Source organism: Sminthopsis crassicaudata, chromosome 2 (assembly GCF_048593235.1).
Source record: "Sminthopsis crassicaudata isolate SCR6 chromosome 2, ASM4859323v1, whole genome shotgun sequence".
Classification (NCBI taxonomy): Eukaryota; Metazoa; Chordata; class Mammalia; order Dasyuromorphia; family Dasyuridae; genus Sminthopsis; species Sminthopsis crassicaudata.
In genome coordinates, this window is record NC_133618.1 from 141,406,830 (window position 1) to 141,551,008 (window position 144,179).

The 144,179-nt window shown below is 35.5% G+C and overlaps 2 long non-coding RNA genes across 3 annotated transcripts in view; both read left to right on the forward strand.

The window, feature by feature from the left end:
* The first annotated feature begins 42,379 nt into the window (after positions 1-42,379).
* LOC141553280 (uncharacterized) lies at positions 42,380-110,540 on the forward strand. Of its 2 annotated transcripts, none has more exons than XR_012485366.1 (3): positions 42,380-42,592; positions 98,753-98,813; positions 110,386-110,540. It is a non-coding gene; the product is annotated as an uncharacterized LOC141553280 (long non-coding RNA). The 2 variants fall into 2 exon arrangements; XR_012485367.1 differs by lacking the exon at positions 110,386-110,540 and adding an exon at positions 102,712-102,868.
* Positions 110,541-126,194: 15,654 nt separating this feature from the next.
* The window catches only part of LOC141553281 (uncharacterized), an 18,553-nt gene continuing 568 nt past the window's right edge, over positions 126,195-144,179 (forward strand). Inside the window, exons 1-2 of the long non-coding RNA XR_012485368.1 lie at positions 126,195-126,216; positions 143,006-143,110. This is a non-coding gene — a long non-coding RNA (uncharacterized LOC141553281). The remainder of the gene's footprint in view (positions 126,217-143,005; positions 143,111-144,179) is intronic.

A 144,179-nucleotide genomic window follows, 5' to 3' on the forward strand; every position in this document is an offset into this window, starting at 1 on the left:
CCACAAATCCCTTCCTTCTCCACAGATTTAAGAGATAGTCTATCCTCTGCACAGAACTTCTAAACACAGAAGATGAAATTCTATTAGAAAGTATTCACAGGAAAAACCCAAGACTGCAAATTCCAAGGCCATAATTTTTTAATTTAACAGTTCAATTCAGAAACAACAAATTCTATAAATCGTCAGGAGAAATATCTTCAAACACAAAGTAAAGGACACTCAAATATATTACACAAGATTATTCTGCACCTACTAGAAAAAGAAAGAGGGAATGGAATAATGTTTTCTGAGAGCAATGGAGCTCAGTATGCAGTTCAAGGTGACCTATCCTGCAAAACTAAGCTTAACCATACAGAACAAATGATGGATTCCAATAGTGAAGAAATTTTGAAATATTTTTAGAAATAAAACCAGAACTGAAGAGATAATTTACTTCTCAAACACCCTAAATGGAAATTCAAAAGGAATAAATAAATACAGCAGGCAAGGACAGTAACAGCAACAGAGTGACAATAGAGAAAGCACTAAAAAAAAATCTTTTTTCCTAAATGTACACAAAGAAACAGGGAATCTGGGAGAAATAATAGTGAAGAGATGGAAAGGGACAATTATGGACAGAACTTGGCAACAGCTTGTCTACAGGTAAATTCTTTTGTGGGACTAAATTATAACATAGAAAGATAAAGGAGGGGAGGGAAGGAATTAAAGAGAAAGAGAAAAGTGAGTGATATACTGGGTTCATATCAAGTACTAGCAATGAAAAGAAGTTGACCTTTGTGGTCTCAGAAAGAAAAGACTCTACAGGGGAGTGAGATGAGCAGGAGAATGGAAATATTGAAAAGGAGGAGGACACAGAAGAGGCTTTAATTTGGAAGTAGGAAAGGGTTTTACTAGCAAACATTCCTATAAATGAAGAGATGGGCAGTAAAAAAGAAATAGTGACTTGATACTTGAAAACTCTACTTGTACTGAGAGGCACTGGGGGAGAAGGAAACCTCAAGGAGCAACTGGTATATGGAGAAATAAAGTAGCATAGACAAAGGGAAAATATTTCCAGACAAGTGTATACACATACATACACATAAACACATAGCTATACATACACACACACACACACACATATATATATATATATATGTATGTTTGTCATCATAAGAGGGTATAGATCAGTGGTAGGCTAAACAATCAGGGATTTGGTAGTAGTAGTGCCCCTTATGGGGAAATGCTACATGGTTCAGTGAAATGAGTGATCATTTTGGAATCAAGAAGATGAGTTTAAATCTGACCTAAGATTAGCTGTGTGACTCTGGGAAAGTTACTTAGCCTCTGTTTACCTCAGTTTCTTCATCTGTAAAATGGGCATAATTCCACCAACTTCCCTTCCCACCACAGTGGTTGTAAGGATCAAATGATATAATAACAGGAAAATATTTAGTAGGTGTCAGGCATATAGTAAATACTATATATGTATATTGCCATTGTTTTATAATTATTATTATAATATTAATAATAATTGTTATTATATTGGCATTTTTCTGGAAATGACTTACAATAGAAAAGGGGAAACCATAGAGCATATCCTATAAGACAATGGTAGAAATGCCTATAGAGGAGACCCTAAAAAAGATACCTTGAAAACTTTAATAGCATGAAGCATGGAGAGAAAAAAGAGAGATCAAAGAATTATAAGAGTCATGAATCATAATGAGGGTCTAGAATAAAAAGAAAGAGAAGAAAGATGATAAGAGAGTTAAAAACCATTTTTGAAAGGGGCACAAAATATGAAATTCAAAAACTAAGGAACAGAGCTAGCCAAAGGAGAGAAGAGAAAATGGAAAAGGAGCAGAAGGAATCAGGGATGAGAAGAATGTCATTAGAAATACAGCCACCTTTAAAAAAAATAAAGTAAAGTAACTAGAAAACATAATACTATTTCTAGAGCAGAAGAGGAAACTTGAAATTGAAAAGCTTCTGTAGGACAACATTAATGCATTTGAATATGAAAAAAGGTGGTCAAATGCAGGCAGGAGGGAACCTTTGTATCAAATTTCTCTAATAAGGGATTGGACTAATAATGGCTTAAATATATAAGATATGTCAACAATAAATAAATACATCTAGGTGGTAGAGCCAAGATTTTCTATTAGAAATAGTAACCAGCTGAAATCTCTAAATATTTCCTTCTAAATAATTTAGAAATACATTTAAAATACACAAATTTTGGAGCAGCACAACCAACAAAAGTCAGGGTAGAATATTTATCTGTTCTCAGAAAACTTAGGAAGTCTGTAGAAAAGGTCTTTAGTACTTGCTCAGAATGCACATATGTGACAGCATCAAGAGCAGCCACAGCAGCAACTTCAAAAAATCTTATCCCAAAGACAGTAAGGAGTTTGGACAACTGATCAGAAAGATATTACAGAAGACTCTTTCCTGACACTGAATGCCACTAGCACTGATTGGCAGCCCTATTTCCCATATGCATGCAGTTCTGGGTGATAGTTCCAGGAAAGAGAGTGTTTCTCTCTCTTGTGGCCAGTCACAAAGGAGGAGGGACTCTGGCCACAGTTCCACGGCTTCCAAAGAAATATCAGCACTTGTGACTGAGAGGGAACAGGAACTTTTCTTGGATAAAGACCAGAGCATAGAACAGAACAACAGTGACATTACTTCTCCCTGAATCACAGAACATTGGAAATACCAAAAACTTAGAGATCCCCAGAACTCTGAAAACAGTAGCATAGAATAACCTAGTGCTTGGCACGGTGCCTTCCCACACCCAGGTAAGAAGAGTCTAACTTTAACAAACAACACTACAACCAAACCATCAATGAAAAAAAAATGCTAAGTGGACACAAACCCAACAAGAATTCCTGAAAGAGTTAAAGAAAAAGATAAAAGTGATAAAGAAAAAAAATAGAAAAAAAATTAAAAAGTGATACCAGAAGTGAAAAGAAAATTAATCAGTTTGGCAGAAGATGTGTAAAATTACTGAAGAAAATAATATCTTAAAAAACAGAATTGGACTAATGGTAAAAAGAGGCACAAAATTCACTCAGTATTGGAAAGGTTGTGAAAAGATATATATATTAATATATTTATGGTGGAGCTATAAAGTGTTATAACCATTTTGGAAAGCAATTTGGAATTATGCAAATTAAATAGCTAAAATGTCCACATCCTTTGAACAAATCTCTGTATTTATACCCCATGGAAGTTATTATTAAGAAAATGTCTCTATTTACTTCAACATATTTGTAGCAGCACTTTTTTTATACAAAGTATAAGATACAAATTGGATACAAAGTAGATGCCAATCATTTGGTGATATGGAAATGCATGTTGTATATATTCAGTGGAATTTTGCTGTGCTGTCAGAAATACAGAGTAAAGTAAGCAGAGCCAAGAAAACAACATACATAATAACTACAACAATTAAGTGGAAAGAATGATACACCAAAAAATAAATAAAAGTAATGTAATTATAAAAATCACATAGGGTTCAAATGAAGAGATATGAGAAAACATTTGCAAACTACCCCTTCTGGGGGTAAGAGGTCCATAAGTGCAGTTTTGGGGCCTTTTCATTGTATTGATTGTTGTCCATACTTTCCCCCATCTCTTTTCCACTCCAATTTGGATATCCAATATGGATGATTCTCTGGGAGAAGCAGGGGGAAGGATACCTGGCATACTGTGATGATGTAAAGAACAAAGAACAAAAAATATCAATAAAAATTATTTTTAAAAAAAGAAACCTCTTTATCCTAGAAGTTCACTCCACCTTTGGACTACTTACATTGAAAATACTCTCCACCCATGTGGCCTTTCCTTCTGCCTGGCTTCTCTCAGAACCTCTGTTAAAAGGAAAAGGTCCAGACTTCCTCATTTCCTCTCCAGTCAGCATTCCTAACTTATTTCCTTAGAACTTTGTCTATCTTTTCCTTGTACAGGATACTTTCTTCCCACCACTCTCTACTTCCTTGAGGGCAGGTTCTATCTTTCTTCTTGTATTTATATTCCCAGTGCTTTGCACAATGCTTGACACTTAGCAAGTGAAAATGTTTGTTGACATGACTAAAACATATCCTATCATAATACATCAAAACTACTATCTATCACCTCTGGATCAGGTTAACTCTAGAGAGGATGTTGAAGGACAGATTTGAAGATTTTTGAGAGACTTTGGATTTTTGTGAAAATTTCATGCTTGCTTTGTGGATGGGGAAGTTACTGATGTGGAAGCCATTCTCGTTTCTGGTCCAATATGGGTACCAGTTCTTAAGATTGACCTGCTATGGAGACTCTGATTACTACAGAAAAATTCATTCACAGAACAGTAAGTATATTTTGCTTCCTGTCTTCTTCCCTTTGTGAAGCACTTACTTATGCAAACAAGATCCCCTCCCCACCAACCCATCTGCCTTTCTCCTCTTAACAATGAAGGGGCCTCTGGGTAGAACATTACTATCACAGAGGAGTCTTGCTCTAGGTGAGAAACAATTAGTAAGAGAAGACGAGTTTTTGAGAGTAGACAGCCGTTTCTATATAAATGTCCTCTTCAGTTGTAATGGGACAGAAAGATGGAAGCATGATAAACACAGGCTCCTAGGGGGTAGGTAAGAAAGAGGTAGCTTCTGATAAGAGAGATTACCACCAATACTCATTTAAAAGTCTCAAATGATTTGTTTTATTTCTTCCACCAGTCCCAAAGAGAATCTTCCCTTTCTTCAAAGCCCAGCTAAACTCTTATTTTCTCCTGCCTGAATTGGTCCTGAACCACCCTACTAAGCACCAATATGTCCTTACTCACTCCCCTGGACTTCTCTAACAACATATATAGTTTATTGCTCATGGAACAATTAATCTCTAATAAGCCTCTAATTTTCCTCTCTATGCTGTCATTCTATTATTCTTTTCTTAATTATATAGTAAAACATTGTTTTTTAACTATGTGATCAAAAAATGAATGCATGTAAAAAACTTTGCAGTTTTGTATAAATGTGAGTTCTTATTACAACTAATGAAAACAATAATAACAAAATAATAATATTGCATCTCCACACATAAATTTAAAATTAATGGCCTCAGAGGGCCATATAATCTTGTTCTATAGAGGGAAAACTAGAATTGGAGAAAGATAATTCAGATTTAGATGCTACACTGAATACTTACTCCCTTTGTGGCCTGAGTAAGTTAATTAACCTTTCTGAGTAAGGCAACTAGGTGCTGAACCTATAATCAGGAAAGAACTGAGTTCAAATGTGACCCTGGATATTTATTATTGTATGATGCTGGGCAGCCTCCTAAAACTTTGATTATTTCAGTTTCTTCAATGGTAAAATGGATATAATGATAACATCTTCTTCAAGAGAATGAAATAAGATAATATTTGTAAAGTGTTTAACAGTGTTTGACATATACTTGGCACTATATAAATATTCCTCCATTCTTTATAAGCTCTGTTTTTCACATCTGTAAGATCAAAGTAGTAATATCTCTATCTCACAAGACTAGTGTAAGGATCAAATGAGATAAGAGCAAAATAACTTTGTAAATTTTGAGTTGATAGATAAAAGAACAGTTATAATTATTTTATTTTTTCTCCTTTTATAGCTTCTAGACCAATCAGTTTTTATTAATTACTTGCTATAGTAGAGGCACTGTGCTAAGCTGCAAGGGCATAATGACAAAAGTTAAGTATTCTCAGCTTTTAAGGAGATAACATTCTAATAGTGAATATGATATATACATATATATATATGTATATATATATATAAAGAGAGAGGTATGTACAAAATACATAAAATTTAGGTTCAAGATAAATTAAAATAGAAAAGAATGCTAATAGTTGTGAGGAACAGAAGAACCTCCTGTTTTAATGCACTTTTTAAGAAGCTAGAGGTTGTAGGATGTGTATGTAGGTGAAAATGGAGAACCCTGCAAGCATGAGGGACAGTTCAATGCAAAGATAGGAAGACAGAAGCAGAGTAACATCTGCCATGGTTAGAAATTGAGCTAGGTTATTGAATGCATTAAGGGGAACAGGTAATATGTATGAAGACTAGAAAGGTAAGAATAGTCAAGGTTTTGAAGAGTTTTTGAGCTACAAACTTGGAGTCAATTCAAATCCCACTTCAGATAATTATTGGCTTTGTGATTTTGGTTAAGTCCTTAATCTAATTGTGGCTTAGTTTCCACATATGTGAAATGAAGGGGTTGGTCTCAATGGTCTGTAAGTTCCCTTCTAGCTAAAAATCTAAGAGACTATAATCTTTTTAAATGCCAAAGAGAGAAGTTTAAATGTGGTCATGGAGATAATATAGAATCACTTGGACTCTTTTTAGGAGAGGGTGCCATTTATTTCGGTAGTTATTGGGAAGATTATAAAGAGAAACTTGGGGCAGGGAGACCATTTAAGCTAATGCAATAAGCCAAGTGATGGACTTAGAAGAGACTTTAAGAATAATCTAGGCTAGCCTCTTTATAGATAAGAATACTGAGACCAGTGAATTAGGAGTAAATGGTAGAGACAGGATTTAAGTCAGGATCTCTGGAATCAAATCTGGTTCTCTTTTTTAATTGTGTAACATTTTCTCATTTAATTCAGAATGGGACATACAGTTAGTTTTGCATAATTCATAGAATCATAGACTATTAGAATTGATTCAAGCACTTGGGTGAAGCTGAAATTAGAAAGAATTTCAAATCAGGCCTCAGAAACTTAATAGCTGTGTGATCCTGGGCAAGTCACTTACTCTCTTTCTGCTTTAGTTTCCTCATCTGTAAAGTATAGATAATAATAGAATCTATCTTCCAAAGTCATTGTAAAAATAAAATGATAAAAGGAAATAATATTTGCTTAGCAGTTTGCAAACTTATTTGAATGTCTACTTAAAAACTAATTGTTGTTGTTGTTATTGATACAACTATTAAGAACCTCAGATGATATAAACCAAATCTGAAGCATGAATGTTCTGTATAATATCTCCAACAAGTAGCAATCTAATTATTTCTTGGAGATGTTCATTGATGAAGAACTCACTCTCATGGAATTTCATCACATTTTTGAAGAATTCCAATTATTAGTAAATATTTCCTTATACTGAAATCTGCTGCTCTACTATACATCCATTAGTCATAATTTTACCCTTTGAAATATAGTAGAATAACTCTAATTATTTTTATATAATAGTCTTTCAAATATTCATGTTATATGTCCCCCTCTCAATAAATTTTAGTGCCTTTAAGGATCAAATACAAAATTTTCTTTTTTTTTTATTATAACTTCTTATTTACCAGATATATGCATGGGTAATTTTTCAGCATTGACAATTGCAAAACCTTTTGTTCCAACTTTTCCCCTCCTTCCCCCCACCCCTTCTCCCAGGTGGCAGGTTGACCAATACATGTTTAATATGTTAAAGTATAAGTTAAATACAATATATGTATACATGTCCATACAGTTATTTTGCTGTACAAAAAGAATCAGACTTTGAAATAGTGTACAATTAGCTTATGAAGGAAATAAAAAATGCAGGCGGACAAAAATAGAGGGATTGGGAACTCATAGTCATCTCCCAGCGTTCTTTCGCTAGGTGAACTGATTTAGTTCATCTTATTATTGAAAATGGCCATGTCCATCAGAATTGATCATCATATAGAATTGTTGTTGAAGTGAATAATGATCTCCTGGTCCTGCTCATTTCACTCAGCATCAGTTCATGTAAGTCTCTCCAGGCCTTTCTGAAATCATTCTGCTGATCATTTCTTACGGAACAATAATATTCCATAATATTCATATACCACAATTTATTCAGCCATTCTCCAATTGATGGGCATCCACTCAGTTTCCAGTTTCCAGCCACTACAAAGAGGGCTGCCACAAATACAAAATTTTCTATTTTGTATTCAAAGCCCTTCACAACTTAACCTCCTTTCCATCTTTAATAGTTTTCTTACGCATACTCCCCACTGTACATTCTACTATCCCATAATATTGCTTTCATTAATGTTCCACAAATAAGACACTTTATAGTTCTAGGTTCTAGGTGATTTTCTTGGTTGTCTTTCATACTTAGAATGCATTTCTCTCAAATTTCACTTCCTAATATTCCTTATTTTTTTAAATTCTTATAAAAATCCCATCTTCTACTGGAAGCTTTTTCTAACTGCTCTTCATTTCAATGTCTTCCTTTTGTTTATTATTTCCTATTTATTATGTATAGTTTGATATGAACATATTTATTTTCATATTGTATTTCCTATTAAATTTAAGCTTCTTGAGTACAGGCCTTGTATTTTGTCATCCCCCCCACTTTTTGTATCCCCAGCACTTAGGACAGTAGCTGGCACAGAATAGGCACTTAATAAACATTGATTGATTGAAATATATAATCTTGTATCCTGGATTATCTTGGCAAATTTTCTTCAACAGTTCTGTTTATAAAGAACACTGGACACAGATACTCTTAAAAGTTTCCCACCCTGGATATATTCCAGCTTTCCAATTGTTTTTTCAAATAAAAGATAATACCTCACTAATTCATACCTCTCAGATTGGTTAAGATAACAGGAAAAGATAAGGATAAATGTTGAAGGGGATGTGGGAAAACTGGGACACTAATACATCATTGGTGGAGTTATGAACTGATCCAAACATTCTGCAGAGTAATATGGAACTAAGCCCAAAGGTCTATCAAACTGTGCATATCCTTTAATCCAGCAGTGTCTCTACTGGGTCTGAATCCCAAAGAGATCATAAAAAGGGGGAAAGGACCCACATGTGCAAAAATGTTTGCAGCAGCCTTTTTTGTAGTGGCAAGAAACTAGAAACTGAGTGGAAACCCATTAGTTGGGGAATGGCTGAATGAGTTATGGTATAAGAATATAATGAAATATTATTGTTCTATAAGAAATAATAAGCAGGATCATTTCAGAAAAGGCTGGCGAGATTTACATGAACTGATGCTAAGTGAAGTGAGTAGAACTAAGAGAATATTCTATGGAACAACAAGATTATGTGATAATCACCTCTAATGGACTTAGCTCTTTTATCAATGAGGTGATTCAGGCCAGTTCCAAAGGACTTGTGATGGACAGGGCCATAGTCATCCAAATAGAGTCCTATGGGCAATGAATGTGGATCACACAACATAGTATTTTCATTTTTTTCCTTTTCCTTTTTTTTCTTTTTGTTTTTATTTTTCTTATGCAGCATGATAAAGGTGGAAATATCCTTAGAAAAACTGCTCATGTTTAATCTATATTACATTACTTGGTGTCTAGTGGAAGGGATGGGAGGAAGAGAGAAAGGAAAATTTGGAACAAAGGTTTTGCAAGGATGAATATTGAAAACTATCTTTGTCTATATTTTGAAAATAAAAAGTTATTACTAAAATTGCTTTTAATTTTTAAAATTGCTCATACTTTCAACTCTCTTTTTATTCACACTGTCTCAATATTACTGATTGTAATCATACATGATCTTATGATGGCTAACTCGGCATTAATACAAACCATTGATGATCTGGGTCAGGTAACTTGAGTTCATGAAGGTTAACTTTTGTTTTCTATTACTATCTCCTAATTGATGTTAGGTATCAACACTTGTAGTGACTTTTATTGGTCTTTTTCCATCCAAAGATTATTCTTATTGCTAAAGAAAAAAGAAACAAAGAATTGACCATCTTTGCCTTCTCTGATGTCAGTTATTATTGTCTCATCTCCCTTAAGCAATGGTCTGATCTTTTCTGGAAACCTTTTCTTTCTAACAATATTGTATGTATAGTATATTTTTAAGTCTGTTATTTTTAGCTTTCATTTTCAGCTTTAGCTCAATCTGAATTTCATCACTCCTAAAAACTACTATTTTTTTTAAATTCTGAACTTAAGCAGCAAAAAAAGATAGTATTTCCATATACACAACCAAATACAAACAAACAAACCAAAAAAAAAAAATTCTATATGAAGCTGTAAATGTCTATTTTGTGATGCTTTTCTTATTGTATCATGCCACGTTTTGGTTATGATTTTCTATTGTCTGCCTTTGTTTCCATCATCAAATACATATGTTTTAAAATATAGGTTAGGAGCAGCTAGGTGGTGCAGTGGATAGTGCACCAGCTCTGAAGTCAGGAGGACCTGGATTCAAATCTGGCCTCAGGCACTTAATACTTAGCTACGTGACCCTAGGCAAGTCACTTAACCCCAATTACTTCAGGAAAAATAAAATAAAATATAGGTTGGTTGATAAATACTTTGTATTTCCACACTGGGTTTCTTCTGACAATTCATTTTTTCACCTTTCATTAGAAATGCAACCTTTTTATTCTGGAAAGATTCTAAAGAACTTATTTCTTGGGATCCCATTAGTCCTCAACCCTTGAAAGTTTGTTTTCCCACAGTTTGAAATACAGATCATGTTATGATTGAGTTTACTTTTCTTATGTAGCACAATCTCCAAAAGGTAGAACTCAAGGATTCTCATCATTACCACTTAATCCCAACAACCAGTTCTTTCCTGTTATTGACGATCAAAAACAGAAGGGAATCCTCCCCTCTCACTCTCACTTGGCTAGGTCATCATTAGAAGATGAAATTTTATTAAGGCAAACCAAGAAGTAATTGGCTCCTCTATTCTTTGCAGAGAGACAAAGAGAAAGAAAAAAAGCTCCTGAAAAAGTCTGGATAAGTGAATTTCTGTATCATTACTATGTCATTTTATTTATTCATTCCTTCTGTCCAGGTGTTCTATAGTATATTATAATGAAATGAATGCTTGGTTTGCTCCTTCCATTGAACTTTGTTCCAATATTCTCCATCATGCTTGTCCCTCAGATACATGAATTTCCTTACATTAATATACTTCTCCACCCCACTCCTGTTCCTTTTACTTATCTTATTTGTTTTTGTTAAAGCTATTTCTGCCTAGACCTACATTTCCAATCCTGGCATGTGGAAGAATTTTATTCCAGGTCTCAGTGCCCCCTATGAAATAAAATTTGCCTACTTTTATTAATAATTCTAATTCCTTTTTCTCATTGCTCAAATGTTAAGTATCTATGCACAAATATTTTAGGCTATGGGTCTTATTGCTGACTCTTTTTGTTGAGGTCATGGTGGTGTGTTTTTTTCATGATTCAAGCTATAGTTTCCTATATTGGGAACAAAGAACACCTAAAACCTATCACCTTTATAAAATTTGTTTTCTGAACTGACAGAATAATAGATGAACAACATAGTAAATGATAAATATGGGCTTTGTTTCAATTTAGCAAAAACATTGTTAAGTGCCTACTATGTGCAAGACATTGTTACAGTAATATACCCACAGTGATAATAAATCAGTATGGGCAGAAATAGCAAAATTAGAGCTTTGGCTTTCTTATTCAGTTTGGTAGAAAGAAAAACAAGTTTTCCTATGTTCCTCTTTGATTGGGCTTTATTAGTTTTGGCTAAATTAAGTAGTTCCTTTTGTTATGCAATAGTTATGCAATAGTGTCTGAAGCAAAGAACTTATTGAAAGTCTGAAATTCTCAAATTTATTTCCAATGGAAAACTTATCCATTGGACCAAGAATATGTCTTCATCCTAACTCCAAACTTCCATTCATAATAAAGACTGACTCTATTTAGAATTTTCCATCATGAAATAATTCTATAAGCATAAATCCACTAATTAGGAATTACACCTAAAAAACACATACACACATACACACACTTTCAAATATATGCATATATACTTCTTAGCTCATTGTTTTTTTTTTCAAAAGCAACCTTGGCACATTGTTACTCTTTAAAAATATCCATCATTCTGGTGTTCTGCAATGCTTTCAACAGCCTCCAACCTCTTACATCCCCAGCCCTGAGCAACTCCCATAATCAATGCCAGAGCCCTGTTTAAGCTAACTCCATCCGTCTTTTCCAATGGGTCATTCGTCACTAGCTGATGTTGTGTTGGGGAAATCATGATTGAATTGCTGTCATCAATTCCTCTGATGTTGGGAGAACAAGCTCAGAAGGGTGGGAGTTCAGAGATTTCCCACTACTTTTGCTAGGGTTCTCATGGATCTGGTGAGTGCCAGCAATGGCATCCTGCCCTGGTGAAATTCATTCAACTGTTCAATTAATGTGTATTTATTGAATGCCCACTCTGGGATTTCAGGGAATTGGCAATTGACTGGCAAAGGATAGCCTTGCTTCTGCCCTGTCTAATCATTCATAGTGGCACAGAATGTTCAAGTTGGAACTCCAACATAGAGTTCATCTAGACCAAGGTATTTTGGTTTGGTTTGGTTTTCACTATAGCCCCTTTTGGCAGGCTGGAGAAGTTCATAGAAAAAATTCTCAATATAAAGTTTTTAAATGCATAAAACAAAATACATTGGATTGCAAAGGAAAAATATCATATTGAAATATAGTTTTAAGAAAAAGTTAAAAATCTCTAATATACTTTAACTCTTTTATCAATACTGAAGTCCAGAGAAGGCATTATGTCCCATAGCAAGCTGGTGACAAGAGCTGGACCTCAGATCCAGACATCCTGACTTTTTCCACTATGACATATGTTTTAATCCTTCTACCCACCTCTTTATGTGCCTTCTCTTTAGCTAAAATTATTTCAATAATCATTTGTAAAATGACATTTGAGAACAGACACAAAAGGGGGAATTCTGGGTTCAAATATTAGAATAATTAATTCCACTGTTGCTGCTTTTATTTCCCAACTGGAATTACCTATAGGGTCTGCCTGAATCTCTTCATCTTCTTATTTAGTGTGACCTTAATAAGTGTTCCACAACTATGATACTTAAAATCCTGAAAGGAGAAAATAGTAATCCCTTTTATCCATCTATAGAAGATCATATTATTAACATGTTGTTCAGTTTTGAATATCATATTTTAGAAAGGATATGGGCAAGCTGGAGTATCAAGAAGAGGAATATTAAGATGATGAGGGATGGAGTAATATATCATGTTCTGGTAAACTGCAGATGTTCAGAATTGTAGGATTCTAGATTTAGAATAAAAAGGAATGAAAAATGACATTTAATCCAATCCATTCATTTCAGATGAGCTTGGAGAAGGAAAGACTTAGAGGGATAATAAGTATCTTAAAGTATTTGAAAGTTTGCCATATTGAAAGATTAGAGTCATTCCACTTGACTCCAGAGAATATTACTAGGAGCAAGGGATAGAAATGGAGAGTTCAGCTCAAAAATTTCTTAATTTGAGAAGCCTCAAGATGGAATGGGTGGTCTAGGCAGGGAGGGAGTTTTCCATCACTGGAGGTCTTTAAGTGGAGATTGGCTGTTTACTTTTCCAGGATTTTGCTAAAGACATTCCATGATTTCTGTTGTCCCTTCCAACTCAAGAGATTTTATGATTCTGTCTCAGTAATTTTAAAATGGACATCAGCAAATTATGATATTAGGGCCAAATCCTGGTGCTGCCTTTTTATGGCAGCTATGAGATAAATTTTAAATATATATGTATGTATGTATGTCTGTATGTATATATATATATATATATATATATATATATATATATATATATACACACACTTAGGCATTATTTAAAATTAAAAGAAAACTATTCTTATCTCTTATGCTATTCAACAACAGGTGGTGGGTAGGATTTGATTTTCTGGATTTGACCCCTGTTCTAAAATATGCATAAATTCTAGCCTAATATGTAAGCTGATTTCTAGATATCCTGTTTAATAATTAGCAACAACTTGGGGATTGATAATGAAAGAGCCTATCTCCTTCTCTACTTTAGAGAAGATGTACATATTCTATTTACTGTTTCCTGTAGGGGATGAGAAGTTTTGAAATTAGATGTTGATCCAGAACAATAACGAGACAACCTCCACCACCTCTGATCTCTTCTTACTGTTTTTAAATATAAGAATGATGTTCTGAGTTCTAGATGGGGGAAGGGGATGCCTTTCTCCAACCAGGCTACCAACCATGAGCTTACAACCTCTTAGACAACCCTGGGTCTAAGATGGGACAACCAAATATTTCTTTCTTCTTTTGGCACAGCACCTTTTAAGATCTCAAATGGCAACTGATGTCTGTAACCCTTCCCATGCACCTAAGTAGGAGAATATCATCTACCTAAGCATTTGTAGCTACAATGACAGTAACAGAGGCAACAAACAAATAGACAAAAAGGGAAAGAGTTATTCATGGAAAGAACACACTTAGTGTTGATCAGACTGTATTCAATAGAGTTACCTCTATTGAATATAAAATAGCTAAAAAGCAGTTCTCAAAAAAAAAATCATTTTTAAATGTTCCAAGGAGGCTTAAAGTCTAGCCACTTAACAAATTGTACTTATTTCACAATTCTTTTTTGCTTAACATTTCTTTTCTCTGTGAAACTAAAACTGTTCCATGAACCTGATTCATAATTGTCTGCTAGGGTTTTTTTTAAAACATTCTCCACCATTGCTGGTGAGATCCCCTTAGATTAAAGTCAGAAATAGAATTGTTCCTTAGGAATCTGAGAGGAAGGTGGAATTGGAGTACTGAGTGCCTAGTTCTTCTGTTGAGGGGACAGGCAATCCCAGGGTAATGAACCCAGGACAAACATCAGTTGTAAATAAAAGACAGTCTTGACAAAGTTTGGTAGTCCCTGTGGCCTCTCTAATGGTATCTGACTAGCCTTTGGACTAGACTAGTAAAGGTGCAAAAATCCAGGTGCAGGAAATTTGCCCCTGACCCTACATACCCCTTTGAAGGATGAGGCCAGAGAGGACTATTCCTCAATGTCATTACTATATTGTTCTAGCTAGTCAGTTGAATTCAATTCAACAAATGCCTACTAAGTGTCTGCTATGTACTGTGTTTCATGCCACATCAAAATCAAAACCCAGCAGTTTTTTTTTTTTAATTCAGAGAACTTACAGTCTAGTGGCTTATATTCTGTTGGTTTAGTCTTTAAAACTGACTCTAGGGAGAAGAACCTGGAGATCATTGTCCATAGTAACAGCAATACTATAATGACAATCAATTCTGAAAGACTTGGCTACTCTGATCAAACAATGATCCAAGGAATTCCAGAGGATTTAGGATGGAAAAAGTGATTTTCACCTCTAGAGAGAGAACTGATGAATTCTGAGTACAAACTGAGTATAAAAAATGGTTAACTTTCTTTTTTTGGGGGGGGGCTTTCTTATTTAATATGGCTAATATGGAAATGTTTTGCATGAACAGAAATAAAATTGACCTCCATCTTCTAGAAGAGTTACAGAATGATTACTAAACTCATATGTCATATCAATTTATTGTTTAATTTTCCCCATTCCAAATGAAATTTGAAAGTTGACTGTCAACTAGAATTGAGTCAATATATTATGTAATTATTAACATCATATACTATAAACTATAATCTATTTTGTAATGGGGCTGATTTGTGAATTTGTCTTCTCTCCTTTGTTATACTGTGATCTTCTTTAGGAATCCTCTGTTCTATTTCCAGATAGTAGCATGTTCCCATCTCTCATAATGTCTATCCCAGTACCTTGGACAGAGCCCATATTTAATAACTGATGAATGAATGAAATTTCCTGGATGCTGCATTTCAAGGGTTTGAGGCATCTCACTGTCATCAAAAACCTTAAAAGCAAAGTAAAACTCCTTCATTTGTTTCCCTGCCACCAAAGAAATGCCAAATATAAAGGCTTATTTTTTAAAGTCCTTTCAAATAACATTAGAACATAGAAAAACTCCATCGCATAGCCATAGTCTGGATTTGTGTCTGTCTTCTAGTGGTTACTCCCTGTGCCACTTTGAACAAGTATTCCTGAGCCTCAATGTGTTCCTTTAAAATGAAGGCGTTGGACTACAAAGCTTCAGAAGTCATTCCAGTTCTAGATCATAAGCCACAAATTCTGAAGCTCCTATTCATCCAGCCCATTATTTTTTCACCCTAGGATTTTTCCCCAGCTCTCCAGGCATCCCTCATATCTAAATCTAATTGTCTTATCATTCTGAATTTACTTTTATGTTATAAACCTTTTCGGCAATCTGGTGTAGCCAACAGACCCCCTAATGGAAAATCTCTACATTGATAGTTGAAGGAAAAGCTAAATTTGTGTTAGACCACAAGTGAAAATAAGAAGATTTTCCCCCTTCTAAATTAATAGAGCTCCTGAAATTTATCCATGGTTCCCTCTCTGTGTATCCCAGGTGAAGAATACCTGAGGTAAAGGGTTAGGATAGACAAAAGGTTACGTTTCTTGTTAATGTTATCTCCTAATTCTTTCAGACTTTCACATTCTTGATCAACATGTTCATGGGCTTATAATACACAAATATAGAACCTCCTTATAGCAGACAGCTGAACCTTATTCCTGGATTCTATAACCACATAAACTAAATTATTCATTGTAATTAAGGCTGTTTTTTAAAGAGAATTCATAATATAAATGGTTTTATTTTTACTGGGTGTCTATTGGAAATTAAGTAACTGATAATCCAGGAGACACCATAAGTCCTCCACCCCAAGCAGTTTTGGCAAAGAGATTCAGCTGACATTCTGAGAAACTTCCTGGCCTATTCCAAAAAAGAAGGACTATCTAACATTTTGTAGTTTTCTGATCAGAAAGAGAAATAAGAGTGGCTTCCTGGCCTTATACATGGAAATGTATATATGCACTCAAATATGTGTATAGATATATACATTGTATGAATACATTGTTATTATACATGTATGTACACAAATATGTATGTAATCATATTATGAGTATAGAGAACCATCTGTAATAGTATATACATGCACATACACATATATGCTTTAATTGTATATGTGCATTTATAAACACATATTCTGATTTTTATATAGAAGATCATGGAATGTAGAGTTGACTAAGACTTGAAGAATACCCAGTTTAATTTCTTCATTTTGCAGATGAGAAAGCTGAAGTAGAAAATTCAAGCCCTCTATCAGTATCTCTTTAACAGCTATGAAGAGCACACTAGACTCATTCTTTAGTCAAATAATACTGCAAAGAAGAAAAAAATATGTACAGGGAAACAAGTCCATATTCCATTCCTAAGAGGGGTTCTGGGGTATTGAATAGGGATCATTTACCAGAGAACTGTTTTTGTAAGGAGAGGAGAAGTTTCCAAGAGCAAAAGACAGTGTTCAAATTGAGTCCCATCAATCTACTCCTTTGTACTGTACACTGGAAAAGGAAAAAGGGAAACTAGAAAATATATGGTGATGACAGCATTTCCACATCCTAAATTGTGCATAAGGAAAGACTTTACCTATTGATTTTAGTATCTATCTGGTCAGTTCTTAAGATGAGTAGACCTATCCTCAGCACTTTCCTAGAACCTTGTCACCTCCAATCTTTCTTTTATTCCATAATCTTCCCATCAACATACTATACTAAAGTTTTCTTTTAATGTCCCAGAACAGGATTTTTGAAAGCTGTGTTGGTGGAATACAAACTCAGACTTGTCCTTCCAAGTCAGAAAGGCTTTTAGTGCACCTCCTTCTATGATAGATGGCATTTCTCTTATTAGAGGGTCAGCATAACTAAACTTGAAAAGACTTATCAGCAGAAGATTGGACATCAAGAGATGAAAATTTTATTTTCTTTTTCTTCTTTTCTGTTCTTCTCTTCCCTTTTTCCCTTTTTTTGCCATCAAAACTCATAAAAACTATTTAGTGAGGCAAAGAAAGGTTGTAATCACTATTGATGAAGGGAGTATTTTTGAATACTTTTGAAGTATTAAAAGCTAAATATTCTCAGGTTTTTCCAAATAAACCATCTTCTAGGCACACTGACCACCCAAACTTAGTATTCTTAGTATTATAAAATTAGTTTTCTTAAAATGCTTTGCAGAATTAGAGCTGGAAGGAAACTTAGAGGCCAAAAATTAAGTCTAACCCTCTCCTGTTTATAGATAAGGAAACTGATAATAGGAAGGTAAAAAGACTTGCCCATAGTAACATTGCTGTGTTACTGTATTACATAGTTATTCTACCTGTGGCAGACTCTGTACTCAAGTCTTCCCGATTCTAAGTCTAATGCTCTTTCCACCATCACTATATCATCAGTTGGCTCAAAAACCTTCTATATTTCTCTAGTATACTCACAATAAAGTTTTGACTTTTTCCACAAACTAATCCTCACCTATCTCTCTTGCCCTTGACTTCAGCCAAGCTGAACAACTCACTATTCAGATTATACTTTCCCATTTTTCCAACTTACATTCTTGCAATATTCCTTTCCTTTTGGAATGCCTTCAAAATGTTTGTCTTTCTTTGATGTTCCAACTCAACTCTCATCCTCTCCATGTAGTAAAAATCATTTCATGGAAAATATGATATATGTATAGACAGAAATAGATAAATCAAGGGACAGATGAGTACTTATTAAATCTGGATGCAGATGGCTCTCTCCATCACAAGTATATTCCCAACTTTAATAAAAAGTTCAAAGTCAAGAAATAGGCTTTAAAAAGAGCAAACACCACTTATTAAATGCTTACTATGTTCCAGGTTCTGTGCTAAACACTGGACAAACTAGAAATATAGTTCCTGCCCTTAAGGAGCTTACATTCTCCAAGCTCTTCTACTTTATAACTTGAGTGATTCTGGGTAAATAACTTAATATCTCTAGATCTCAGTTACCTCATTTGTAAAGGGAGAAAATTACACTAGTTTGCTTTCATGGTTCTTTACAACTTTAAACCAAGATGGAAATAAGGGTTAATTAAGCAGCTACTAAGTGCCAGGCACCATGCTCTAAGTACTTTACAATTATTAATTCTACATTTCTCTAATGTCCACAGGATGAAGTCTTGACTTTCTCTCCTATTTTGCCCTAACCTACCCCTCTTGTCCTTGACTCCAGCCAGGCTGAATCCAGCTCTGCAATCCTATAGCATATATGGTCTCACTCATGTCTTATGCAGGTCTCTATATCTCTGTTTTTCTGGATCCCAGTTTCCTTATCTGTAAAATAAGAAGATTGATTTAGGTGATGTTTTGGCTCTTGGGTTCTATTCTCTACTTTCTTTGGAGTGTTCATTTTTTGACTGTATATCCCTCTTCTTAACTAGATCACAAATTTCCTTCAAATAGTGTTTAACACAGGGACTTGCCTCAAGATTGATCAATTTTGTTTCATTGATTAATTGGGCTTTCCATTCTTTTCCATGCTCCTTTTACCTAAGATATACTGAGGGCCATCAGGAACCTGAGATGTGTCCTAGGCAATGTCTCAAAATGCTAAAGAGCAGTCCTTCAAAAGAGCACTCATTAATTATATGGACAGTGGCAAGGAAGAGTCTGTATTCTAGGGGGTCACTGCCAAGTTCATTTTACCTGAGAATCTGAAAAAAAAATGTAATGAGAAGAGAGAGGTGGGCAGAGAATAGGGCAGGGTCCATGTGTAGGAAGACGTTACTCCTCTATTTCTGCAAGGATGCTTCCCTGCTTTGCCTGCCACAGATTCCCTGAGGCTTGGTCTTGGTTTTGGACAGTTCCTGGTCAGAGAGGCAGACAGAAGAAAAGCAAACTCTCACTCCTAGTTTTCTTTGTCAGCTCTGCAGAGCTGTAACTCCCAGCTGGGAGGCCCAGAGGGGAGGCCAGATGAAAGGATCCATGGCTGGGAGCATAATACAACCTGACAGGTTAGTTTAAAAAATGAAATGTGATTCTTATTGGATCAGAGAATGTGAAAATGTTGAGGTCTGGAGAGCAGGGATCTTTACACAGGGACACCAAGCTCAGGGTGGGCGGTATCTTTTTCTGTATCTCCCCAAACCACATCTCCTCCCCCCTGTAAAAATGTTAACAGAGGCGTAGAAAAAGCAATGCCCAAGTGGAAAACACCAATAAAATTACAATGAGATGAGAGTGGAATTCATGACGGTGAAAGGTTCTTAACTTGCTCACCCACAGTATTACAGCTCTAAAAATGTAAAATGCTGTTTCTCCCTCTATTGTAGTCCCATTTCTTAGTATTATTTCTTGGTAGTGGTTCAGGGGGTAGTGATGGGGGGAGAATTGTTCATTAGGGTGAAGGCATTTTTTTTCACTTGCCCCTCTTTTGATCTCTCTTGGTGCAGTGCAGCTGTTAACAAAAAATACAGCATGTTTGAGACAAAGTGTGTGCAATTCTTCTTCCAGAAAGGAGCCCTTTGAAGAAAAAAGAGAGTGATCAGAATAAAGAGAGGGAGACAGAGTCAGAGAGACCAAACAGGATGGAGAGAGGGAGGGAGTATAGGCAAGGAGGGCAGGCTTTGATCTTGGCGTGTATGATTTTGCCTTTTGTAGTTTCATTATTTCAGGGGAATTATCAGGGAAGCAATGGGAGGTGGTGGTGAGTGGGGGCTACAGGGTTTCTAGATTATGCTACCTAAGCTGCCCCATTACCTTATGTTCAGGGACACTGCCAGACAGAGTGAGTAGCACCTCTCTCCTCCCACCCACTTTATGCCCCCATGCACTCTGGGTCAGACAGTCTTGATGGAAGATCTCATTTTAGGCAGAGAATTTTTTCCTAGGCCCTTCAAATTGCACTGTATAGGCAACTGCATATTCTGTCTAGGCATAGGGCCAGGCTGGCACATACTCCATTTAGTGAAGAAGTGTAACTAGCTCCCTCTAGAGCCTCTGTTCAGGGTTTTCACTATATGGGAAGAATTCTCCCAGGACACAAGGGACATTGAATTTCACTCATGCTAGGGCAATGAAAAATAATACCTGGTAGAAGGAATGAGGGAAGGAGAGAGGATTATGCAAGATGGGTCTGGAGGGAAATGCACCAAGTGGGAGCTGATGCTAGGGAATGGGGGAGGAGAGAAGAGGATGGAGGTCTTCTACCTCTCCAGATGGGTAGGAAAAACCTCCAGGTTTCAGTTACCTACCAATGACTGCCCCTGAATCAACTCTCTTAATAGCAAGATTACATTTTATATTCTTTTTAATCTCCTAGAGTAATAGTCCAATGGAAGAATTTTGGATATGTAGTTTGGCACTCAATAAAGATTTATTCTTGAGTTGAATTAAAATGACCCTTAACACTCATCCACCTATTCCTCTAATCTTTAGTCTTCAGGCTAGTTCAATACTGAAATGGAAGCAGCTAGGTAACATAGTAGATAGATCCCTGGGTCTGGAGTCAGGAAAATTTGAGATCAAATTTAGCCTCAGACACTTACTAGTTGTGGGACCTTGGGCAACCACTTAACCTCTGTTTGCCTTTATTCACTAGAGAAGGAAATGGCAAACTGCTCCAGTAATTTTGCCAAGAAAACTCCCTACACAGTATTGGTTCACAAGGTAAAAGTCTAAATGACTGAACAATAACAAGTACTGAAATGAAAGTATTCAGCATATCGGCTTAGTTCTTGTTTAAAATTTTAAAACAAATTAGCATATTAGTTATTTTTTGTGTTTACAAGGTTACAGAAAATTAGACAAAACTAAATGACTGAATAATAACAAATACCGAAATGACAGTGTTCAGAATATGGGCTTAGCTCTTGTTGAAATTTTTAAAGCAAATTAGCATCTTAGTTAATTTGCTGTATGTGTTTATAGACAGCCATTATCAGGTGTACTCTCACCCTGCTTGCAATCAGTAATTCTGAGTAACCCCTTATCAAAAAGAAAAACAATGAAGCAAACACCATCCATAACAATGACCATATCTGACAACTCATGTACCTTTCTGCACCCATAGCCTTCCACCTTCTCTGAGGATGTCCATTCCCTTTTCTTGAGGCTATTAAATAACATTCATTCTCTTTCATAAACTTTTCATTTATTTGTGATCATTATATGCATTGTGCTTGTTTCATGCAAATTCACAGCCTCATAGATTTAGAGTGAAACGGATAGTGGGGACTAGAGCCCTTTCCCTTTATTTTACAGATTAGAAAAGGGAAAAATATAGGGAGGTTAAGGTATTTGCCCATGGCCATACAATAATTATCAGAGATGGGACTTGGACCTGGATCTTTCTGACTGCAAAACTACTCTGTCTCTCTATGCACTTTTGTGATGTTTCTTTCTAAAGAACGAAGGGAGGTATGGAAAATGAGCCAGAACAATGCAACCTTTTGACCAAAGGGATTGCCTTTATTAAGAGACACAATAGGACAGCTAGGTGGCGCCACAGTGCATAGGGTGCTGGGTGAGTCAGCTTGTTAAGTTCAAATGCAGCCTCAGACACTTAGTAGCTGTGGGATCCTGGGCAGGTCACACTCTTTATATGCCTCAGTTTCCTCATCTGTAAAATGAACTGGAGGAGGAAATAACAAACCACTCCAATCTCTTTGCCAAGAAACCTCAAACGGGGTCCCCAAAAGTCACATAACTAAACAAGAGCAACAACAATAGGATGTGACATGCATTTGGCTGGCACAAATGCATCCCAGTGCATCCCTGGGCATGAATGTAAGGTAGGCTTATTCGGACTTGAACTTCCCAAAGAATCACCCTTCCTATGTGTTGGACATGGGACTCTACAAAGTCACCTAGACACCAAGAATAGGAGTCCTGGAGCATTGTATTTCCTCCTCGTATCTTCCCCCCCACCCTTTCTCCTTTGGTGGGGATTATGGATTGTACTTATTATTTCTTGCCCAAAAGCATCAAAGTGAATCTTTTTTCTTTTTTGGCAATGTGTTTTCTAAGCTGCTTTCTCTCTCTTCTCCAAATCCCCCCTTCCATAGAAACAGGGAATCGTGTGTCCTTTTCAGTTCAAGGTGATGCTGTGACAAAGGTGGCTTGGAATAAACACAGGTGGTCAGCCAGCAGAAGTGTATAGCTCAGAGACGTCCCTAGACCTCTTTTACTAAAAAGTAGAGCACTTGTAGGGACTTAGGCTGGGATATGGAAAGGTGGTAGCATTAGACTTGTGTTTTAGTGAGCAAAATAAAAATTTTAGAGACTCTAGATGCTAGGACTCAGGCCCCAGGAGGGGATTGGCCCAAGATAACATAGGACCCCACCCCTAATTTCCTCCATCCTTAACCAGTGGATTGTATCCTTTTTTTAGTTTGAAAAGTGTTTGCCTGATGAAAATGAAAAAAATTGAAACCCTCAAATGTTTTATTTCATCTTATCTAGAATTTACCTCCACACAAATCCCCACCGCATCTCATCTCCCACCACCCTCAACCTTGGATCCCTCTCTGGGTTTTTTGGCTCTCATAAGTGAGAGTTGTTACCACATCTGGCCCAGAAACAGGCCTCCCTATCATTTCTCAGTACTCTCCCACAACCCACCTTCTCTTTCTAAATATCTTTTTAACTGAGATCTGTCTAGTTTACTCATGTTTGTATTCCCAGCCTGGCATAGTAAAGCACCTAGCACATAGCATAAGCCTTTAAAAGGCTTCTTCTTTATCTAAATAACTTGCCTGGGGTCATACAGACAATAAATACAGAGCTATCATTTAAACCCAGGTCCTCTGAGGCCGAGATCAGTGTGCTTTCTATTGATGCTTAATAAAACTAAAGGTTCAATTAGTCAAGGCCAGCCCTAATAATGTTCATTTTATCCACTAATTACTGCTGTTTAAAAAACACAAACAACTAAGTGTTTATCCTCTTGCTGAGTTATCCTGAGCTGAGAAATAGATCTAAAGAGAGCAGAGCAGGGAATAGGAAGGATTTCCTCTTTTCCCCACTCCAAATGATAGGAATCAGAATGACCAATACAGGTTGGAACACCAATATAAATAAAGAGATAACTAGAGTGGGACCATAGGGATGCCACATTTTTCACAAGAGTATTGTTATCAAAGGTCACATGCTTCCTTCCCAGAGGTGAGAGTTCCATTCCCATGATAGTTCTTTAAACTGTTGCCTTTCCATTCTCCATGAGAAGCCTGTCCTCTTTGTCCCTTCCTCTTTAAACATTCTTCGATACAACTTCAGTCCACTTTCTCAAATGTCCTCCCCAACCCCTAATATTTATATGCACATAGACACAGAGGCTATTTTACATTTCAGAAAGGTCTCAATTCTTTTCTCTATTTCCAGTTCTCTACACATCTATTTATCTTTTTTCTCTTTTCAGTCTTTCTTTTGTTTTCTCAATATGCTTCAATCATGTCTCTCTAGAAGTCTGCTGCTTTCTCTTACTCCTGTCTTTTGGGTCATTTTTCCCTTCCTAGTCAACTAACCTGACTTTTCCCATTTATTTACTTACCCACATAGTTCCTCAATAAATCTTAGCCTTTGGACTTGTCCCATCTTCTCACCTAAGCTCTCCTCAACCATCTTTCAGTTGAGCGGGGGAGCCCTGCTTTCTACTGACCACTCCCCAAGGATTGCCTCTTGTAGTTTTACTTGGCTTCATTGATTTTTTGCACAAAAAAACATTGAAAAGGATGATTGATAAGAGGCAGTGCAATAAGGAGATGAGATAGTAGCAGAGCTAAACTGAGAGATTTCCTGGCCAGAAGAGACTGCAGTAGGCAAGAGTGCAATTACAGTATTGCCTAAGCTGGAAAGGGGATGTAAGTAGGGAAAAGAAGCTCAGGCTCAGATCACAGAGAGGATCTAAGGAGGCTAGAGTGAAAGAAAGAGGGAGTGAAGGATAATGGGACAGGTACAAATGCAGTGGGTGGACAGATAAGAGTGAATGGTCCTATAGACAACGAAGCTGACCTAATTATTAGTTGGAGGTAGCTAACTGCATATGAGATGATGGGAAGTTGGAAAGATTCAGGGGGAAAGAGGAAAACAGACACAAACAAAGAGACAGATAGACAGAAACAGAGACAAAAACACACACAGCAAGATACAGACAGAGAGATAGAGAAAAAGAAAGAGAGAGAGAGAGAGAGATAAAGAGAAAGAAAAAGAGAACGAGAGACAATGACATATAGAAACAGAAACAGGCTCACAGAGATACAGAGAGAGACATAGGAAGATGAAATAATGAGCACACATTATATACAGAAGTTTGGGTCTAAGTTGATTCTGTTCTCCTTTATGAGGTTCAAAAACTTCTCCTACAATCCAGGACAATATTAGTGAGAACCTTTTTTAGAAAAAAAAAAATTTGTGTGTCTTTATAGAATTTATTTTGCATAAGGAATTAATTAATGATTGTAAAACATTCAGAAAGACGGTTTCCAAATGAAATTATGTTGAAAGTTGCCACTAGTTTCATCTAACCATAAAGTCATCCTGCTTCATCTTCAATCAATCAATAAACTGTTTCTAAATTTTTAGTGTATACTGGGTAATTTTCTGGCTACTGAAATGGGGGAAGGAAGAAGCTGGATTTTTTAAGAATAGAGAAGGTATCTTCTTTGTAAAGAAGATGTCATAAATTATTTTATAAAGCAGTGATAATCAAAACCATTTGACACTGGCTAAGAAATAAAATAGTGCATCAATAGTGCATCTAATAAAGCATTGGAATAGGTTTGGTTCACAAGACAAATATAAATAACTATGGTAATCTAGTGTTTGATGAACCTAGACTCCTGTTTCTGGGATAAAAATTCACTTTTCATAAAAATTGCTGAGAAAACTGGAAAAATAGTATGGCAGGAACCAAGCACTGACCAACATCTAACATTCAATAGCAAGATAAGGTTGAAATAGACTCATGATTTAGATATAAAGGGTAATACTATGAGCAAATTAGGAGAACAAGGGATAATTTACCTCTTAGAAGTGTGGGAAAGAGAGAAATTTATCGCCAAAGAAGAATTAGAATACATTATGAAATATAAAATGGATAATTTTGAATATATTAAATTAAAAAGATTTTGAATAAACAAAAGCAATGCAGCCAAGATTAGAAGGAAAGTAGAAAATTGGGGAATTTTTTTACAATATCTCTGATAAAGGCCTCATCTCTCAACTCTATGGAAAATTGACTCAAATTTATAAAAATACAAGCCATTCCTCAATTGATAAATGGTCAAAGAACATGAGCAGATAATTTTCAGATGAAGAAACTAAAGCCAACTATAGTCATATGAAATATTATTGATTAAAGATATGCAAATTAAAACAACTCTGAGGTATCACCTCATATTTAACAGATTGGCTAAGATAACAAGAAAAGATAATGATAAATGTTGGAGGAGATATGGGAAAACTGGGGTTCTAATGCATTATTGGTGGAGTTGTGAAATGATTCAACTGTTCTTGAGAGCAATTTGAACCTATGTCCAAAGGGCTATCAAACTGTGCATACCCTTTGATCCAGCAGTGTCTCTACTAGGTCTATATCTCAAAGAGATCATAAAAGAAGGAAAATGACCCGTATGTGCAAAAATATTTGTAGTAGTCCTTTTGGTAGTAGTAAGGAACTAGAAACTGACTAGATATTTATCAGTTGAGAAATGGCTAAATAAGTTATGGTATATGAATGGAATAGAGTAGTATTATTATATAAGAAATGATGTGCAGGATGATTTCAGAAAGGCCTGGAAAGATCTACATAAACTGATGCTAAGTGAAATGAGCAGAACCAAGAGAACATTGTTCACAGTGACAAGAAGTATGTGAAGATTAATTTTGATGGAATTGGATCTTTTCAACAATGAGGTGATTCAAGATAATTCCAATAGATTTGTTCTGGAGAGTTATCTGCATCTAGTGAGAAACTTATGGAGACTGAATGTGGATCAAATATAGTGTTTTTACCTTTTGTTGTTGTTGTTAGTTGTTTGCTTGTTGTTGTTTTTTTCCCTTTTGATCTTACTTTTTTTTTTTTTGCTCAAAATGATGAATATGGAATTATATTTAGAATAATTGCATATGCTTAACCTATATTGGATTGCTTGCTATCTTGAGGAAAGAAGAGTGAGAAAAATTTGGAATTTAAGGTCTTGCAAGAATGAATGTGGAAAACTATCTTTGCATGTATTTGGAAAAATAAAATACTATTAAAAGAAGGAAGCATCATAGCTGTCCTTAAAAAAAGTTCATCAAATATTTTGGGGTGATACACAGAAATTTAGGCAATAATACAAGGCAATGTATGATTAACAGCATTTCCTTGGGTGCAAATGTATACCATTGGGCTCCTCCTTATTTCATGATGAAACTATCAGTTCAGGGAACTACTAGGAAAGGTCAATTGATGAGTGGCAAAAATACAAAGTCAGGCATTACTTAACATAACTTTCCGGAAGGAGGGCTCTGGTCTTGGAAGAAGTGAGAAATTCTCAGGTTGTGAGATAGGAGTGGTAGAGAGATTAATATCACTTATAGATGTTTATTTAGGCATAAGCTTCAAAGGGAAAAGGAAGCTGTTCAGTTGTACAACGAGATAAAATAACTACTTTTTTGAAATAGAATAAAAATATTGAAATATAAGCTAATATTCTGAAGACCCAATGAAGGTATTTCCAGGATAAGTATAGAATATCTGACCTAATCATATGAAGACAAGAAAAGTGAAAGTTTTGAATTGAGAGTAAAGATCTGAATTATTGGGCTGGCTTTAGCACTTACTGTCTTGTCTTTCCTAAAGCCAATCATTTCCCCTTTCTAGGACTGCTTTCTTTTTCATTCAATGAGTTGATTAGATGATGTCTAGTGTTCTGAAATTCTATGTGTCAAAGTAGAAGACAAATAAACAGACAAAGTTATCCAGGAGGGAAGAAGAAATAGGAAGAGACAGAAAATGAACAGAAACCAAGGAAAAGAAGGAATAAAGAAGACCAATATTCAAGGATTTGAAATGATGCCTTCAATCTGAAGTGGTGCTTTCTCCCTTCATCAAATAACTTCGTTTCTGAGTCTCATGATGGGAAGGAATAGGGGAAAGAAAAAAGATATAGCTAGTATATAGGGGCATCAGAGAAGGACTTGGTAAGGGAAGCTTTAGCCTTCAATATCCCTCAGAGCAAGGCTTGAGTTATCCTGGGCGTCCAGATCCTTGCTAGAAGCCATATACTATCTTACTGAGGAAAAACTAAAGGAGTAGCCTAGGAAGGCACCATGGGGAAGAAAGAAAGAAAGAATAGATAAGGAAATATAGTACCTGCTTTCTAGGGATTCACATCAGGGAAACAGAGAACAATATATATTAAGAAGTATGACATGAAGGCAAGCAATATAAGAGGAGGCAGGTCTTTGGTGGGCCTTCCAGGCAAAATATCCCTTCTAATGAATTCCAGCATAACCTGGACTTCCCACCATGCCAATTCTATTTAGGGATGTCTTCCTTTTTTTAGGTTAATAGCTTTCACCCCCAAATCTGGGAAATAACTGCCCAACATTCCCCAACTCACTGATATCAGTTCTCCTTAGAAGTCTAGGGCATTTGGGTAATGCAGTAAATAAGACATCAGATCAGGAGTGAGATCTGGAGTTCAAATCTGGGGTCAGATACTTCAGACCCTGGGCAAATCACTTAACTTCTGTTTGCCTCATTTTCCTCAACTATAAAATGAGGATAATAATAGCATTTACTTTCTAGGAGTTTTGTGAGGAGTAATGAGGTAATACTTTTAATGTGTTTAGCACATACTAAGTGTTAAATAAAACTTAGCTTTTATTATTATTTTTCATAGAATTAAAGGAATTTTCATGGAAATACTAAAAAAACAAAGCAGAACTCTCAGTAGCCCTGAGCAGAGGGGAGAAAGGAGCACATTTGGGACAAAGTGGACAGCTTGTGCAAAACTAAGAATTGATCAATCAGTCCATTGAACATCAAATAAACCATTTTGATTAGAACATAGAAAGGGCTACAGTGAAAGAGGTAGAACTAAGTACAAAAGCAATCTATTAAAACATTAATTGTTGCAAACTCATAGGCCTGTTGCTTAGACACAAACAAGTTAGGGATTTGCAGAACTCAGACTAAAGTGTGTTTGTGTGCATGTGTGTGTGTGTGTGTGTGTGTGTGTGTGTGTGTGTGTGTGGTGGGGGAGGGGAATGAGGGGGAGAGGACTTACTCCTATGTTAGGCCACTGTTGGAAGCCTTCTAAATCCTAGAAAATCCTGGAGTAATACAATTCTCTATACCTTGGGAAAGAAACAGCAAAACCAGCCCAAATATCCCATCTAGAAGTGCTCAGAATTCAGCCTTAATATAAAACCCGAAGATAGGAAGTAGGCTGAAAAAATGAATAAACATACATAAAAAAGAATACCATTATAAAACATTATGTTAGTGACAGACACTCAAGATAGAAAATCCAAAAGAAGAAAATGACTCAAATCTCTATAAGCAAAGTTTCAAAGAAAAACAGTTTGGGAACAAATTCAACTACAACACTGGAAAATATGAAGCATGAGTTTTTGGCTAACATAAAAGAAAAATAAAATGACAAATGTGTGGGATATGGAAAAATTTAATGCACTGTTAGTGGAGTTGTGAACTGCTCCAATCATTCTAGAGAGCAATTTTAAACTATGCTGAAAGGATTGTAAATTTCTGTATACTCTTTGATCTCACTATACTATTACTAAATCTATTCCTCAAAAAGTCAAAGAAAAGGGAAAAAAATAAGTGTATAAACTTATTTATAGCAGTTCTTTTTGTGGTGCCAAAGAATAGGAAATGGAAGAGATGCTCATTTATTGAGGAATGGTTGAACGAGTTGTGGTATAAGTTGTGACAAAAAACAATTTTACTTTAAGAAATGATGAGAAGGATGGTTTCAGAAAAACCTGGCAAGATTGATATGAATTAATGCAAAGTGAAGTGAATAGAACCAGTAGAACATGGTTTACAATCACAGCAATATTGTAATAATACTCAACTGTGAAAGACAGCTACTCTAATCAATAAAATAGTCTATGACAATTGCAAAGGCTCATGATGAAGAGAATTGAGGAAGTCTAAATGCAGACTGAAGCATATTTTTTTTCACTTTCATTGTGCTTGCTTTTTTGCAACATGACCAATGTGAAATATGTTTTACATAATTTCACATGTATAATTGATATTACATATCTTGCCTTCTCAGTGGGAATGGGTAAGGGAGGGAAGAAAAAATTTAGAATTCAATTTTTTAAACAAATGATAAAAATGAGGCAGCTAGATGGTGCTGTGATCAGAGCACCAGCCCTGGGGTGAGGAGAACCTGAGTTCAAATTTGGCTTCAGACATTTAACAATAGCTGTGTGATCCTGGGCCCAATCCTGGGCACTTAACCTCAATTGCCTTGCCAAATAAAAAAGAATGGAATACATTTTATTTTTAAAAATAAGTAAGAATAATTTGACTACTTCAAGCTCTAACAATGTCAAAAAATACTTCAATAAATTTTAAAAATAAAAGTGTCCAAATTTCTTAGAATCAAAGTAAAGTATAGGGGGTTACAACTAACTGGTCATTTCTTGAAATAAATCCCCAAATAAAAACTTCTGGGGCTGGTATGACCAAAATTCAGAGCTTTTCTGGTCAAAGAGAAAATAATGCAAAAAATAAGAAAGGAACAACAATCAGGAAAATATATGATTTAGAGGATGATTTCAGAGAGGCTTGCAAAGACTTATATGAACTGATGTTGAGTGAAATAAGCGGAATCAGGAGATCAGTATACACTTCAACAACAATATTATACAAGGATCAATTTTTATGGAAGTGGCTATCTTTGGCAATGACACGATCAAAATCAATTCCAGTTGATCAGTGATGAACAGAACCAGGTACACCCAGCAAAAGAACATTGGAAAATGAGTATGGACCACAGAGTAGCATTTGCACTCTTCCTGTTGTTGTTTGCTCGCATTTTTGTTTTTCATTCCAGGTTATTTTTACCTTCTTTCTAAATCTGATTTTTCTTGTGCAATAAGATAACTGTATAAAACTATATACATATATTATATTTCACATATACTTTAACATGTTTATTAACATGTATGGGACTGCTTGCCATCTAGGGGAGGGGGTGGAGAGAAGGAGGGGAAAAGTCAGAACTGAAGTTTTTGTAAGGGTCAATGTTGAAAAATTACCCATGTATATGTTTTGTCAATAAAAAGCTATATAATAATTTAAAAAATAAATAAAGGACTTCTAAACATTCCTGATGAAAAGTCTAAGGAAGAGAAAGGTTGATTTCTGATGATTGAAAATATAATTTAAAAAGACAAGTAAAGATTAAATTCAAAATCAGGAAGAAATGAGAAACATGAATAAGAGAATTATATCTGCTAAGGGCTATGAGAAAGATGAGTAAGATTGTTCAGGATTCAGCAGGGATACTAGCCGGCCATGAAGCACAGATTATTATTAACATTGCTATAAAGTTTCTCTTCTGGGAGAGGAGCTACCCAGTTCCAGGCTACATAGGATATTGGGAAGTAGCTCTAATGATAGATAGATAGATAGATAGATAGATAGATAGATAGATAGATAGATAGATAGATAAACAGATAGACATATATAGATAGATATTACTTTGCCATATATATATATACATATACATATATATATATATATATATGTATGCATGTATGTATGTATTAATGCCTGTGAAAGATTCACAGCCCAGTCCTGAAACCCCTGGTGAGACACCTCTTGGTTCCCTACTTTTTCCCCTGCAGTTCAGTTTCTTTTGCCCCCCCCCCAAAAAAAAAGCAGGTCTATTCATTTTCCAGTCTTGCATCTCTACCTTCACTATCCCTGAATGGACAAAGTTTGGGAACTGGACTCCATTATGAGCTTTCTCAAGGGAAGTTAACAGAAGAGAAAGCCAGTAAGTACTTAATCTCTGACTGGCTTGAATGTGGTGATAACCAGTTTAGGGATAGAAAATATACAGCTTGGAATCTTCAGGAGTGAATTTCTAGTTCATTTACATCCACAAGGGAGGGAGAGGTTCAGAATGCCAGAAGGCAGTAGATATTGTTCTTTAAAAAAAAAAAGAAAGAAAGAAAAAGAAAACATCAAACTCCTTTCCGTTTCTTTAAAAATCTAAGTTTCATATGCGGTAAAATGGAGTATGTAGGGGCAGTAAAGCATTGGTCCCACAACATAAGTAAAAGACAGACAAGAATAGATAGAAAAATCCTTTTCAACTTCCTTACCACTTCTTCCTTGTCTCATTTTGAATATTTATATGGGCAAAACTGGAACCACCCATTTATCATGCAGTGCAATGATGGGGAATGCTGAAATGGTCTCCAGTACAGGATGGTATAGGAGAAATGGAGTCAGCAAGGGTATCAATAAACAGTGATATCCTAGAAAGCATCCACACAATGGAAATTCTGAGACTGATTTTTAAGAAAAGAAACCAGCAAGCTATTGTATTGTCATTATGTTTGCTATCTAATATTCTTTCTAACACCAGAAGAATCATGGTGAGCATCTGTACCTTCAGTCAGAGGGAATTGCTCAGAATTCCTTGTTCCCTTCTATGTTATCTCATTGACTTACCTTCAGCGACCTGGGTACCCAAGTTTCAATCTACAGCCAGAAGTTAACTTTCTAATATGTCCATTTCAGCCTGTGAAATTACTGAAACACCTTCTGTTGTCATATGAATGAAAAAGTGATAGACCCAGATAGCCTGGTTCCTCTCATTTCCTTTATGACCTTTTCTAATACTTCCTGGTTTTGTTGTATTTTTTTTCAAACTGAGAAGGAGGGAGAGTAGAGAGAGGAACTGGACTCTCAGAGAGAGAAAAGCTTCAGTACACCATATAATAACAGTAAAAGCATTATATTACATCATAACAACAATAGCAGTAACAGGTAGAGAAACAGAGAGGAATATTGTGGCATGAAACAATGTGTTGGATGTAAAGTTAGAATGACATGAGTTCAGATCCTACATTGGGTATTTATTAGCCTCAGTTTCTTCATAAAACAGTTTGGATTTGACTTCTGAGGATTCAAGGGAGTTTGTGGATCTGCAGGTCAGATTTGGGGGGGTGGTTCTTCAGAGAATGAAGCATAGTGGCAAGCAAGGGAAAAATAATTTAAAGGAGAATCTGTCTAGTCTTAAGAAGAATGTGAAAAAGTATCTTGGGTAAAACTTTTAAAGAGTGTTATGGTCTTGAACCTTAAAGATCATCAATTTGGTAAAAAATTCAGTCCAATACTATTTATTTGACCCTTGCTAGGTGCAATAAGCTAGCTACAAACTGGGATTGAGCTAGTTTTGAATTGATTGTCAATCCATTTTTTGCCCAGAATAAGGTAGGGGAAGGCAACATTGGCTGGTTTCTCCTAGAATTTTTATTTTAAGGAAAAACCCCAGTCAAGCTATGTTGTCATTCCCCTCTGGGCCCCACTCGTGACTCTCTGGATTTTCTCAAGTAAGCTCCTTGAGGACAGAAACTATCTTTCTTTCTGTCTGTATTAGTATTTTCAGCACTTAACAGAATGCCTGGACTATAGTAAGTGGTTAACAAATGCTTGTTGACATTGATTTGACAACAGAGTAATTGGATTTCACTATTTTTGAAGTCCTGTACAACTCTAGGACTGTATGGTACTATAAAACTCTATCAGGCAGTCAGTCAATGCTTCTTAATGATGCTAACAGTAACAGGAGTAAGTTCCCAGCTACAACATTTATTGACATGTCACATATGCAATTTGGCACCTGCCACCTACTAGACTGAAGATGTAGGTCCTAGAACTTATCAGCTTTACTTTACATGACATGTGTGTGTGTGTGTGTGTGTGTGTGTGTGTGTGTGTGTGTGTATTCTGATGGGGTCTCAGTTTTCCCTCTATGAAATGGAGAAGAAAACCCCATCCCACTGTCAACTTTGAGGCATCAAAGGTAAGCTTCAGTGATTTCCACTGAAAGATGATCACTGGTAGAAATATCCAACATTGGCAAAATCCAGGAGACCTTGATTCTTAGTAAAATCTAGAAAAAACAAGATTCAATTTAACAAATTTTTATTAAGCACCTATGTGCAGACTGTAGAGCACTATGCATGAGGGACATTAAAAGTTCAAATAAGATTCTGTCAATGCCGTCATAGAGCCCAGTATTAAAGATATATGATATATCCATAGTACTTAATGATCTATTTAATGAGAATTTCAAGGTCATTTCTAGTTTTAAATCCTAATATCCTAGAATTCTATCTTCCTACTCTTTCCTAAGCTCATATGATTGCCCTCTGTCACTAGAATATACCATATTATCTCTGTCTCTTAGAATCTAGTTTTCCCCAAAGTTCAGCACAAGCAACACCTTCTCCATGAATATTTTCTTGAGTTCTCTAATTGCTAGTTTCTCTCCCTCCCCCTGCAAAATCATTTACTTTGTATATTGTTTATCTGTATTCAATTAATTAGCAAACTCTTAGGCAATGTCTACTACATGCCGGGTACTATGCAATCCTTAGGAGCACAAGAGAAAAAATGAAATAATTCCTGCTCTCAAGAAGCTTATATGCTATCAAAGCTACAATGTGTAATTATTTGATAGTTTTACTTATATGTAACATCAATATTTATAAAGATCTAAGCACCTCGATATTGATATCTATACATATGCCTAGATTGATATTAAATGTAATTTTCTGTGTATAATATTTTCTATGTATTTATTATTCTAGTATTTCTATGTATGTTATATATAACATCATCATTGATAAGTGAATGTCAATGTTGATATTTATAATAAAAATATCAACTAGTTAAGTAAAAGGAAGTTAGTGAGAGAGCTCTTTAGCAGTTGAAGAAATCAGGAAATAGTAGAGCGCTTTGAATGTTAGGATGAGAATTTTTTTTTTTCCTTTACAGTTAATGAGGAGTCACACTGAGATTTTTGGTGTGGGGGCAAAGGAGTAGCATGGATCAGTTGAACTATGGACTATCAAGGTAACTTCAGGAACTATGTGATGAATGAATGGCAGAGGAAAGAAGCCGGGATGCAGGAAGACCAGTTAGGAATCCATTACAGTACTCCAGAGAAGAATTGATGAGTAACTGAAGTAAGGTAGCAAGGAATGGATGGGACAACTATTTTAGAAATACAACTTATATACCTTGGCAGTTGGCTAGTGCATTGTAGGAAGTAGAAAAAAGAACAGAATTTCCAAAGTTTAGAGAATGGATGATTGAAAGGTTACTGATGCCATTATCAGCAATCTGGAATGAGGGATCTTAGAAGGAAAGGAAGGTTTATGGGGAAACATTCAAGCTTTGTGGAGTCTTGAAAGCCTTACGTTCACTTTCTGATCTCGACACTCTTTATCTCCTACTGGTCCAGAGTACTGTGTCAGTATGCCCCTTTGCATAAGCACCTGTAATATTAAAAAAAAAAAGTCTTACCACTTACTATATTATAACCTCACTATGACTTAGTTTCTTCCTCAGAAAAATGGGGGTGATAATAGCACTTGCTTCACAGGATTGTTGTGAGAATTAAATGAGATCATTTATGTAAAAATGTTTGGGAACCTTAAAATACTATATAAATGATGTGATGTATGTATTCATTAGCATTTTCTCCTTATTCTACTAGGATTTAAATTCCTTAAAGCAAGAGATTGTTCCATTGCTATAGTTATTGTATCCTTCCTGGTGACACTAAAGTATAAGCTCCTTATAGGCAGGAAGAATGCCATTTTTCATTTTCCAATTGCCCATCATTTAACAAGATGACATAGTAGGTGACTAACACATTTTTGTTGAATTGTAATAGATCTGAATTCTTTCTTTACTTGAGCATATATCCCTGTTTAATAGTACTGCTGGCCTTGACACTTAACCTTGACACACAAGCCCTTAAAAGAAAAGTCTCCAAAGTCCTTCAGGGCCAGGGAAATTTATTACTACTGAAACTACTCTGTGTAAAACCTAATCTTAGAAGCACACTAAAGCCTTCATAATATAGTAACTCAAGGAACTCAAAGGAACAAAGCACCTTATCATAGCTCCTGCCTTGCCCCTTGGGCTGAACTCAGCTCATCTCCCTTCTCTGTGGCACCTGCTCATTAGGGCAGCTATGTCCAGCTTTTTGGAGAATCACTTGAGTTTCCTCCTGTTTTGTGTTTTTTGCCTCTCAACTTACCAAAGCCTCTATAAGATAAAACCTCTGAGACCTTTGTAAAATGATTTCAGATTAACCAGGACAAGTGAGTAGATGAACAACACTACCAAGATTTTCATATTTTTATTATAAATAGCCCAAATATTTGGTCCCATTTCCAGTTTAAATGGGTAAACCATAATATTGATGGTTTTCAACAGATATAAGATGAATTGAACTTCTCTCTCAGCTAGCAGAACCTCTTTTAATGGGGAATATATCGAAGCAATAAATTCCTGCAGACAGGATTGCTATGCAATAGCATAATATATCTTCTATTCAATCTTTTATACATTATGTTTTGTCCTGCATTCCAGTGGACGTATTTATGGATTGAGAGCTTTTCTGGGAAGACATACTGAGCACTTCTACCTTATTCTCTTCTTTTTCTTAACATTTTCATAGCCTCAGGGGTGACAGTGGTTGTGGTGGTCATTTAATTTTAATTTCCAAAGAGATAATCAGTACATGCATGGGGGTCCTTTAGCCTCATAAGCTATTTACCCTGCATTTACAAAACATATACAGGGAAGCTCCATTTTATTTAAATGTATATGAGTCCTTTCTTCATTTTAATACCCTGCCCTCAGTATTCATTCCCACTCCAAATATATCCACATAAACATATGTGTGTGTATTAAAATAAAATTTTGGCTATATACTATAACAAAAATAAAATGCTTTGCAAACTTAAAAGTTCTATGGAAGTACTAGCTTCTATTATTTTGGTTTCTTGGATTTGTTATAGATTTTGTTTTTTCCCAATAAAATGTTAGCTCCTTGAGGGTAGAGATTTTTTTTTATTTCTGTCTGTATCACGCCCAGGATGAACACATGCTTAAGGAAAAGTAGATATTTAATTAAAACTTATTGAGGTGAATTGACCGACACAATTTCAAGATGCCAGTGTTTTCAGGAGTTTATATTCTAAGAAAAGGGAAAGGTGAATGAAACATAGAAAAATAAACTAGGAACATGAGTCACAATGGCTGCCATCCATCTGAGATCAGACAAGGGAGAAATTTTAGTTTTAGAGCTTTTGACAATATCAAAAAAAATTTGTCCTTTGTCCCTATTTTCTTCATCTTTAATATAATGAGGATGTACTTGATGTTATGAAATGTTTCTTTCAATTATAAATACTATGAGCCAGTCCCTCATTTGGTCAGCAAAAATAAGGGAATTTTGTCAACAATGCTTTTTAAAATGAAAAACTTCCTATGCTTTGGGTTTTATATTTGTTATTACTGAGAATGGTGAGAAGGGAGGGCAACAGCACTGGAATTAGAACCAGGAGACCTGGGTGCAAATATTAACTCTGATATTTAATATCAGGGTGACATTAGATACATCACTTAGTTTGATGCTTCATTTGCTTCAACTATAAAATGAAGATAAAGATGATTGCATTACCTACCTCACAGTGTTTATGGGAGGGAAGGTGCTCTGTAAATGTTCAAACACTATAGCTATATTACTTACTATTTATTATGGTTTCCTGTTAGGTGAGCATTGTGGCATAATGGACAGAGAATGGATCTCGTTGTCAAAAGACTTAGATTCAAGTCCTATTTCTGATACATACCATATGTGTGATCCTGCACAAGTCATTTAATCATTTAGAGTCCTATTACAGAGCAAGTGACAACTTCCATTGGCAGAGTCTCTTTACTAGGAGTTCCCCATAGGGCATTTGTCCAAACTAGAAATTAGCAATAAGATTCATTAAATCTTCCTGATATTTGCACCTACCATGTAGATTGGAAACTTTTTGTATTTTTTATCTAGCAAATGAAGGGGTTGGATTAAATTAGTTCTAAGGTTCCTTCCAATTATCGACTTGTGATCCTGTGAGCCTGTGTATTATTCAATTATGTACATATGCATGGATACTTATATGAACATACATGTATAGTAGTAAATACATACATTTGTATATTTGTATATATGTATGTGTACATGTGTGAACATTACATATTTATATGGTTGGATGTATTTATGTAATGTATATATGTGTACTCAGGCACATATGTATTTGTACACTCACACATATTCTATATGCATATGTATGTATATATAAGTATATGTAGGATGTGTTTGTTTATTTATATATGTATGAAGTTAACTGTACATATTGATATAATATGTATCTATATTCCTTCCTTTGTAAAATTAGAAAGTTGAATTAGAAGGTTTCTAAGTTCCTTTTCAAATGTATATGTCCACAAATATATGATTGTAAATAACTTTTCTTGGATAAATATATACTTAATGCTGAAAAATTAAAAACATGTCAAGGATTAATGTTTACATGAAAACATGGGGTTTTTATCTCTCTGCTAAGGAGGTTCAGAGAGGAAGAAGTTCAAAAATGGTTTGGAGATGGAGTAGCTAAGAGCTCTAGATTTGAAGTCAAAAGGCCTAGGTATTTATTATTCCATCTTTGCTCCTTTCTACTTACATAACCATGGGGAAGTGAACTCCCTCTCAGGGTTTCAGTTTCATCATTGAAAAAAGAGAACTATCTGACTTCTAAGATATTTCTTATTTCAAATCTTATGGTATTATTCTCTGCTCTGGACTTCAGTTTCCTTAACTATAAAATGAAACAGTTGAGTCAGATTGCTAAAGATTGATGGATAGATAGACAAGCAGATGAAAGATAAATAAAAATTGACAGAGAGATCATGATGATGGATAGATAGATAGATAGATAGATAGATGATAGTGTGAGCATTACATGCATTAAGCACTCATTATGGATTCATTACTAGTGCCAAGTTCTGGGGATATAAATAAAAGCAAGAAAGACAGTCCTTGCCCTCAAGGAACTTTCATTCTAATGAGAGAAGATGACTCATGAAGAGGAGCTCCAAAAATAAAGTTATACTTTCACAGTAAGATGTGATGGCACTACTAAGGAATTGTAGTGAAAGTCTAAAAAAAAAAAAAAAAAGATAAAGTTAATTTTTGTATATCAGAGCTGTGTGATTCAGAGGCAAAATCCAAGATTGAAGGAAGGAAGAGGAGGAGAAAGATGGTCAGAGTGTAGGCTGTGTCATGAGAAAATGGTCAGGAAGAGATTAATCAAAATGGTCAATTTTAAAGGGGCCTTGGGAAGACAGACATACTATTGAATTGTTACTAACACTGTTAATTGGTCTGGTTATTCTAGAAATCAATTGGAAGTTAAGAGAAAAAAGTTGCCAAACTTTTTAAATCCTGACCCAGAAATCTTATTCTTGTGTTATTCTGACCCAAGAAGATCATAGACAGAAAGGAAAAGTCCCATATATGCCAAAATATTATTAATAATTTTCATACCAAAAATTAAAGGGATAAAGTATATGTCCCGTAATTGTGGAATAACTGACTGTGAAAATAATGGAATATTTTTCCAAATTATTACAAGACTGCTCCATTCTACCCTGGAATACTGACTCAGAACTGGTCAAATTTATCCCTGAAATAGAATTTCTACTACAATAGCAATAAGAAATGAAGAATATGAAGCAATTATAGAATTATGGAAAGATTTATGTGAACAATACAGAACAAAGAAAACAGAACCAGGAAAACAATATATGCAAGAATAACAATAAAATAGTCTTTTGAGTTGATTAGAGCACTCAGAGGTTAAAGAATTTCTCCATGATCACAGAATAGCATATAATATCAGAGATAGGAGTTAAACCTTGTTTTTTTGTTTTTGTTTTGCTTTGAAGAACATGCTACTCTTCTGACCACTATCTCATATTGCTTCTCTATATCTAAAAAAAGAAAAGATATCAAAGTCAAAACTACCAGAGATTCACAATTAAAAGCTCATAAAAAGGACCAGAAAGCTCAGAAAGGAAGTCTTCTAGGATATCAAAGGGAGGAGAAATCATTTGGAGTTATTTTGAGCATTATAATAAGGCTTTCTTAAAGAAAGTGAAGTTTTAAAGATCAACTGGGTCCTTCTTGGTCTAGAAGGATAGGAGTGAATGGGTTAAGGAGTATGTAGACATATTTATAGGTGGACTTACTTTTTTTTTCTGGATATATGTAGAATCTGTAGACATTTTCCCACATTGATCATTCAGTGAAAATATTGTGGATAGAATTAATAAGAAGAGCAGATAGTAGTTTGGGCTGTTCACTGTATATTAACAAAGAAGGACATAAAAAGAACAGAAAAGGGAATGAGAAAAGAAAGGTATCAACCAATGAAAAACAAGATGGGTCTATACAGTGAGATAAATAGTTCATGCGACAAAAAGACTTGAGGCTATAATGGACAGCAAGGTCAATATAAATCAACAACCACACAAGAGTCAAAAAAACTGATAACATCTTTGGCTGCATCAATGGATAAATAGTAAATATAACAATGAAGATAAGAATCCTACTGTAATCTGTCCTGATGCAAATATGGTCTAATAACATCTAGAATTTTGTGTTCAGTTTTGGACACCACAGTTGTGAACCAGAGACATTTAATCTGAAGAAGAAAAAGCTTGGGCGGTGAAATGGAATGATCACATGCTTTAAGTTTTCACTTAGAATTATCACATGGAAAGAGAGGATATGATTTTTGCTTAAATACAGAGGGAAGAAATAGGATCAACAAGCAGAACATACATAATGGTAGATTTCTACCTCATTTAAGGAAACACTTCCTAATAATCAAAGTTGACTAAACGTTGAATTTGTCGTATAACTTATTTACTTCCCTATTGTTGTAAATTTTTGGAATTGGATTATCAATTGGCTAGGTTGTTGTAGTAGAAATTCTATATTAGGGACAAATTTGATCAGTTCTAGGTCATGATTCCAGGATAGAATGGAACAGTCCTGAGATAATAGCTCTATCACCTATTATATAGTTGCGGGTTATAATTTCATAGTGGAAAGAAGATATCATGGTCTTGAAGAAACAGAAGACTTCATTGCATAAGGACCAGAGCTTCAATGAGAAAATCAGGGAACAGATCTCTCCCTGGATCCCATCACATTGAAAACATCAAAAATTTATAGATCCCTGGACAGAATTATGAAAGCAGAAGAAAGACATAAAATATAGACCATTCAGCTTCCCCAATGGTGAACAGAGAATAACTTTAATATAGAGTCCAAAGTCAAGAAAAAGTAGGTTGGGAAAATGAGCAAACAATATATATCATAAAAAGCTAACATGATAATAGGGAACATCACAGACACAAATTCAAAAAAAGATAATGACTGAGAAAAAAATCTACAAGCAAAGTCTCAAAGAAAAATGCATAGTGAACCCACGCCTACAAAGAATTCCTAGAAAGGCATTGAAAGAGATTTTTACAAGTCTGTAAAATTATTTTAGAAATAAATGATAGAATAAAAGTGAGGAAAATAGTTATGCAAAAACACTATGAAAAGAGAATTAGCAGCTTGGTAACTGGCAAAAAAATTATCATAGAATTCAAAAGCCACAGAGCTTCACTGTCTTCATCCATAAAAAAGACAATGTTAGTTTAGCTGCCTATTTCACAGGATTCTGGTGGGAAAATGTCATGGGAATGTAAGTTTTTAGTTTTTCTTTTCCACTTTATCCAAGCAGTACAATAGGGCCATCTACACTTCACAAGTCCAGGGTAAATCTAAACTCAGGTTTGGTCTCTGACCAGTCCTTTCTTTAAATTTCAATACTTCTTGCCTCTCCATTAGACTCTCAAGTTAAGCAAAGACACATTTTTGAAGCAGCTTTGTCTTGAATGCCTCTTGGTAGATTATAGGCTTCTCTCTTCCACTCTACTACTCATCACTTTCTTATAGTTTTCCTATATCTCTTCTTATCCACTGAATAATTCATCAGGAGCCAGTTAGAATAAAACAGCTTCCTGTCCTCTCCTCATCTTCTTCCATCCCAACTCAATCCTACTTATCATCTCAACTTTCATCCCTCTCAACCCAACCACTCTCATGTCTCACTCTGCCCATCCCTTTCTTTGTGTTCCCATTCCATATCTAAAAGTGCCATTCAACCTGGATCTACTTCTCTCTCATTCTTTCCACCTATTCATTTCTGTAATGACATTACTACCTCCTTATCCTCCAAAAGAAAGATGGAATAGCATGTCTTTTGTAATAAGCTTCCTCAAAGGTTTTCCCTTGAATTTGGGGTCACTACTATTCAGGGTAGTTTCTGATTAGGTATACATTACCTAATCATAATGATACATACATTAGGTATATATTCCAAGATGTTTCTGATTAGGTATGCATTAAACTAGATGATCTCTGGGGTACCTGAGATCCTATTAAATAACTAAGTGAGCATTAGGAGTTATCAATTTTTAACAAAGGAAGTGACATAATGAAAGTAAGAATTTTCAGCTTTTAGAAATTCTAGAAGCAGGAAGAGGAAAGAAATGGATGAAACAGAAACCAAGTAGGGGACTATAATAGAAATTCAAGTATTAGGTAATGACAACCTGTGCTATAGAGGTTAAGGGAGAGAAGAAGAATCAGTGGGCAGGAATTAAGGAAGAAGGAAAACTCAACAAGAAAATTGGAAAAGAACACCATCTCCCCTTTTATACCCTGTCTGATCTCAAGGCTACATGGACTATTTGGATAAATATCATAGCTAAGGTACAGAGTCTAAAGTCAGAAGAGAATATGAAGGTGCTATTTCTTAAATGGTTATCAAAATATAATGAATAGATTAAATAGAAGGAAGGAGATATAAAATATATGTTCTTGATATTTTAAGTTGTCCTGTGAAGAGGAAAGAAGTTGTCAAAGATCTCTGGATTGGTGAAAAATTAAAAAAAAATAGCAAATACATAATGACTATTGAAAGAGAAAACTATCTGCCCTTTAACTATAATTCTTACAATTCTCTTAATTAGTAGGCCTGATATCTTCTTCAAGTAATAAATCAATAGAATGATAGAACTAAAAGGGTTCTTAGGGATACAGGTCAATTTGATTTTTTTTGTAATTAAGGAACTGAGACCCAAAGATGTGAATTGATTTTCCTAGGATTAGAGAGCATAGTAAGTGTCAGAGCCTGGTCAGATGCAAAATGTGAAGGTGATGTTTCCCCCTGCCTTTGATTGGGGCCAGAAGAGCAATCTTAGAGTAAACATCCCTGCATACAGTAGTGGTGGTGCAAAATGACCAGGAAACTTTCACTTTAATTGATCTGGGTTGGTTTTATTAAAGACAGTAAATGTTCAGGGGATCCCAAGCATCAAAATAGCTAAATAAATGCTTATGATATTTGGTTATTTAAAAATATTATTATTGAAAGAAACATAGGTGCAACAGTAGAGAGAATTCTGGGTCTGGAGTTAGGAGAATCTGAGTTCAAATCCAGCTTCAGACAAATGTCTGAATATAACCCATTATAAATTTGGGCAAAATCACTTAATCTTGTTTACTTCAATTTTTCATGAGCTGGAAAAGGAAATGAAATGGCAAATCACTTCACAAAAAAGCACTTTTTGCCAAGAAAATCCCAAATGAGGTCATGAAGAGTTAAATTTGACTAATCGACTAAACAACATTAAAATAGAGCCACTAGCGAGAAGCTTTCCTATCCCTTCTCAGGCGCCTGTGAGAATTTTCATGGGAATTATAGCAGGAAATGTTCTGCATAGACATATAATTGGGATGGAGAAATACCTAGACTAGAAAAAAATGATTGTGAGCAAAGAAGATATTCTCTCCATTGGCCTTTGAACTTATAGAACTGAATATTTTGGAATAGGAACAGAGCAGAGTCAAATTTTATAGCTCTACAGAAACAACTTTGAATATTTTTTTCATCTAAACATGGTGGGTGAAAAAATGCTTATATCATCATAAAGCAGAACATGAGGCTAGTGTCCTAGAAATTGGAGTAATTCATATTCACGTGTGTTTCCTTTTTTTTTTTTTTTCCTATATAGCTCAAACTGGAAATATTCATGTCCTTTCAGGACAGGGCAGTGTTAACATAATAGCTTTGATCTGACCCATTTCTAACTTGGTCTAGTTTGCCCATAGGCATCCTGATGACCATATAAATGCTGAATTTAGTATGAATAGCTTAGTGCTCAACCCACTGCATCATAGAAATACCTGAGTTCCACCCTCCACCTACCCAATAACAGGTATGTTCCACCGCACCATGTTCATGTTTCTTCAATATAAAATCTCAGAGGGATTTTATACATTTCCTGTGGCTGAGTACAACTTCTTATTATAATGATTTGAGCCTGCCTAATTAAGAGTGATAGGGAAAGGGGGAAAGGAGGTAGAATGATATGTTATCATTTCTCATTTTGGGCACAAAGTATCTACATGTTTCAAATATTCTGGATTTTTGTTTGTGGTTCTTTTTTTTTTTTTTTTCAAGTATTGTAAAACTCGGTTGGCATTTAAAGCTGTTTATAAGAAATAATTTAAACTTGGTCAAAAAGACATCCAGTGGAGTGTGGTCCTAGGGTATCTAACAATCTAGCTCATGAAATGAAAGGAATGGTTTGAATGAACCAGAATAGTGTACATTATCAATGAAAAGAAATTATTTTGGGAGGAAATGAATGCTGGAAGAAGGGAATGGACTTGCTTAAGGAGAAAAATGATAGGAGCCAAGTTTCATTCAAGTTCTAGTATTAGCTCAGAAAAAAAGAACTCCAGATCCATAGCTAGTAGGTTTAGAATGATGAACCCTAGAATGGGAGACCCAATTGGTATGAGCTCAAGAATGAGTGACTGAGTCCAAGGTACCATACCCAGAGCCAAACCTTTCTGAAGCCTGATGAATTAGCCATCTTGTTTGTCAAATCTATCAGCCAGATAATTACAATAGAGCTCTTGTCAAGGTTGGGCTAAAAGAGGTCATTTGGGAAGATAAAAAAGCTAAGAAAAAGGAAAGATTATTTTCCCTAAATTTGGTACATATAGCCAGAATTAATGATAGCTATCATTTATATGCCTCTTTAAGATATGCAAAACACTTTACATATGCTGCCTCATTTGATCCTTACAAGTCTGAAAGGTAGAGTAAAATTTTCTTTTTACAAATGGAAACTCAGAATGAGAGAGGTTACATGACTTGACTGGGGTCTTACATCTAGTGTCTAATACAAGTTTTGAACTTAGTCCTCCTGATTTCAAGTCAAATACTATATCCATTATACAACATTGCTGCCTCATTATATAATAATGTACAAACTCTTTCCCTCTTATCTGTTATATTACCCTTCCTTTATTTGTTTGCCCTGTCAAATGATGAAGTAAATTATTTTTAGTCATTGAGAAAAATAGTGAGTTAGTTTGAAAAGGAAAAGGGAGAAGAAAACAATTGTTCTCTTTCTTCCCAGAAGAGGTGGGTGTGAGAAAATCTCATTCAGAACAGTAGGGCAATTGTATTCTGGAGTAGCCACTGCAAAGAGAAAGAAAGCAAAAATGATACTAAAAGAAAGACAAACTCTGACAAATTTTGATGGCCAACCAATCTTGGTCTAGGGATCAAATACTTCTCTTTGTATTAAAGGATCTGGGAATTACACAGATGTTTACATATACTGTTAAATATCATCATGTCATTTGTTTTTGCTAAACCAACTAACCAAAAGAAAGCGTGATCATCACAAAATGAAGGACACTTGGTGGATAAGGGCAAGTCCCCTCTCCATAGTCCATAGCTCATACTCTAATAATGTTCTCACCTTCCATAGAATCCCTCCTCACACTAATTTGCACCTGGCTACTGACAACATGCCTATGGGCATTTCGTATTTCCTCTTTTGGCCTCAGTTTCCTATAAAATAGAATCATTCTATAATATGATCTTTGAGGTCCCTTCCGTTCTAACATTTTCTTAAACCATTTTAAGGTTGATGATTTAGTTCATGACAGATGACATACTAGAACTTCAACTCCAAACTGCTTCCAAAGGGTCTTATTAAAGCACTCACACAGACTTCCAGAATTACAAAATTTTAGTTTTGGAAAGGATCCCCTTGATGATTTATTCCCTCTGACTTTAGCCCCTAATTTTCTCTTAAAGTGAATTCCTATTGTAACAAGTAATCATCATTATCTCTGGATGAAAATCCCTAATAGATCAGGCATGGTGATGTCTCCTTACAATCCTTGCTACTGAAGAAGCTGATGAGAGTGGATATCCTGAGTTCAAGAATGTGTGTTAAACTGATCAAGTGTCCCTCTGAATTTTGGTATTAATATAATGAACTCCCAGGAGCAGAGGGACTTCAGTTTGTCTAATGAAGGACCAATCAACACAGATTAGAAATGCCAATCAGAGTGGTATTAGGCCCCTGCACTCCTAGCTTGGATGACATTGGAAGACCCAGTTTTTTAAATAAAAAAAGTCCTGATGAAGGAGCTCTTTCTACTGCCTGAAGCAACCCATTCTACTTTTAAATAGCTCTAATTGTATGGAAGTTTTCTCCCTGACATCAAGCCTAAATTTGCCTTTTTTCAACTTCCAACTATTGCTCCTGGTTCTGCCATCTGGGAACAAACAAACAAACAAAAAAGTTTAATGACATGACTACTTTCAAATACTTGAATGTTCACTTAAGAACAGAAGTCTGACCCACAGGCAATGGAAATATACCAAGTGTAACCACAGCAAACAAACTGCTCTTGGGAAGAGTAACATACTGCTCCCATGGCCACTTTTCCAAGAACTGAAGGCACACCAAGAAGCACAGAGATGCAAAAATGCCATAAATGCTCCAAGAAATCCCACCAATACAGACATTCCCTTTTTCAATAGAAGAGTGTTACCAGAGTATGAGTTACTCTATGAAGGCAGCTAAACTGTTACAAGACTCTCTAGTTTTAAATAGCTTGCTATTATCAGCAATGAGATCTGCATTTTGTTTTTCTTAATTGCCCTTCTCTCCCACCTGTTTCATACCATACAGTCATTCTGAAAGGGAGGTGCATCTTCACTATGAGCAGTTCAGCATTGTTCTTTGCCAGAGTACAGATACAGTTGACTGGTTTCAGCAGCTTTGAAGCTGCCCCTGGCCAGGGTGCTGATTCACTTTATGGTTCTACAAACTCTTAAAGAATCAATGTGAAGTGTGGTGGATAAGTGAAAGGATAATAGGTTCACAGATGAGGAAATTGTTATTGTAAGGAAAGTGTTATATAAACCATAATGCGCAATATAAACGTGAGTTATTGTTATTAGTTCTGCTTTTTTTGTCCAAGTTGAAAACTAGGGAAGTCGATTTGGTTCTGACACCTTTCCAACATGTAATCTTAGAAGAAATATCATTTTTACTCCTTGTATTGATCACAAAAGATCAGCCAAACAACAAATCCATAAACTTGTATCTATTAAGCACCTAACACATGCCAGATAGTGAATTTTGCACTAAAAAATTCAAAATAAAAAAAAATGAAACAGTCCTTGCCCTCTTGGAGCTCATATTCTTTAGGGAACAATCACATAAACATAATGCGTATGTTTGATATAAATAAATTTTAGGTGATTCATTGAGGAGGAAAGCTATCAGATATATCAGGGTAGAGCTATCAGATTCATGGAGAAGGTTGAACTATAAATAGTTAACTCTTGAAGAAGATATGAAACTCTAAGAAGATAAGATAAGAAGGCAACACATTTTAGACATGTAAGAATAGACAATGCAAAGACAGGTATGAAAATGGAATGTCATTTTTGAATAATAGTAAGAAAGACAGTTTGCATGAACTATAAAGTGTTGGAAGAAAAGGCGTATAAAATGCTGGAATAGAGTGTAATAATGGTGGAAAAGATATGTTGGAGAAACATGAAAGAGTTTAAGTGACAATGAGAGAAGTTTATATTGGATCCTAGAGGTAATAGGTAGTAACTTGAGTTTACTGAAAAGGGGAGTGATATGATCAGAATAGCACTTTAGGCAACTCACTTTGGCACGAGTGTACAGGTTGAATCATAGTAGGGAGAAATTTCAGAAAAGATCAATGAAGTTATTATAAAAGTCCAGGTAAGAGGTAATGGGGTTATTGAATAGGATAGATATTGTGTTGTTGAAGCAAAAAAATGGGGAAGAGTATGGGATGAGTGAACACAAAGAGTCATGGATGACACCAAGCTTGTGAACCCAAATGAGTAAAATTATAGTGATTACCATCATTATCTCCCAATAGAAACAGGGAAGAGTTATGAATTTTGGCAGAAAATTAATAGATCTGTTTTGGACAAGTAAAATTTAACATGCTTGTTGATGTCCAATTTAAAATATCTGGTAAACTGATAGTGATGCAGAAATAGATAAGCTCTGGACACAGAATAATACTAAATATGGCTGTATGGGGTCATCTGCCTAGAAATCATAAATAAATTCATAGAAGAAGATGGGTGGGAGAAGAGAGAAGGAGAAGAGAGACAGGGGAGAGAGAAGAAAGAAATGAAGGGTGAGATAAGCAGAGAAGGAGGGAGAGAAAGATAGAGGGAAGAAGAAAAGGGAGGGGAAAGAGGGAAGAAGGAAGAGAGAAAGGGACAGGGAGAGGGAGAGAAGAGCACCTAGAATATGGTTTAGAGATATACCTACAATTGGGGAGCTTTATATATTTGGTTATGTCAGAAAAGGTCAGATGGGTAAATGAGCCAAGAAAGAAAATTGTTCCAAAATTCCATATAAGAGAACATAACCACAAGGAGGGGGAAGCATCAAATGTTGCAGAAAGATAAAAATGATCAAACTGGTGAAAGGCCATAAATTTGCTCATTAAGAAATCATTGATAATTTCAGAAAACATAGTTTCAATTGAATGATAATATTGAAATCAATTAAAAAGAAAACATTAAAGATTCAAAGGAAAGATAGGATGATTGTCTAAGGACAAGATCACAGATCTAAAAATATTCTGAGATGCTACTCAACTGTTATTTAGTGTAATAATTAAAATCATCCACATTAACAATACATGCTGAATCTCCATTCTTTTCATTAGATGGATATAGTAATATCACAAATTAATGAAGAAAGGAAAATCCTGACCCTCAAGGAATTTTATATCTAAACTTTCTAAACTCTTAATACTCCTTGTATCAAAATGAAGCAAACTTTTCCATTCTAAATCTACCAAGAAGTGATCTATCATTACAACAAATATTTCCAGAGCTAGAAGAATGTGTGTGTCTTCATTTTATACATTCCTCAAAACACTTCTGGGAGGTGGATAGTCTAAATATGGTTATCCCCACTTAGATATGAGAAAACTATGAACTAGAAAGTTTATTTTACATTTAGAGTCATTCAGCTAGCAAGTAGCAAAGCTGGACTTTAATCTCAGGACATCTGAATGTAATGTTTGGGTTTTTTCTTACCATATAACAAAAGATAAGTGATTAAAAAGAACCTTGTCTGGAAGATCAAAAGAATTGGGTAACTTAATACACAAATTTTTGATTTCGTCCATCCAAAGCCTCCCTACTTTTCCCTTCTCTAAACTATTAGATTCCACATGCCAAAGTGATTTTCTAAAAGTATAGGCCTGAAAATACTCCAAATGGCTCCCTTTTGCCTCTATAATTAGCCATAAATTCCTCCATTTGGTTTTTAAAGCCCTTCACAACCTACAATTCCAATTTTGCTATACATTACTCTCATTACATTCTACAATCCAGGAAATCTCACACAAGACATACCATCACCCTCTCCATTCCTTTGTACTGACCATTCTTTACTCCTAGAATATGCTCCCTTCTCAACTCTGCCTCTCAGAATCCATATTTTCTTCAAACCCATGTGTAAGTACCATATTTTACATGAAGTCTTTTCTGATCTACCTTCTCCAGCTGCTAGTAACTTCTTTAAAATTTTTTATTTATATTTTGTATATTCTGACTTTTGATCATACCATTTTTCCTAATAATAACCTCTTGGAGCAAAAATACTTTGATTTTTTTGTCTTTACATCTGCAGTATCTAGTACTTTATCTAGCACATAGTAGGTACTTCATAAATGTTTACTGATTGAAAAGTCATTTGGAGATTATTTTAATTCCCTATCTTTCCAGAATGAACTTCGTTCCTATTGATATCACCTGAACACATAACATAAAGCATGTCTTAATCAATGGAAGAGATACTGCTGAAAACCTAGTGATTTTCATCTGGAACTGACAACCTAGTAATTTATATGCAGCACAGCATAACCAAAGAGCTTGTTATGCAAACACAGGCCACTGATTTGACAAATCTCTTGGAAACAGAATTAATGTCTGTATTCTGTGCAAAGATGTAATTTATTTTAATATTTTAAAGACATAATATATATCTATCTCTATGTATTCACAAAGACATACACACACATATAGAGAGAGAGAAAAAGAAAGACATGTTTATTTAAATAAAGTCAAGTGGAGGGACTGGGAAGGTGTGTTACTATATTACGATGCAGATATTTGAATGGGAATGGCACTGCTGATTATTATGAGCATTTTTCTTTTGGTCTGTTTATTTTTTGGTAATGTCCTATGATAATATGAACATTATTCTTTCACAAAATATGCTTTTTTGTGGCACCAGTGAAAAGCATGCATTTCACTATAATCGAGGTTTTGATCAAGAGTAAGTTGAGCTCTGACCCAATAAGAAAGGTTTTTAATTGGGTTGAAGGCTTTTGATAAAAACACTGACTAATCTCATGATTTTATTTTCTTAAGGGAAAAGTTTCTATTGAATTTACAACAGTTCATCCCAGCTGGTATTGAGAGATTGGTTCCAAAAGGCCAAGGGTCAATAAAATATTGAAATTATATTTGTGGGGGAGAACAAAATAAGGGAGTAATGAAGTTTCCCCAAATGAATAACTTCTCCTTTGGTAACTCTCTCTAGTCAAACTGAGAATATTGGAGAAGGAACACAATGATGCAACATTTTCCTTGAGTTGCCTATCTGTAATGGTCCCTCCCCTAGGAGATGAAGATGTATCTTTTGTAAGGCTAACTCTGGGATGCATATTTGAAAGACTTTGAAATGTAGTTTGGAGCTGTGGAAGAAACAAAACTGCCTAATACCCACAGAGGTAAAATTTATAAACCTCATTTCATTAGTAGACTGTACTAAGCCAGCTAGCCACAGAGAAAGCAAACAAACCCTTTTTCCTCCAATCCAGGTACAATGCTTGCCAACAATTTAAAGGTCTGAGTTATTAAATCTAGCACTCCAAAGACTGTTCATTTCTTTACTTGTGATTAAGCTAAGCTTCTACCAGGTAAGCAATGATGTTTTAGATCTGGCCTCATACTTCTAAAAACATAGCTTCCAATCCAGATCTGTAACTGACTAAGCAAAGGGAGTATTGCATTCTTCCATTGAATTAAGCTTTTTCTATAAAAACAGAACTAATTATCATTAAAAACTAAGTAGAAACACCACTCTAAATATGCTTAAATAGAATACATATTTTTAATACAAAGGTAAATTTCAGTTCCTTCCTCATTAATCCTTTAATAGTTATCAGTCAAATGTTATCCTTAATTTTTATTTAACCTAATCCTGGTTACAACCCTATACTCAAATAGAATTAACCCACTTGAAATTTCTATCTGGAACTTGTATAATGTTTAATTCTGCCAAAATTTGTAAGGGCTTCTCTAGGATTTTTAGTCACTTAAAGTAAAAATTCCTATATTCTTTTTTTTTTTTTCTACTATAGGTTTAGACTTCTGCAGTAAGGAGAAATTGCTAGACTGCTTATTGAAAAGAAACGCACTTCCTTACCCTTCTGTGTTCTGTAGTTCAATTCATCATTTTTTTTAGTAGAAAGGGATGAGATAATGGGAAAAGGAAGGAGATAGAAAATTAGACTAAAGTGTTTTTTTTTAAATAAAAATATATATATTTTTTAATTTTTAATGTTTAAAGGGTTTTTATTAAAGCTTTTTAATGTTCAAAAGATATGCATGGATAATTTTTCAACATTAATCCTGGCAAACATTTGTATTGCAATTTCCTTCCCATCCCTTTACCCCCTCCCCTAGATAGCAAGTAACCCAATATATGTTAAACATGATTAACATATATATGTTAAATACAATATATCCATATATATTTATACATTTATCTTGCTGCACAAGAAAAATCAAACTAAAAAGGAAAAAATAAGAAAGAAAATAAAATGCAAGCAAACAACAATAAAAAAGAGTGAAAATGCTATGTTGTGATCCACACTCAGTTCCCACAGTCCTCTCTCTGGGTGTAGATGGCTTTCTTCATCACAAGATCATTGGAGTTAACCTGGATCATCTCACTTTTGAAAAGAGTCCATCAGAACTGATCGTCATATAATCTTCTTGTTGCCATATACAATGATCTCCTGATTCTGATCATTTCATTTAGCATCCTACTAATCATTTCTTATAGAACAATAATATTCCATAACCTTCATATACCATAACTTATTCAACCAATCTACAATTGATGGGCATCCACTCATTTTCAGTTTCTTGCCTCTACAAAAAGGGCTGCCACAAACATTTTTGTACATGTGAGTCCCTTTCCCTCCTGTAAGATCTCTTTAGGATATAAGTCCAATAGTAATTCTTCTGGATCAAAGGGTGTGCACAATATGCATAGTTGGGCATAGTTCCAAATTGCTCTCCAGAATGATTGGATTGCTTCACAATTCTATCAACAATGTATTAGTAACCCAGGTAGTCTATATTCCCTCCAAAATGCATCATTACCTTTTCCTGTCACCTTAGCCAGTCTGAGAGGTGTGTAGTGGTACCACAGAGTTGTCTTAATTTGCATTTCTCTGATCATTGGTAATTTAGAGCACCTTTTCATATGACTAGAAATGGTTTTAATTTCTTCATCTGAAAGTTGTCTGTTCATATCTTTGAGCATTTATTAATAGGAGAATGACTTGAATCCTTATAAATTTGAGTCAATTATGTATTTTAGAAATAAGGCCTTTATCAGAATCTTTGAATGTAAAAATGTTTTCTCAATTTTTGCTTCCCTTCTAATTTTGTCTGCATTAGTTTTGTTTTTTAACTTAATATAATAAAAATTATATATTTTATTATAAATAATGATCTCTAGTTCTTCTTTGGTCACAAATTCTTTCCTCCTTCACAGATCTGAGAGAAAAAACTATCCTATGTTCTTCTAATTTGTTTATTATATCATTCTTTATGTCTAGATCATGAATCCATTTAGACCTTATCTTGGTATACAGTATTAGGTGTTGATATGGCAATGAATAAGTAGATTAATTTAGGTAGTATTGTCATTTTTATTATATTTGCCTGGCCTACCTATGAGCATTTGATATTGTTCCAATTGATTAGATCTGATTTTATTTGTGTGGAAAATGTTTTGTCGTTGTGTTCTATAGTTCCTGACTTTGCCTTGGCAGGTAAAGTCCCAACTATTTTATACTATCAACTGTTATTTTAAATGGACTTTTTCTTATTGTTGGATTTTGTTAGTGATATATAAAAATGCTGATGATTTATGTGAATTTATTTTGTATCTTGCAACTTTGCTAAAGTTGTTAATGGTTTCCAGTAGTGTTTTAGTTGATTCTCTAGGATTCTCTAAATATACAATCATATCATCTGCAAAGAGTAATAATTTGGTTTCCTCATTACCCATTGTAATTCCTTTAATCTTTTTTTCTTCTCTTATTGCCAAACCTAACATTTCTAATACAATATTGAAAAATAATGGTAATAGTGGGCAACATTGTTTCACCCCTGATCTTACTGGGAATGTTTCTAGTTTGTCTCCATTACATATGATGCTTGCTAGTGGTTTTAAATATTTGCTCCTGAACAGTTTAAGGAAAATTCCATTTATTCCAATACTTTTTAATGTTTTTCATAGGAATGGGTGTTGGATTTTTATCAAATGCTTTTTCTGCATATATTGAGATAATCGTATGAACTTTGTTAGTTTGGTTATTGATATAGTCAATTATGCTAATAGTTTTGTTAATATTGAACCAGCCCTGCATTACTGCTATAAATTCTATTTGGTCATAGTGAATTGACCTGGTGATGACTTTCTGTAATCTCTTTGTTCATATTTTATTTAAGATTTTTGCATCAATATTCACTAGGTAAACTGGTATATAATTTTCTTTCACTGTTTTTATCCTATCTGGTTTAGGTATCAGCCCCATATCTGTTTTATAAAAAGAATTTGATAGGACTGCTTGTGTCCTAATTTTTTCAAATAATTTGCATAGTATTGGAATTAATTGTTCTTTGATTGTTTGGTAGAATTCCCATGTAAAGTCATCTGGCCCTGGACATTTTTTCTTAGGGAGTTGATGAATAGCTTGTTCTATTTCTTTCTTTCTTTTTTTTTTTTTGAGGCTGGGGTTAAGTGACTTGCCCAGGGCCACACAGCTAGGAAATGTTAAGTGTCTGAGACCAGATTTGAACTCAGATCCTCCTGAATTCAAGGCTGGTGCTCTATCCACTGAGCCACCTAGCTGCCCCCCTCTTTCTTTTTTTTTAAATGGGACTATTTAAGTAAAGTCTTTCCTCTTCTGTTAATCTGGGCAATCTATACTTTTGTAGGTATTCCTCAATTTCACTTATATTATCATATTTATTGACATGTAGTTGGGCAATGTATCTCCCAATTATTGTTCTAATTTCTTCTTCATTAGTGGAAAGCTCTCCATTTTCATTTTTGAGACTAACAATTTGATTTTCTTCTTTCCTTTTCCCCCTCAAATTATCTGAAGGTTTATCTATTTTGTTGGTTTTTGCATAAAACCAATTATTAGTTTTATTTATTATTTCAATAATTTTCTTACTTTCAATTTTATTAATATACCCTTTTATTTTCTGAATTTCAATTTTGATTCTTAATTTAATTTATTGGGGGTTTTAAATTTGTTCTTTTTCTAGCTTATTTAGTTGCAAGCCCAATTCATTTGTCTTCTTTTTCTCCATTTTATGCAAGTAAGCAGCTAGAGATATAAAATTTCCTTTAGCAACTACTTTGCCTATATCCCACAAATTTTGCTGTGTTGTCTCACTATTGTCATTCTCTTGCATGAAATTATTGATTATTTACCTCCTTAACTTCTTCCTTGTTTAATTTGGGGTTTAATTTATCTAGTTCTGATAAAGTAAGATGGAGACCCCCTCACTAATATAGTTTTGCTGTCTAATTCTTTTTATACCTCTCTTAATTTCTCCTCTAGGAATTTGAATGCTATACCACTTGGCACATATATGTTTAATATTAATATTATTTCATTATGTTTAAGTACCTTTAAATAGGATAGAGTTTCCTTCCTTATCTCTTTTAATTAAATCTATTTTTGCTTTTCCTTGATCTGAGATCAGGATTGCTACTCCTGCTTTTCTTTACCTCAACTGAAGCATAATAGATCCTGCTTCAGCCTTTTACCTATACTCTCAATGTATCACTCTTCTTTAAATAAGTTTTTTGTAAACAACAAATTGTAGGAGTCTGGCTTTTTATCCAGTCTGTTATCTGCTTTTGTTTTATGGGAGAGCTTATTCACACTTACAGATAAACTTATTATCTCTATATTTCTTGCCATCTTGTTTACTGCCACTTATATTTTTCTCTTTCCTTTCCACTTTCCCTCCTCCCCAGTATTTTGTCACTGATTACTCCCTCCCTCAAACAGCCCTCTCCTTTTGCAGCTCCCCTTTTCTTATATTTTCCCCTCTTGCTTTTGTTCTTCCTTCTATTAACCCTCCCTCTTCCTTTCCCTCTTCCCCTCCTACTTTCCTATAGGGTGAAACAAACTTCTCTGTGAAGCTAAATGTGTCTGATATTCTTTCTTTGAGCCAAATCTGATGAGAGTAATATTCACACAATGCCCATCCCCCTGCTCTCTTTCCCTCAATAGCAATAAATCTTTTTTGCCTCCTCATGAGATGTAGTTTATCCCATTTAAGCTCCACTTCCCTCTTCTACCAGTAGAATCACCATTCCTCCTCTAATTTATTTTTTACATGATCACAATAAAATCAAATTATACCTGCACCCTCTAAGTATATCTATAACAGAGATAAAGATCTCAAGAGTTAAAAATATCTTCTTCCCATATAGGGATATAAGCTTTTCAACTTTTAAAAGAAAGTTATTTTTTCTTTCCTTTTTATGCTTCTCTTGAGTTCCATATTTAAAGATAACATTTTCTATTCAGCTCTGGTCCTTTCATCAGAAATAGATGAAATTCACCTGTTTCATTGAATGTCCACCTTTTCCTCTGAAAGATGATGCCTAATTTTTTTTTCTGGATAATTGGGTTTTGGCTCTAATCTAAGTTCCCTTGCCTTTCAGAATATCAGATTCTATGCCCTTCCTTCCTTTAAAATGGTAACTGCTGAGTAATCCTGATTATGTATCCTCAATATTTGAATTGTTTCCTTCTTGCTGCTTGCAATATTTTCTCCTTGATTTAATAATTCTGAAATTTAGCTATGATGTTCCTCGGAGTTTTCATTTTGGGGTCTCTTTCCAGAGGTGATCTGTGAATTCTTTCAAGGGCTATTTTACATTCTGATTCTAGGATATCTGGGTAGTTTTCTTTGATGATTTCCTGAAAGATGATGTCTAACCTCTTTTTTTCCATCATAGTTTTCAGGAAGTCCAATAATTCTTAGATTGACTCCCCTATATCTATTTTCCATGTCATTTGCTTTTCCAATGAGGCATTTTACATTTTCTTCTATTTTTTCTTTCTTTCTTTTTTGTTTTGTTTGACTTATTCTTGAAGTCTCTTTGGTTCATTCACTTCAATTTATTCAATTCTAATTTTTAGTGAATTATTTTCTTTAGTTAGCTTTTTTATCTCCTTTTGCATTTGGCCAATTGAACTTTTATATGAAATGTTTCATTCATTGCATTTTTTTCCATTTCACAGATTTTGTTTTTCAGTGAATTGGTTTCTTTTTCATATATATTTTTTAAAGAATCATATGCTTTTTCCATTTCATCAAGACTTTTTAAAGTTTTCTTCAAATAATTTCTGGTTTTCCTGGATCCTTGCACTGGCTCCCTGTACTGCAGTCTGGGCTCAGCAGCCTCTCCCCCTGCCTGATTGAAATAGACCTTTTCTAAAGTTCTTTTGAAATATCTTGTTCTGGAAATTTGTTGTACTCCAAATATTTGTGGGTTCTATCACTCCAGAAGCAGGGCAGAGACCTAATCTGCTGTTAATACGAGGGAAGCTTGGAGAAGGTCATAATTTATTTTTTATTCCTAAAATCACAAAATCTCAGAGAGAGAATTTCCTAGGTCATGTTTCATGTTTTCTAATCCAAATTTTAACCAATTCTCAGTTATACCTTTGAGGACAGGTGAGCATTGAGTTTTAAGACCTCCAGTGAAAAAGGACTCATGAAGTAGCATATTTCATTTGGGGAAGCCTCTAATTGTCAAAGTCTTTCTTAATATTCACTCAAAAATACTTCCTATGATTATCTCCCTAGTTCTGCCCTCTGTGATGGAGCAGAACGTCCTAATCACTCTTTCATGTTAGAGCACATCAAAAAATTGAATTCAACTATCATGCCCTCCTCATTACTCCTTCTTCACATTGTCCCTTTTCCAAGCTGAATTTCTCCAGCTCTTCTCAGTAATTCTCCCATGGAATTGTTTTTTAAAGTTTCATCCTCAGGACATTTAACTTTGTCAATGTAGCTCCTAAAATGTGATACCAGAATTAAAGAGAATACTCCAGCTATGTTTTCGGCAAGTCAGAGTACCATGGTGCTAGTAGCTCCTTCATGCTGGACTCTTTGCTCCTGTTAATGAAACCTAAAACTCATTAATTATTGTTGTGTTGTTTTTTCAGGGGGATCGAAAGGAGCATGGAGTGGCTATCCTATCATTCTAGGGAGTCATATTGACTCACTGATTCTCCAGTTCCATTATATATAACCTTTTGTTTTGCCTAGTCTGTCTCATTCTGATTTGGTTTTTAAACAAGAAAAATGTTTCCACTGATAAGATTCACTGCCACTTGCTTTTTTGGTAGTGATGGTGGTAATAATAATGGTGATCAAGGTTGTGGCAGGAAGACACAGTGCCTGTGCCAGGGATAATGACCATTCATGTGTGCTGATGATGACACAAATCTCTATAATAAGAAAGATGATATCATACATAAAAGTCATTTTCTTTTCTCAATGTCAATATGCTATAAAAATTAGACTTATGATGAGGTAGGAACTCCCCAGGATATTGAAAGATTAAATAACCTGCCAATATTACATGAGCAATGGATACCATAGGGAGGATTTGAACTTTTGTCTTCCTAACTCTGAGACTGGATCTTTATCTACTGTGTCATAGTGCTGCCTTCTACACCTCTAGAAAAAGGATTCTGTATGGTTCTATATGAACCACATACATATATATTTTTGAATAAATTGAACTCTTAGTTCTTTCTACATGTTATTTGTCTTAAATGTATGTGTTATTTCCCCCTCATCATTATAACTCATGATATTCCAATTTTAAGGAATTCATCTTATCAAACATAACATTTCTAAATGCTGTGGTAAGTTTTTTAAATTGACAAATTGACAAATATAGTGGCTTTTCCACAAACCAGAATTTTTACTATAAACTTCATAATTAGTAAATTGTAGCCTTAGCCTCAACCTGAGATTGACAAATAGCCTTGGGTATTTACAGCTCTTCCTTGGACTGTTTTGAACTAAAAAAATTGTTGTTTGGTTGTTTCAATTGTGCCTGCCTCTTTGTGAGGCCATTTTAGAATTTTCTTGGATTAATTCAACTTCATTCTGGAAACCTCTACTTCATTCTACAATTAGTGAGGGGACCTGGAGAATGAAAATCAGCAGCATTCTCTCTCTTCTTCACCATTGTCAACTACCTGCACACATATGTCTAAGAGTTCTTCAGAAATTAAATTTGAAAAGTTAAGTTCCAAGGCATGATGTGACTTTGTTGCCATTGAAGTACTTTGTTAGTTGTGTGGCAACATGATTTAGGTGTAAGGCTTTTGATGGGCTCAGTTTCAAAAGGCTGCTCTTACAGATACAATGTCCCCATATGAACTGTGAGTACTGTGATTTGAATTTTAAACAAGAAAAACCTTTCCATGGCAAGCTTCACTGCCGCTAGCTTTTTTGGTAGTGACGGTGGTGATAATGATCAAGGTAGTGTCACCAGTAGTGGTAGAAGACATGTTATCTGTGACAGAGATGCTGACCCATTCATGTTTGCTGATGATGACACAAATCTCTATAATAAGAAATATGATATCATCCACAAAACGACTTTTCTCAATATCAATATGCCACAAATTGTATAAGAAAAGAAGACTGAACTAGGAACTGGGAGTTCTGGTTTCTGGATCTGTCTCTGACACTAATTACGGTACCATTAGGAAAGTTCCTTTCCTTATATTGACCCACAGTGTCCGCATGTATAAAATGAAGGGGTTTGATTAGACACTTTCAAGGATCTGTTTCAGTTTTTTGGCTTGACACTCATCATAGGCAGAAGTGTTCACACTATAAATATCCAAAATATGAAATGTCTTGAGCTGTGCTTCTGCTCCATATGATGTGACCCTCAGTGCCCTTTCTATCCCATAATATTTAAGGATACTTCCTAAGGATACTCCCTTAAGATTCTATTTTTTCATCTTTTAGAAAATTCTAGTTATTTCAAGTTTGCAGTTTAATTAAGCCTCAAAAGATCAGGGTGAAGAACCTCTTCATCCCATTTATCGCTTGAGGAATTGATCACTTCCTGTTCCTTTCATAGCTGACTACATCATGCTTATAAGGGCATTCTTACTCATGGTATTTTTAAGCTAAAACTGAAATTAGGATGTTAGAAATTAGGTCAAGCTACATCTTTATTATTGTTCTCAGTTCTGGATGCCACATTTTAGAAAGGATGCTAATGAAATGGAGCATGCCCAGAAAGGCCCAGAAGATCAGGATGATAAGGAGAATAGAACATTACAACCTGCAAGGTTCAGTTAAAAGAACTATGGACATTTAGCCTACAGAAGACAAAGGTAGGATAATATCCTCTATGTCTTTCAATATTTGAAGAATTAACTCTCCAATGGAGCAGGAATGAGACTTCTTTTCCCTTGGCTTCAAAGTTCAAGAATTGGGACTGATGGATAGAAGTAACAAGAATACAGATTTTAGCTTAATAGAAGAAAAAAATTCTGAATGTTTAGAGCTGTCAAAAATACAATGGGCTATCTTGAGAAGTAGTGAGTTCCCCATCCAAGTAAAAGTTAAATAATTGCCTCTCAGAGAGATATTACAAGGTAAAATCCTATTCAGGTATGGTGCAAAGCATAGTCCATTTAAACCTGGAAGGAACTTTATAGGCCAAGATTCTAATCCCTCATTTGCAGATGCTGAAATTTCCACAAAGCAAGTAAGTGTCTGAGGCAGATTTTCAACTTAATGCTGAATCCAGTGCCCTATCCAGTCAGTCAACAAGCTTGCTGCTTCAGAATTTAGACCCAGAAAGAACCAGTTCAATCTTTTTATTTTATAAAGAGGAGGAAAATAACATTTATAAAAAAGGAGGAAAATAGCATTTATAAAAGTGAAAGGCATTGTTAACATTTAGATAGAAAGTAAGTAGTAGGGTTTTGAATCCAGGTTTCCTGACTCTGAAAAATCACTGAAATCTCTTCCAAATCAAATTCTTGATAAGAAAAGCCACTTACTTCCTACTGGGTCCCCCGGGCCAACATATTCAACTTTAATAGAGTAACTGTGGTAGCTCCAGAGAGCTGGAATTGAAGGATTTCTGTTAAAATGGATTTTGAGCACCTAACCTTTGAGATTTCATCAATGTCCAGAGAAAGGAAGGGAAGAAGCATTTAATAAGTACTTATTTTATGCCAGCTAACATGCCAACTGCTTTGTACATATTATCTCATTTAATACTCACAATTATCTTGTGAGATAGATAGTATGATGATACTGATTTTACAAATGAGGAAATTAGGCAGACAGAGATGAAGCAACTTTCTTGGAGTCACACAGCTAGGAAGTATCTGAGGTTTGATTTGAATTCTGGTACTGATTACAGGCCCAATCCACTTAACTCTCCAGGGTTGAGTTACTCCAGTGCCTGATCAGATACTTGTATATGGAAAAATCTGAACCATGGGGGGCAAGAGGAGAGAAAGAAACAATGAGGTTTCCACAAACACCATCATTTATTTCCTCTCTTGCCTCACTCCCTCACTACCCCCCTGAAATACCTTTCCCTTACTCCTCTTCCTAATAGCTGTCTAGTGGGATGAATCATGGCTTTTGCTTGGTTTATTTTGTTATGGCCACTACACCCTACTCATATCCCTACAATCCCATTCCTTTGGACTTCAGTCCCAGTGTTTTCTCTGGCCAGTGACCAACTCATGCCAGAGTCTAATCAAATCTGTCAGCCCTGTTGCTGGTATTTGGTGAGAGGGATGTAAACAATAAATCAATGGGCCACTGCCCATGGGATCCATTGCACTGTTTTCTCCATTAATGCCATGTCAGGAGGATGCCATTAGGTGGGCAGATTAGTTACAAAACCATCACTTTGAATCTGAAAAGGACCCCTGACAACATGCTGGGGAATATTAGCTAGGCAGAGGAGAACCAATTGAAGAAGAAGGGGCAAGGGAACAGTCTAGCAGCTCCACAGCTGACATGGAATACAGTTTTGGCCAAAATACAATTCATATTAGGGACAAAGGAAGAGGAAAGAGGCTGAACCTCAGAGGAAGGCAGTTCTGGCCTAAGGATTTAACACTTTTTAGCAGAAGACTCAATTTCATTCCTAGCATCTACTTATTTTGTGTACATAGTTCAATGGAATATAGAAAGAGACAAATATGACTATAGATTTTTTGTTTTTCAGAAAGAGATGATTCAATAGCTGACTCAACAGCCTAGGGACCAAATTTCATTGGCCTCCCTTTATGTTTATTTCTGTTTTCCCCATCTCCAGAACTCTCAGCAATTCTTGACTAGGAGGAAGACATTGAACACTGACAACCGTTCTGAACAGCAATCTGAAACTATACCCAAAGGGCTATAAAACTGTTCATACCCTTTGATCCAGCAGTGCCATTACTGGGTGTGTACCCCCAAGGAAATCATAAAGGAGGGAAAAGGGCCCACATGTATAAAAATGTTTGTAGCAGCTCTTTTTGTGATAGCAAAGAATTGGAAAATGAGTAGTTGCCCATCAATTGGAGAATGGCTGAACAAGTTGTGCTATATGGAATAATGAAACATTATTGTTCTTTAAAGAATGATGAACAAGCTGATTATAGAAGGGCCTGGAAAGATTTATATGAACTAATACTGAGCAAAACAAGCAGAACCAGGAATACATTGTACATTGTAACAGCAAAAAATGTGTGATGGTCAACCATAAAAGGCTTGATTCTTCTCAGTAGTTCAGTGATCCAATAGACTCTGGACAGAAAATGTCACCTGCATCCAGCAAAAGAATTAATAAGACTGAATGCAAATCATTCTGCTATGCTCACTTAGTTTTTCCATATGTTTTCCTCTCCCATGTTTTTCCCTTTTGTTCTAATTTTTCTCTTCCAATACAATTCATAAAGCAATGTGTATTAAAAATAAATAAAATTACTACAATAAAAAAGAAAATGGAGTTAACAGTAATGATGGTAATAAATTTATTATGCACCTTTAGATTTATAGAATGTTTTCCCTCCGCAAAGGTTAAGTGATGCAAATATTATTCCCATTTTACAGATGGAGAAACTGAGGCTGAGTGGATAAATGATGTGCCCCTATAAATAATTCTTTTAGCTACCTGGGAATTTAAAAACAAAACAAAATAATATGACTATCATTCCTACTGAACAAAATTCCAACCATTTTTTTTTGCTTTAATGTTCTCCATGAGTTACTATAGACTTCTCTCATATACTGTTAAAGCATCTCTCAGGTAGTGGAATTGTTCCCCACTTTCTCACAGAATATATTGGACTTTTAATTTTGGAGGAGCTGCCAGAGAATATACCCTAAGATCATAGTACTTCTCTACCAAGATGAGGATCACTGTTATCACTCTCAATCATCATTATTAAAATCATAGCTTTATTTACCAAGAACTTACAGTTTACAAATACCTCCATATGCATTATTTCATTCAATCTTCACCAAAACCCTTTGAGCTAATTCATGGCCAGTGGAAGTTAAGTGAATCAGTGAAATGGTGGAAATAGAGATGTATGTGAGATCGAGATAGGTCTGCTAGGTAAGCAGCAGAGGATTAAAGTATTGCTTCTTAAGCAGCTGCCCACTTTGTTAGCTGGTGTGAATCACGGAGCCGTCTATCAGAGTACAAGAACCTAAGCATCTGATATTAGGGACAAATTATAAGAGAGGTCAAAAGCAAGATTCTGAATTATGTCATCACATTGTAACATCAAGGTGAGACCAGAATGAAGGTAGCCTAAATCAAGATCGTGGAGAAGCTAGGTGAGAACTCTAATAAATTCGAGAAGCCCTTGGGACCTTATGATGATTCACTTAATTGATTTGATTTCACTGACTGATAAATTTGATGATTGATTAATCACCATGCATTTATGAAGCTCCAATTAGATGTTAAGAGATAGGAATATAAAGAAACACAAAACCACAGCTCTGACCTCAATGAGGGGACATTTTAATAGAGGCACATCATGTAAATATATACATATATATATATATATATATATATGCATATATATATATATATATACAAGATATTATAAATGGAAAGTAATTTTAGAAATAAGTGGAGAGTGTGATTAGGGAAGGCATCCTGCAGAACAGGAAATTTGAATTGAATATTGAAGGAAGCCAGAGTGCTAAGAGGTATAAGGAGGAAGAGCATTTTAAGCATGGGAGGCTACCAGCACAAAGGGAGAGCAGAGATGTTTGAAAGAACAGCAAATAGGCTGATGTAGCTATAACATAGATCATGGAGGATAATTTCTAAAAAGACTACAAAGATAGGCTTAAAGTACCAAACAGGAGACTTTAGATTTGATCCAGGTATATAAATGGTAACACTGTATATCCAAGATGCTTTTGGTGACCTGGTCTCCTGACAGGTGCCACAAATATTATTTTCCCCACATAAACCAATGGACATTGAGGGTTAAAGAAATAAAATTAATTTCTTAAGGTGGCCCAGCTAGTAAATGGGAAAGCCAGGAATCATCCCTGTAAGTTACTAGGGAGTTTATTGTCCACCCATTTAGGAATCCTGTTTTCTTTCCTTTGTTTCTTATAGTGGCTACTTCAGTTCCTTTCACCAGGTATAGTACAGGAAACTTATTAGGATAGTTCAGCACATTAATGGACTTAAATGGGAGAAGGAGGGGAAAGATGTAAATCTATTAAGCCACTTGGCTATCATTAAAAATTCTCTAAATGTTAAATTGAAGATGTTGAAAGGACTAAAGTGAAGATTTAGGTTTAATGGTAGATTACAATGATCTAGCACTTACCCCTGTTCAGGGAGATGTTGGTAAATATTTAACAATTGGCTCTCAAAAAAGAAAAAAAGAAATATACATGATATTTTAAAATTTAATCTGCATTATTAACATTTTCTCCCTCATTTAGATCTAGATAATTAATAAAACAATAAATAAAGCTGTGATTTGTAGCACTTATTTATTTCTGGGGCGTAAATTCTCATATTGAAATTGTAACACTCTCCTCCCTAGCTTGCCTTAGAACACCCTTATCTGTAACCATGATAACCATGTACTCAGATAAGCTTACATGTATCTACTAGGTACCCTTCTTACTATTTTATTCCAATTATATTCTTCATAAAAGAAATCTATCCTAGCCTCTGATGTAATGCAAACTATTTGTCACGATTCCTCACAAGAGACTCAACTTATTTCTGGGAGAGATGGATATAAATGTACAATCTCACTTACCCACCCACTAGTTTAGAAACATAGCATCTTATTGTTATAGAGACCTAATAAGCTATATGAAACCAACTTATAACTGAGCAGGAATGCCCTCTGAAATATTCTAGGGCTATGGTCAATCTTGACTTAAAGACCTCTAGTAATGGAGGAAATGGAAGAAACAAGCATTAATTAAGTTACTACTATGTACCAGATACCATGCTAAGTGCTTTACATTTATTATTTCATTTGATCTTCAAAACCACCTGGGATGTCATTTTAATAATTGTGTCATTTTACAAGTTGGGGAAACTGAGGTAGACAAAGGTTAAGATTTTCCCAGGGTCATACAGCTAGGAAGTATCTGAGCCCAAATCAAGTCTTCCTGACTTTAGGCCTCAGGCTCTATCCACTATACAAGCCATCCTAGCATAAAGCAGTTTATTCTATTTGGGGACTATTTTTTTCTAATATGAAGTTATTCCATTGGACTGAAACCTTTTTCTTATTTCTCCTTATTTTTTGATCACATTGTCATCATAATAGTGACATTGTGTTATAGACAATATTCATCTCTTTGCTGTGGCTAAAATTCTACCTTTCCTCTGCAGAACTCTAAGAGGAATTTTGGGTGAAATCTGCCACCCAAGGACTCAGGGTTCTCTCATAGCTGATAGTAGACTTTCCTCTAGCCATATTTCCACAGATTCTCTGTGATCTAAGCCAAACTTTTGTTAAAATTTATACTCACAATCCCTTTTTGCCTCTGAAGCTTTTATGTGACCCAGGGTATATAGTTGTATAAAATCAGTATATGTCAAACATTTACTGATAATAAATCATAAATTTTCAACCCTCACATTTAGTTATAAGACCCTATGTGGGGTAGCAAACCACAGTTTAAGAAGTTGATGTTTACATTATCCTACCATAGGTGATCTCCTTTCAAAAGTGAATTCTAAATAATATTCTCTTAAGGCAACTGTGAATCATTCTTCACTGAGACCAAAGTGTTTATCCTGGAACCAATAGTATTCAAAAAATAAGCTTCATTTAATTGTTCCATTAAATACAAGTGTGTATGTGTGTGTGTGTGTGTACGTGTGTATTTGTATGTATCTTTTTTTTAATTTAATTTTTATTTTATTTTATAATTATAACTTTTTTTGACAGTACATATGCATGGTTAATTTTTTACAACATTATCCTTTGCACTTACTTCTGTTTAGATTTTTTCCCTTCCTCCCCCAACCCCCTCCCCCAGATGGCAGGCAGTCTTATACATGTTAAATATATTACAGTATATTCTAGATACAATATATGTGTGTAGAACCAAATTTCTTGTTGCACAGGAAGAATTGGATTCAGAAGGTAAAAATAACAGTTTACACTCATTTCCCAGTGTTCCTTTTCTGGATATATCTGATTCTGTCCATCATTAATCAATTGGAATTGGATAAGCTCTTCTCTATGTTGAAGATATCCACTTTCATCAGAATACATCCTCATACAGTATCATTGTTGAAGTGTATAATGATCTTCTGGTTCTGCTCGTTTCACTTAGCATCAGTTGATGTAAGTCTCTCCAAGCCTCTCTGTATTTCTCCTGTTGGTCATTTCTTACAGAACAATAATATTCCATAACCTTCATATACCATAATTTACCCAACCATTCTCCAATTGATGGACATCCATTCATCTTCCAGCTTCTAGTCATTAAGAAAAGGGCTGCCACAAACATTTTGACACATACAGGCCCCTTTCCCTTCTTTAGTATTTCCTTGGGATATAAGCCCAGTAGTATTATGGCTGGGTCAAAGGGTATGCACATTTTGATAACTTTTTGGGCAGATTGCTCTCCAGAATGGTTGGATTCTTTCACAACTCCACCAACAATGCATCAGTGTCCCAGTTTTCCCACAGCCCCTCCAACATTCATCATTATTTGTTCCTGTCATCTTAGCCAATCTGACAGGTGTGTAATGATATCTCAGAGTTGTCTTAATTTGCATTTCTCTGATCAATAGTGATTTTGAACACTCATATGAGTGGAAATAGTTTCAATTTCATCATCTGAAAATTGTCTGTTCATATTCTTTGACCATTTATCAATTGGAGAATGGCTTGATTTCTTATAAAGTAAAGTCAATTCTCTGTATATTTTGGAGATGAGGCCTTTATCAGAACCTTTAACTGTAAAAATGTTTTCCCAATTTGTTACTTCCCTTCTAATTTTGTTCACATTAGTTTTGTTTGTACAAAAGACTTTTAATTTGATGTAATCAAAATTTTCTATTTTGTGATTAATAATGATCTCTGGTTCTCCTTTGGTCACAAATTCCTTCCTCCTCCACAAGTCTGAGAGGTAAACTATCCCCTGTTCCTCCAATTTATTTATGATTTCGTTCTTTATGCCTAAATCTTGGACCCATTTTGATCTAATCTTAGTAAGTGGTGTTAAATGTGGGTCCATGCCTAGTTTCTGGCATACTAATTTCCAGTTTTCCCAGCAGTTTTTGTCAAATAATGAATTATTATCCCAAAATTTGGGATCTTTGGGTTTGTCAAAGATTAGATTCCTGTTTTTATTCATTATCTTGCCCTGTGAACCTAACATATGCCACTGATCAACTAGTCTATTTCTTAGCCAATACCAAATGGTTTTGGTGACTGGTGCTTTATAATACAGTTCAGATCAGGTACCAATAGACCACCTTCACTTAATTTTTTTTCATTATTTCCCCTGAAATTCTCGACCTTTTGTTCTTCCATATGAATTTTGTTGTTATTTTTTCTAGGTTATTAAAATAGTTTCTTGGAAGTCTGATTGGTATAGCACTAAATAAATAGATTAGTTTAGGGAGTATTGTCATCTTAATTATATTCGCTCGGCCTATCCAAGAACACTGAATGTCTTTCCAATTATTTAAATCTGACTTTATTTTTGTGGCAAGTTTTTTGTAATTTTGCTCATATAATTCCTGACTCTCCTTTGGTAGATATATTCCCAAATATTTTATACTATCGACCGTTATTTTGAATGGGATTTCTCTTTGTATCTCTTGCTGTTGGATTGTGTTGGTAATGTATAAAAATGCTGAGGATTTATGTGGATTTATTTTGTATCCTGCGACTTTGCTAAAGTTCTGAATTATTTCTAATAGCTTTTTAGCAGAGTTTTAGGGGTTCTCTAAGTATACCATCATGTCATCTGTGAAAAGTGATAATTTGATTTCCTCATTTCCTACTCTAATTCCTTGAATCTCTTTCTCAGCTCTTATTGCTGAGGCTAGAGTTTCTAGTACTATATTGAAAAGTAATGGTGATAGTGGGCAACCTTGTTTCACTCCTGATCTTACAGGGAAAGCTTCTAGTTTATCGCTATTACATATGATGTTTACTGAAGGTTTTAAATATATGCTCCTTATTATTTTAAGGAATAGTCCATTTATTCCTATACTCTCAAGCATTTTTAGTAGGAATGGATGTTGGATTTTACCAAATGCTTTTTCTGCATCTATTGAGATGATCATATGGTTTTTATTAATTTGATTATTAATATGGTCAATTATATTAATAGGTTTCCTAATATTGAACCAGCCCTGCATTCCTGGTATAAATCCCACTTGGTCATAGTGTATTATCTGGGGATGATTTTCTGAAGTCTATTTGCTAATATCTTATTTAAGATTTTAGCATCAATATTCATTAAGGAAATTGGTCTATAGTTTTCTTTCTCAGTTTTTGATCTACCTGGTATAGGTATCAGTACCATGTCTGTGTCATAGAAGGAATTTGGTAGGACTCCTTCAATCCCTATTTTTTCAAACAGTTTACATAGCATTGGAGTTAGTTGTTCTTTAAATGTTTGGTAGAATTCACCTGTAAATCCATCTGGTCCTGGGGACTTTTTTCTTAGGAAGTTGGTTTAATAGCTTGATCTATTTCTTTTTCTGAGATGGGACTATTTAGACTACTTACTTCTTCCTCTGTTAATTGGGCAAGCTATATTTTTGAAGGTATTCTTCCATTTCATTTAAGTTATCGAATTTATCGGCATAAAGTTGAGCAAAGTAGCTCCTAACTATTGTTCTAATTTCCTCTTCATTAGTGGTGAGTTCACCCTTTTCATTTTCAAGACTAACAATTTGCTTTTTCTCTTTCCTTTTTTTAATCAGGTTTACTAAGGGTTTGTCTATTTTGTTGGTTTTTTCATAGAACCAACTCTTAGTTTTATTAATTAATTCAATAGTTTTTTTTACTTTCAATTTTATTAATCTCACTTTTTATTTTTAGAATTTCAAGTTTTGTGTTTGTGTGGGGTTTTTTAATTTGTTCCTTTTCTAGCAATTTGAGTTGTAAGCCCAATTCGTTGGCCCTCTCTTTCTCTATTTTATGCAAGTAGGCCTGTAGAGATATAAAACTTCCCCTTATTATTGCTTTGGCTGTATCCCATACATTTTGGTATGATGTCTCATTATTGTCATTCTCTTGGGTGAAGTTATTAATTATGTCTATGATTTGCTGTTTTACCTAATCAGTCTTTAGTATAAGATTATTTAGTTTCCAATTATTTTTTGGTCTATTTTCCCCTGGCTTTTTATTAAATGTAATTTTGATTGCATTATGGTCTGAAAAGGATGAATTTACTATTTCTGCCTTACTGCATTTGATTTTGAGGTTTTTATGCCCTAGTATATGACCAATTTTTGTATAGGTTCCATGAACTGCTGAGAAGAAAGTATACTCCTTTCTGTCTCCATTTAGCTTTTGCCAAAGATCTATCATATCAAACTTTTCTAGTATTCTATTTACATCTTTGACATCTTTCTTATTTATTTTGTGGTTTGATTTATCTAATTCTGAGAGTGCAAGGTTGAGATCTCCCACTATTATAGTTTTGCTATCTATTTCCTCTTGCAGCTCTCTTAATTTCTCTTTTAAGAATTTAGATGCTGCACCACTTGGTGCATATATGTTTAATATTGATACTGCTTCATTATTGATGCTGCCCTTTAGCAGGATATAATGCTCTTCCTTATCTCTTTTAATTAGATCAATTTTTTTTTTGCTTGATCTGAGATGAGGATGGCTACTCCTGCTTTTTAGGTTTTGCCTGAAGCATAATAGATTCTGCTCCACCCTTTTACTTTTAGTTTGAATATCTCACCCTGTTTCAGGTGTGTTTCCTGTAAACAACATATAGTAGGGTTCTGACTTTTAATCCAGTCTGCTAACAGCTTCCTCTTTATGAGGCAGTTTGCCCCATTCACTTTTATGGTTAGAAGGACTAATTCTATATTGCTTGCCATCCCAATAACCCCTGCTTATGCTTTTCCCCTTTCCTTCCCTCTTACCCCCCTACCCAGTATTAAACTTGTGAACAGCCCTCCCTTTTTAGGACCTCTCCCCCACCTTAATGTTCCTCCCCTTATTTTACCCCTTTTCCTCCAAATTTCTGTATTCCCTTCCCCTTAGTTTACTCCTTCCCTTTCACTTTTCAATGAAGTGGAAGAAGTTTCACCATAAATCGAATATGTGTATTGATACACACTATGTTCATCTCCCTCCTTTCTTTCTCTCAGATACAATAGGTTACCTTTGCCTCTTCATGAGATGTAGTACCACCACTTTACACTTTTTTATGATATAATTTCTTTTCCACTTTTCTAAGACAAATTGTACATATGTTCTTTACATATTTTTTGACAGAAGTATAGTTCTCAAGATTTCTTTTTACCTTTTTAGAAATCTCTTGAGTTCTGTATTTGAAGATCAAACCTTTTATGTAGGTCTGGTTTTTTCATCAAAAATAGATGGAATTCATTTATTTCGTTAAATGTCCATCTTCTTCCCTGGAAAATGATGCTCATTCTTGCTGGGTAAGTTATTCTTGGCTGCATACCAAGTTCCTTAGCCTTTCGGAATATCATGTTCCAGGCCCTTCGTTCTTTTAATGTGGACGCTGCTAGATCTGGGTTATCCTTATTGTGGATCCTCCATATCTGAATTGCTTTTTTCTAGCAGCTTCCAATATCTTTTCCTTTGTCTGATGGTTCTTGGACTTGGCCACTATATTTCTTGGCGTTTTGATTTTAGGGTCCCTTTCAGTAGGTGATCAATGAATTTTTTCAATGTCTATTTTACCCTCTGTTTCTAGAACGTCTGGGCAGTTCTCTTTGATAATTTTCTCGAAAATAGTGTCTGAGCTCTTTTTTTCTTCACAGTTTTTAGGGAGTCCGATTATTCTCAAATTGTCTCTCCTGGATCTGTTTTCCAGGTCTGTTGTCTTTCTGATAAGGTACTTGACATTCTTTTCAATTGTTTCATTTCTCTGGTTTTGCTTGACTACCTCTTGGTTTCTCCTTGAGTCATTCATTTCTACTTGTTCCAGTCTAATTTTCAATGATGTATTTTCTTCACTCACTTTTTTTATATCTCTTTGTTATTGTCCAATTGAGTTTTTATCTTCTATGGAATTTTTTTCCATTTTATTTTTTAGAGAGCTGTTTTCTTTCTCCAGCTCACTAATCCTGTTTTCCTTGAAGTTGTTTACCTTTTCCAGCTCACTAATCTTGTTTCTCAAGGATTTGATTTCTTTATCCACTCTGTCTTTGAATGCATGGGATGACTTCTCCAGGCTCTCTTGCCAAGCTTCCCTTTCCTTTTCCCATTTCTCTTCCAGCTCTCTTGTGAGAGCCTTTTTGATTTCCTCTATGAGATTCTTTTGTATTGAGGAGCAGCTCATATCCCCCTTAGAGGATTCCTCTGGGGACAGTCTGTTTTTAGTCTCCTCAGTGTTTGAAGTCTGCTCTCTCTCCATACAAAAGCTGTCAATGGTTAGAGCCCTTTTGAATTTTTTGTTCATTTTGTCAGAGTAGGAATCGAAGAAAACAAATTGACAAGAGAAACAATAGGTCTGTTTTGGGGGGGCTGGGGCTGGATGGTGTTAATGGGCTTCCTCTACAGACTGGAGGTAGGGCAGCAGAGAGCCACTAACAGAACAGCAATGACTGTACTGAGTCTGTGCTCTGAGGCTCCCGAGAACGCACCGAGTCTGTCCAGGTGGGGGTTGGGGGTGGCCGGGCTCCAAGAGACGCTGGCTTTCTGGGGTTTTAATCTTCACCTCCGGTGTTTACCCCTCTCGCTGCTCCTGGCTTGCTGCCAAGACGGAGCATCCACACTGGGGCAAAAGCCCTTTCGCAGAAAGGGCAGAGATCACACCCCTCCCCCTCTGGTCTGAGCTGTGTGAGCTGCCTGTCTCGCTCTGGCTTGCCTGCTCTCAGTCTGCGCCCAGTCTGATTGACCCTCCCCCAAGCAAACACAGACCTTTTCTGGCGACTTTCTCTTGGTGATTATTTGTGGATTTCTTTCTGGGTCAAGCATTAAGTCTGAGGCTTGTCATGAAGTAAGTTCTGAGAGAAAATGAGGAGCTCAAGCAGCTGTCTGCCTCCACGCCGCCATCTTGGCCGGAAGTCTCTATTTGTATGTATCTTTAATTTAGATTGATTGAGAGGGAGTGGAAGGGACTTCTTTGCTTTGATGGCCCTATTCATCAGGAAATGTCCAACTGATTTTCTTCTCTCCATCTCCACATCATGAGCCATATCCCTGTCTAGCAATTCTAACCTAAAGATAAAGTGCTTGAAAACATACTTCATGAAGTAATTTTATATCAATAGAATAGGATACATTGATCATTAAATGGGACTTTCTTTTCCTGGGTATTTCTGTGACTCAAATAATATTCTTGGGTAAGAGACAATAAGAAAAAAATAAACTCTAACCAAATTATCTCTCAGGAGATTGTACCAAATTAAGGGGGAAATCTCCTCTATCCTCAGCTTTTTCCCCTCTCAATTATTTACAATTCAACCTATGAAAACTGCTCTTTATCCCAAGCCTCTGCTGGACACCAAGTCTTATTCCTTGGGCTTTTGTGCTAGAGATATGAGCCCAGAATAGAAATGAAAATTCAAACAAGCCCAGCAAGGCACATCCCAAAGGGGAGTAGAGCCAAAACTAAATACAGAGTTGCCCACACACAAAAAACGAAGATTTTTCTCAAAATAACAACAAATAAAAGAGTTCTTCCTGTTTCTTAGACTAAGGTGGAACTTGCAAAGTGAGAGGGTCTTTTAATAGATAGTTTTTTATCTTGACAGTAGTGTCCTCTTAACATGTATTTACTTTCTAATTACCCAGAACTATGTAATTAACCTGTCATGTTATGGTTCTTGCCACACTAATGAAAGGGTAAGAGTTTCCATGAATTAATAATCAAAGCTTCTAAGGTAAGGTGATCTTAATTCCTCTAACTCTATTGACTTCTTTTCCCCTCCATTGTATTATCTACCTAGCAGATGTAGCTGCAAAATTCATTTCATTTGGAGGCATTGTCAGGACAAGTGGTTGGTTCTTATAATGAGAGAGAAACAGAAACAGAGAGAGACAGAGTGACAGAGATGGAGACAGACAAGAAAGACAGAGGCAGATAGAGACAGAGATACAGCGAGAGAAAGAAATAGAGCTCTCTCAGCTCCCTTGAGTTTGACTTTTCTAAGTGGCTGTCTTTAGGAATTTCCATGATTTTTTCCAGATCATTTTCAATATACGTAGGAACCTGCCAACTGAGGATACTTCAAAGGTTCTTAACCCTTCTTGCATCATAGATCCCTCCAGGAGTTTGTTGAAGTTTTTAACACTTTTATGAAGACTATTTTAAATTCATGAAATATAATACATATGTCCACAAAGGAAACTTATTATATTGAAACACATATAAAAAATTAAACCAAGTTCATGAACTTCACATTAAGAAAATAACTACTAAGGAATTGGAAATAGGATAAATGCTCATCAACTAAGAAATGGTTGACTAAGTTGTGGTATTTGAATGTAATGGAATATTAATGCTCTATAAGAAATGATGAGCAGGCTGATTTTCAGAAAAGCCTGGAAAGACTTACATGAACTTTTGCTAAATGACATGAGCAGAACCAGGAGATCATTATATATGGCAACAACATTGTACAAATGATCTACTATGATAGACAGCTTTTCTCAACCAGCACCGTGACAATTCCAATAGACATGGGAGGTAAAGTGCCATGTCCATCCAGAGAAAGAAGTGTGGAAGCTGAATGCAGAATGAAGTATATTACTTTCACTTTTTTGTTTTTTCTTTCTCATGGTTTTTCCCTTTTGTTCTGATTTTTCACATTATAATTAATGTGGAAATACATTTAAATATTTTAAAATTTTATTAAAGGAGCTTTTTGGTCACTTTCAGCCCTAAAACTATGATTACTGATAAAATGAGGGAGTTGTATTCTATGATTTCTCAGTTTCAAAACTATGATCTCCTTTTTGAAATACTTTCCTTTCTAAAGTGATTTTCCTAAAGTGCTCATGTGATGATTTCTCTGCTTTGATCTCTCTACCTCTCTCTTTCTGTGTCTCTCTCTGTCTCTGTCTCTAAGTCCCAATGTCTCTCTGGTTTGTCTCCATCTCTGTCTCTCTGTCTCTCCTTTTTTTATCTTTCTCTGCCCCACCTCTCTCTCTCTCTCTCTCTCTCTCTCTCTCTCTCTCTCTCTCTGCCTGTCTCTGTCTTTCTCTGTCTCTATCTGTCTATGTGTGTCTCTCTCTGTCTTTCTTTCTGTCTCTGTCAATTTCTCTCTCTCTCTCTCTCTCTCTCTCTCTCTCTCTCTCTCTCTCTCTCTCTCACACACACACACACACACACACACACACACACACACACACACACACCATTCCATGGATTCTCTATTACTCTGGTTTGCTTTTAAAGGTTTTCCTAATCAAGATTTCCCCTACCCTGACTTCACCCAAGAAAATGACAATAATGAGACATCATACCAAAATGTGTGGTATGGTTCTATATATGGTTCTATGAAAAAACCAACAAAATAGACAAACCCTTAGTAAATCTGATTAAAAAAAGGAAAGAGGAAAAGCAAATTGTTAGTCTTAGAAATGAAAAGGGAGAACTCACCACTAATGAAGAGGAAATTAGAACAATAGTTAGGAGCTATTTTGCTCAACTTTATGCCAATAAATTTGATAATTCAAATGAAATGGAAGAATACCTTCAAAATATAGCTTGCCCACATTAACAGAGGAAGAAGTAAATAGTCTAAATAGTTCCATTTCAGAAAAAGAAATTGAACAATCTATTAACCAACTCCCTAAGAAAAAATTCCCAGGACCAGATGGATTTATATGTGAATTCTACCAAACATTTAAAGAACAACTAACTCCAATGCTACATAAACTATTTGAAAAAATAGGGATTGAAGGAGTCCTACCAAATTCCTTTTATGACACAGACATGGTACTGATAACTAAACTAGATAGGCTGAAAACAGAGAAAGAAAAGTATAGACCAATCTCCCTAATGAATATTGATGCTAAAATCTTAAATAAAATATTGGCAAAAAGACTACAGAAAATCATCCCCAGATAATACACTATGACCAAGTGGGATTTATACCAGGAATGCAGGGCTGGTTCAATATTAGGAAAACTGTGAGCATAATCGACTATATCAAAAACCAAATTAATAAAAACCATATGATCATCTCAATAGATGCAGAAAAAGCATTTGATAAAATCCAACATCCATTCCTACTAAAAACACTTGATAGTATAGGAATAAATGGACTATTCCTTAAAATAATAAGGAGCATATATTTAAAACCATCAGTAAACATCATATGTAATGGCGATAATCTGGAACCTTTCCCAGTAAGATCAGGAGTGAAACAAGGTTGCCCACTATCACCATTACTTTTCAATATAGTACTAGAAACTCTAGCCTCAGCAATAAGAGCTGAGAAAGAGATTCAAGGAATTAGAGTAGGTAATGAGGAAATCAAACTATCACTCTTTGCATATGACATGACGATATACTTAGAGAACCTCAAAGACTCTGCTAAAAAGCTATTAGAAATAATTCAGAACTTTAGCAAAGTTGCAGGATACAAAATAAATCCACATAAATCCTCAGCATTTTTATACATTACCAACACAATCCAATAGCAAGAGATACAAAGAGAAATTCCATTCAAAATAACGGTTAATAGTATAAAATATTTGGGAATATATCTACCAAAGGAAAGTCAGGAATTATATGAGCAAAATTACAAAACACTTGCCGCAAAAATAAAGTCAGACTTAAATAATTGGAAAGACATTAAGTGCTCTTAGATAGGCCAAGTGAATATAATAACAATGACAATACTCCCTAAACTAATCTATTTATTTAGTGCTATACCAATCAGACTCCCAAGAAACTATTTTAATAACCTAGAAAAAAATAACAACAAAATTCATATGGAAGAACAAAAGGTCAAGAATTTCAAGGGAAGTAATGAAAAAAAAAAATCAAATGAAGGTGGCCTAGCTGTACCTGATCTCGAACTGTATTATAAAGCAGCAGTCACCAAAAACAATTGGTATTTGCTAAGAAATAGACTAGTTGATCAGTGGAATAGGTTAGGTTCACAGAGCAAGATAATGAATAAAAACAGGAATCTAGCATTTGACAAACCCATAGATCCCAACTTCTGGGATAAGAATTCAGTATTTGACAAAAAGTGCTGGGAAAACTGGAAATTAGTATGCCAGAAACTAGGCATGGACCCACATTTAACATCACATACTAAGATAAGAGCAAAATGGGAGCAAGATTTAGGCATAAAGAACGAAATCATAAATAAATTGGAGGAACAGGGGATAGTTTACCTCTCAGACTTGTGGAGGAGGAAGGAATTTGTGACCAAAGGAGAACTAGAGATCATTATTAATCACAAAATAGAAAATTTTGATTACATCAAATTAAAAGGCTTTTGTACAAACAAAACTAATGTGAACAAAATTAGAAGGGAAGTAACAAATTGGGAAAACATTTTTACAGTTAAAGATTCTGATAAAGACCTCATCTTCAAAATATACAGAGAATTGACTCTAATTTATAAGAAATCTAGCCATTCTCCAATTGATAAATGGTCAAAGGATATGAACAGATAATTTTCAGATGATGAAATTGAAACTATTTCCACTCATATGAAAGAGTGTTCCAAATCACTATTGATCAGAGAAATGCAAATTAAGACAATTCTGAGATACTACTACACACCTGTCAGTTTGGCTAAGATGACAGGAACAAATAATGATGAATGTTGGAGGGGATGTGGGAAAACTGGGACACTGCTGCATTGTTGGTGGAGTTGTGAAAGAATCCAACCATTCTGGAATTATGCCCAAAAAATTGTCAAACTGTGCATACCCTTTGACCCAGCAGTGCTACTCCTGGGCTTATATCCCAAGGAAATACTAAAGAAGGGAAAGGGACCTGTTGTGTGCCAAAATCTTTGTGGCAGCCCTTTTCATAGTGGCTAGAAGCTGGAAGATGAATGGATGTCCATCAATTGGAGAATGGTTGGGTAAATTATGGTATATGAAGGTTATGGAATATTATTGTTTTGTAAGAAATGACCAACAGGATGAATATAGAGAGGCTTGGAGAAACTTACATCAACTGATGCTGAGTGAAACGAGTAGAACTAGAAGATCATTATATACTTCAATAATGATACTGTATGAGGATGTATTCTGATGGAAGTGGATATCTTCAACATAGAGAAGAGCTAATTCAATTCCAATTGATCAATGATGGACAGAATCAGCTATACCCAGAAAAGGAACACTTGGAAATGAGTGTAAACTGTTAGCATTTTTTGTTTTTCTCCCCAGATGATTTTTACCTTCCGAAACCAATTCTTCCTTTGCAACAACAACAACAACAAAATTCTGTTCTGCACATATATATTGTACTTAGGATATAATATGTATGGGAATGCCTGCCCTCTAGGGGAGGGGATAGAGGGAAGGAGGGGAAAAATTTGGAACAAAAGGGAGTACAAGGGATAATGTTGTAAAAAATTTACCTATGCATATGTACTGTCAAAAAATGTTATAATTATAAAATTAATAAAAAAAATTCCCCTAACCTTCCAATCTTCTCATATCTTACTCCCTTTTGAATATTTTATGATCATGCAATGGCACTGATCTTCTTGAGCTCCCCACACAGGGCACTCCACCTCCTGACTCTAAGCTCTTTCCCTGGCTATATCCCATGCCTGGAACTCTCTAATCACCTCTGCCTCCTAACATTTTCAGCTTTCTCCAAGCTTCACTTCAAATCCCAGCTTCTTCAAGAAGGCTTTCCTAATTCCTTCTTACTCTTAGTGAATTCCTTTTAAGACAATTGGACCTTTACTATCTGTGTGACGCTGGGCAAGTCACTTCACTCTCTTTGCCTCAGTTTCCTCATTTGTGAAAGAAGCTAGAGAAGGAAATGGCAAACTCCTCCAATATCTTTGTCAAAAACAAGCAGGGAGGGGGTGTCATGAAGATTTGGACATGACTAAGAAACAAGGTCAGAATTAAGAGGTGAAATTCCTAGGAATAGCTGATAAAGGAACTTTTGACTTGGGTCTCTTGTTTCTATCCTGAAAATTAAGATTTTTTTAAAAGCCCTTTCCCCAGTGAACAACAGAATATTGGGAGACACATTAGGAGGATGAAAGGAGAAGTATTGCTAAGCCTCTAGGGAGAAAAATCTAAAGAAATACTTATGCAGAATGCCAAAGGACAAGAAATACTAAAGGATTGTATCAATGACCACTTACAGTCTTTGGAGAATCATGGCTCCTCTGGCCTTTTCCTACTCATGAGGCAATGGCTTTGAGAACTGTAAGTAGTTCAGGAGAAGGAAGGTTCTGAGTTAGTCAGAGGATGGGTTAAAGTGGAGATGAGTTAATGACTCAAAAAACTTGAAAGCAGGTCCAGTGACTGCTGGAGCCAAATTTGTCTCTGGGATTCTTCCACCTTTCATCAGTGCCCTTCATGGTCTTTTCAGCAGCTATTTATCAGGTTACCAAAGCTCTTTATAACTTCTACAATCTTAGGATTCTCTTTTCTTTTCATCTCTAAGGATCCCATTAAGATCTACCTATTCCAGGTAGCACTCTCTACCATAATATTCCTTTCCCTCTTTCTTTCCATTAAAACTGTTATATCTCCATTATCTCTCAGGTACTGTAAGATTGGAAAGAGATCTGTTAATTATATCTAATTCTCATTTAAATGTGAATAACTAAGAATGTTTTGATGTATGTTCACTTTAAGAAATATTTGTCATTTAAAACAGGATCTCTGGTAATGGCTATAATGACTTAAATAAAAGGAATAATTCTCTAAGAAGGGAATTTTATGCATTTGGCAATCATTATGAACTGATCCAACTATTCTGGGGAGCACTTTGGAACTATGTCCAAAGAGTCATAAAACTATGCATACCTATATTAGATTTAACATATATTTTACCATGTTTAACATATATTGAGTTACTTGCCTTCTCGAGAAGGGAGTGGGGGAAGGGGAGAAATTGGAGCACAGGGTTTTGCAAGGGTCAGTGTTAAAATTTATCCAAGCATATATTTTTAAAATATTTTTAAATATTTTTTATTTTTTATTTTATTTTATTTTATTTTATTTTATTTTGAGGCTGGGATTAAGTGACTTGTACAGGGTCACATAGCTAAGAAGTGTTAAGTGTCTGAGACCAGATTTGAACTCGGTTCCTCCTGAATTCAAGGCTGGTGCTCTATCTATTGTGCCACCTTGCTGCCCCATATATTTTTAAAATAAAAAAAGTTTTTTAAAAAACTAGAAAAAAATTCTATGTATACCCCTTAATTTAGCAAAACACTCTAGATCTGTATTCCAAAGGCATAAAAGAAATAGGGGTGAGAAATTTTTGTACCAAAAAAATTTTATAGTAGCTCTTTTGTTGATGGCAAAGAATTAAAAAGTGAGAGGATGTACATCAATTGGGAAATGGCTGAACTAGTTGTAGTATTTAATTATAATGAAACTATTGTGCTATGAAAAATGATGAGCAAGATGCTTTCAGAAAAACCTGGAAATTCTTACATGAACTGATACAAAGTGAAGTAAACAAAATAAGGAGAACATTGTACACAGTAATAGCAATATCATACAATGATCAATGGTGAATAGCTTATTTTCAAAAATACAATAATCCAAGACTATTACCAAATATTTGTGATGAATAGTGCTATCCACCTCCAGAAAAAGAATTGATGGATTCTTAATGAATACTATTTTTAACTTTATTTTTTCATAGGTTTTTATTTCTTTGGAGAGAAGGGAGCTTCTGTGCTTCCTTTGACAGCATGATTAATATGAAAATATGTATATTTTGCCTGATTACAAATGTATAAACTATATCAAATTGTTTATCATCTTATGGAGGAAAAAAGATAGGAGGGAGGGAAAGTGAAAAATTGGAACTCAAAATTTAAATTGGTTTTATATGTAATTGGGAAAAAGTAAAATATTTTTTAAAAGGGTAAAATTTTAGATGTGGCAGAGAGAGCAGATATTTATTTAAACAACATCTATTTCACATTATAATCTTTGATCAAATTCTTGCCAACTTATATTCAGTATCCATCAAGAAAGTAGTGCAGGTGTAGTCTATACCAGGTTTATAGGCCATGGACTATTAACTGTCAAACTAAAGCATAGGAATGAAAAAGTATTGATAGGCCAGTTCTCAGGGACATGGGGACCAGTTGTTGATGCCATGGTCTCAAAACCTGTTAAGGGGGTATCACTATGAGCTGCAAAAATAGGTCTTATAACTTCATTCATGCAGGAAGAAGAGTGCTTTCTATATCTGTAAGTCAAGTCACTACATGTTCAGCCCATTAAAATGATGGGTCAGAAGGTCAACATGGCAGTACTTTGTGTAGAAGAATATGGTACAATCTCCTGAGAAAGGGAAGCATTACCTGGGAAGTCCCTAAGCTTAATTATACTATGAGGCAGAGAGATGCACAAAGGAGATGAAGTCCCCAAGTCTTGGGCATCCTAAATATCCCTCAATGACTGACTAGCTCTAAAGAATCAGAAAGCTTGTTAGATTTTATAATGCTGATAATAATGAGAAAAATCACTGGACAAGTTGAAAAAAGCATTTATAAAAAGTAGTAATTAGGGAGGTCAAGCAGATCGAGAGGGATGACAATAGCAGAGTTCCATGGGGCTTTGCTTTTGCCATGTTTTGTTCAACATATTTCTCAAAGATATTGATGAAAGGAGAGATTGCAATTCTTATCAAATTTGTGGGTGACAAAGCTGGGAGAGCTAATATATTGCAAAACAGAATTGGAATCTTGAAAGATTCTGAACAATTTAGAATAGGCTAAATCCAACAAGATGAAATTTAGTAGGAAAAGAGAAAATAGTGACAAAAATGTCATAGAAGAAATATAGAACTAGAACAAAGACAGGTGGGTCAAACAGGGCAGCTAGATACCAATGTGGATATAGTGCTATCTTTGGAATCTGGACATCTCCCCTCAGACACTAGCTGTATGATTTTGGGCAAGTCCTTTAACCTCTGTTTGCCTCAGTTTCCTCTTCAATAAGATTGGGATAATAATAGCACCTATTTCCCAAGCTTATCATATAGGTCAAATAAGACAATTTCTGTAAAAGTGCTAGACACATAATGAATATTATATAAAATTTGCTACTATGATGATGATGATGATGATGATGATGATGATGATGATGTGGAATAGCTCACACAATCTATCATAATGTTTCATATCAAGAGAAGTAGAGGAAAGGTCCAATTACATTACATGGTATACATTGTGGAGAATCTGTGGTATAATAGGATCCCATGAAAGGAGAGAAGACAATATGATGGCTGTAAGCTTCATCTCTGGAAGTAGAAGTCACTTCGTTGAGTTTACTAAACTTTACTGAAGAATCATCATCAAAAAAATTGAAAAATTATAAATTGTTGAAGCCTACACTTGCATTTAAAAAATTAACCATATTAGTACAAACCACAGCAGATATGAAGAAGAGCTGAAAATTTCAGTAGACTTCAAACAAAAATTAACGTGATCTCAGACTGATTTTATAGAATGATAATATCTACAATGAAGGATTCATCCTCTGACTTGGTCAGACCATAAATATAGTACTATATTCAGTTCTAGGCTACAACATTTTAGAAATATCAATGACAAATTGGAGAGAATGCATTCTCATGAGCAGTTGGGTGATGCAGTGGATAAAACACTGGACTTTAAGTATGGAAAACCTAAATTCAAATCCCACTACTAATACTCATTAGATGGATGACCTTGGGCAAACCACTTAACCTAAGTCTTCCTCAATTTCATTATCTTCAAAATGGTAGTGATAATAGCACCTACTTCCTGGGGTTGTTGTAAGGATAAAATGATATTTTTGCAAAATGCCTTGCAAATCTTAAAACAAAAACAACAACAATAATAACTAACATTTCTATAATGCTAACTATGTGTCAGGTAGTTTGCTAATAATTTTATAATTATTATCCCATTTGATCTTCACAGACACTCTGGAAGGTGCTATTAATATTCCCATTTTACAGATTAGGTTATTGAGGTAAATATAGGTTAAGTACCTATGCTCAAGGTGCCACATTTAACATCAAGGTATCTGAAATGGAATTTGAGCTCAGGCCTTCTTGAATTCAAGGACAGTGTATGTAGCCACTCTGGCACCTCGCTGCTCCATAAAGCACCAACATAGTTGTAGTAATAGTGATGGTAGTTGTAGTGAGATGAGCAAGATCAAGCTGGCAACAAGACTTGAAATTATCTCATATAAAGATCATTTGAAAGAAATAGGGATGTTTAACTTGAAAAAGTGAAAACTCAGGAGAATTAAGGTAACTCCTTTCAAATATTTGAAGAGTTGTCACATGGAAGAAGGATTAGACTTGTTTTATTAGTCCCAGAAAAAAACTAGAAGGGACAAGTGAAAATTACAGAGGCAAATTTTGATTCATTCAAAAAGCAAACAGCCACAATTGTTGCTGTCCCAGAGTGGAATGGGCTGCTTCAGAAGGTTCTCTATTACTGGGTATATAGCTATTACATACTGCAAGCCACTTGTCAGGATGTGCTAGAAGAGAGTCCTTTTCAAGCATAAATTGAATTAGATAGCCTCTGTCATGTCTTCCATATTTCTATACTTCTGAGACCCAGGAGACCTTTGCTCTAGCCTTGAATTTGCCACTAATGTGCCATACTATTGGCTTTCTTCTCCCTGGGTCTCAGTTTTATACTTTCTAAAATTAGGGGGCTGATTTAAGGGTCTATTAACTTAGATCCATGAACTATCCCTTCTCCCCATGCTAATATACATTCCTGGGGAGCCTTGGGCTAATTTCCAGAGTGGATAGGAGAAGGTGATTTTTTTTTCTGAGGCAATTGGGGTTGAGTGCCTTATCTAGTATGTGTTAAATGTGTGAGGTCAAATTTGAACTCAGATCCTCTTGACTTCAGAGTTGGTACTCTATCCACTGTGCCACCTAGTTGCCCTAAGAAGGTGAATTTGAAACTGTTATTATTTTGGTAACTATTTTTCAGTAAAATTGTTTCTTTTGGTATCCCATACATTTAACATAGGTATATGCACATGTATACATGTGTGTTGTATACATTATATATAAATAGATGTATAGTACATATAACATATATATACATATAACATATATATACATATATATATATATATATATATATATATATAAAATGTACACACACACATACACACACATGCCCCAATACTGCCCTTTCCCTCCAATTTTAGTCTTCAGCCTTAATTCATCAGGGTTAATTCATCATCACTATTGGAAAATCAATTTGGAGCTGGAACTGTCATCCATAGGGTGCATAACATAGCCCCCCACCTCTGACAGATCCCTGATCCCAAACTTGCCTCCCCTCTCCAGACCCACCCCCAGTTTCTTGCCCAAGCTCATTAGATGAAAACCAGGTGCACAATTCACTGTGCTTTGGTTCCCCACTTCCCAGGCAAGAGGATTGTGGGTGACCTTTAAATGTCATTTCAAAATGCCAGCCTCTGCTAAGTGGCTCCAAACCACTGCATGCATGCTGGCTGACAGAGAGAAAGCTGGATGGACATGGCCTAGGCCCAAGTCTAGGCCTACAGACGTAGAATCCTGAGACCAAGGCCCACAGAGAGGAGGAATTTCTGTCTTCATTCAGGAAACTAGATTTTCACTTGTTCCTACTCCTGGTCTCTGGGAAGATCTAAAACCATAGAATCTTAAATCTTTAAGGAAGATCTAGGAGGATTTCCCATCTCTCTGCCTCTCATTTTACAAATGGGAAAACTGAGATGTGAAGTATGTCTGGTCATTATGGGAGTTAGAAACAGAGCTGGGATGGGAATCCAGGACTGTCTGCTTTTATCGTCTAATTTCTAGAGTAGCTAGGAGAAAGAAGTCTGACCTTTTAAATCCCCCTGCATTCTCTGCTCCTTTTTTCCTCTGAATTTCTGGTTTCATTAAACAATCATTTATTTATCAATTAGTGGTCTCCTGTTCCATTGCCTAAGGGCTTCAGTTCCTATTACCCAGATCCCATTTATTTGTTGGAACAAATTGCCTACAGAATTAGAGGAGGAGGGGTGGGGGATAGAATGAACTTTTCTCAAGAGATGTCTCCCAGCTAGACTGGTATTAGCAAAGACCTAAAGGACTGCTGAGTTTTAGGACCTTTCTCCCAGCTAGGGATAGCCCCTCATGGAGCTCACAAGGGGAATATGAGTGAAGGATGAAGAAGGGGAGGTTCCTGCATGTAGTTTGGCCTTTGGCACCATGACTTGTGTCCATGGCCAACCAGATGTATCTGGACATTGCCTGGTTGGCTCAATTAGTTGAAGTAACACACTGAGGAGATTCAGGTTGTGAGTTTTGTTCCCATAAATAAGTAGACCTCTAAGCTCCATTCCAAGTTCCTTATTAGAGGCAACTGTGATTGTTGTAAGGAAGAGCTGAGTTTAAATTGGTCTCAAATACAAAGTCAAAGACACCCTTCCAACTTTTGTGCCCTGAGCAAACTCCATTTGCCTGGTCTTGGTTAATGTTGTGCCTTACACAGCTGCATGACTGAAATCATGCTTTGGACCATTAAAGAAGCTGAGATAGAATTCTGATGTTACATGTTTAATACACTGGATTACTTACCATCTAGAGGAAGGGGTAGGGGAAAAGAGAAGGAAAAACATTTTGGAACACAAGGTTTTGTGAAGGTGAATGTTGAAAATTATGCACATATTTTGAAAATAAAAAGTTTTAATCAAAATAATTAATAATTTTAAAAAAAGAGAATTCAGATGCTCTTAAATTGCTATGAGACTTTATTGCTATGAGACTTTATATGCAAGTAGACTATAATCTGAAAGCATTGAGGCTTAGTGAATTGAAGAGCCAACCTGAAGTTAAGAGAGGGTTTGATTCCCATCTCAGATACTTAACTAGTTGTGTAACTGTGGGGAAATCACTTAACATCTCTCAATATCAATTTTTTCATTTGTAAAATGAAGGGAATAGTAGCACCTACCTCCAGAAAGTTGTTTTGAGAATCACACGAAGTAATAGATGGGAAACACTTTGCAAATCTTAAAGCACAATATAAATGTTAACTGTTATTATTGGCATGTATCCTTGAGAAAGGAAGTGTGTTTAAGTGAGGCAAGACCATTCACACTCCTAGAAAAATACACATGTCCTCAAACAGCCTTCATCTACTTCCCCATGTGACTGAACAGCAACTGCATCTTTACATTTGGAGGAAGGCACATTAAACAAAGAGAAAGGTCTTGCCCCTTCTTCTCTGCTTCCCTGGGAAAATTGAAAGCTGAATAGCCCAGGGAACTCCTTAAAACAGATATTGCTTAAATAAAAAATGCCATAACTTTCTTCACCCAAATAACAATCCCCTTTAACTGTCTTCACATTGTCTCTTTTGGATTTCCAGATTGGAAAAAAGGGGTGGGTATTAACTAGCCACTGGTCCATGACCTCTCTCCACTTATGTTTTCTTTTGCTGTAAGGATGTCAGGGACATTTTTTCTCCCCATAAATATATCTCCATACTCATGTCATAAATGACATATTCCTCTCTCCTCTCTTCCCTCTTTCTTCTCCAATGATGTACAAGAGAAAAGTGCCTCTACAGGCAAAATGCAGCCAGAGGAATTTCTGACACCGAGCCTGGGTGTTTGAGCACAAACAGCTGAACAGGCAGGTGGGAGCCTCACGTGGCTGCCAAGTGAGAGAGAGCCTCTACATCAGGCTTCCAGTGCCCTGTTCTCTGTCCAGAGGTGAAGGGAGAGAAGGGGGAGGGCAAGAGGAACCTCTACAGCATTTCCAAAAGTTTCTATTTCTAAAAATAAGCTGATCCAGAGACATTCTTCTTTTTCCCAATGGTGTTGGCATAAGCCCAGAAATGACTGCATTGCTCTTCCAGGTGGTATAAAAACCACAGTTTGTGACATCATCTACTTAGTCCAAGGTCACAAAGCAAAACATTTTGAAAAGCTGGAAACAGCAATTTAGGAGATATTATTTCTTTGTAAGCTTTACACTACAAGAGAGAGAGAATGATGATAGTGATGATGATGATGATAGCAAAAACAATAATAATCTAATAAGAGCTAGTTTACATGATGCTTTAAAATTTACAAAACACTTTACATAAGTTATCTGATTTGATCCTCATAGACTCTTGGGTCCAAAGAATTCTAAATTCCTCTTGTCCAATTAGACTAAAGGATTTCATTCTCCCTCAGGTCAGTTCTCCCTTCTTAATTCCATCCTTCTTTTTTTCTGTAACTTAGGAACTGACTTATATCTAAATAAGGGTCATAATTTGTTTAGTTATTTCCCAATTTATGAGTATCTGTTTTTAGTTCTTGGACACCACAAAGAACTGCGAGACATATTTGTCTCCATATGGGTCTTTTAATTCTTTCTTTTCCATGCTCTACTCCAGATTTTTCTTTCAGGCCCCTCAAGCCCTCCTCCTTTTCATTTTTCAGCTCTCTTTTACATATTGTCTTCTTCCATTAAAATATAAGCTTTTTGAGGAAATGAGTCATGTTTCCTTTTGCTTATATTTATATCTTCAGTTCTTAGCATAGTTCTTGGAACATTACAACTGCTTAATAAATATTTGTTGATTAAGTACCTAACTGCCTTATTATCCTCATTTACATATGAAGAAATTATATGACAACTAATAACAACCAAGAAAACAAAAAACAAACCCCAAAACCCTCCCCCAAACCAAAACCTTTCTCCACAAATGTTATAAAGATTCAACCAACAAGTATTTCTAAAGCTATAGTATATTTAAGGTACTATGATAGGTTCAAAGACCAAAAATAAAATATTTTTGTCATCAAGGGACTTACATTCTATAGACCTGAGATACAACCTTAATGGAATTGTGGAAGTGGAGGGGAAAGGGAAAGGGAAAAGAGTGGGGAGGGAAGGATAAATTACTTGCTCAGGGTTACACAGCCAGTATGTTTCAGTGGTGTGACTTAAACTCGGATTTTCTTGACAAATCATTTAGAGGAAGAAAACTACTTACTTGAAGAAACAAAAAAGGCCTCATGTACATGGCAGTGCTTGAATCTTGAGCTAAGTTTCAAAACCAGATATTCTAAATGATAGAAATGAAGACGCATTCTAGGCATGGGAGACAACTATGAAAACAGATAAAAATAACACATGGGATATTATACATGAAGGATAGAAAAATAGCAATTTGGGCTGGACTTTTCTTGAAGGGAGGTAACATAGAATAGGCTTGGAAAGTAAAATTGGAGTCCTGTCATAGGAGGCTTTAAATACAGAGAGAGAGAGAGAGAGAGAGAGAGAGAGAGAGAGAGAGAGAGAGAGAGAGAGAGAGAGAGATCTATTAGGCCCAAGATATAATAGGGAGTTTATTGAGTATGGAACAGACAGGATCAGGCCTATGCTTTAGGAATATCCCTTTGAATGTTTTAAACATTATCTCACATACTTGAAAGAACAAATATCCTCTCTTCATATGGCACAAAGCCCTATATCAATGTACTACCTAAAATGTGATATCCAAAACTGAACATAATACTCCTAATGTAGTCTGACCAGCATAAAGTATAGGAATACTGATGCTTTCCTAATTCAGGACATAATGCAGGATCTCCCAAAACTTTTACAATATTGAAACTTTATTCAGGTTTACAGTTGCTTTAAGACTTTTGGGACAATCCATATTTATACTTTTCTTTACTCATCCCTTAATTGCTAGAATAGCACACTGTTAACCCACATTAACTTCATAGACCACTAAAAATTCCATATCTTTTTTCATCTGCACTGCTGTCTAACCCATACCTCCCAATCTTGTATTTATAAACTTTTTTTAAACCTATGTTAAAGTATATATTTAAAATCCTATTGAAGTTAATCTCATTAGATTCCGTTCAGCCTTCAAATCTGTCAAGATCTTTTTGGATCCTGCTTCTGTCATCCAACACCTTGCCTATCCCTCCTAGTCCTATGTCATCTGCTGCCTTACAAGTTTGCCAACTATATCTTTTTACAAGAAACTGATAAAAACGTTATGCAGCAAAAGACCGAGCAAGGACATTTCATTTAAGTTCTCCTTCCAAGGTGAGACCAAACAAAATAATGACTTTTTTTGGTCCAGCCACTCAGAGAATTTCAAGTGTATCTAACTGTACTATCATCTAGTCCACATTTATCATTTCCCAAAGAATATCATGGGACTCTATTAAATGCTTTGTTTGAATCAAGGTAAATTATATCCCTAGCATTCCCCTCATCTACCAGGATAGTTCCCCTATCCAGAAAGAAAGTAATATTAATCTGCTAAGAATCTGTTTTTAATATATCCACAAGGGCATTTTGTCATTACTGCTTCTTTTTCTAGACTTTCAGTAGCATTTCTTTAATACTTCTAGAATTTTTCCAAAAAGATTAAGGTCACTGATCTTTAGATTGTAGACTCCATTTTCTTTGCCTTAATATTGGAATTCCTCCAATGCTGCACCTCATCTCCCATTCATTCTACACTACTTTTTAAAGATAATTCTTGACTTGGTTGCTTATTATTCAGGCATAAAATTGATCTGAGTTGGTGACTGAATACGTTATTTCTTACCATCTCTCCACTTATCATTTGTATCAACTTTCTATTAGCCACTTTTGTTCAGTTTTTTTCCCAATCCAAAAATGATTATTCTCAGAAGAGATTCAGAAGATAAGACTTGAACAGCTCTCCCTTCTTTCAACCATTCAATGTAGCCTTCCTATGACCTGTTTGATCATTTCTTACAGAGCTTTAAAAAAAGAAACTTTTTTTAGTGATTATTTTTCCTCATTAGTTTCAATTTGTTGTGAATTTCAGATTCCTGACAATCATTTTATAAGATCCAACCACACTTTTAGGGTCTTTATCTTTGCTGCTATTTTCTGTACTTTTAAGTTGGGAGAGGAAATATCAATTTTTTTTGGTAACTTCCTCTATTCCTTTTTTTTTAGAATTGTTTCTTTCCTTTTTTTTCCTTCTGTCAGGTCCTATCAGTCCTAGTCTCATTACATCTATCCAATAGGTTCCCTTCTCCCCCTGAAACTGCCACCACCCTGGTCATTCAAGCCCTAATCCCCTCCCACTTAGATCACTGCTATATAGAGGGCTAGTAGTTTTGGTTATCCTATGCCCAGTTCTTCCTAAAGAGTGGGCCAGACTATTTTCCCCTCCTACATCCTATTCAATAACTTCTAGTGGATTCCTATCATCTTCATCATAAAATATAAATTCTTGTTTCCTTTTAAAGACTTTCATAAGCTCTCTCCTATCTTTCCAGTCTTTTGATGCTTTATTTCCCACATATACTGTAGTAATAATACTGACCTCCTGACTATTCCTTGCACAAAATATTTTCTCTCTAAGCTCTCAGATTTTTCTCTGGCTGTTCCCTATCCCTGGAATATTTTATCTCCTCATTTCTATCTCCTGGCTTCCCTGGCTTCCTTCAAGTCTCAGCTAAAACTCTATGTTCTATAAGAAGCCTTTCCTGATTATTCCTAAATGTTAGCACCTTCCTTCCTCTGAGATCATCCCAATTTATCCTCTTTATTTTATTTGAAAATAACTTGTCATCATTTTGTTCCCCTCTGGACATTAAAATGGGAACTCTGTGAGAGCAAGGACTATTTGTGACTTTCATTGTATTCCCAACATTTAACAGTATCTAAGTCATACAGAGTACTTAATAAATGTTTGTTGATGATGTTCCTTGATTATGTATTCCCTAAGATCTATCCATCTAGTCTGGTTGTATGTCTAATACACAGGATCCTAGTTACACTTTCTCTGAAACTTTTGAAATTTTACCATCATGTTGATATTCTTGCATACCTACATGTGTTTGTGTTTATAATGCATATATATATGCATATGGGTATATATGTTTATCTGTGTGTTTTGTGTCCACATATTTCAATTATCCCCATTCTAAGATGAAATGGTCACTTCCTCTCAAGACTCTCATCATTTCCAAATCAATTTCTTTTTGTCGGAGAAAGAGTAGCATCCTTCATAGAGTCCTCCATCTAGAGGATAATGACTTTAACATTACAACATATCAAGAAATAATTATCTACTCTGCTGTTGGCACAGAGAAGGCACAAACAGATGTCTAGATGATTGAAATTCCCTATAACTAATGTAGTGGATGTAGCTGAGAAGAGAAATCCCCTTCTGCACTGGTATTTCAAGTCCCATAATGCTTTAGGATGAAAGAGCATTGCTTAGCAAGGAAAAAATGTCTGAACTACATTTCCCAGATGGATATGCTTCTAACTACAGTGTGATGACATGAAGGCAAATTCTCTAATTCATGGGGAGTCTTCTCAGAGGCAGTAAGTTTAAAAAGCAGGATTTTGAGATCTGTGACATTCGGTAGAGATTTGGATGCAAGCTTTGGCTACCCCCAAGGTTTTTTCTCCTTTCCAGCTTACCCAACTGCATGAGAGACTCCATGAGACATACAGTCCTGAATCCTAAGAAATTGCCTTTACAATTGCAAATTCTGAAGGAACTGTCTGTCTCCCATTTGGTGAGATAGAATAGATTATAATCCTGCTATAACCTAAAAGGGATTGCACTCATTTGTGTATGTGTGAAGAGAATAACTCTACCATTTAGTTTCCTCATTATTTGTATTGTTTTATGCCATAATTAAATGCTTTAGTTACTGAATTGGTCATACCTTCATGGTCTAGTGATAAAGAATATTATACTGAGTGAGGTAATCAGGCCATGACTTGAGTAATTGATTATTCAAAACAGCCACACTGAACCTGGGACAAGTAAAAGGGGGCTCCAGGACTGACTGCCCAAACCCTTTGAAACCCACTTGTTATGCTATTATATCATGTCTCTAGGCCACTCGTGATTTGTTTGACACACTCTTCATCTATCTCCTCTTTCTAACCAGATAGTGGGCACAAACATTTCTTCTATTTCTTCCTTCATTTATCTGTAGCCAAATACTTTATATCATGTTTTTCCCCTACATTTCCCTAAGTTCCAAATTTTCCTCACATGAATGTATCCCCTTAATATGCAGTGCTGGTCCACAGCCATCTCTTTTTTCTATTCTACTTCTCTTGAGTAAAATATAACTTTCCAAAATTATATTACAATTATGGCATAAAATTTATCATGTCTTGGCCTTATCCAATATGAACTATTGGGTTCAAATTAGCTATCATGAAATAGGATCTTTAGTTTACTTTGCATGTTGTCCATACTTTGTGCATTTGTGTTTGGATAGCAGAAGCCTTGAGTTTAATTGCTTCTCTTTTTGGATTGTTACCTGGAAATTTCTGGATATTCTTATTGCTCTTCATACATTGAAACTATGAAATGTGCCTTAATGAATAGACATAGGTAGTTTTCTCCCTCCTTTGTTTCCCAACTTTTTAAAAAGTTTAATGTCATTCCAATTAGATTTGCAAAAGATTATGCAACTGAGTTTATTTGCATGGGACTCTTCTTCTCCTGACTGGAATCAATGTCTCCCTTAGAGAAGGATGGAGTAAAAGAGACTTTAGAGATTCTATTCATGCTTCTCTTCAAGCCACATCTAAACAAACCTATGTAGATATATATTCCCAACGCTGGTGATAAAACAAAGCATATATCCTGATGTCCCTTGCATATATTTTTACTAGCCTGGCCAATAGGTGAGTGTTCCTATTTCAAAAGTTATCATCTAGAAATATAAAATCTCCTCTCACTTTCTACCTTGTGAGTTAGCTATTCATATTCCTACTTTTCTTTCTTGCCTCTTTGAGAATGACATTTTTCGCTCCAGAATATCCTCTTGTCAATTTGGGATTTACCCAGCTAAATGTGATAGAGAAAGCTCATTCACGTACTATACAACTCCAGATATGCTTCCAGCCAATCAGAAAACCTAATTTCATGGTACGCTTTTTAGTTATTCTGTTCACATTCATTTAGCTGACTTTGTATCTTTTCTTCTTCCTAAAGTACAAAAGGAATAAGAACAAGAATAACATGCAATTAAAGTTTTGAGATTTTTTCCTGTCACCCAGAATCTAATAATTTAACATACAATATATACTCATGACACTACCAAAATACAAGCCCTTTTATTATCTGTGGATATCACAGTGCCCTGATCCATAGCATTATGTTATCATGAATAAGTGCCATGAACCCAGTCCCCATTTTGGGGAAGTGAAATCTTTGATCCCCTAAATGGAATGGGTAGAAAGTTATTGCAATTTCAGTAAATTGTCTGGAAAGCCTTTCTTGAAAGCTGAACTAGGCTTATTCTTGTCACCATTTGACACTGGAATGGGATTATAAGAAGATGATGGACAACTGGCCAAGCAGATAGCTTCAAGCTTAACCTCCTTTTCTACCACTTTCCTGAATAGGAACTTGTTTATATCCTTTTCTAAAAAGATTAGTTCAGGTAGTAGAGTATGTTTTGTTAGAAAGGATAATAACTAATATATTTATGCTGCTTTTAAGTTCACAAAGCACTTCATATACTTTATATTGTCTGATCCTTGTAGCAACCCTGTGAAATAGGTAGTATTATCTCCATTCTACAAATAAGAAACTGAAGCTTAGAGAGGTTATATGATTTGCCCATTGTTACAAAGCTGGTATCTTATCAGTTCTAGGATCAAATATAAAACACCTTGTTTGGCATTCAAAGCCCTTCAACATCATCCCTGTTCCCACCTTTCTGTCATTTTTAATTTGTGTCGAGGGTTTTGTCATTTCCTTCTCTAGCCCATTTTACAAATAAGGAAACTAAGGTAAACAGTTAAGTGACTTTTCTAAGCTAGTATCTGAGCTCCAGGTCCAGCCCTCTGCGCATTATTGTGCTACCTAGCAGCCAAGCTTCAACTTTACTAATCTAAGTACTCTGTGATAGGATGATGATGGCCTTTTAAGAAAAATGTTCCATCACTCAGATCTGGGTATTTTCACTAGCTGTTTCCAAGACTAGAATAAGCTCCCCCCTCATCTCTTCCTCTTCTTCCCTAGAGTCCCAGATAAAATTCTACCTTCTGTGAGAAGTTTTTTTGCAATGTTTCTAAATGCTAGTTTTTCCCTAAGATTACTCCCAATTTTTCCTGAATATATCTTGTTTGTACATAGTTGTTTACATGCTATTTTCCAAATTACACTATGAAAACCTCATGAGCAGGGACTGCCTTTTGCCTTCTTTTATATCTCCATCACTTAGCACAATCCTGATACATAGTAGATAGTTAATAAAATGTTTATTGATTGATTAACATTTGAGAGGTAGGATTAAAAGTCATTTCTCACCCAACTCCAAATCTGTTACCCTTTCTACTCTACCATGCTGCTTCAAAATACAAACTAGGAGTTAGAAGATCTAGCTCCATCCCCCCCAAAAAACAAACAAACAAACAAACAAAGCTGTATTTTCATGGTCAAAATACAAACCTCTGAGACTCAACTTCTTCATCTCTAAAATGGGAATAATAAAACCACCTATACATAGTTTCCTTCTTGTGAGGAATGTTGTGAAGATATAGAGAGCATGAAAGTATAAAGCAACACTTGGATGGAAGGTATTATTAGGAAGAATGAAATGCATTTCTCTGATCTATGCATGTCAAGATTAACTTCTCTTTGAGGTAATAAATAAACACACAAACAAATAAACAAACATGTTGGTGGTATAATCACAGCTAAATTGGAAACACTGGAATCATCCAGAACAAACCGTCATCTATCGAGAGAAGCTGAGAGGCCTCGGATGCACAAAATCATATTTCCCCAGGCATAGGATTAATTAAAACTATCAAGTGTTCCCAGCTTTTTGAAATTAACTTTGAAAGTGTTTGGTGTGAAGGGATAAAGAGAGAGACAGTGTGGTGGGGGGGAGGAGGGACAACAGGGAGAGGAAAGGAAGGAAAAAGAATGCTTGAGCTGTTTGTTTCTTTTATTCTCTCTTAAGAGCAAAGGGAGAATAAAGGGACTTCAAAGTATTTCCTTCAGCATGGCTAATGAGGAAAGGACTGATCTTGGGGAGCAAAAAACTTTATCAGGGCACCTCTCCCCAGCTTGGGTGCATATAATTGTTTCCTCTCTAGGGAGCACCAACTGAGGACTGGGAGACTGATTTTCTTTGGTAAGAAAGAAGGGAATTATTTATCTTTTTTTAAAAAGATTTCTCTTATGCTTCTCAATTTTTTATCTTGATTTGTTTTCCATCTTTCTTCCCCATCATATCCACCTCCTTCCCAGGTCTTCATTGGTTCTGGAGCCGAAGCTCCAAGGATGCTACTGTCACTTACAATTTTAAGAAAATCACCTCCCTAGATTTCAGTTTCCTCATCAAACATGAGGGAGTTGGAGTAGACATGGACTAATATTCCTTGTAGTTCTAGGCCTGTGCTCTTAAGGGAGCCTCAGCTGTCACCTTTCAGAAACAATGGGTCAGAACATCATGGTCACCATCACTAACCAGGACTAGAAAACCTGTAGAACAGAAATTATTTGTTGTTGTTGCTGTCCTTTGTTCTAAAAAAAAATTAATTCAGTCTGTAGAATGATCTGTGCCTTAACTAGTTTAGGTACTCCCAAATGCTTGCAGATGCAGAAGGCAATTCCTTCACACCTTTGCAGAACTGTCAGAACTTAGATAATACTGGTGTAGGCTTCAAGGGCCCACGGGCCCAGAGTGAGGGGGAAGGAAAAGGACTTATCTGGAGAGTTCAACCAATACTTCAATTATATTGAGATAAATGAAGTCAGACTAGAAGCGCTGATGAGCCACAGCTGGTGACACTCAGGGCTCAAGAAGTCACTGACCTCCAGACTAACCCAATCAAGTATCTTTTCCTTCCTTCCTTCCTTCCTTCCTTTCCTTCCTTCCTTAACTCCTTTGCAATTAATAAAGTGATTTATAAATGCCAGTTATTATTATTCCCTGCTATCATCAGGCTGCCAGCCTCTTGATGTCATCATTTCCTGAGCATTCTACTGTATTCTAGCTGAGCTCAAGCAATGACATAGAGGAGCAATAGAGGGGTGTCCTAGTTAATACTCAATACCTAGACTAGGAGTGCATGAAAAAGGGTTCAGTAGGGGTCATATACACATTTCTAAGTTTAAATTGCATAATTAACATTTTATTAAGTCCAAACAATCAAAAAACAACCAATCGAGCCCTGGTTTTGTAGCTTTTGTAAATTTCTGAAGAGTAAATGAAATGTAATTTTTCATACTTAAAATTTAACAATAAGGCCACAGCAGGTTAGAGCTGGCTCTAGCACATCCCTGGAAAGGCTTTAAAAGCTAAACAAAGAACTTTATATTTGATCCTGGAGATAATAGGCAGGTACTGGAATTTATTGAAGAGGGTTATTTGGCTTTAGGAAAATGAGTCTGACAACTGAGTGGAGAATTGATTTGAATAGGGCAAGATTTGTGACTGGGCAGTATCTGGATGTGAGGCAATAAAGGCTGCACCAAGCACTGTAGTGTCAGAGGACATAAGGGGACACATCTTAGAGATGTTAGGAAGGTATAATTGATGGAACTTGACAACTGATGAATATGGGAATGGGCAGTGAGAGAAAGTGAGGAATTAGGATTGACACTAACTAGGTTTATAACCTGAATAACTGGGAGAATTGTGGTTTCCTTGAAAGTAATAGGGAAAAGAGGAAAAGGAAAGGGTTTGGGGGGAAAGATAATGATTTCAGTTTTGGACATGTTGAGTTTAAAATGATCTAAAGGACATCCACTTCAAGATGACTAATAGACAATTGGAGGTGCCTTTGTTCACCTTGCTATTCCCATCAAGTGTCAAAGGTCAAAGTGTTAAAGGGCTATTTTTTTCTTTACCTGAACTTTCCCTCCCAGTATGCCACCATCCGGTGAATCCCAGGTGCTGACAATAAGAAGAACATAATCAATGCAATAATTTAATTTTGGATCTTAAACAATTATGGAGCTACAGGTGTGACATGGCAGCTATGTAATTATTGACATTAGGTGATAAACAGGAAGGTGATAGTTTCACTATAGTCTCCCCTGTAAACCACATCTGGAGTTTTGAGGGCTGTCATGGCACGTGATAAGCCGCAGAATGACAATTAGGATAGTGAAGGGACTGAAGAACATGTCATTCAAGGAGAAGTCTTGTTGAGAGAAATGCCTTAATGCCTTTAATTCTTTGCTCCTCAAGTTCGAGGTCATAATATGGAAATATGACCTCAGTGATAGGTCAAATGCATTATCTAAAGACCTTGCTAAGCATGGAATGTTGATACCAAGTTGGCCAGGTGAAGATAAATTATATAATCCATGTCATATGGAAAAATGATGTTCTATTGGCTCCAAAGGCAGATTTAAAAATCATGAGTGGAAGTTAGAGGAAAACCATCATTGACTCAATATTAGAATTTTTTTTTCTTAACTCTTATTTATCGTCCAGATTCGAGTGATCAGCACTCGAGGAAATGAAATAATGTCTTCTACTGTTACTTGCAGACATGTCTTATTAAAATAGAAGTTCTCTGGAGGCAGGAACCATGCCCTGTGCTGTTATATTCCCCCTTAGAGTCTAGCGTACAAGATTGGGCACCAAATAGGTGATAAGAGTATACATAATAGTTCATGATTTTATTCTGAAAATAAAAAGTCATCCTTTTCTGGTGAGTAGAAATGAGACTATGCAAATGAGAACTGGAAAAGGACTTTATAGGAATAAAAACAAGGATGTGTTTCTTAGAGAAGAGTAGGTACCCAGCCTGAAAAAGAGTATCCATCCCCTTGTCCAAGAGTTCTGATTTCACAGCCCAAAGCAGTGTCTGGCCCATTCTGGCCCAGCAGAGAACCAGGTCCCTTGCCTCCACTCCCACACCCTGCACCTACCCTGTAGTTAACTCTGCTCTCCCGCTGGCCAGATTTCTAATCTAGCAGGAGAGCAGGGATCTAAGCCAATATGTCTCTTGTTGGTGGGAAACAGATGGCTGGACAGGAGAGCGCTGATGCTGACGGAAGGAATTGCAAAACAAGTATCAATCAACCCCTGCAGCCCAGCATTAGCAAACAGGCAGCTTGTAGACATCCTCGTCTGGGCCAAGGCTTTCTGGTGGCATTTTTAGCGGCTTTCCTAATTGAAGATGAGGCATTGAGCTAATCAGCCACCCTAAGTCCCTGGTTAAATGAGGCAGGTGGCAACTGAGAGCTCCGCCTCTTACCATCTCCCAGTAACACTCGAGAGGGGAACCATCAGTGGCAGCCAAGTGATATGTTAACAGAAGTGCAAGGGGAGTGAAATGAGATTTAAAGGGACATTATCAGGAAGAAATGAATTTTAATGGTACTTACATGGGGCTCATGATACAGGCGTTCCCAAGCTGGGTCTCTGCCCTCAGATCAACTGAGGATGAAGTTGAGGAACAGGACAAGGTTATCAGGAACGGCCCACAAAACTATATATGAATCAATCATTGCTATTTTAAACTTTGCTTAGCTCCTACAAAGTATGCATTGGGGATCAGAATAACAAATAAGGGAATATACCTTCTGTAGACTGAGTAAATAAATTATCATGCATATATGCAATATGATTTCCTTCAGACATGCAAATGCTATTGTGATTGCAGAAATACAAATTCATTTAAAGACATTACTGAAATTCAAAGTAAATTTTGCCCATTATTTATTTTCTCAATCAATGGACTCAAATAGTACAAGAACTATTATGTTATTATGTTAATTTGATGTTTTAAGAGGGCTCTCATATTTTAACAGATTTTAAACCATTGATTTAGTACATTTTTGGGTCATTTGTTGATTGGGTATAGACCTGTGCAGATCTCCCCTCAAGCACTGAGAGGTTATGTGACCTGCAGAGGCTCTTACATCTATTTTTTGTCAGAAGAAGAACTTGATCCCTTGATTCCAAGTTCAGCAGTCTATGCTCTACTACCACACTACTTCTCAGTTAATTATCTCTATTTGTTTCCTATATGTGACTTTTGTCTCCCTAGGTAGCTTCTTCAAGATTGCTCCATAGAGTCCTACTCTTACTGACCCTTACTTTTTTCCCTTCCCAGCTAACATGCCCTATGCCAAAATCATTATTGTTGTCAGCAATTTAAGTGGATTGCCAGAAGTATTATTCACATGTCATATCACATAAGCTGTTCATAAATCTTGATCCCTGGACCCAACCCTTTACAAAAGTGGAAACCCTTCTAATTTGTCTCCTTCCTTCCCTCCTTCCCTGCAGATGGAGTTCAAGAAGAGTTTACAGAAACAGCAACAAAGATTTGTTCTTTAGAAAAGGACAGGTATTTAAAGATTCCAAAAGATATTTCAAAGCCCTGTCTCTCTGTCTCTGTTTCTGTATCTCTGTCTTTGTTTCTCTCACTCTGTCTCTTTCTTTCTCTTTCTGTGTCTCTTGTCTCTGTCTGTCTTTCTCTCCCAGTCTGTCTGTCTGTATCCTTCTGTCTGTCTCCCTATCTTGCTCTCTCTCTCTGTCTCTGTCTCTGTCTCTCTCTTTCTCTTTCATTCTGTGTATGTGTGTTAGTGTGTTTCCAGTTATAAAATGGAATCAGGAACAAGAATTATAATTACCTTATATCAGTCTGCTTGTTCACCTGTGAAAGAGAGGAGAATGGATCTATGCAGATAAGCATAACTAGTTCAGAAAGCTCTGCAGATCTGCAATGCTTTTTGTTTTTGTTTTTGTTTGTTTTTTAGGGAGACGAGTGGGCTTAAGTGGCTTATCCCACAACTAGTAAGTGTCAAATGTCTGAGGTCAAATTTGAACTCCTAACTCTAGCACTGCTGTTCTATCTACTGTGCCATTTAGCTGCCTGGAATTGCAATGATTCTTGTGGTTGTAGATCCATAAGCAGACAAGACAATAGGAGAATGGTTGCTCCAGGTATGCTGCTTCAGAGCACCTGGAACTTGAACATCTATTGATCTGTTCCCTAAACCCCTGAAATGTGGCACTAACAAAATATCCTCAAGGTTAATACTTAACTTTTGTAAGTCTAACACCATAAACAACAAAAAAGCCCTTCTCCCCCCAAAGAGCTTTATTGACTTCTAAAATTTCTATTTTACCTTTTAAGATTCATATTCGAGAATGTCTATCCTATATCACTATCATCTCATAGTATACCAGGCAAATCTAATTCTGCACCCACAAGGCTTCACCAATTGCATTGTTCCTATGTGTCATATACTAACTGGGAAATGCAGCCACTCCCTTACCATAATAGCAGTAGAAATCATGATAGAATCCTCATTCCAATAAACAGACAAAGAGAAACATGTGTTCCTCTTTCTTGGCTACCCTTGGGTCTCTATCTTGTTTTGTTTCTGGAAAATTAAGTTTCCTGACTAAATGCAACACAAGAATCCTTATTTTTTTTCTCATCCTCAAACATCAGACTGATTTGGAGAAGCCTGAAGTGGTTAGAGTCTGTAGAATTTTATAATGAGTTAGACAAAGAGGTCTGGAGGGTTTTACAAATGTATTACTCTAAGGTAAGTAGACCCATAAGTCCCTTAGAAAACACCAATTCTAAGTAAACTGGATAAATATAAAGATAAGGTTCATAATCTAGTACACTTTGGAGTGTATGTAGAGTCCATATCCTCAGGTACCTCTGGGTTCCTTCCAACTATTACTTCTGTCTGTGTTCTGGGGACAATTTTGATACAGATACATAAAGAGTCAATGACCAACAATGATTTTTATAAAGGCAAGTAGAGATGCTGGAAACTAGGGTAGATAACAAAAGACAAATGCAAAGTGCCCTAGTCATTTAGAATAGTGTCAGAAATATGACAAATCAGACTAAGTAATGAAGAACGAGCAGGTTTAGAAAAGATAAAGAGGAAATCCAAGATGAATTATAAAGGACTCACAATAACTCCTTTTAGTGACTCTCAGATACCATGCAAGGATACTAATAGATCCTGCAGAGGTGATTAACAATTGATTGGCAGCAAAGCTGTTACCTGGGATATTTGAAAATTCATGGAGGATAAGATATAAGATATATACCACAGGAGTATTAGTAGGAAAAATATCCCCTTTTTTTTTCCAAAAAGGGGAGACAGTAGATTGTTCAGAGTATTAGCCAACAATCTTGACTTCAATACCTTCAATTCAAACAGTATTTTCTGAGGCAATTGGGGTTAAGTGACTTGTCCAGAGTACCACAGCTAGGAAGTAGTAAATGTCTGAAGTCACATTTGGACTCAGGTCCTCCTAACTCTAGGGATGGGTACTCTATTCACTATGCCATCTAGCTAGCTCTCAACTAGTATTTATAAGTATTTATCTGCCAGGATTTGTGTTAGACACTTGGGTTATGAAACAAACTCCCTCCCTTGTAAATAAAGGCAAAATAATTTTTATAGGTATAAATTAACTATATATATAAAATGTAAAGCAATTTTTAGGAGGAACATTTATCTCTGGTGAAATCAGAAAAGACCTTTTTAAAGAGTTGGCATTTCAGCTAAGTACTGAAGGGAGGGAGGTATTTCAAGATGCAGAAATGAAAAGAGAGAACATTCCAAAGATGGAAGACAACCCACATGAAGGCAAAGAGGTAGCAGATGGAATATATGAAGAATATCAAATAGCCCAGTTTGACTGAACATGTAGAATACATGAGAAGAAATGATGCAAAATCAGCCTGGAATGATAGTCTGTATTCACTCTTTAAAGGTCCTTCCTCCAATACCAAACGTGTGGATGTTGTATTTTATACTAGATTTAAATATCCAATTGTTTTTCAGTCATGTCAGACTCTTCATGACCCCTTTTGGGGTTCTGGCAAAGACACTGGAGTGGTTTGCCATTTTCTTCTCCAGATCACTTTACAAATGAAGAAACTGAAGCAAATATGGTTTAGTGATTTATTCAGGACCACAGTGAGGCCAGAATTGAACTGGGGAAGATGAGTCTCCCTGACTCCAGGCCTGGAATTCCAGGTCACCTAGTCACAGACAATTGGGAAGCACTAAAACTTTTTGAGCAGATGAATCATGATTGAATTTTTTTTTAGGAATACCAATTTTGCAACAGTATGAAGGATAGATTGAGGAGGGTAAAGGCTGGAGAAAGGAATAAAAATTAGGAAATTATTGAAATAGTCCAAGGAGAAGCAATAAAGAGATAAGTTAGGATGATTGTGGTGCAAATAGAAAGGGAACAGGATGAATGTGAGAGATGAGATGGAATAGAATAAATAGATATTGGCAGATGATGGGATATTGGGTATTAAAGTAGAATAAAGCATCAGGGAAAAGGACATTGCCTTCAGCAGAAATATAGAAGATAGGAAGTAGAGTAATTATAGGAAAAACGATGATGAATTTTGTATTGGACATGTTGAATTTGAGAAAACTATGAGATAGACATCTTAAACTATTCAGCAGACATTTGGAAATGTGACAGTGGACTTTAGGAGAGAGATTTTGAAAGCTGGATATGAGTATTAGGAAGTCATCTGCAAAAAACTGATATTTGAACCCATAAGAGAGAATGAGATCATTGAGGAGGGAAATGTAGAGAAGAAAAGATGGTTTCAGACAGAGCCCTAAACTACATCTGTGAACAAGAAGTGGGACATTGATAACAATCTTGGGAAGAGGAAAAAAATTATCACAAAGGTAAGAAGAGAAACTTAATAGAAATGTATCATGAAAACTAGAAGAGAGGAATGAACAGTGTCACATGTTGTATAAAGGATAAGAAATATGAGACCACAGAAAAGACCACTGAATTTAGGGAGAAGGAAAAATGATCTTTGGCAACCTTTTAGAGAACAATATCAATCAAATGATATAGAATCAGAAGCCTGATTACATGTTGTTGAGAAGTGAGTTAAAGATGAGAAAATAGAAGATAGATGGATTTTCCCACTAAGTTTGTCTATGAAGGGGAAAAGAAATACAGATATCTTGAGATGAGGAAGAGAAATAAAAATAAGAAGATAGTGAGAAAAAAAGTTTTTTTTTAATCTAAGGGTGGGCTTAGCAGAATATTTAATACATAATAGGCATTTAATAAATGAAAATTCAAGAACCACTTATTAAAAGGATGACATGTAAGCATTTAGAAAGTCAATTGGTGATCACTAAGAATTGATAATGGTTCATTAAGAACAGATCATATAGCATAACCTAATTTACTTTTTTTTTCTTTTTGCAAAACAGATTGATCAGGGGATTATCACAGACCCAGTATTCAAAACACTAAATATAGTTTATCCTGACACCCTGTCAACAAAAAGTGGAGATAAGGCTATACTGAGGACATCACAGTTAAGAGAATTTGGAACCAGTTAAATGAATAGACTTACAGAATGGTAATTAATAGGTCAGTGCCAACCTGGACAATGAAATCTAGTGAAGTAACCCAAGAAATCTACCTCCTGGTCCAGCTTTGCCCAACATTTTTCTCAGTGATTGATCTCAATGATTAATTCATACCATGATTATAAAACTTGTGGATATCAAAAAGATGGAGGCATAATTAGCGTGTTATATGACCAATCAAGATGGAAAATTATCTTGGAAGGCTAGAAAAAATGGACTACATATAATAAAATTGCAAATAACAGGGATAATAATGTAAAGTTTTAAATAGGGTTTCACAAAGTTAACTAGACAACTAAAAATTAGAGGAGTGTGCCTAGAAAGTAGTTAATAATAAAAACACCTGAGAATTTTAGAGAATAGTATGATCAATTTACATTAATGATGAGTACATGAGATATATAAATGCAGATATGCACACACAATGAGCTTAAGCTTCATTGATAGAAGCAAAGTATCTTTTGAAAAGGGGGTATCCTCCCTTCTTTGCAAAGTTAGGCTAACATAACTGTGGAACATTGCAGACAATGTTGGACTTGGTTGATGTGGTTTTTTTAATTTACTTGCTGGTAAAATTCAATTCAGCAGGCATTAATCACATACTATATTGTATTCTACACCCATAATATAGAAGTGTAGACAATTAGGTAAAATGATGTTTTTTTTTCTTTTCATTCTTTATTATAAGCATGAATCTCTGGAAAAGAAAAAGGAAGAAATAGATATTGAAAAACATAGATGATATAAAAACCATAGATATCAATTAAAATAATAAGCAAAACAAGGGAGGTGATAGTTTTGTTTCACCCACATATCAGACCACATATGGAGTACTGTTTTTAAGCCTAGGTTTTACATTTTAAGAAGAACATTATCAAACCAGAGTGTGTTCATCAAAGTGTAACCAAAATGATGAAGGTATCAAATTCATTCTATCAAAGTATAAGTAAGGGCCTTTCCTCACCTTATTCCTGCCAACTTGGTTGCAGAAATTTGGTGCAAAAGTTACCAGCCCGGTTTCCTCCCCCTCCAGTGTCCCATTAAAGTTCTTTGAAGCTTCAAGGTAATTTGTGTGGTTTGGTGACTATCTTCCATGTGCATGATAGGATATGAAAGGAAAGGAAATGATAGGAAAGTTCAGGCTGAGAATGATTCCTATGAACTGTATAAGGCACAGAGGGGCAAAGTAAACGGTAAATCTGAGAAGAGCAGAAGGCCAGAGCTTTCACAGATAACAGCTAAGGAGGAATAGGGCAGCAATGATAACTATCATCCTAAGACCATTGCTTGAAGCTCATCTATTTAGTAGAAGGTAAAACTGTGCTGACCGAGGGTTTCCAACCAAAACACAGCTCTTTCTAGCCTCAGAAGTTAGTTTTCAGCAGTTATTTTTTTTTTAAATTTCCATCCTTTCTCACTGGCTCACTATCTATGGGAGACTGTAATCCATTTTTTTTGTATGGAAAGCTAAAATAGCTATTTATGCTATTTCTCTCTTTCAGTGAAGGGATTTGCTATTTGATTTGATTATTCCCACCTATCTCTTGGTAAGGATTGCATGGAATAGAGGTTCAACCTGTTTTCACAGAATTGTGAATAGCCCAAATATCCTAACAATGAACCTTGTGCAGCAAAGAAATTTGTTGTTGTCATTTTCAGTCCTGTTTGACTTTTCCTGACTCCATTTGGGGCTTATTGGCAAAGACACTGGAATTGTTTACCATTTCCTTTTCCATTTTACAGATGAGGAAACTGAGACAAATGGAGAAAATGACTTGCCTAGGGTCACACTGCTAGTAAGTGTCTGAGGCCACATTTAAACTCAGGAAGATGAGTTGTTTTGATTCAACCCCAGAACTTTATCCACTGTGCCATTTCCCAAAAAATTCTTAGAATGAAATGGAAATGTTTAAGACTGAAGAAGAAAAGGCTTAGAGGGGGACATGATAGCTGCTTTCAAGCATTATAAAGTCTGTTATGTAAAAGAAGAATTAATCTTGATTTACTTGATCCCAGAGGGTAGAATTCAAAACAATGGCTGGAAATTGCAGAGAGGCAGATTTCATCCAAAAAGAAGGAATAATTTCCTATTAGCCATACTCAGGATTGTGCCCAGAATGCACACATCTGAACACACAAAGACACATAGAAATACATACAATGAATGAGTAAAAATTATTTATTAAGTACTAATTTTATGCCAGCCACTCTACTAGGGGTTAGAACTACAAACAGAAAAAAGCAAGATGCCCCCTCTGCCCTTAAAAGAAAATTCTCCCCTGCCCAATTTCCAATAGGGATTTATGTTACCTTTCTGATTTATAGGATGACTTTATGTGTCTCAAGAGTTACCACAGAATCAGTCTCTGCAACCATGATCCCAGCCACCCCTAACCTTAATAGTATATATGATTGTGAAGGACATGGTTGGAGGCACATGACATCTCTGTGCATTGTTGCTCTTCAGGTCTATGATTCCCTGCAAAGTCTAACTTTAGCCATTCTTTTTATTTCCATTACTCCACTTCTCTCTCAGCATCTGAGAGACTGTTACCAATTGTTTTCTTCCAGAAACTCTAGGGGTGCAGATCTGTGAATAGCTGGGTACCTTTTCTCTCTGTCCTGTCATTATACCCAGACCCTGACCATAAATAAATGAAGTACACAAAGAAATCCTTTTTATGCTTGTTGAACATATTTCTCCTATGAAGGCTTATCTCTTTCTAATGGTTAGGTTGTAAAACATTGAGATTCTCTGTGCCATTTCCCTAGAGAAAATGTACATTTGAAGCTTGGAATAGCTGAGGGAAAACACGGGAGGTCATGTCATATGTATAAACAGGAACGCAAAAGCAAGGAACTTGGGAACAGATTGTGGGACAGAAAATCAGAGCAAGCCAACAGCTACTCCAAGTGAGGCTTTTCTTAAAGGCAAGAGGATTGGATCAAGTTTTAGAGAACTTAAGAGAGCTGGTTGAAATAGCTTTATTCCCCATCGACAAAAGAGCTGTGGTTTTGTCAGTAGGGAACTTCCAATACTGATGCAGATATATCCTAGGGACTTTCTAAAGTTCATGAATGTCAGATAAATTTCCCAGAGTCACAAATTTAGTAACATAAGGAGTAAGAGTCAAACCAAGTCCTCTTTAACTCCAGGCCCAACACTATACCCACTCTACCACAATATTTTTGAAGGATATAAGTCCTTAGGGTCATAGATACATAGATATATAGAGGATGTCCAGTCTAATACCCTCAATATACTTTATGGAAGGATTGTAACATGCTCCATCTCAATCGATTGATCAAAAGTATAAACTTGTCTTACTAATTTGAGAGTATTAAAGTGTTTGGTAGTGAGTGAATGAAAGAAAGATAATACTGCACTGAAAACATCTCATGATTGTAAGTCTAAGTCAAACTTCTTGGCTCAAAAAGTAAACAAAAAGACAGGAGAATAAGAGAGAGAGAAACAGACAGAGACAGAGAGAGAAAATGAGGCATCGAGAGAGAGACAGAGACAGAAACAGAGACAGAGGCAGACAGACAAAGAGAGAGAAACAGACAGACAGACAGAGAGAAACAGAGAGACAGACAGACAGACAGAGACAGAGACACAGAGAGAGAGTGTGTGTCAAGATGGCAGAGTGAGAGGAAGCTTTTTATTTTGTTTCACCTGGCACACTTCCCCCATGACTACTTAGAAAAAATGAGTTAGACCAAATTCTATTGAAAAGCCAATTAAAAAGTCACATTGCATCATTTTTCAGGAGAGGACAGTTTAGAAAGACAAAATGTTCTATAGATATTGGAACAGGAAATAGCCAGGATCATAGCACAGAAACAGCACTAGGGAACATTTTACACCATAGGATGGTAGGGATATTGAGACTGAACACCGGGTCAAGAAGCACTGGAGCAGAAAGAGATGCCAGGGATCCCCTGAACTAGTTCTGGGTGCAGGAATGTGGATCATCTGGCAGCTCTGTTATAGATTACCCAGTTCTGGGTCATATTTCCAGAGCAGAAAGCAATCCCAAGTAAGCAGAGCCCTTTCTGGGTACAAAACAAGGCACAAGTTCCAGAAACTTAACTGTATAGCTCTGAATCCAAGAGAAGAGCAAAGACTCAATTCTAATTTTAGTCCCACACTTAAACTATATTAGAATAATTAGGGCAGGTGGCCAAGGACAAATTGGAACAAGGAGTTCAGTCACTCTGAACCTGCAGAACTTCCTATGATGCTAAAAATGACAGAGTTCAGCAGTAGTCTAATGAAACTCAATCATAAAAAAAAGATCCAAACCTGAATTAATAACTTGCAGAGGCTAGACCAGAAGGGCAGGAAATAAGCCTCTCCATGAATTACACAACTTTACAAATATCAAAAAATTTGAAGATCCCTAAACTGAACTGTGAAAACATCAAAAACACATTAAAAAACATATAATCTTGGACCACACATCCTCTATTCCACCATCAAAAGTTAGCAGACCCATACAAAATATTTAAAATCAAGAAATAAAAGAATGAGCAAACAAGCAAAAAAAAAAGACCATTAAAATCTGTTATAAAGAAAGAAAAGCTAAAGATACAGCCAGAGAAGAAATTAATTTTGAAAATGAATATAAGCAAAACTTTAGAGAATAATGCAGATTGGAAATAATTTCAACAAGAATTTCTAAAAGAGATCAATAAAAATAGAATGTTTTCCTTTTGTTTTCTACTGAATAAGGGAAGGAAAAAGAGAAAAAGAAATGGGTAGCTATGCATGATAGCTATGAAAAGAGAATTAACAAGTTGGTAAAAGAGGTAACAAACATGCATGAAGGTAACTCCTTAAAAATTAGACTTAACCAGATTAAAAGATAAAAGCAAATGACTTTATGAGATATTAAGAAAGTTATTAAAAGTCAAAAGACTGAAAAATAACCACAGAAGAAAATGTGAATTACCTTGTAGGAAAACAATTGACCTGCCAAATACATTGAAGAGAGATAATTTAAGAATTGTTCGACTACCTGGATTACAGGAACAAAAAAATAATCTGGATATCATGTTTCAAGAAATGACAAAGAGTTTTCTAAGGGTCAATGTTGAAAAATCATCCATGATTATGTCTTGAAAATAAAAAGTCTTAATTAAAAAAAAAAAAAGAAATTACAAAGGGAAACTGCTTAACTGTATTATAAGCAGAAGGACAGGTATAAAATTTTTTTATTTTTTTCTGATTATACATGTACATTAATTTTAATATATATTTCTTTATGAATCATGTTGGGAAAGAAAAATCAGAACAAAAGGAAAAATCATGAGAGGAAAAAAAGCAGAAAAAAGTGAACAAAACATATGTTGATTTACATTCAATCTCCATAGTTCTCTTTCTGGATACAGATGGCATTTTCTATACAAAGTTTATTGGGAATTAATGAGAAGAACCAAGTCTTTCATTTTTGATCATCACACAACCTTGCTATTACTATATATAATGTATTCCTGGTTCTGTTTGTTTCATTCAGCATAAGTTCATGTAAATCTTTCTTTCTTAGATTTTTTTCCCCTCCTTTATGATTTCTTTGGCATACAGACCCAGTAGAAACACTGCTGGATCAAAGGATAAACACAGTTTGATAGCCCTTTGAGCATAATTCCAAATTGCTCTTCAGAATGGTTAGATCATTTCACAATTCCACCAATAGCATATTAGTGTCCCAGTTTTCTCACATCTCCTCCAATATTTACCACTATCTTTTCCTGTTATCTTAGCCAATCTGAAAGGTGTGAGGTGATTTAGAGCACTTTTTATACAATTTTTATACAATTAGAAATGACTTTAATTTTTTCATCTGAAAATTGTCTGTTCATATCCTTTGACCATTTACCAATTGAGGAATGATTTGTATTCTTATAAGCTTGAAATAATTTTTATATATTTTAAAGATGAAGCCTTTATCAGAAACATTGACTATAAATTGTTTTCTCAGTTTTGTTTAAGAAATGTATAAATTAAAATAATCCATTAATAACCTCCTAAATGAAATTCCAAAATGAAACCTTCAAGGAATATTATAGACAAAATCCAGAAATTCCAGTTCAAAAAGAAAATACAGTAAACAGTCATAAAAAAATTACACACTATTGAGTCATAGTAAGGATCATATAAAATTTAGCAACCACTGCTATAAAGAAACAGAGGCTTTAAAATATTATATTCCAGCAGGTAAAAGAGCTAGAATTATAACTAATAATTACCTACCTGGCAGACTAAATATAATTCTATAGGGGGAAATGAAGATTTATTGAAATAGAGGACTTTAAAGTAGTTCTGATTAAAAAATCAGAGTTAAATAGGAAATTTGATGTTCAACATGGAATTCAAGTTAAGCATTAAAAAGGTAAACGTAAGTGAAGTTAAACTGTTTATATTCTTATGTGAAGAGATGATACATTTAACCACTCCTAATTGTATTATTTGTAAACATATGAGTTGACATCTAAGTAGAAAGAAAGTCAAGGTCTGGATGGTCTAAAAAGTAGAAGGATAGCAAAGAGGAATATTTTAGAAGAAGAGAGAATGAAGAATTAGAAAGGAAGAATATATATATATATATATATATATATATATATATATATATATATATATATATATATATATATATATACCCGCAGCTGGATACAGAAATTCAGAAATTCATCTTATCAAATAGGAAAGTAGCAGGGAAAGGCATAGCAGAAGAGAAGAGTAATAGGAAAAATATCTAAAATGAGTCAGTGATTAGAGGCAAAACAGACTTTTAAAAAGAAATTGGAGAAGATAAGGGAGAGATCCATGAGTAGGGGGAGATTAATAGTAAGGCAAGTTAAAGAGCAAAGAGTTAGTAGGGAGAGAAAATAAACACTACAACAAGGATCAAGAATAAAATTTATTAGAAAACAGGATTAATAATCATTGATAATAAAAAAAACTTATGTTTAATTCAAATAAGATTAATCAAGAGAGAAATCTACATTATATGTCAGCCATATTAATATTGTTTTAGATGCATGTTTGCATATGCACAAATGCATATATATATATGTATACATATATATGTATACATATATATGTACATCTGGGTATATGTATTATATATATATAAATGTATTGTATATGTAGATATATATATATGTGTGTGTGTGTGTGTGTGTGTGTGTGTGTATGTGTGTATGTGTGCATGGGTGAGTAGAACTGTGTGTGTATTTGTATGTGTGCTTAACTGTAGCCTTTTGGGGGGAGATGCAGGGAAAAAGGGGGGAAAAGGGAAAAGAAGCCAAAGAAAGATGGACACTCATAAATATAATCTCTTATTTTATATGCTTTCTTGAAATAGAAATTTATTGATATATATTTTGAATGCTCTCTAATGTTCTGTGCACATAACAATGTTTTGTTTTGTCTTTTCTTAATTTTGCTTTTCTATATTTCTTTTTCCATTCTGTTTTTCTTATTTTGCCTTTAATTTCATAAAAAAGAAAAAATGGGAAGAAAAAAAAAGACAACAAGAAGAAGAAAAGTGAGAAGAGAAGAAGGAGAAGAAGGAGGAGGAGGAGAAGGAGAAGAAGAAGGCAGTTATGCATGCAAGAATAGGGTGAAAGGAAGTACATAGTCAGCAGTTATGGCTATGAATGTTAATAAGATTAATTTACCTATAAAATAGCATAGGGTATATGAATAAAAAGAAAGTAGAATCCAACAATATGCTGTGTGTATGTGTATCTGTATGTGTATATGTGTGTGTTTGAGAGCTGAGGATTGAAGACCCCTGAGAGGGAATTTTCTTTGTGGGAGTAAGGGTGTAAATATGAGCAGGGGAGAACAACCAGTGCTTCCATTCCACCCTGATCATAGAATTAGAAAGTTTGGATCAGTAGGAAGTAACATATCCAACTGGATTCAGAGAAAGATATGCTGAAGCAAAAAGGTAAAGAAAAAATTCAGTATTTACAGATGGAAATGATGAAGTTATGATTTTTTTTCTCTTCAAAAGATCAGATGACTTGGAAGTGATTGATATTGTCCACCAGAACTGGTAACAGCAACTCTGGAGCAGCAATGGCCGATAGCAGCCCCTGCTTTGGGAGCTAAGAGATACACCAAAGACAAACTCAACATAGTATGAAAAAGCAGCTTCAGGGAATTTAATTTGCTAGTGCAGATCTGCTCTCTCCAGCAGCCTGGTGAGTGGAGGAAAACAACACATTGGGGAGGGTTCCGTTTGTAACCACTATGCTAACTGTACCTACTAAGTAAATATCCTTTCTAAAAGCTAATTAGGTTTGATGGTAAATCAATGGGTAGCACACTGGCAGAGGTCATAGCTGACAGTGGTATGAAGCCCCCGTGGATGCTCAGAATTACTCTAGGGAATAGCAGTAATCCCTTTCTGTAATCTTCTCCCAGCTGAGTGAAAGTTGGAGATGTAGTTTAAAGAGTTATGAAAGGAGCTACATAGAGATGAGAAAAACTGAGGCATAGAGAAATTAATTGAATTGCAAAAGGTCCCTTTTATGTTTGTCTGATATATTTGTAATAAGTGGGAAAGTCAGGATTTGGATCCATGTTTTCTGACTCAAAATTCAGCCCTCTTTCCATTGTACTATGTGCCTTTCATTCCTCATTTATCACCTGTAATAAGCTAGGGAAGACAGGACCAGAATTACAAAGAGGACTTTGAACAGATAAGAAATAGGATAAAGCTCAGTTTCTAACCATTTGCATTGTTTGTAACAGTTAAGATAATAATGCAGTACACCCTTTATATTTATAAATTAACTTTCTTTCATTCTTTTTTTGATTATTTCATGTGCTTTTATATTGTTTATCTATATAAAAAGAGAATATCTATTCCTATTTTCTTGCTCTAAATAAGTAATTATATTTCCTTATAGTAAACACCCTGAAAATATAGAGCAGTACATTATGGTTTGTCTTCATTTTCCACTCCAGAATATAGTCAAAACCACTGTTGTTTTTCTCTAACTCAATGGGGGTACTACTAATCACCTCACAACAACACTAGACTTACAGCAGAGTATTTTGGGAAGCATTAAACTAGTGCCTTAACATCCTCCTCTCTTTCTGCTCTCTGCCTTAACTTTGAAAGAAATGGCCAAAGTTGGCACAGTCATATAGCAGAATAAAGAGATGTGAAAGGAGGTTTTTAAAAAATATACGTTAAAAAAACACAATAAAAACTAGGAAAATATATTTCATAATACTCTTTCACATTTTCAAACACTTTGAGCCCTTCATAGCCATTATCTTATTTAAATATCCCAATAAGCCTGAGGAGGGAGGTTTTATAAATAAGGAAATTGAGGTTGAGAGGCAAAAAACAAACAAAAAACAACAACAAAAACAACTTTTTCATGGATACATATTTATTGTCAGAGAGAGAACAAGAAACTGAATTTCCTGTAAGCCATGCACATCCAGCTGCTTCCCACAAGGCCTTTTATGTCATGGATCACACCTTGCAGAGTCCCACCCCTAGATTACTCTTTAATCAAATTTCTATCCCATTCCCCACACATAAGCATTCCAAACCTTCTTATTTTTTGCTTAAATGTGAGTTCCTAGTATTTACCACAGTATCTAGCACATAATACACAATAAATATTTTTATCTAATCTAATCTCTCCCTGTGCTGCCCTCAGACTCTCAGGTAAGCATTTTGACTCATACTTCACCAAAAAATCAAGGCCATTTGCTATGAACTCCCTTTTACTTTTTTCTCCTTTGCCTCACTTTGAAATCATTTCACACAATCTCTTTCTTCCTTCTAGTATCTGATAAAGAAGGACCCCTCTCTTCAAAAGGTCAACCCCTTCACAAATGATATTAATCGTATTCCCTCTCTTCTCTAGCAGATTGCCCTAATAATCCAGACTCTTCCTCCAATCCTCATTCTTTCTCTCTCTCATCCATTCTTCCTTTCCTCATGTCTCCAAATATGTCCATTTCTCCACTATCCTTAAAAAAAAACACTTCCTAGATGCTGCTAGCTATCATTTTATCTAGTAACTAGTAGTTTCAGTCGAAACTATTCTCTAAAATTATCAGTGGTCACTTGATGGCCAAATTGAATGATTGCCTTTTCTCAATGCTCATCCTTCTTGGATGGGCAGCTTTTGGTACTGTGACTATTATCATCTTGAGTATTCATCCTCCCTGGATTTGCATGAGATTGCTCCCTCCTGGTTCTTTTTCTTTCTGACAACTCTTTCTTAGCTTCCTTTGTATGCTCATTAACCATAGGGACATGAAGTTGGCTGCATATTCCCCAACGAGGTCTTCTGGGCCCTCTTTTCTTCTGTCTCTATACCCTAACATGACACTCTCATCAATGCCCATGGATTCAATTATAAACTTTGTACAAATTGTTCCAGAGCTATGTATCCCGTCTTTGCTTTCTCATAAACTCTAATTTCACATCTCCAACTGACTATTCAACATTTCCCACAGTATATTAAATAGATTTTTCTAAACTCAAGATATCCCAAACAACTTATCTTTTCCTCCAAAACCACTCCGCTTTCAAGCATCCTTGCTATTGTCAAGGGAACCACCAATCTTCCAGTTACTCAAGCTCCAAACCTCTATTTTATCTTCAGCTTCTCATTCTTACTTCAAAATCCAAGTTGAATTAACTTGGCCAAATATTGTTTTTTCTTCGAAACATAGTTCATATGCATCCCCTTCTCTTGACTCACATAACCAACATCTCTTATCTCAAGAGACTCAAGTGTTTCCCAAACCAATCCATCCTCCACACAGCTGCCATTTTTGTACAAAAATATAGATCTGACTGTATCATTCCTTACTTTAATACTTAGATTCCTATTACCTCTAAGATCAAATATAAACTACTCTGTTTAGCATTTGAAAATCCCTAAAAGCTGGTCAATTCCTATCTTTGAAGATTTCTTTCATATCCCTCTCCTCTACACATTCCATGGTCTAGCCTTGCTCCTTTTTATGGCTCCATGCTTTTGCATTGACTTTCTTCCAAGCCTGAAACGCTTTTCCTCTTCATTTCCAAATCTTAGAATTTGGGGTTTCTGTCAAGATTCACTTCATATATGTTTAAAATGATTGTACATGTATAACATATCACATTGCTTGTTATCTTGGGGAGGAGGGGGGGTAAAGGAAGAAGGGAGAAAAAAATTTGGAATTCAGAATTACAAAAGAGAATGTTAAAAATTATTTTTACAAATAAGAAAAAATAAAATATTATTAAATGAAAAAAAATTTAAAACTCATTTCAAGTGCCACATTTTTCAGGAGACTTTCCCTATTTCCCTAGTATTTTCCCTACCCCCCCCAACAAAGCAAAACCCTGTTAATATTTTTCCCTCTAAAGTATCTTTCCATTCTATACACATCTCCATATGCACCCATTGATATAAATGCTGTAATATCCATTACAATGTAGGTTACTTGAGGACAGAGATTCCCCTTTTTTGTGCCTCCATAAATATATCTTGTATATAGTAAGTGTTTACTAAATGATTGTTGAATAACTGATTTATTCTTAACCTGGTATCTGGTCTTTCTGCTTATGTTTCATAAAAAATGTGTTTTTATTTTGAACACTCATGAACAAGGGCTATATTTTTTCTCTTTTAAGAACAATTTTTCATAAAAGATGGTTTTCTGTAAGGATAATGGGAAGAAATATATTGGGAAATGTAGGTGATGTAAAATCAAAATATGAATATGTGTTAACATGTATGTAAATACAAGTGCATATAAATATAAGCATTTGTGAATGCATTAATGTGTGCAAGAAAGTATGCTGCCCAGATCCAAGGTTTGAATACTTTGAGTTGGAAAGTGACCCTAATGGCATAAAATTGTTAGATGACAGATGTTCACGAAACCTTATAGAAACACTCAACCAACTAGAAGATTATACAATTCACTAAAGGATGTTCAAAAATCATTGTCTAAGATCTCCATGGCTCATAGAACTATGTTGACCAATCTAAACTATAATTGCAGACTGGAAAAATATCTAAATTATCTACAATGAAACACTATACTATATATAGTGACTCTAGATAAGCTGTTTAACCTCTCAGCCTCAGCTCCTCATCTTCTAAAAGAAGTTATGATACCTACATCACAGGGTTTTGTTAGGATAAAATGAAATATTTGTAAAATGCCTCATAAATCTTGTACTATATAAATATTATATTATTTAAGTGTATAAAATATTACATCATATCAATTATATTAAGTATATATAAAATAGAGTAAGTAAAAAGTAATTTCGGGGGAGGGTTAACAATTCGGGAAATTCAGAAGGATGATTCTTGAACTGAACCTTGAACAGAATTAAGAATTCCAAAAAACAGAAATTAAGAAGGAAAATCTTATAGCATTGCAATATAGAACAATTACATTAGAAAAGTATTTAGAAAAGTACAGAAGGAGATGAAAGAATATGGGGTGTAGAGATTAGTAATTTCAAAGATTCAAGGATGTTTTCTTTTGTTTTAACTAACCTTAATAATAATATACATATACATATAGATAGATATATTTATATCTATACATATATGTAGGTATATATATGTATGTATGTATGCATGTTTATTACTATTGAGGTATATATTATGCATCAGCAAAAATTTGCATCTGGGAAACACTGATCTAATTCCCTCTTATTAAGTAGAAGTATCATTTCTACTTGATTGTATATATAAATTACCAATGATAACTTTCTCCTGTACCTCTAGTTTGGCCAGGAAAAACAAAAAGCAATGGAATGCAATAGACAGTGAGCTAGAATCTGAGCAGTGATAGAGCTCCTCCCAGCTGCCCCCTTTTCTCACTCTCTAATAGTACCCAAGAAACTCCCTTTATGTAAGAAAGAGGGAAGAAATAACTGCTTCTTTTGCAATTAACAAAGGATCTTTTCCTTAATGATAGCTAGAATGCAATGCAATGAAGAGAAGAGAAAATGTAGTGAAGGTAAGGGACTTCACCAGGTCATTGGTTTGTTTTGCCGCTGAAGTTCAATTAATCAACAAACATTTAATAAGCACTTTGTTAGTAACATCCTCTGTGCTAAGTACTTTAAAAATATTCTCTCTTTTGATCCTTACAACAACTCTGAGAGGTAGGTGCTATTATTATCTCCATTTTACAGTGGAGGAAACTAAGACAAGAATGAAGTGCCTTGCTTGGGGTCTCACCAGTGCCTGAGCTTAGATTCCTGACTCTAGGACCAGCATTCTACCTATTGGGACAGCTAGCTGCACTTCAGCAAAGGAGAATGACCAATACAATGGCAAAGAATGAGTAGGAAAGTCTGGCTGGGGAAGCAACTAAGTATCATGGTCAGATCTGTGCTTTAAGAAAATCCCTTAGCTCTAGGAAGGACTCATTGAAAAAGAAAGAGTCATGAGTCAGGAAGACTAAATAGGGAAATCTTTTGATAGATCATATGAGAAGCCTGAGCCAAGATGTTGGCTATAATGGGAAGAGTAGGGAAGGTACATAAGTGAGAGACTTTGTAAAGATAGAATCATAAGATTTGGTGACTAATTAGTTATATAGGATAAAAGAGATAAAGAAGTCAAAGTGCAGACTTGGGTAAATGGAAGAATGATGGTGCTCTTGACAGGATGGATATGGAAAGGGGCTGGAGTTCCTTTCTGGATATATGAAGTGTGAGGTCTATTAGACTTCAAGTTCTAAATGTCCAATGAGCATTTGGTGATGTTAGAATGAAAAGAGACTAGGGAAGGATATATAGTCCTGAAAATCATCATTTTATTTAGAAAATAATTAAACCCATGGGAGCTGGTGAGGTCACGGGATGATTCCCCCAGAAATCATTGGTGGCTCAAAAATTATAGTCAGTAATAGTTTAAAAAAATAAAAAGAAACAGTAATGTTACAATGTCAAATCTCTACTAAATAATAAAGCCAAAAGAAGATTCCTCTTAGAAGACAGTTTTATATCATGTTTAGTTAGAGAACTGTATGAAAATCCAGGAAGATTTGGGTTTGAAACCTGGATGAGACATTTACTGACTGGGTGATCATGAACAAGTCCCTTAATTTTTCTGAGTGTTAGCATTACCATTTGTAAAACGTAAATATTTTGTTTGTTTTTGACAACCTCAAAGCAACATAAAAACAAATCTAATTAGTTACCAGGTCTTGTCAATTCTGTCTTCATAATGTCTCTCAAAAATAGCCCCTTCTCTGTTCATTCCTTCCTCACTTCATACCTGTACAACTGCAACAGTCTCTTGGCTTATCTTTCTCTTTCAAGTCCCTCTTCAGGCTATCCTCCTTTCATCCATCAAAGGAATCTTCCTAAAACATATATCTTCCCACTGTCATCTCTCTAGGTAATGAGTTCTAATGGCTCACTATTACTCCAAGTTAAAATGTAAAATTCTGTTTGGCATTTAAATCTCCTCATAACTGGCCCCTTCCTAGCTTTCCAGTCTTCTTGTACCTAACTCTTTTCTACATAGCCTAAAATCCAATGGTACTGGCCTCCTTTATGTTCTACTTATAAGACACTGCATTTCCTTTATTCACAATTTTTTAAAGGTTGTCCCCATGCCTGGAACTCATGCTTTTTTCCTTATCTCCTAATTCCCTTGGCTTCCTTCAAATTTCAACTAAAATCCTACCTTCTACAAAGGCCTTACCCCTTACTGCTACTGCCTTCACTCTCTTGACGATCTACACTTTTTTTCTACGTGCATCTTGTTTGTAATTATTTGTAAGTTGTCCCTTCCACAAAACTGCTAAAACAGAGAGACTGACTTTTGCCTTTTTTATTGTAGCCTTAGCACTTAACATAGTGCCTGAAGCTTGAGAGGTTCTTAATAAATGCTAATTGATAAATGAGTTATTATTAGAAAACAAGGGGACTACTCAGTAGGACCCTGCAGAGATATCCAAAGATCATCATAGTCTAGCTCTCTGACATTCCTGAACTTACCTCTGACTTTCTTCCATACTCTTTAATTTTCACCAACTACCACCTGCCTCTCCATTGTACTCTATTTGCCTTTTCCACAAAGGCCTCCTTCTCTCCCTGACAGCACACCACTCAAGGTGAAGGCCTTTCTCATTTCATACCTAGACTACTGCAAGAGTAAGCTGTTTGATCTCCTTGCCAGCTTTGTGTGATTGAGAGTTAATGTTAGATTCTACAGTCTTCTTCCTTCCTTCTCTAAATTCAAATAGATTTTCTCAATAATTTGACCTGCAAGGTCTCTCCCAATATCCCTGCCAACACAACTGTCTACAGCTTTCGAGTCAGCTCAGCCAATACCTTTCTACTCCTCAACTTCCCAGGGAGGCCCATAGACTCCCAATTTCCCGACTGGCCTTTAATTAACACTGGCAGTCCACAATCCCTTCTTTTTATGACAAAGAGTTAAGGAATATATTAAATAGTGCCAAAGCCAAAATAAAATGAAGGGCTCCAAATTAGAAAGTTAGGGAGTATAGAGAATAGAGTGCTGGGCCTGGAATTAGTCATCTCTGAGTTCAAATTTAGCCTCAGGTATTTTCTAGCTGTGTGAAACACAGCTTAAGCCACTTAATCTCTGTCTGCCTCTATCTCCTCAACTGCAAAATCATGATAATACCTTATAGGGCTGTTGTGAAGAACAAATAAAATAATATTTGCAAAATTATTAAAAGCATTGTACCAGTTACAATAGATATTATATAAATGTTCCTTCTCTTCTGCCCCCTTCCTCAGTTCTGATCTCTTCAGTATCTCCTCAAACAGAATTAATTCAGATAAATCACATTTCCATCATCTCCCTTGGGCTCCATGATTTCTTTCTGCCAGGGGTTTTTCCAGTGAAGAGAGGAAGGAGGGAGCTAGTGGGTGACATTTTCCAAAAGAAGCATTGATCTGCCACCGACCCATGAGTGAAAGTAAATTCCAGAACCTGGCCAGTGTTAGGAGAAAGATGCCAACTTGACAGCTGAAAAATGTCCCCAGCCCTAAGGCTTGACATGACTTGTCAAATATCAGTGGTTGTTTACAATTTAGGATTAGGAGTGGTGCTGATGGGAAACAAAACAGTAGTTTTAATGCATTGAAATCTTTCACAGAAACACAAATCCATTCAGAGAATAGGAAAGAGACAGAGACAGAGTGCATATGAGCAATATTTATCTTTATGTAACATTTATTTTAAAACAATTTTAAGTTCCAAATTGTTTACTTCTCTCCACCCTTTTTCCTGCCTATTGAAAGGGCAAGGAATGTAAAATAATTATATAAACATGTGAAATTTACAGTTGTGTTCATCTTTAATCAAGACATAAGTACAGGGTACCTCGGTGATTCAGTGGATAGCACATCAGGCCTATAGTAAGGAAGATTTGTTTTCAAACCCAGTTTTAGACACTTCCTAGCTGTATGACTCTGGTCAAGTCACTTAACCCTGTCTGCCTGAGTATCCTTATCTGAAAGATGGTTTGGAAAAGCAAATGGCAAACCACTCCAGAATCATTACCATGAAAATTTCAAGCGGGTCACAGAAATTTGGACACAGCTGAACAACAACAAAAAACACACAGAGCTGTAATAAGAATGACATAGAAGGGAATCATTACACCTAAGAACAAAAAGAGACTTTAGAAATGGCCTTATAACTAAACTCTCATGTGACTGAGGTATGAACTGTGGTCCCCAAGAGAGTAAATTATTTGCTCAACATCACAAGTCAGTGTTAATGTCAACACTCAAATCTAAAGCTCTTCTTTTGTACTTTTTTCTCTGTGTTTAATGTCTCATTTCCCTACTAAACTATAAGCTTCCTGAGGTGGGAGGCCATAGCTTGTCTAAACTGTGTATCTGCCCTGACACTTTCTAGCAATCAGACATATAATAAATATTTCTTGTATTATATTGATCATTGTCAGCTATAGGTATACACCTCCATGTCCATAACCCTAGCCCTCTCCATACAATTAGGCCTTGCCCCATTCTACTTTAGAATTCCAGAAGTCACACAGAGAATCTCTGTCTCATCCAAAATAATTCCTTCACCTGATAAAAATTTACCCCAACAACCTTAATGAGGAAATATGTGCATGACAAGAAAGCTTATGACAACATTGAGACATCTAGATAGTTCACTGGATAGTGTTATTGAGTCAGGAAAACTCAAGTTCAAATGTTGCTTCAATTTATGAGCAAGTCACTCTCTGACCTTCATTTTCCTCTTCTGTAAAAATGAGAAGTTTAGACATGGCCACCAAAGCCTCTTCTAGTTCTAAATTACTGATCTTCTAAGATAATTAAGTTGATTAGTAAATGATATAGACTATCAGCCAACTCAAAGTGACTGAACTGAAATTCATTCTTATTCCCCCATCTCCACCCCTTGCACATTTATCCCTATTCCAAACATTTCCTACTTCTTTTGAGAACACATTGTTATTCCACTGTTTTTCTATTGAGGCTCAAAATCTTGAAGTTATTTTTGATACTTTCTTCTCACCTACCACTACACATCCAACTCATTGGCAAGTGCTATCAATTTTATCTAATAATAGTAGCTATCCTTTGTATATGGGGTTAAGATTTAGAAAGTGTTTTAAATGTGTTATCTCATTTTATCTTAATAATGGGTTCTGGGAAATTTCTGCTATTATTCCCATTTTATAGATGAGAAGACTAAGATAGAAAGTAACTATCTTGCCCAGAGTCTCAAAAGAAGTCCCTTTGTTTCCAGGAAGGGGTCTATAAACTCTCCAAGGGAGGATATTGTACCTTATTTACATTTCTATTGCCCATTATGGCTCCTAGAGTAATGTGCATAGAGGAAAGAAAGAAGAGAGGGAAGGAAGGAAAGAGTGAAGAGGGAAGGAAAGGAGGAGAGAAAGAAGGGAAGAAGAAAGAGAAGTTAAGAGGAAATGAAGGAAAAAATGGAATGAAGGGACTGAGGGAAGGAGAGGAAAGAAAAAAGGAAGGAAAGAAAGGAAGGAAGGAAGGAAGGAAGGAAGGAAGGAAGGAAGGAAGGAAGGAAGGAAGGAAGGAAGGAACGAAGGAAGGAAGGAAGGATTTTACCAGAGTGAGGAGGAACTCATCTGATTAATGTGAAGATTCAAGAGGCCAAAAATTAAGATAAAGAAAAAGACAGCATTAGCACAAAACCTTGCTGAGTGAGCTCCCCCCATTACCTTGGAATTATAATTACATCGGCCCTTAATATCCGCACACCCAAGTAATTACAGCCGGCTTATGGCTTCCCACTGCAATCTGATATTAACTTTCCATCACCCACGCTCAGCGCCTGGGGGAAGAGACAGCTAAAGCAGCAGGGAAACCCAGGGCCCATCCCATCTTGCATAAAGAAGCTCCTCCATCACCCCTAAGTCTGCCATCCTAGTAGGCCAACAGCCAAGGAATTATCTGAAGCCAAATTAAGGGGATCCCTCTTTCTAAATTTTGGGATCTAAAAGGAGCCTAAGCCTTGTAATCTCCATAAGGTAAAACCCCATGAATTTAGGGAACAACTTATTTGTTCTCTGTGATTTCTTAGGAAGAATTTTCAGATGACCACAACATCTTAGAATGTGTCTGTTCAAGCCAGAAATCTTTGCATATGCATCTTTGCATATAAAACTTGAAAAAATATTGTATATATACACTTTCTCCTGATCTCACCACAGGATCTCACCATCACCCACTTTCACTGGAGGGGAGAAAGGACCACTCACCTTCAGAGCTCTTTATACTTTCAAAGCATGTTCATGTCTATGACCTCATTTAATTCTCACAATAACTGTGAGATGATGAGGGTAGGACCCTGATCTTGGGTTCACAGGTGAGGAAACTAAGGTCTAGAAAAAGTCAAGTGATTTTACTCGAGAGCATACTTCAAATTATTGATAGAATCATAAAGGAAGCCGGGGTCTTCTGAATCTTAATTAAAGAATTTCTGTGATATCTTGACTAATTTGCTCTTGACAGATGACCACCTTATCTTCTTTCTTCCATTGTATGTTTTGATGTTTCTTCCATTACATTATGTCTCTCATGTGATTCTTTGTTTGTAAGGTACTGCATACTACTACTATTAATAATTTATATTTCACTTTAAGATTTGTAAAGTGATTTACAGATATCATTTCATTTGAACCTCACAACAGTTCTGAGGGGTGAGTGGTGTTATTATGCCCTTTTACAACTAAGATAACTGAAGTAGACAGAGATAATGAGACTTGCCCAGCATCATGCAACTAGTAATTATGTGAGGCCAGATCTGAGGACTTCCTGACTCCAGGTCCAGTGATCTATCCATTGAGCCACCATCATGTCCATCCTGGGCTTCTTAAAAGCCTTGGATGATTTCCAACTTTAGGTCTTTCAAAAACTTTTTATAGTTTTTCATGAATAACAATCATAAAACATCATTGTAAGAATCTTTGAATATTTTAATTTTTATTTAATAATGTTTTATTTTTTTCAATCCCATACTAAGACAATTTTTAACATTCATTTTTTGAAAATTTTGAGTTCCAAATTTTTCTCTTTCCCTCTCCCTCCACAAGATGGCAAGCAATCTGATATAGGTTACACATGTAGTTGCATTTTAACTTAACCAAAGGCCAGCCAGCCAGCTTTCTTCCTCCTATAGAATTCTGGATCCAAATCATGTAAAAGAAAAATAATAAGGGGCAGCTAGATGGCACAGTGGATCAAGCACCAGCCTTGGATTCAGAAGGACCTGAGTTCAAATTTGGCCTCAGACATTTATCACCTACCAGCTGTGTGATCCTGGACAAGCCGTGTAACCTCAATTGTCTTTAAAAAAAAAAAAAAAAAAGAATTATTAAAAATAAATGAAGAAAGAAAAAAAAAACAACTCATAAGTTATCTCCATGGCCCCCTAAGAGATTCACAAATAGATTCTAGGAAGCCCATGAATTTAAAAACAAAATACATCCTTATTTTCATTAACTTCTAACTTAGTTTAACATTCCTTTCATCATGATGCTACCTCATAGGGGCATTATGAAAAATCCAACAAGAGCCTTATATAAAATACTAGAAAAAACTTATAAGTGACAGCTATTATTATGAATAGCAGCCAGGAGAATATTTTATTGTTTTGAACAATGAAATTAGGGAAACTCTTTTAGTTGGAGGAATCAAGGAGTTTTCAAAGATCAATAGTTTTTAGAGACGAAAAGGAGCTGAGAGGTTATCTAGCCCTATACTTTCATTTATAGACGGGAAACTTTTGCCAATGAAGCTGAGGTAAGGCCTCAGACACTTAACACTTACTAAAAGTATGACCTTGACAGGTTGACAAGTTATGTTAACCCCAATTTCTTGGAAAGAAATAGAGAGACAGACAAGGAAAGAGGAAGTGAAGAAGAGAGGGATGGAGAAAAGAAGGGAGAGAGGAAGGGAGGAAGGAAGGATAAGGAAGGAAGGGAAAGAGAAAGGGAGGGATTTACCCAGGGTTACACAGCTAGTAAATGACTGATTCACATTTGAACTCAGGACAATGATTCTTTCTGACTCCAGGCCTAATATTTTATCCACTGCCCAACCTAACAGCCTTCTTTATCTGTAAAATGAGAAGAATAAGGCCATCTACTCCTCTTTCCCACTAAGTTATTACAATAAAATGGTATTTTTCAGAGAGCTTTACAGGCTTTAATCTATAAAAATGCAATTCTTATTCATTATAATATGATTAATAATAAGTATTATTGATGAAAATAGCTAGCATTTATATAGCACCTATTATGCAAACTGTCACTGGGATAAGGGCTTTACAAATACTTTAGCAACTCTGTGAGGTAAGTGGTATTATTATCCCTATGTTACAGTTGAGGAAACTGAGGCAGAGGTCAAGTGACTTGTTCAAAGTCAGCTTGTGTTAAATATTTTCCCTTGAAGTCTTGGTATAGAGATAGTTTTAATTAACTGTGCATTTCATTTAGGCTTAGCAGGAGAGTTATTGTACATTAAATAAATACCAGTTGGTTATTAAGAACATATTTACTTGAGACTTAATAAGTCCAGCAGGTTATGGATACAGATAACAAGTATCTGAGGATAGATTTGAACTCAGGTCTTTCTGGGTTCTAATACTCTATCCATTATGCTACCTAACTGTTATCATTTTCATCATCATTATTGTCATTGTTATTGTTGTTATTGAAATAAAGAAAGCATAACATTTTGTAATAAGTAATCAATAAATGTTCAATAAGCACCTACCCATGTAGGTACCCAGTCATCTTTCTAGGATACAAAAGTAAACATGACAAAAGATATTCTTAGGGGCTTATATTATTTATTGGGGAAAGAAAACATGTATTTACAAAACTAATACCAAGTAAATTGTAGAGGGATCAGAAAAGGCCTCATTGATGAGATATTGTTTGAACTGAGCTTTGAAGAAAACTGGGAATTCTAGATTCAGGCCTAAGACACTGAACTTTACATTATCAGGGATGTTAGGGTAGGATGGAACAAGATCATAATGGCTTTGAATACCAAACAAAGGAGTTAGCATTTTATCCTTAAGGTAACTGGGAGCCACTGAAGTTTACTGAGGGAGAAAATAGCATCATTGGACGTGCTTGAATATTTGGAAGATGTCCCAGGGAGGAAAGAGACTTGAAGCTGGGGGAGCAAAGTGTAGGCTATTGGAATAGATTCAGTGAGTGATAGGAAGGAACTGAGCAAGAGTAGTAGCAATGGGAGTGGCAAAAAGATTTTCAATAAATATTTGTAGGAAGAACAAATAATGCAGCACTTTCTAATTCTAACAGTAATAATATTACTGTTAGAATTAGAAAGTTGGGATTGGACATTCTAAATGTTAAGATGTATGCCTTCATTCTGAAATTACCTCCTATTGATACTGTATATATCTTCTATTTATGTGATTATTTTCACATTATCTTTCCCATTACAAAACGATGAGTTTCTTGAGAGAAAAGACTGTATTTGCCTTTTTTTCTATCAACTGAACTTAGCAAATTAGTTAGCATATAAAAACACTTAGTAAATGCTTATTAACTTCAAGAACCCCTTGAATATCTTTTCTTTCCCCTCATTTTATAGAATCATGGAATATCAGATCTGAAAGGAATCTCAGACATCACCTAGCCAAACTGCCAGCTTTCAAGGCCTAGAGAAGAAAGGGGCTTTAACTATGACCCCATTGTAAGTCAGTGATATAACTAAAATTAAAATTGAGCTCTCTGGGTTCCCCGTAAAGGTTTTATTTCCTGTTTCTGTTTGGGTTCCCAGATGATGGTTATCTAGCTCTAGAGCCTAGAGCATGATGGGAATGTCAGCAAGAAATCCAGGCCAGCAAAAATGGCCTCCCCCAGTAGACTGCATTAAAATCTACCAACAGAGTCTCAGTTGGGGAAGCAGAGAAGGAGGAAAAAAAATCCCAAGTCAGCTTGTATGAAATATTTTCCCTTGAGGTCTTGGTACAGAGATAGTTTTAATTAACTGTGCATTTCATTTAGGCTTAGCGGGAGAGTTATTGTACATTAAATAAATACCAGTTGGTTATTAAGAACATATTTACTTGAGACTTAACAACTCCAGCAGGTTATGGATACAGATTTCCGTTAAACCACAGACTGGTACATTTGTTTGTTGTAATCAATTGTTCTTTACTCAAGATATAATAATTGCCCTATTGAATCTGGAGAGGCCCATCTCACTCTAATTTATATTGAACAAATTTCCCCATTTAGTAATTGTTCCTTTTCTTCCTTTAGGATGTGATTAGTGGCTTCTTTTGGGGGACCATGAGGGGCAAAGAGAAAAATTCTAGTATCAAGGCCTTGATCTACTTAGTTAAGATGGCCTCTTTTTAAAATTCCTTTCAATTAAGGTGTATATAGATGCTCAGGTTTTCACATGGAAGGGGAATGAGGACAACAGGAGCAGGGAGGGATAAAGGCTAAAGAATTATGAAGGTCAGATAGGAAACCTGAGCCCTAATGCTTAATCTATAGTTTTCTTAGGCCTCATAGTATCAGTTTTCTCATCTTTTTTATATTATCCGTAGATTTTATAAGCATCCCATCACTGTTTTCATTTGAATGACTGACAAAAAATTTTAACAGAACAGGCCCAAGCAGAGACATGGTGTTAGATATTTAACTTTTAAAAATACGCATGCTATACTTTTAAGTTTATTCTGCATTATTAACATTTTCTCCATCATTTTCTATACTTTTTATCTGAAGGTCATTCCCATTAAGAAGAGGTTGGTGGGGGAAGGAGCAACCAAGGAAAACAATAGGTAATTCATTCGATAGAACTCTTCTCTGTCTTTCATTATCATTCTGCCACCCACACTGAATAGTATATCTAGATCTTTTTAAGCATTTGGGTATGTGTGTATGTACTTGTGTGTGTGTGTGTGTGTGTGTGTGTGTGTGTGTGTGTGTGTGTGTGTGTTTAAAATTCACTGAGAGATAGTGTAATACAAAGGATACAAAACAATCAGGACTTGGATTCAGAATTTGTCTCTGGCATATACTGGCTTGTGTGACCAAGAGTAAGTCATTCATCCCCGTAGAGTCTTCAGGCAACTTTCTAAGATTTTAAGTTATTGATGAGTTGCTGATGCAGTTTCTACTCTGAGAGTGCTTTATGCAGACAAATCGGACCAAAAAATTTGTCATCACTCTCAGTTTATTTTTTTTAGTTTTTTTTTTTAGTTTCCTGTAACTCTTCCTCCTGAATGATGCTACTGTTTTACATTCAGACTTTGTTACCTGCTCTTGTTTTCATCCTTTAACACATGGCTGCTTGCCCCATCATTGGATTGCTGGAAGGGATTCAGAAGATTGATTCACTGCCCATCCCTTCCAGGAATTCACAGTCCAACTGGTGAGATAGGACTGAGATATACAGACACATGAGGCAGCTGGAGAAGAATACAGTTTTCCTGTAACAATCCTGAGATCCTCTCCCTTCTCCTTATTAATTGACATTCTTTACCTTGAGTTGTAAAGGGAAGATGAGGAGGAAATGAACATGAGAAACATATGTGTTCTTTTTTCTTAACTTGATACTACAACTAAGGTCCATACATTTTTCCTTCAGGTCATTGGCAAGGATAAGAAAGTTGGATCAAATTTGAGAACAAGTCATGACCTGTATAAAGAAAGGACATATCTTAAAACTCAGGGCAGTATGATGATACCACAAAAATCTTGTTTTGTTTTCAGTGCAAGAAATTTATCCACCAATGCACATCTTTATGTATGTATTAATATAGTTTTTGTGAGTGATTGTGGAGAAAATAATCTAATTTATGGTAATTTCCCTTTGGATTAGAAGCCTAATCAAACACTAAAAATTTGATCAGAGTCAAAGCACCAAGAAGAATTGGTGAAGAAGAATTTAAGGTTATCAAATATAAAATGCTCATTTTACAAATGAAAAACTGAGGCACACAGATGTTAAGTGACTTGATCACATGACAAATGTCTGAAATGGGATTGCAATCCATGTGCTTCTTATCTTTCAGCCACTGACCTAGCTGTAGCTGCATCCTGTCTACTTTAGCAACAGGCACACCATCCATGCATAACTAAGTTTCAGGCTCAATTTAATTCAACTCAATTTATTCTTCACATGTGAACATCATATATAGGAAGGCCTATAACTCATTCAATCGTTTAATTCAACAATATGTAGGTAAGTGGGCTAGGTAATGAAGATGCACAAGCAAAGAAAAAATAGTCCCAGTTCTCAAAAACCTTACATTTCACTTAAAACATTTTAAGTCTGGCAGGGTCTACCAGAGCTTAACATGTCTGGTTTATTCAATGTTCATTGGTTACTAGTTTTCAAGAACACAGCATCACCATTATAAGGCCTCAGAGTAAAATTATATTGGTCCAGAATCTCAGAATAAAAAGAAGCCTCAGAGACCAGCTAGTTCAACCTGAAGTTCAATTACTGTTTTGCATGGAATTATCCAACTGAATATCTCCGTTAAGGAGATTTTCTTATTCCATTGCAACTACTTCCAGAGGGGGTCTATTTTACCTTTAGATCAATAAAATTATTAGGATATCCTTCCATCAAGCTAAATTTACCATTTTGCAACTTCTATCTGTTGCCTCTATCTTTGTTCTCTGGGACCAAGTAGAGCAATCATTATCCCTTTTGCATCTAGAGATAGCCAGACATGCCTGTTCTAGGTCTTTTCTTCTCCAGATTAAATAATAAGAATTCTTTCAGCCTGTCTTCATAAGGCCTTAAATCATTCTGGTTGTCTCCTTTGATATATTATAACTTATCAATATTCTTCCTAAAATACAGTACGTCTGAATTGAACACCATATTCCAAATAATTCTGACCATGGCAAAGGACAGTGGGAATACCATCTACCTAGTCCTTGGTATTACACCTCTCAGGCACACTAAGATTAAATTGTTTTTAATTGGATGTCATATTGTTTACTCCATCCACTAAAATTGCAAGATTTTTTAAAGATACATAACAGCCTCACTTCCTTCCTCATCTTGCACTTGCAAGGCTGAATTTTCTTAAAGATTATGGTGGTGGTAATGCTGATAAGGGTAATAATCACATTTATATTCCCTTTTAGAAATGTAAAATACAGGTTTGATGCAAGCATCATTTTTTCTTTGTCAGAAAAAGGTTCCTGACATCTAACTCATAGATGACCCCATTATAGATAATCTAGGCATGGACCAATCCTCGATATTCATAAGTGATTAATATACTGCTTACTCATCTATAAAATGGGTTTAATAATACATGTCACTAGTAACCTCAGAGGAAAGTATTTTGTAAACCATAAATCACCTTATAAATATGAACTAGGTATTATAAAGAGCTTTAAAATTTACTCTAGATGGGGGCGTAAAAATAAACTTTCTACTAAATCTGACAAGTTTCATCAGTCTCTCTTTGCTTATACTAATGTGTATCTTCATGGTCCAGAATAGTGTCTCCTCAAGCAAATGAGACCTGTGCTATCCTCCAGAGGCAATATGGTAGAATTGCTATAAAATTTGTCATTTGTATGTTTACAGATTTTAATGAGGCACCCTGTAATATTACAGGTTCAGAAACTGAGGTCAAGAAAAAAAAGTGATTCGAATTTAAATTGGTAGTAAAGAGCAGAGATGAGCTTCAAGTTCAAGTCATTGAAATACAGATTCAGGGTTCATTCCATGGGGTCACAAAATCCCTTAAATCCACCAGGGAACACTCTCTAAAAATGCTTCCAGGTTTTCCCAGAAGTCCCATAAAAGAGAAGAGTGGTAATTCAATACAACTGGACAGAGTGAAGAAGCAAGGTTTTTTAAATGTATATGTGCTGAGCATTTGTAAAGGTCCTTTTGGAATATTTCAGGTTTTTGTTTGTACATATTTATACAAGTAGCTTCATGTGTGGGACCCAGTGTTCCACTTCCTCCTCTCCCCTTGCTCAGTGATTGATGGACAGGAGAATCTGCTTAAGCACAAGAGGAAACTAAGCGGTCTGGATGGGTCCACAGCTCATTCATCAATACGACAGGCAGAGCTTACAACTAACTTCCTCCAGAATTTGTTTTCTTTTCCCTTTTATGGCATCATTGCTTTTCACTGCAGTCACCAAATTTTCTCTCTCTTTCCTATCATCATTGCTATCACTTAATTGTCCACTTAGGTAGGTCGAGATGCTGCTGTATTATTTCTTTAAGCCTTTAACTCTAAAGATACATGAGAAAGATGCTGCTCTATTTTTCCCACTTTACTTTATAAAACCAATTATAAAGAGTGACTATCTCAAACAAGAAAGCTTCCTACTTTCAAGAATCTGAGAATCAAGAACTGAAAGAAATCTTAAAGATCATTGGTCTTGCCTTTTTAACGTTACAGATGAGAAAACTGGGGCCCCTTAAGAAAGTGAGTTCCTATGACCAGATAGGCAGAGTCCAGATTTGAACTTAGATTCTCTAGTTCCAAATCCGTTGCTTCTCCCCTTATTACATGCTACTTTCTTGTAGCCAGTTGGTCAAACCATCCCTCTTTTTATTATTGATCATAATTGGGGTTTTTAATATCTCTAATCAAGAGAGGAAGCTTGGATGACTCTTACATAGTGTATAGAGAGATGCGTGTCAGAATATATGGAGTTAATCTTCAGTGTTATCCCTGCACAGAATTGTTTTCCTTGTCCCCTCTCCTTTAATATAGAAGGATAGGGTTCTGAAGGATTATATTTGTATAGATCAAATATTATTCAAGAAAGATTAGTCATTTCTCTTTGACTAAGGGAATTTGGATGGGACAATCTGAACCCTTTAGACTGATCCCCTTATCTTCTAGTCCTTGATAGAGATGATGAAATATGCCAAAAGAATCAACCAAAGTGGGGAAGATGAAATCAACCCAATATTTGGGGAAGCTCTGGGAATAAAATAAATTGTTGTAGGAGGCTAAAATGGAAAATCTCACTTCATTTTATCTCTCCAGAGAAAATGGCAATCACATTCTGTAGCATAAGACAACTTGAGGAGCTACTAGATAGAGACTCGGTCCACTACTGAATAGATTTGTTTTAATTTTGTACTTTTAGTTACTTTTAACTTCATGATAATAGTTCTTTAATTTACTCTTTTCTTTCCTTATATAGCTTCTCTCAGACAGACAGCAATCATCTGACAGACTGCTTTCTGTCCTCCTGTGGTTTGGTTGAACCTCAAGAGTTTACAGTGGGAACAGCCTTTAAAGTCTCAGTGTTCTCCTGCTGCAACAATGAGGCTTCCAAGAATGATTTTTGCACAGCTACCTATGAAATGCTAAGAAATTCATAGGAAGATATCTAGCACAAAAGGTCAATGTTGCCTGGAGGACATAGGTAAGACGTATGCAGGATGAGAAGCTGTAGATGAGCTGCTGTCCTCCTTGGTAGATTTAATGCCAATTTTGATAAGATCATAAGTTCATGGAAGTAAAAAAAAAAAATAATGCCTAAAGAGAAGATATTTTGTGTCTTGAAAGTATGTCTAGGACAGAAGCAACGAGTGGTGCAGTAGACTAGTGCACTTGGGACCTGTAATCAGAAGAATTTCATATTAGATGCTAATATTGGTTGTGTGATCCAGGGCAAGTCATTTAACCCCAATATAAATAAAATTTTTAGTATTTTTTCCCAAGAATTCTTTATTCTCTTTTTTCCCGTAAGTGCCCAGCAGAACACCAGAGAGAATTCAAAATATATAACAATAAGTATATATATATATAGATATATATATATATATCTATATCTATATATAGTTCCAAAAAGTATATATATATATATATATATATATATATATATATATATATATATATATATATATTAATAGAAGAAATTATATTCATGAGTATCAACTTTACAACCTTGTAAATTGTTCTTTTGTTCTCTGCTGTGCACCTTTTTAAAATACATCCTGTGTTGTTGTTTTTGTTTTCCTTTTCATCCCTCTCACTATACTCAAGCAGGCTATAGTTAAAAAGGATATATTTATGTATACATATCTAGATATGTGCATGTACATACATACATACACACACACTTCCCCCCCACATACACAGACACATTATCTTTCCTATGCTTGCTTACTCTTTATTTTAATTCTGCTCCATGACTTGACTTGCTATTATTTAAACTCCCCCCAACCATGGTTCCCTCCCTTGTCTTCTTCCCTCACTCTTTGCTTCTCTGTCTGCCCATCCCTTCTTCCTTATTTCTTTATAAACTTTGAAGGGTGCTATATCCTTCATGGTATATATGTAGTGCTGCCTATTGAATCCATTCTTGATATGATTAAGTTTTCAGAACTATAAGCCCTCTTCTCCCCTTTAATGTCTCTGTGTCTATTTGTACTCTGCACCTCATTACTATTTTTATCTTAACTCTGTCCTAATCTTTCTTTTGAGCTGCACTATTGTTGATGTCAATCTTAAACACTTACATATTTCCCATGTTAAAAAAAAATAAGCAATTTGTCCATGTTGAGTTCCTTGAAAGTGACCTTTGATATTGGCTCTTACATGATAAATTTTCTATTAAATTTTGTTTTGGCTGATAGAAAGTCCTGAAAATATGCAAGTTTGTTGAATGTCCATGTTTCTCCTTCATATTATTGGTAATTTTGCTGGATATGATATTTTTGGCCACAGGTCTAGTTCTTTTGATTGTTATTAATATTATTCCAGTATCTGCAGTCTTTTATTGCAGCTGCTGATAAGTCCTGCACAATTCTAATTGTAGCTCCAGCATATTTGAATTGGTTTATTCTTGTTTCTTGCAAAGTGTTCTCTTTGATCTGGGGGTTTCTAAATTTGGCAATAATATTCCTATGTTTTCCACAAAGGATCTCATTGAGGTAGATATCAGATTTTTTTTTCTGTTTCTACTTTCCCCTCATATTCTATAACTTCAGTATAATTTTCTTAGATTATTTCTCGCATTATTTTTTCAAGGTTCTATTTTTTTGGTCACAACTTTCAGGCAGCCCAATTATTCTTATATTTTCTCTTCTTGATCTGTTTTCTAGATATATCATTTTTCTTATGAGATGTTTCATATTTTGTTCTATTTTTCATTCTTTAGAATTTTTTTTTTTGGTCTTTCATAACTTCACAGGTTTCCCTTTACCCAATTCGAATTTTCAAAAAGTTACTTTCATCTTTGAAACTATGTATCTCCTTTTCTAATTGGCTAATTTTTATAATCTTTTTTTTTCTTAGATGGTTTTAATTTTAGTTTTTAGTTTGTCCTCAATGTCTCTCATTTGATTTTTAAATTCTTTTTTGAGTTCTTTCTATACATTACTCTTTGAAGTAGAAGTTCTTTTTACTCATTTTTTTATTTTTTTTACTTCAGTGTCCTCTGAAGATAAACCCATGACTACCCTGTTCTCATAGTAAATTTCTATGGTGTAGTTCTTTCTTCTTTGCAGGCTTATTTTTATTTTTTTTAATAAGAGGTATTAGTGTAAGCACCTCTAACCATGGAATGCGGACAGGGTGACTCTAGCTTCACTTGAGCTCTCCCTGAATCCCCAAACCAAAAAATACACCCTTCTATAAGTGCCCACAGCTTGCAGCATCCCTGCCCCACTGCCTCTGCATTCCTAGTGTTCTGGTTTTCACCCAGGGCTGTGTCCCTATAGCATAGGTGGGCCTGGTCTTCCTATTAAGCCAAGGTTCACTGTTTCTGACTCAGACCCAGACTTTACACACTATCCAGAAGGCAAAAGTCTCTGTTCTTCCTTTTGAGGATTCAGCCAAGCCCAGTTAACCACAGGGCTCCCCATTTAATGCTTCTTTGGAGCTAGCCCAGAGCTAGCACTTCACATGGGTTAATCTTCAGCCTGGAGTTTTTCTTTCGATATTCTCAGGTTGTCCCAGGAGGACCCAATTTCTGTTTCAAGTCTGCTTGATTTTTTTACCAGTCTATGTTTGCTCTGAGGCACAATTTTGTTGTATTTGTGGGGGAAATCTGGAGAGCTTGTAATTTACCAGCCTTCTCTGCCATCTTCCCAGAATCCTCCCCCAATAGAATTTTTTTTTAAAAGGAAAGAAAACATCTGCTAGATAGAGAAGGAAAGTTTGGGTTTTGTAGAGTGGACATATGAATATGGGTTTTAAGATAGTAAATATGTGGAAAGACAAGGAATATTAAGCTTATTAATTAAGCAAATAAAAAACTCAGATATTTCAGTGAAGGAGTTAGTTAGATATCTAAACATTTCTGAGCTTATTTAGAAAAACTTAAACATTCAGGATAGCTCTCCCTTGAGTAAATATTTGCTTATGTTGACCTAGCCTAGATATTTTATGACTTAATTTGAACCAGTCTCAAAGGCTCAGGACAGCAAAGACTCAGGATCTGACACAAAAAAGAGCAATCCTATTCTAAGCAGCAGAGCTCAAAAATAAGCCTTTAAAGGACCATAGTGCTGAAAGAAAAAAAGAAGAAAATAAGGATGTAGTGAAGGAGGCTAAGTCAAAATCCTGAAATGACTTGGAAATTCTAAAAGCTTTGTATCATCTTTACCAGCCCTCTACTGAAAGCCTCCTATGAGCTTGTGCCAAAAAAAGGGTAACAGGCAAAGGGTATAGTCAAATGGGATTCATAAATCTGGAACTAATTCCAGCATTGCTCAGAATCAAGTCAACAAGTATTTGTTGAGCCCCTACTATGTACGAGGCACTGTTCAATTCTGGGGATATAATAGAAAACCATGAACTGTCCCTGCTCTCATATTCTAGTGGGTGAGACAATGTGCAAACAGTTATGTGTATACAAAATAGGTTTAGGGTAAATTGGAGGTAAATATGAAAGGGGAGGCTCTAACAAGGGGGTTTGAGAATGGCTTTTAGAAAATGAGATCTGAGCTCTTAAAGGAAGTCAGAAGAAGGAGCTGAGAAAGGAGAACATTGGGACAAGTTCCAATACTTCCTTCACTAACAAATCTCTGGTAGACAGATGTCACTTCTGGCTATTCGTTAATGCAGGACTGCCTTCAGGCTCACTGCTCCTTTGAGGTCACTTAGACACAGGTATTTTTAGACTCCATTACTTAATAATAGAAAGGGCTTACTCTTTTCTGGTGAGAGCTCTGCACATTACCTTCATGACACCCAGCAGAACATTGCAGTATTTGAGAATTCTCTGGCTCTCACCTTACTCCTCTCCTAGCTAGAATCAAGAGAGGAGTTTCCACAGTCAAGCTAGATAATTTTATGAATTATTATGATCATATAAGCCCATGGTAAAAGGCAAATATATTAAGAATCCTGAAGATCAGAAAGAATCTTATAGCTTTTCTCTAAGGAATCACAAAATGTCAGAATAAGAAAGGACCTACAGAGAGCACCTAGCACAACCCCTTCTTTTACAGATGGAAAATCAAAACTCTAGAGAAGGGAGTGAATTCTGGGAGGTCACACAATTCAATTTTATTGAATTCCAAAAACATTTATCAAATGTCTCCTGTGCATAGGGTAACCAAAGGGTAAAAGTCTCTGAAAGGCTGGGGTATGAGAAGGTGTTTTCTTACTAGTCTTTTTTTTCTAGAATTCAAATAGTAGATCTTCCTAATATGGAAATGTCTTTCACTAGTTTCTCTGCAAAAAATTTGGGAGTTTTAGTGGACCATAGCCTTTATATATGTCCATGGTATAACACGGTAGCCCCAAAGTTAACACAATTGTAAGAGATATTAAGGGATACTGAGAGAGAGAGAGAGAGAGAGAGAGAGAGAGAGAGAGAGAGAGAGAGAGAGAGAGAGAGAGAGAAAGAGAGAGAATCTAGAATGAGAATGATGGTTTCACTGTACTCTACCTTGGTCATAACATAACCTAGCATGCCTCACATATTGTAATCAATTCTAGATACAACTTTTAAGAAGGATATTGAAAAATAGAGTGCAAGGGCAACTAGATAGTACAATGGATAGAGCATTGACCTTGTAAGAAGGAAGACCTGAGTTCAAATGTGTACCCTGGGCAAGACACTTAACCTTAATTTCCTGACTTAAAAACAAAAAAGAAAAGAAAAGAAAAAATAAAGTGCATACATGAGAAGGTGACCAAGATGGTGAAAGACCTGTACCAATGAAAAGGAATGAAATGGAATGTTCAGTTTAAGAATACTTGAGGAATTGGGGAGAGGGGTAGAAGCTCATGGGAAGGAGAGCTCAGATTTGCTTTGTGGAACTTCAGAAGAAAAAAACCAAGATCAATGCATAAAAATTGAAAAGAGATAGATTTAGAGTCTAAGGAAAGAAGGAAAGAAATAGTTAAGTGCTTACTCTTTGCTGGGCCCTTTGCTAAGTGCTTTACAACTCTGACCTCATTTGATCCTTATAGCAATCCTGAAAAGTAATTACTGTTATTATCCCCATTTTGCAATTAAGGAAACTGAGACACACAAATGTTAAGTGGTTTGACCAAAGTCAACATACCTAGTAAGTGTCTTCACACAGCTAGTATGTCTGGATCCAAATTTATACTCAGGTTTTCTGACCTCTGAGCCCAGGGCTTTATCTACTATCATATCTAGATGTTTCTAAGAACAATTTCCTATTAGAGTACCCAAAAGTGGAATGGTTATCCTTGGCAGGTAGTGAGTTTCTCCTATGGAAATATTTTCTCATGAAGACTGGATGGCCCCTTTTGGGGGGATGCCTATATTGGTTTGATTGGACTAATAGACTGGATCACAAACTAAACATAATTCCCTCCATCTTGTGTAAAGCTTTAGCCTATCAATTAAAGGGTCATCCTTGTGCTCCCCACCCCTCCAACCCTACTACCACTACCACTCTAACTGCAAGGATATCCTTTTATGATACCATCTATTCCAGAAAACTTTAATGGTTCATAGATTCCAGGAACTAGGCTGACCACTTAGATCCTAAATATCTTATCTAATTAACCAGCCCTTTGCAACATCCCCTCCCAATTCCTTTTTGCCTAAAGCTTTCCCCTTCCTTTGTGAGTTAAACACATAGTGGCTCTCTGTAATCTCACTGGAGAATCTATTCCTTTTGATGTGACTCCCCTGCTAGCAAACTCAATAAACCCTGACAAATAGATTCTTTTTTGAGGTTCTATTATTCCTGCATCTTTAAGACTTTAAGTTCTTTTCCATTTCTGAGGTTCTATGTTTCCAAGCAAGCCAGTTTTAGGCAAAAATCAGTTCAGTTCCAAGAATACAAAGTCTGATGACATAAGGAAACTGTTTTATTGTTTTGCTTTTTTTTAAAATGCAACTATATTCTAAGAATTAGTGGTTATTTGATGCTGTGGCAGCCTATTCTGGTAAAGGGAAAATTACCATAAAGGAGAGCAATAGGATGTCACAGGAAAAAAAAAAAAAAAAGTTAGGAAACTACTGCCAAGAAATCAAATAAACTTGGCCTCCAGGAGGAGGAGAGCTTACTGGCAAATGTACTGTACTATCTTCTTCGTATTTTTTCATTAATTCTCATGATATTTTTGACCTATTGTTCCTATAGATGAATTTTGTTATCATTTTTTCTAGTTCTTTCAAGAAATTTTGGTATTAGTTTGGGCAGAATTATCATTCATATTATATTGGCTCAGCCTACTCATGAGCAATTGATATTTTTCTAATTGTTTAGATCTGCCTTTATTTGCATGAAAAATGTTTTAATTGTGTAATATGGTTCTTGCCAGGTAAACTCCCAATTATTTGTTTACAGCTATTTTAAATGGAATTTCTCTATCTTTTGCTGCTAGACTTTATTATTGTTTATGTGGATCTATATATCCTGAAACTTTGCTAAAATTGTTAATTATTTCAAGGAATGTTTTTAGTTGATTCTCTAGGGTTGTCTAAGCTTACCATCATATCATCTGCAAAGAGTGATCGTTTTGTTTCCTCATTGCCTACTCTAATTCTTTTAATTTCTTTTTTTCCTCCTTTTTGCTAAATCTAATATTTTCTTTTTTTAAAAGCTAATATTTCTAGTACTATATTGAATAGTAGTGAAGATAAGGAGAATTCCAGTCTGATTATTTGTGTCCACACCCACAGTAAAACTAATCTGCTAGGTGATGAAAGAGATAGAGCACTGGGCTTGGAGTGAGGAAAACCTAAATTCAGATTTGGCCTAAGCTACTTGCAAAGCTGAGTGATCCTAAGCAAGTCTATCTTCCTCCTCAACTATAAATTGAGAATAACAATGGCATCTGTCTTCCATGGTTATTGTGAGGATTAAATGACATAACATTTGTAAAGTGTTCAACACAGTGCCTAGAACAGAGAGGGTGCTTAATAAATGCTCATTTCTTTCTTCCAATAGCCAGGAAGATTTTGGCCACATTACTAGGCAGCTGTTATGACATCTGGCACTGTGTTTAGCATTAAGGATTAAAAACGTACATATGTGTGTATATATATGTGTGTATGCATACCTACATACATATGTATGTATATGTCGTGTATGTATATAATTTACATAATATGTTCCCTGCCTTCAAGGAAATTGGAGTTGTGGAACTGAACTATGCACAATTAGTTGAGATGTTGCTAGTCCTTTGTTTTCAGAGAGGATCAATGACATAATAGGATGATATTTTGGCCCAAACATGAATTAAATGTAAGCGAAGCAGAAGTTGCATCAAGTTGTCATCCTCACTCCAATCATCAAAGTTTAGTAGTAAGACAAAAGTCAAAAGGCAGCAGGGAAACAGTGAATTACCTTGGTGTCTTGAGTGTCTGACCAAAATAAACTCTCCACAGCACCGGCTTCAACCATCTTCATGACTATTGGAACAAATTGTTCTCCTCCTCAAGATATATATTTTAGTAGAATGCAATCTTCTTGAGAGCAGAACCTATTTAGTTACAGTTCATTTTTATATCAAGTGCCTTCAAATAGTTTCCATTACTTAGTAATTGCATAATAAATGTTTAATTATTTATTAATGATTAATGCTTATTGTAAAATTATTAAAGACTTAAGAGGCAAAGTAAAAAGAGAAGATTTGAGGAAAAGGGGACCACTTCTAGGTGGAAAGACAGGTAAGACTTCATAGAAGAGGAAGTAGCTTTTGGCTTTTAGACTAGGGAAGGATTTCTCTGGATAGAAATGTGCATAGTCTCTCCCTGGCCGGGGAAACAATACATATGCAAATGCAGAGACAGAAGAGAGCAGGATTAGAATAAGGAATGTAAGCTGTTGAGCATGGCTTGAATGTGGAAGGCTAAAAGAAACAGAGTAGAACTATTTCAAAATCTGATTCTTTTTGTACAGTAAAATAGCTGTATGGATGTGTATACATATATTGTATTTAACTTATACTTTAGCATATTTAACATGTATTAATCAACCTGTCATGGGGGGGGGGGAAGGAGGGGAAAAATTGGAACAAAAGGTTTGGCAATTGTCAATGTTGTATAGATCTGGTAAATAAAAAGCCATAAGAAAGAAAGAAAGAAAGAAAGAAAGAAAGAAAGAAAGAAAGAAAGAAAGAAAGAAAGAAAGAAAGAAAGAAAGAAAGAAAGAAAGAAAGAAAGAAAGAAAGAAAGAAAGAAAGAAAGAAAGAAAGAAAGAAAGAAAGAAAGAAAGAAAGAAAGAAAGAAAGAAAGAAAGAAAGAAAGAAAGAAAGAAAGAAAGAAAGAAAGAAAGAAAGAAAGAAAGAAAGAAAGAAAGAAAGAAAGAAAGAAAGAAAGAAAGAAAGAAAGAAAGAAAGAAAGAAAGAAAGAAAGAAAGAAAGAAAGAAAGAAAGAAAGAAAGAAAGAAAGAAAGAAAGAAAGAAAGAAAGAAAGAAAGAAAGAAAGAAAGAAAGAAAGAAAGAAAGAAAGAAAGAAAGAAAGAAAGAAAGAAAGAAAGAAAGAAAGAAAGAAAGAAAGAAAGAAAGAAAGAAAGAAAGAAAGAAAATAGAAGATAAGTCAAAAAAGGTAAATTAGAAGCAGAAAAGGGATGACCTTGAATGTCAACTTATTAATGCAAGATCTAGGATTTCAGGTTTCCTATAGTCCACCAACTCTTTCAATGTCAGGACCCTTAAATACAGTAGCCAGAGTGAGAATATGACCTATGAAGACACAGAAAAATATAAACTATCTTGCATAAATATAAATAGCAAAAGAACTCTAACTATTCCATTGAAAAACTTGCAAATGCTTTATTTTATTACTGTTTAATACCTGACCCAATTTAGGATTATAGGATTAATGCAAGGGTCCACCATGTTACTTTGTCCTGCAATACCCCAGTACAACTGATCTCTTGTGTTACTCTAATTAACCCTTATAAAGCCTATTAATAACAGAGCAGACATGAGTCCCTCCTGCATCTCAGTATTCTCTAAGAGAATATGCTACCCTAAAATTGGCATAAGAGCAGAATGATTCTGCCCCTTTATACTCCTCCAGTTAAGTCTAGAAGAACTTATTAAGTTTTTAGTATGTACCAGGTACTATGTCAATCATTGAGATAAGAAAAAAAAAAGATTCTCTACATTCAAAGATTCTAATCTTTGGGAATCTTTGAGAGTACCCCTGATCATTCTAATGAGAGAAATACATAAAAGGGAGCTGAAAAGTAGTGGTATAGAAGTTCAGACATGATTGGTTCTGGGAAAGGATTATTAGAATGATCATATTGGCCTGAGTCCTTTCTCAAAATCAGGATCTTCCTAGATAGGAAGGTCAGAGTTTCAAAGTGGTGAAAAGACCTTCCAAGGTAAGAGGACAACTAATGCTTAATATAGAAGACCTGGGAGTCAGGAGTGGAGTCCTGAGACTTCCTTCCTTATTGGATATGTCCTATGTTCCAGACATGGTACTAAGCATGGAAATACAACAACAACAAAGCAAAAAAAAAAAAAAAGAGGCAAAAATGGTTCCTTCATCCATGGAATTTACATTGTCAGGGGAGGTAACATGCAAAAAAACAGGCACTACAAGTTATACAGAGAGGAATTTGGAGGTGATCCTAGAAGATAGGCTCTAGTAATCTAGAACCTGGCAAAAGTTCCTTGAAGAAAGTAGGATTTGACTTGAGACTTGAACCAGGAAGTTGGGGTGAAGAGGAAGACTATCCCACAGATTGGGAACAACTATTAAAAATGCCCATATTGGAAAAAAAATGCCCATATTGGGGAGTTGAGATGTTTTGTTTGAGGAATAGTAAGGGATCACAATTTTAAGGGATCACACACAACAGATGTGTGTTTAGAACAGAGGCAGGGAAAGATGTAAGGTATAAGAAAGTTAGAAAAATAGGAAGGGACTAGGTTATGAAGGATTTTTTTTGGTTATTTTTTATTATTTTTTTAATTTTATAATTATAAAATTTTTTGACAGTATATATGCATGAGTAGTTTTTTTAATAACATTATCCCTTGTATTCATTTTTCCAAATTATCCCCTCCCTCCCTCTACTCCCTCCCCTAGATGACAGGCAATCCCATACATTTTACATGTGTTACAGTATAACCCAGATACAATATATGTGTGTAAATCCAATTTTCCTGTTGCACATTAAGTATTAGATTCCGAAGGTATAAGTAACCTGGGTAGATAGACAGTAGTGCTAACTATTTACATTCACTTCCCAGTGTTCCTTCTCTGGGTATAGTTATTTCTGTCCATCATTGATCAACTGGAAGTGAGTTGGCTCTTCTTTATGTTGAAGATTTCCACTTCCATCAGAATACATCCTCATACAGTGTTGTTGTTGAAGTGTACAGTGATCTTCTGGTTCTGCTCATTTCACTCAGCATCAGTTGATGTAAGTCTCTCCAAACCTTTCTAAATTCATCCTGCTGGTCATTTCTTACAAAGCAATAATATTCCAGGTTATGAAGGATTTTAAAATTCAAAGTGATTTAAAATTTTAATCTGGGTCTTATAACCATTGGAACTTATTGAGTGGGGGTCAGGGAGAAGGAAAGCATTACATAGTCAGATCTGAGCTTTAGAAAGAAAATTAGATTTTAGACATACTGCATTTTAGATGCCTAAGGGATATCTGATTCCAAATGTCCAGTTGACAGGTAGAGATGCAAGATTGGTCTGCTTACATGAATCCAGGGCTGAGCAATTCCTGAATGAGACACTGAGAATATCCCAGATTCAGCAGCTGTCTACTGTTAGATGATTATTCTTGTTGTTTGTCCTTTGTTTTCAAAGAGGACCAATGACATGAAAGGGAATTGGATTTAAGTGAAGCAGGGCTGATATGATTATTTGCATAGAGCATCTCCCCTACTAGAAATTAAGTTTCTGGAAGATAGGGATGGTTTCATTCTTTTATTTTGATCTCTAGTGCTTAGCACAATGCTGGGCACCTAGAAGCATTTACTAAATGTCTTTTTATTGACAGTTTGATGGTAAGTCTAGGTTAAGCAATCATTCTTTAAAATAAAATAAAAAAAAAGTGAGAAGGAAAAATTGTGCCCATTCATGTGTTCTTCCTCTCCCCGTACAGACAATAAGCCTTGCCTTTTAAGGAAAGCTAAGAGGGTGGGCGACTGGTTAGTGCTGTCGCCATGAAGAGGGGGAGGATCATCTGACAGCCCAATCCCCCTCTGATCGTGGCTGCTGCTATTTTCTCCCTGTGAATGGGGCCAGGCAGGCACTGAGTGGGCAGAGTTGGGAATGTGGTTGAATGTGTTGGGGCACATGTGTGTGTGATTTTCCAAGAGAAACTGAGTGGGTGGCAGCCTCTCTCTGGGCATATGTAGATAAATAAAAAGCATCAAGCAAGCAATTACTAAAATACTCCATGTGCGTCTGTGTGCAGCTACCAACGTCAGCACGGTGAGCTCTGTTTCCCCACATTTGCAAGCAGAGCTCTGCAACTCCTGGGTAGGACTTAATAAGTAGGTACCTGGGAACAGGCCAGAAGGTTCACTCCTTTCCCTTGGCGGGGGAAGGAAAGGGGATGTTAAACCCCGACACCTCATAATTCTGGGGTTGTGTAATATATAATTTGATTCAACCCTACAAAAAAGAACAACAGCAGGAGGGCCCCTGACAAGAATAGCAATGTCCTCAACTCTGGCCCCCTCCTCTCCAAAGACTTGACCAATAGCAAAGGCAAATGTCATGTGCAGGCAGGAGAGACTGGAACAGGTTTTCCTAGTTCCTTCTGGGAGAGCAGAGCATGAGTCCTGTCTACAGAAGCCAGCTGAAAAAGGAATGGGTCAGAGGTGGTTTCTCATTCTTTGCAATGGGACCCAGTTTTCTATATATCCAGAACTCCTGGCACTGCAAACATTACAAAACATGTGTTTAGTGGGCAGTTAAGCCAAGGAAAAGAACAACAGTCCTGTTCCCCCCCACCACCTCTACTTCTAAGAAGATGGTACAAGAGGCCTTTACTGACCCTCATCTCTCACCATTGGCTTCCTGTCATAGCTAGACTTCCTCTCACATTACCTAGTCACACTTCCTCCCCTACTCCAATATGAATCCCTTGAAAGTAGAAAACACATTTTGACCTCTCTATCTCTAGAACTAAGCTGGAACATACTATGCACTAAATAATTACTGGTTTATCGGCTGACTGTCTTTTGATAGTTGGAAGTTAGGGGATGAGCCTGGAAGAGGAAGATCCCAAGCTACAGGATGCTGAGGTCAGCAGCTGTGACCCATAATGACTCAAAGAATGGGACCTTTGGGGTTGTAAGTACATTATCTATATCTATCTATATAGAGATGTATTAATATCTATGTAGATATATCTTTCTATTTATCTGTATTTTTATCTACCTGTCTTTCTATCTATCTTATCTATCTACCTGTATATCTACCTGTCTGTCTTTCTTTCTGTCTATATTCATCTATCTGTATCTGTCTATATCTACCTAAATATGTATTTATTTCTATGTAGATCTATCTGTCTTCTTTCTACTTATCTAACTACCTCTCTTTCTTTCTTTTTATCTACATACCTACCTGTCTGTCATCTATGTTTCTTTCTATCTTTCTATATCTATCTATATAAATATGCATTTATAACTATGTTAATCTATCTTTTATCTATCTATATCTATTTGTATAGATATGTTTTATACCTATGTAGATCTGTTTGTCGGTATATATCTATCGATATCTGTCTTTATCTAATTATATAAATGTGTTTAAATCTATGTAGATTTATCTATCTTTCTGTCTTTATTTATACCTATCTATACCTATATATATATGTATATATATATATCTTTCTATATGTCTATATCTATATGATAGATAGATAAATAGATAGATAGATAAATAGATAGATAGATAGATAGATAGATAGATAGATAGATAGATAGATACTACCTAGAGTGGTGGATGCACCATGAAGAAGATTCCAGGAAAGGACCTTGAGGAGCAAGAATAGGAGGCATACCAATAGTCATTCCCCATTATACTACTGCCAGAGCAAGAACATATGGGTCCAGGGCTAGTAACTACTTTGCCTTCTACGCACTACATGACTGAAGTTTTATGAACCAGAGTAAGAACTGAGATATAATTTTGATGCTATAAAAAATGCTGCATGACTTTGTGCAAATAAAATATAATTGGGAGACATTGTGTCTGAGTGACCCAGAATCAGAGAGACGGACTTTAAATCCTATCTCAAAAATATACTCCTTGGGGATGTTGAACAAATTATATTTATCTCTTTCTGAATTACTGAATTCTGTAATTCAGTACAGAATTATGACATATATATATATAATATCATAGGAATATAATAGTG